A 144,179-nucleotide genomic window follows, 5' to 3' on the forward strand; every position below is an offset into this window, starting at 1 on the left:
TCTCATAAATCTCTTCCTCAGGCTGTTCAAACAAGGTGATCCTCATCCTAAATATCCTCTCCTTTCTTTTCCACCTTCTCTTCCTCTCAGCCAAAATCCTCATCCTCATCGGCAAAACATACAGAGCCTCCATTCTGAAAGAGCCAGATGGATTTTGGGTGACGTTTTATAGTTTACACCTGGTTGCCGCCTGATTCACAATGATGGTAATTTAATTTCGTAAATGGCCATTTGGTAACTAATCGCAATTAGGAAATCCTTTGTCCTTATTTTTTGTGATTTGCTATTTCGTATTACCAATTTGCGATTTCCAAATTCAAAATGCAAAAATTGTGATTTCTACAAGATGGAAATCGCAAATTGAACCATTACAAATGCCTTTTGTGCATATCCAGCAACATGTTGTATTTCCTAATGGCCCGAAATAGTGATTAGAAAATGCAAACTTCGTACATACATATGTCCCTTATTCTCTTTTCTGGGAATCAGATTCTTTCGGCTGGGCAGTGCTCAGGTAGTAGCCGCAGAAGTTTGACATCATCAGAGGCCACTTTCTGTTGGGCCTACTGAATTTGATTTGGTACTGCAAAGAAGAATATAGTGAACGCTGCATAAAAAACATGACCAATAGCAATGCACTCTCCAGGAAGTGGCTTGCAGGTGCCTGGTTTGCTGTCAGTTCTCCAGACAGTAATATGTGAAAAATGTCTTAGTCTCAGTTTTTAGGTTTAGGCTAGTAGAGTACACGCTGACACTTGTTTAAGGGCCCATTGACCTTGGAGACAATAGTTCGGGTTCAGGACTTGCCTCAGTAGAAGCCACAGCAGGGTCCAAGGCACGTTCATTTGGAACTGGTCATTGAAGAAAAGTGACTTCTTGAACCTTTTTTTGCTGTGTAGCTTACCAGAAGGTCAGACAGCTGACCTTTGGAGTTCAGTTCCCAGTCTTGGGTACAAGTGGAAGCAGGTCCAGCCCATCAGGTATCAACATCAGGTGCAGACCTTCTACCTACCATAGGAAAGAGTACTAAGGTTGCTAGCAGGACAAGAGAAGAAGGCATTTCCCTACACTTATAAATATACCTAGGTCTACTCATTTCTTTTTTGAATTCTAGGACTCAAAGAATTCATAGGTGGATTGAACATGATTTTATGTGTTCCTCAGATAACAAATATTAATAGGTCTGTCAGAAATCAGGATCAAATGTTTTTGCTGTGAGTCAGATTTTGTTAAATGTCAGGTACAATCAAAACTGTTATAGTTAATATATCAACAATGGTGAAGTAAATAGAACAACTTAGCACTTGTCCAGTGACAGGTTTTATTCTTGGAATGAATATGTCTTCTAACCCTTTTCAAGGTCATGCATTTTATGACTCTGTTTTGGCATGTCTATCCCTTTAGGCAAAGAATGTATTATGTTCACTTCCATGATTTTGCCCTTTATTTAGATTTAAGATGGTATTTTTCAGTGTTTGGATGATTAATTGGACACATCTGCACTTTATTAATAATATGGTGACAAATGTTATACTGTTTTTAGCCTCTGCAGTCATGTTGCACATGTGGTGAGTGATGAAAGATGAACTATTAGCATGAGTAAGACCACTAGCAATAAGTCCAACAATGCAATGCAATATACAGCCAGGCAAGGTCCTAATAAAGTATTCCCTTGGCCAAAACTTGGTAGCTGGCAACGAAACAGCAGACTTAATTTAGGCCAAAGGTATGTAAAGTATTTAAAAACAACAATACATTAAATAGGTAAGAAACAATGTACATTAAAAATCCCACACCAATTTATAAGAATAGAAAATGTTTTTATCTCTAAAATGGCAAAATAATGACAAAATAATTTATGAGAATTATAAAAATAAATAAGGTTCAATAATTGAACATCCACAGAGATGACGTGAGGGGATCTCCGTTGTGGAAAACACTTTTGGATCTATGGTCTGAGAGGTATGGTATTTTCTTTTTTAGAACCCAAAAGCACGACAGCTTCCTCCAAATGTGGAAGCACAGCTCTTCAAAATTCAAGATGAACATTTTCTCTCCTTTGAAGTAAGAGCTGGGTAAACCAACCTACTGGTGTGGCTCATTTCCATTAATAATCCCCCTCCAGACCCTCTGCAAAATACAATCCCGGGCCTGCCATCTGGCTGAAGGTACAGGAAGAGGGGGTTTACTGGCATTCCTTACTGCCCTGCTCTCTTAGAAGATAAGTTTGATTTACCCAGCCCCAACCTGTCCTGTTCTCTGCAGCTGCAGAGCTCTCTCCATCAGATAACCTCTGCCCTATGCAGGCAACTTATCACATCATCAAATCAGCTTGACTAAGCCTGTTAAGGCTGACGAATCAGGAAAGGCTGCTAGAATGCTGGATTTTGGCTCCCAGAATAGTAAGACCTATTACTTCTTTTCTGTACTAGTTATGATACACTTAACAGTGGCAAGTTGTTGGATTTATCATTGCCAATCTTTTAAGTGTGTGTATGGCATTTCAGCTCCTTCCTTGCAATATTTATACTTAAATAACATATTCCAATGTTAGTCTATGGAGCTCCTAATCAATACTGGGGGAAAGGAAAATTGACATATCTTCCCTCACCAAGGCATTTAAAGCATCTTTTATAATGTCCCTGCTTGTAGGTACATGGCAGACCACACCTGGGGCATCTAGGGAAGACCTTGAGGGTGATGTATATGTAAAAATAAGATAACAAACTGTTGTTTGAATGTGAATTTACTTTGAAAAATAAAAGACAAGAGGCTTTTGACAAACCAGGAACACTTTGTTTAATTAAATTCAGCAGCCGGAAGAGCCGGCAGCAGAGTCGGGGTCTGAAGACTGCCTCAAAGCACATTGGTTTCTGCTGTCTTTATATACTACATGAACTGTAATAAAGTAATCTGCATATTTCTAGGGGGCAGAAATCTTGGCCTAGTCACAGCCCGTAAATCTAGACATTTGATAAGAAGCATATGTGGGTCTCGACCTTGCAAGGATACAATGTGGGGCAAGTGGATAAGTATCAAGATGTCCGGAATGGGGAGCGAGTGATCATTGTGTGTAGTGTGCAAGCTGTGTTTTAATTGGCTGAGTGTTCCTAACTAAGGGGCCGATTATGATCGCAGTTTTCCCGCACCCTCAGGGCCGGCGGACGCCACCACAGGCCCGGAGGATGCGGGAAAACCGCTGCGGAGCCTCCACAGACCCACCGCCAAATTAGGATGGCTGGTGGGTCTTGAATTCCATCCGCAGCTTTTCCTGCCACGGTCGCCTTCCAACCGCGGCGGAAAAGCACTAACATGGCTGGCGGTGTCTATCAGACACCGCCAGCCATATTAGGATGGAGGGAATCACATGCTTTTCCGTGGCTGCTTTTCTGCCATGGAAAAGCATACAGACATTCACTTCGGGGTCCCGTTGCGGGCCCCCTGGGTGAAGGGGGGGTGGGAGTGCACATGGGGGGTACGTATGGTACCCCCCTGCCTTTGCATGCACGAAGCGGCAGGCACTGTGCGGTGCCTGCCGCTATGTGCATGCAAATGCACTGCTTTAAGTTTTTTACATTGCGGCTGGTGCTGCTTCAAGCAGCACCCGCCGCAATGTAAAAAATACAGAATGTGACTGCCAGGGTGGCGGTCACATCCTAATTGCCATGGAGGGACCGCCGCTGCCCATGCGGACGGTCCCTCTTACTCATGATAGGGCCCTTAGTTTGGCATCTAACTTCATGGTGTTTTTGGAATGCGCCACCTCCCACAAAACGTGTTTTATTGGGCCAATCTACTAAGATCATTGTCATGCTGCTGCCTATCTGTGGGATTGATCTGGGTGTTCCTGTTCGCGCATTTGTCTAAGGGTTACATGTCTCCCCACCTGTGAATTGTACATCAGTTGCTTCAGTCCTAGGTCACGGGCCTGCCTGACTACGTACTTCAGACTCCGGGTTGAAGGGAGGTCATATTGGATTAATTCAACAGCGGTGAAGAGAGTTCGTTATTATACATACATATGTTGAATTTTCAACTAAATCGTTTACCCCGTACATCATGGCAGCCACATTATTCATGGTTTTGTGTGTTTCCATTGTGTCTATTACCACTTCCCTAGTTACTTCCATTCTACCTAACTTGAGGATTGTTTTTACAGCAGGAAGCTACACAAAAATAGCACAAGAAGGGCAATTGGAAGCACCAGCACAGTCTGGTCACCCATCAGTGGAACCAGGAAAATAAGTCTGTAAACCAGTTCTGCTCATGGGCACCTCCCTCCTTCTTTATGTCAGCTTGTAGAAGATGTAGTTTGTGGATGGCAGTGGTAGTGTCCCACAGTCTATGTTGTTTGCGGGGATGAAAGTATAGCAGGATGCACCGATTTTGGCACACACCCCACCCTCCATCGCAGTCATCACGTCCAACACATATATATGTTGCATCACCATAAGATGGATGGCTCTTAGTATTTCCTTGATAGCATTTAGGCCAAGCTGAATGTTGTTAATCGTCTTCAGCATTTCCCACCTGGGTATTTGCAACCAGCGTGCATTCACCTATGTTCATAAGATGAAGAAGGGTATGGACACTCCTGTGTTTACTTGAGTGTCAGAAAACAGTCTGAATTCATCTGGATTTTCCTTGTACTAAGCCTAACCAAAGTAATCAGCAGTTGTTATTCTTGAGTCTGATGCAATAGAGTTGTTTTCTTCTGTAGCAGATGTTGGAAAAACTCAGACAGATCTTCTCCAGGGATGACCAGGGTCGGGGTGTGTATGGTTATGAGGGTGCAGATGCCCCACCATCCGGAGATCAGCTGGGTGTAGGAAAACTCCTGACATTGACAATAGGTATCCATCAACTTGAAGATGCCCCATTGACTATCTGCTATGTGCAGTATTGCTTCACAATTTTCATTAATGCGAAGCGGTATCGTTCCTTTGCCTCTGAAACACAAGGAATATAATGTGAAGTTTCGTTACAATTAGGTGTTGCCCCTTACTTTCAAGCAACGTGCACCTATCTATCTCAGTGTCCCAGATATCTTGACATGGGGCCTCTATGCTGGTATTCAACCCTTCCCTTCTAGACTAATTTGCCCTTGTATCATTGAGATGAATGACCCTGCACTGGAACTCTATGTCTGGAGTCCATTTGTTATTAAAGAATACCGCCCCAGATACACTAAGGGCCACACAAGGACCACAGACAGAGGTGGGATCAGATATGTTTGTTCAATGGTGCATTGGCCTTGCTACTTACAAGGACCTCTTCTCTGAAAAATGTCACGGGCAAACAGTGTACTTCCCTCTCATACTTCACCTGCGCATCCTGACTATCTCAGTTTGAATGTCGCTAGGCACAGAAAAAAGATGTAGTACAGTGGGGTTGGTTTCATACTGGGTGATCTTTACCTCTACTCTATGGGGTTATACTTTACAGAGTTGTATCTTGGCCCTACTCTTACATAGGTACAGGTGGATGAGACATTTTGCTTTTTCAAGGGCTATTTCTAGGGATAAGTAAAGTCTCTCTGTGCCCACGGAGTGGGGAATTAGTGAGCAGACATAGCACAACCTAGCCGATGTCTGGGTGCCTACGGCGGTCTTGTGCTGGTACCATGTGTTGTGCACGAGTGTGCTGTGTAGTGCATGTGAATAATAGGGTTTGGTTCAGTGTAAGTGTAAGTGAGGTGGGAGAGATCCCTACACAATTGTTGTTGAAATGTTGAGGTGGTCTCCATATTACTAGGCATTTTTCTTGCTACGAATGGATGCAGTGAGACCCATGCTAAGCAGGTGGTGTACAGGGGTGGAATAATACACACATTTTGGAACATTGCAGGGCTTGGAGTAGTGTCTGAGGTGGTCATCTGCAGCTTTCTAGCATCCGGGGTTGTCTTTGCCTAGTACAGTGTAAAGAGTCTACTGTAATAAATATCCCTAAAAATAGTCTGGGTTCTTTGGATTGAACACTTGGGTCTTGCCAAGGTTTGGGAAGTTGTGGCTGAAGAAGTGGGGGGTTATGTGAAGGTGGTACAATTATGGCTTGAATGCAGACCTGTTGGATAAGGGCTGTGGGATGTAGGTTTGCTTTTAGAGAGACAAACAACATTATTTGATCTTAGAAATTCCTGTGTCATTCCTTTTTGGGGCATTTCTGTGCATTCCTTTTGTGATTTCTTTGGTGAGGTACTGGATGGGGGGCAGTTTAGGTGCCATTTTAGCAATTGGTGATTTTTAGTCATGTGTCACCAGAGTTTTGCTTTGTTGGTCATTTGGGCCTCCTCCCTTGCCTTAGTAGAGGTGAGTGTTTTTGTGGGGTGATCTTCATGGGTGTGTGGATGACTCTATTTTACCTAACAATCGGTTTATGCCCATTGGCAGCCCTCTAAAACTCTCCTTTCCCTAACTTGTGAGTGTGTGTAGTTGTATCGATGCGTATGGTACCTTTTGCGCTCGCTATGGATGGATGCGGGCACACCCATGCTAAGCAGATGGTGCACATAGGTGCAATAATACACACCTTTTGTAATATTGCAAGTCTTGGGATCGTGTCTGGAGGGTTGTAGGCAGCTTTCTGGCGTCCTGGGGTGTCTTTGCTGGTCACACACAAAGCCCTCTACAATCTAGGACCCGAATGCCTCAACACTCGACTGTCCTTCTACAAACCCACCCGCCAACTAAGATCGTCCAATCAAGCACTCGCAGCAGTCCCGCGCATCAGAAAATCCACCATGGGTGGCAGATCCTTCTCCTTCCTGGCTGCCAAGACCTGGAACTCACTCCCCACCCACCTCCGCCTTACTCAGAACCACATCTCCTTCAGAGAAGAACTTAAAACCTGGCTATTCGACAAATAATGAACCCCTTCCCCTAGCGCCTTGAGACCCTCTGGGTGAGTAGTGCGCTATACAAATGCCCGAACTTGAACTTGAACTTGAACTGTCTAGGTTTAGGAAGTTGCGGCTGAAGAGGTGGCAGGCTGCTATAAAGGTGGTGCACTTATGGTTTGATTGCAGACCTGTTGGATAGGACCTGTTGGATAGGTTGGCTTTTAGAGATCCAAACAACATTATTTGATCTCAGAAATTCCTGTGCCTGTCCTTTTTAGGCATTTTAGGCATACATTTGGTGCAAACTTTGGTGAGGTATTGGATGGAGGGCCCAGTTTGGGTGCCATTTTAGGAATCGGTGAGTTTTGGTCATGGGTTGCCTGAGAACTGTTTTGTGGGTTCTTTGCTCCTCCTCCCTCGCCGTGACAGATGTGAATGTTTTAGTGGGGTTATCTTTGTGGGTGTGTGGATGACTCTTTTTACCTATCTGTTTATGGGCACTGTCGGCCCTCTAATACCCTCCTTTACCTTATGTGTGTGTGTGTGTGTGTGTGTATGTGTGTAATTTTATTGATGCAGATGATACGTTTTGACTAACACATGCACGATGTGCTGTGAAAGGAAAAGGACATTTCTTAATTTGGGGGTTGGGGTAATTGCAATGTGTCCTGAGGACACCGGTATGCCCCTCTGGTCCCTGTATGTGGTGTGTAGCGAGGTTATCCCTAATGGAGTTGGGTGTTTTGACTACGCCCTTTTTCTGGAAGCTTTCTTGTGGGCTACTTTTGGGCGGCTTTGTGCTGGTCATTGGGCACCTTTGTAGGGTTTCATGTAGCATTGGTTTTCTTGTGGCTTACCAGTAAGGGTTCAGAAGCCGTTCTGTGGCCCCATGTGATTTGGATGTGGCAATGACTGGGGCCGAGCCGATTGCTCCTTTATATGATGTTCAGGAGGCCCTATGTTATTTCATTTAATAATCTGGGTGCCTTGATGAGCATATCCGTGCAGCCTATGTGGGGGCTGTGATGGTCAATTACAGAACCTTTTCCCCTCCCATAACCTATCTCTCCCTCAAATCAAGAATGCTTTGGGTCTGCTGCCCTCCACAACAGTCAGGGACTTCTTACCCAGTGACACTCCTCTCTCACTGTTTTGGAGGGACATGACCTGATTACCAGACTTTAGGTGTTTGGATAAATTAGGGGCGAGGAGGTGGCCAGATATCTTGATTATGATGGGAGTCAGGTGTGCTGCTGGAACTTGTCATGCTGCGGGAAAAGAACTGGGACGCTTATTGAACGGGTGTATTTCCCTTCTAACTTGTTGCCAAATTGTTGCTTATTTGTGTGTGGACTATGAAGTTTTTGTGGGGACATCATCATCCCAAGTATGCAGAAAACCTGGCTTCCACCACTGGGATGTCACCTCATTTTGGAACTAAAAAGGGGCCTTCATAGCTGGAGGCCTGTTGTTGGAGAATGGGGTCCATTTTATCTAGTTATCAGAATTCGTCCCAGTTGGACTTCGATGAGGGCACCTGGGTGCATGTTTTTTTGCACTAGTCGAAAGACACCCTGCACCTCATCAGAGTGTCCTTCCCCTGGGTCATTGCCAGCTATATCCATACAGGGGACCAGCAGTAGAGTGGGGCCTAGGCCCCTGCAGGCCCCCAAATGGCAGATTTTAGCATGGAATCCTAGTCGATAGGATGTACGGCAACCCTGAGTTTTTCTCGATTGCAAGTATAGGCTTGAGTTTTTCTTCCAGTTGTTGTGTCACTAGTCTTTATTGTTTTTTATGAGTTTTCTGAGGTGAGTATGAAGTGGATGTGCCATATTGGGGTATTGGAGGTTTGGACTTAAGGCGTGTATTGGGCGATTGTGCAAAGATATTGCCTCCCCAGACAATCACCCCTCCCTGCCATAGCCGGTGCACCAGTCCATGCTGGTCTGAGTTCTTTATCTGCTGCTGTTGCCATGTGTTTGGCCAGCCACCAGGTCCCTGTTGTGGTAGTGTGTTTGCTGACCTATTTTCTTGTGGCTGAATCTGCTGTGCACTCTGCTTGATCTGGGCTTAGTTTTGTGGATGAGGATTTTGTGGGGCCTGGCCCATACTTATTGATCTTTGCTCATGGTATGCTCTTAGGTGGCATAGGTAATCAGGTGGCCCATACTGAGGGAGCAGAAGCATTCTCTAGAGTGTGGATGCCGCCAGCCTTCCTGATGTCTGCCCCCATAACTGGGCGGGATCCCTCTGGGGTTCTGCGGTGGAGTTCCTTCCAGGACTAGTGCCATTTACACGCTTGCAGCCAATGTGGCCCGCTTGGGGGTGGTTTTCTCAGTTTGTGGGGGCCCGGATTACTGGAGTTTTTTCAGGCTTACTCCTGGTTTTGGCCCTTCCTAGTGGACAATTGCGTGGGAGAAGGATGGTGGCCTGCCCCGCTCCAACCCTGGGACCTTTCCTAATTGTCTGGCATGGACATTTATTTGAGGTGGTGTGTATTTGCTGGGTGTGCTGAGTTCCCTCCGATGGTCACTCAATTGGGCACAGTGTTGAACAGCATGTTGGGGGCTTTGGGCACAGGTATGCACTGCTTAGCTCCGGGCAGCCTGGTCTGTGAAACTTTCTCATTCAGGGAGGTGCCAGAGTGGCGACAGAGGCTGAACTTAGTAATCCCAGAAGCATAGCTCGAGGAGATTTCCCATATACTCCAGGACCACCCCGATGAAGGGTGTCTGAATGGCCAGGGCCACCCTGGCTGGTGTCCATGTGGCATGAGAGTGTATTAATGGTTGGTGCCTCGAGGGGGGAACTCCAGGGGATGAGCAGGCTATAGCCCCATTCTCAGCAACCTGGACTGATATTTTATTTTTAGTCAAAAGGTTCCGTCTTACCCTGGGCAAAGCCCTATGCTACGCTCGCGGAGTTTGCGAAGTTTGCACAACTTCGCACTACGTGAGCTGCACGTAGCACAGTGTGAACAAGCGTAGTGCAGCGTAGCGCAGCGGTCATTTTTTGCTTGTTCGCGGTCCTCAACGTCAATTTCGCGACCGCGAGCAAGCAAAATGACATCCCGGTGAGATTCTCAACGCAGGGAGGTCAGGTTTCTCATTGTGAGTGGTTGCGCATGCTCGCGACTGCTCTCAATGAGAATCTACCTGTTCACGTTGAGAAAGCTGCCGCTCGAGTAATAATCCACTTGCGCAGCAGAAAACTACAGCTCGAACTGTGCAAGATGCCGATTTCAATGATTGCACAGTGCCGGATGCTTGTCCGCACTGTGCAATCATTGAAAACGCATCTTGCACAGTGCGAATATGCTACTACGCAGCTCGCGTAGTGCTACGTGAAGTTCGCTTAGTGCGAAGTGCACTTCGCGTAGCGCTACTTCGCGAACTATGCCCACCCCTAGTCCCTTCCCAAGATTTAGTCATGGAAGAGGGAAAGTGCAGCAATTGTTCCCTCTGCCTTTTCCCGTCATCTCCAGCTTGAGGGGTTCTGTAAAGGGGATCCCTGCCACAGTGTCCGAGACCCCTTGCATGGTTGCAGTGATCTTTGATAGGGGGACTGTCCCGTCCTGCAGGCAAACCTCATCACCCCGTGTCTAGCAGACAGTGGTAAAGTGTCCTGTTTATCAGCATTGGGACCACGAGGCCCTGCTCAGGGCAGCCTGTGATGGACAATAGTGGGTGTGTGTCTTTGGGTGTCCCACCAGTCTCTGGCATGACTATTCCTGCATCCTCACCCTCACTGTCAGATCATAAGGGACTGGTGTCCTCTTCCTTGCTATCGCTAATTGTGTTATTGTTTAGACCTTCTATGAGGTTCTGGGCCGGTCGTGGAGTATATTGTTTGTAGGCTAAACATGGTGGATGATTGGTGTAGAGTGTCTGGGAGGCGGTGCTGATCGCTAGCACGGAGCCTTCAAAACTGTGACAATGTCTAAGACGCACAGCGATGATGCGCAGCACCCGTGCCGATCCCGTGCCGAAGACACGCCTAAGACTAGCCCGTCTGTGCCCGTCCGGGCCAGGACAGGGCACGGGGCAGAGGACTATGCTCCTAAAGTCACCCCCATACAGGTACTGTCTCCAACCCAGATTATGGCTCTGCGCCCTGTACCAAATGCTAACTGCGCTGTACTTGCCATTCCGCATACGAGAACAGCTGCCTGTCCTCACTGCAATTATACTATCACATCCTTCCAACCATATCCCCCTCGCAGAAGTAGGCGTAGTAAATTACACAAACAGTTGTTCCCCACAAATGAAAACTGCCTATTCTACAGTATTAACTGTCGATCCCTGCCTATGCACAGGTTAGACATTTTCGACCTTTTAGTAGATGAGAAACCTAACACGCTATTTCTTACAAAGACATGATTGCATGCAGGCTCTGACCCCGACATAGCGACGGCCCTTCCCCCCAACTATGCGATCTTGAGGATGGATCGAACCCGTAAAACAGGGGGCGGAATCGCCATTGTTTACAACAAAAAACATACATGCACCTTCGAGCCATTAACAATCCCGGAGTGTGAAGCTGCATTCTTTAAAATCTGCTTGAAAACCCAACTTCACATTTTCAGGCATCCTTATGTACCAGCCACCTGGAAGCTGCACTAAATGGGCTGCCGATTTGGCCAATTACATCACCCCTTTTCTCTTGCCGTCTAAAAATTTCTCCATTATTGGAGACCTTAATCTGCACTTAGAGGATAAATCAAATACAACTAGTGTAAATCTGTTAGAAGATCTTATCGCACTAAACATCCATCTCCTAAACTCGGGACCAACGCACAAGGCAGGACATTTATTAGATCCAATCCTTACAAATCTTTAACAACTTACCTGGAAAGACTCCACTCCGGTCTGTTGGTCTGATCATTTTTTAATTAAGTTCACTCTCATACCACCTACTACCTCCATAGACCATAAGATGGTATCAGCCCAGCCTAAAATAAATTGGAAATCCATAGATATTTCCAAGCTGAACTCTGCACTTGGCTTGAATCCGCCTAAAAAGAACAATACTATGGAATGCATTGCTAATGCCACTCAATTATGGCTTACCAATGCAGTAGAATCCTGTTTACCCACTCTTAAACACAAGGGCAAGGTACATCGCCCTCCTGCCCCATGGTTCAATGACTCACTGAAAGGGGAAAAAACCAAGTGTAAGGCTCTTGAAAGAGCATGGCGCAAAGATTTTGACCCTGATAAAAAAAACAGGTATAATACTGCTAGAAATCTTTATCACACCGCATGTAAAAAAGCACGTGCCACATATGTAGCTGAAACCATAACAGGAGCTGCAAACAAAGCTAAAACTTTGTTTAACACGGTCAAAGACCTTGCGGGTGGGCAGATCACAGCCCCACCACGCCCTCTCAGTGAGAAGCAATGTCAAGACTTAGCCCAATTTTTCTCAGATAAAGTGGATAAATTAATCGTTGAGATTGATAAGAACAACTGTAACACCATCCCTACGGAAAACTGGGAATACAATCCTACTATAAATCAAACACTACAAAAGTGTCCGCCCATTACAACCGATACCCTTACTTCCCTCTTGAAATCGATTAAATCAGGTTCTCCACATGACCCTATCCCTGTCAATATAATAAAACTTCTTGAAACACCTGCCCTTAAAATCATTGCAGAAACCTTAAATTCATTACTCGAGCTGGCCACAGTTCCTCCCCTATGGAAACATGCCATAGTGACCCCACTTTTGAAAAAACCTACAGCTGACCCGGAACAATTAGCCAATTATAGACCTATATCACTCCTTCCAGCATTTTCCAAATGTCTGGAAAGACATGTACACACAGCCCTTACCCTTTTTTCTGATGATAATGCCCTCCTTCACCCCACTGAATCTGGTTTTCGAGCGGGTTTCTCCACAGAGACTGCCCTGTTAGGAATTTCTGAAAACATCAAGAAACTCCTCGACGACGGTCAAACGGTTGCGCTTATTTTACTCGACTTAAGCGCAGCCTTTGACACTGTGTCGCACAATAGATTACTCACCACGCTTGAAAAAAATGGAATCGGTGGAATGGCACTGCAATGGATCAGATCCTTCCTGAGCCAACGTACATATCAAATAGCTTCTGCCACTGCAAGCTCTGGACATTTTAACTCCCCTCACGGGGTTCCACAGGGTTCCATTCTTAGCCCGCTCTTTTTCAATTTATATCTGAGACCCCTGGCAGATTTAGTGGAGAAAGCTGGACTCACTTTTATGACTTACGCAGACGACTCACAAATTGTCTTTTCACTATCTGAACCCCAATCTTCATCATCGTCTTCTCTCAAAAATGGTCTCCTGAACATCTTCAACTGGATGTCAACTAACCAGTTGAAATTAAATGGAGACAAGACGGAGATCCTTCTTCTGGGCAAACATACAGAGCTCTGGAATATATCACACTGGCCTACACAGATGGGTGATCTTCCAACACCAGTGCCACAGGCAAGAAATTTGGGAGTAATCCTAGACAATACCTTGTCCATGAAGCAACAGGCAAGCAAAGTAGTGGGTCTCTGCTTCACCATTATCAAATGGCTCAGGAAGATTCTGTGGATGCTGCCGGTCCCCATGCAAAAAACAGTAGTCAATGCCTTAATTACATCTCGGCTTGACTACGGGAACATCTTGTATCTGGGGGCAAATAAAGCAGTCATAAAAAGATTACAGCTAGTACAAAATACGGCTGCCCGACTTCTCTGCCATATCCCTAAAAATACCAGCGTGTCCCCTTACCTACGCGAACTGCATTGGCTGAAGGTGGAAAATCGCATCAGATTTAAGGCCTTAAACTACATGTTTAAAATTAAATCAGGCACTGCCCCGAAATATCTTCAGACATTAGCACATCCCTATATCCCTACAAGAAACTTACGGTCCCAATCAGCTGAAAAGTTCTGCGTGCCGAGATTCAAGCTTTCCAGGATGGGAGGAAGATCCTTTTCCCACCTTGGTCCCACCATATGGAACTCACTTCCATTTCACATACGAAAAGAGGGAAGTCTCTCCAAGTTCCGTAAAGCGATAAAAACCTGGTTGTTCGATCAGTAACCTGAATGACCTAGCTATACTCTCCAATCAATGATGCTGTGTTCTCAGGCGCCGGGAAACCCTTCTTGGGTAGCTGTTGCGCCATACAAGTTTATAAAATAAATAAATAAAATAAAGATGAGGGTCAAGCTTCGGGGTATTCTACCACCAAACTGGGGTGAGGCTGAAGTCTCTTGGGACAGACATTTGGGCAACCCCCCCTTTCGGGCTCCCTGTGCAGTGGTGGGCCCTTCCGGCCCCTCAAACATCAGCTTGGTGTTGCCCAGCACAGGAACAGTTGGGATGGCAGGCATCAGAAAAAGAACCTGTATGCCTGTGTATGGTGGGGGAGGTGCGGACACCTTGCTTGTGGTTTCTGGAACATGATTGTAGATCGGAGCCACCTTGAAGATGGTTCAAAGTTCTAACAGTGCCTCTCTTCTAGCCTTTTTCCTCCCTACATATTTGGTCTGAATGTGCGTCCACGTGTGTTTGATTATGTTGCGGTCAAAGATTACTGGCCAGGGTAATGCATGTGTCTTTGTGTGTGCAAAATGTATCTAACCTTTTAGCCTACGTGGGGAATCCATTTTGCAAATGGTTTAAAGGTGACTCCATGATGGGTTGGGAACTGTTTGAGGGACTAATACACTTCTAGCTTCACACTTTTTTTAGATAATCCAAAATTCTAGTCTGATCGTGGGGTAAATATGTACAAGGGATTGTGTTGGAATTAGCTACTTTACTTTGAGCTCAGTTTAGGACAAAGATGCATTAAACACACTTAGTAAATAAAGCAACACATATGACAAATAACAATCTGTAAGAAAGTGCATGGTTGATTCAAAACTTTATGAATAGCTTGTTAGCAGCGGTACAGAAAAATGTAAATGAATTACAACTTTTTCATAAGCACAAAGAATTGTTAACTGGACATAACATTCAACATAGAATACAGTTGCAATAGTTTATCAGTACCACAACATCAAGAATAAAATGCATCAATTGAATGCCATGATATTACAGAAGTAAAAGAGAAAAAATTACAGAGAACAAATGAGGACTTTGTCCAAAAATCTTAGCCTGCTCCTAGTGCATGCTGCCCAATGACAAGGGGAGGCTCTACACATTATACAGGACTAAGTGAGCCCAATAGTTTGTCAATATCGGCTCAAGCACTAAAATGGTAACAATTTACATGGATAAGAAGGACTACCTCGACATCTACAGGCCTTCCTTGCCCAAAAACAAGCTAGACACTAATCTCCAAGGTCCAAATTTGTTCCTAATGTCTGAATTACACCCTAGGTCATACCTAGGGGTCATGCGTACTATCTATGTCACACCCAGTGGTTCAAGCGAATAACACCTTTCACTTCTTTTAAACGGTAAATGGGCTAAATATCGATTCCAAAATATAGACAAACCAAAATATTGAGTCCAAAATATAGAATGGACAAAATATTGAATGGACAGAATATAGACATCCAAAATATCATTTGAAGGTAAGTAATGTAATATCGATTTTAAAAATATAGACAGTCAAAATATCGAAGTACATAATATAGTTTCTTAAAAATATCGAATTTTTAATAATATCGCATTTTTTAAGCGTTCATTATGTTAGTATATGTGTGAAAAGTGTATATATTTTTGTAATTTATTTTAAGTAATTCATTTTATGTTATTTAATTATTGTGTAATTTAATTCTGTAGCGGGTTGTGGGTTTATAGGGGAATAGGGTGGGAAGTAATTTATTATAATTAATTAAATATGTTAATTAATTAATTGGTATTTAGAATAAATTGTTAAATAATTTGTAATTGATAATTAATTATTTCTTAATTGATAATTATGTTTTATTGATTGATTAATTGATAATTATGTGAATTAAATTAATTTATTTTCTGTAGTGGGTTGTGGGTTTATAGGGGAATAGGGTGGGAAGTAATTTAATTATAATTAATAAATATGTTAATTAATTAATTGGTATTTATTTAGAAAAAATTGTTAATTAATTTTTAATTGGTAATTAATTAATTCTTAATAGAAAATTATTTTTAATTAATTGATTAATAGATTATTATGTGAATTAAATTAATGTATTTTCTGTAGCGGGTTGTGGGTTTATAGGGGAATAGGGTGGGAAGTAATTTAATTATAATTAATTAAATATGTTAATTAATTGGTATTTATTTAGACTAAATTGTTAATCACTTTTTAATTGACAATTAATTAATTCTTAATTGATAATTACATTTTAATAATTGATTAATTGAAAATTATGTGAATTATATTATTTTATTTTCACTAGAGTGGTAATAGTAAAATTTACCTCTATGCTAGCCAACGCTTTCCCTACTGTTGCACTCTCTGGAGTAGGAATAGTAATTTTTACCTCTACGCTATCCAACGCTTTCCCTACTGTTGCACTCTGTGGAGTGGGAATAGTAATTTTACCCCTACGCTGTCCAACGCTTTCCTTACTGTTGGACTCTCTGGAGTGGGAATAGTACATTTTACCCCTACGCTATCCAACGCTTTCCCTACTGTTGCACTCTCTGGAGTGGAAATAGTAAATTTTACCCCTACGCTATCTAACGCTTTCCCTACTGTTGCACTTTCTGGAGTTGGAATAGTAATTTTTACCCCTACGCTGTAGAACGCTTTCCCTACTGTTGCACTCTCTGGAGTGGGAATAGTAATTTTTACCACTACGCTATCCAACGCTTTCCCTAATGTAGCACTCTCTGGAATGGGAATAGTAATTTTCACCCCTATGCTATCCAATGCTTTCTCTACTGTTGCACTCTCTGGAGTGGGAATAGAAATTTATACCTCTACGCTATCCAACGCTTTCCCAACTGTTGCACTCTGTGGAGTGGGAATAGTAATTTTACCCCTACGCTGTCCAACGCTTTCCTTACTGTTGGACTCTCTGGAGTGGGAATAGTACATTTTACCCCTACGCTATCCAACGCTTTCCCTACTGTTGCACTCTCTGGAGTGGAAATAGTAAATTTTACCCCTACGCTATCTAACGCTTTCCCTACTGTTGCACTTTCTGGAGTTGGAATAGTAATTTTTACCCCTACGCTGTAGAACGCTTTCCCTACTGTTGCACTCTCTGGAGTGGGAATAGTAATTTTTACCACTACGCTATCCAACGCTTTCCCTAATGTAGCACTCTCTGGAATGGGAATAGTAATTTTCACCCCTATGCTATCCAATGCTTTCTCTACTGTTGCACTCTCTGGAGTGGGAATAGAAATTTATACCTCTACGCTATCCAACGCTTTCCCTACTGTTGCACTCTCTGAAGTGGGAATAGTATTTTACCCCTACGCTATCCAACGCTTTCCCTAGTGTTGCACTCTCTGGAGTGGGAATAGTAATTTTTACCCCTGCGCTATCCAACGCTTTCCCTACTATTGCACTCTCTGGAGTGGGAATAGTAATTTTTACCCCTACGATATCCCAACACTTTCCCTACTGTTGCACTCTCTGGAGTGGGAATAGTAATTTTTACCCCTGCGCTATCCAACGCTTTCCCTACTGTTGCACTCTCTGGAGTTGGAATAGTAATTTTTACCCCTACTCTATCCAACGCTTTCCCTACTGTTGCACTCTCTGGAGTGGGAATAGTAATTTTTAGCCCTACGCTATCCAACGCTTTCCCTACTGTTGCACTCTCTGGAGTGGGAATAGTAATTTTTACTCCTACGCTATCCAATGCTTTCTCTACTGTTGCACTCTCTGGAGTGGGAATAGTAATTTTTACCCCTACGGTGTCCAACGCTTTCCCTACTGTTGCACTCTCTGGAGTGGGAATAGTAATTTTTACCCCTACGCTATCCAACGCTTTCTCTACTGTTGCACACTTTGGAGTGGGAATAGTAATTTTTACCCCTACGCTATCCAAAGCTTTCCCTACTGTTGCACATCCAGGAGTGGGAATAGAAATTTTTATACCTCCGCTATCCTACGGTAATAATATTGTGTATTTTTTATTAATATTCTTTTAATATATATATATATATATATATATATGTTTTAACAGATATGATTGTATTTCTTTTTTTATAAGTTAAATTAGGTATTTAATAATTTTAAGTATTTTTAAGTATATTTTAGCTGTTTATTTTTAATATTTTTTAATTTTACATTAATTTTAAGAAATTCGATATTTTTATAATGTACATATATATATATAAACGATATTTTGGGGTCGATATTTTGGTACTTACCTGTTTGTAGATAGGAATTCGATATTTTGTCCGTCGATATTTTGGAATCTATTTTTTGGGTAGTCTATATTTTGTCCCTCGATATTTAGTCAGTGATCCCTTTTAAACACCACCAGTATTAAGAAACTGAAAGCACTAAGAAAACTCCTTTAGACTAAAAAAGTAAGATTTCAATGCTGGCTCTATATCACACCCCCCAGTGGTCCATGCGATGAGCCCCCACCCCAGTATCACAACCAAGGACCAAGTGTACCATCTGTGTCACGCCCAGCAGTCCAAGCAACAAACAACCTAAGCCTTTCCTAGCGTGCTGACTATCGAACAGAGGTGACTTCTGAGGGATTGCCTCCAAGGCTACCTTTTAACTACTCAGTTTGGGCACATAAAATAGGCAATATCTCAGATTTCTGTTAGTAGCAGGGTGCTCATGTAAAATCTTTGAGCTGTTTCATAGTTTGTCATAATCTAAATGCTGAGATTAAGGATCAGATGTAGTCTCTTACCCACTGACGGCAGCTTAAGGAGGGACCGCCGCCCCATGGATTCAGCTAACTTCTAATCAATTTTAGTGTCTGCTCACCTTGCGCAGATGTGAATCCGTACGGGAGGGGTCGCTTTCCTATGGCTACAGCTGCGCTCAAAAAACCAATCTCTCATGACTGGCTTGCCAAAATGGTGCTCAAATGTAAGTTACCTTGAAGAAATGAAAGAAAAAAGGCATTTGGCAAAACAGGAACAGTCAGCCTAATTAAACACATGGGCCATAAATCTGGTCATTTGAGAAGAAACCTTGTATGGACACAATGTGGGGCCAGTGGGTACGTGTCCAGATGTCCAACATGGTGAGCACATGATGACTGCATGTAGTGTGCATGCTGTGTTCTGATTGGCTGAGTGTTCCTAACTTAGTGTGGCATCTGACTTTATGGAGCCCTCCAGCCAAATGTGTTTTATTGGGTCCAATCGCCTAAGATCAGTGTGGAGTTGCTTCCTAACTGTGGGATCGATCTGGGTTTACCTTTTCCCGCATTCGGCTAAGGGTTATGTGTCACTCCACCTGAGATCTGTCTATCAGTTTCTTCAGGCCTAGGTCACCAGACTTCATGACCACGTACTTCTGACTCGGGTTGAAGGAAAGGTCATATCTGGTGAATTTATCAATGGTGATGCAAGTTCGTTATTCTACATGCATATATCGTGTCGTGCATTGATATAATATTTTCCAATATTAACATTGACACTTTGAAAGTACCTTTAATTCCGAACTCGAATTTGCATATAACCTACCCTTAAAGACAGTCTGCAAGGTAGGACTGACTTTAAAAATGACTGCAGGCAACACAGTAGTGCACACTCCAGTGAAGGAAGTCCACTGGGCCTCTAAGTGTGCCCTACTATGTACTAGGGACTTATAGATAGTTTAAATCTCACTTGCCTTATTATATAATAGGGATTACAGGAGTCTGCTTTTGTCAATTGTAATTATACCTAATTACGATATACCTTTAACATTAGAGCACTGGCCCTTGGCCTGGTTAGCAGAGCCCAGGGCACAGTCAGATTCAGTAAACACCAGTCAGAAAATGGGGGTTAACAGGGAAAACGAGATGACTTTCTTACAGTGATATAGTGGTTTTCCTTACCCAGATAATGGTGAGCATCTTATGGCCATTTGTATGAAAAGTTTTTTGTGTACACTTTTGGTCTTTGCTTTCTTCTGATTTTTTTGTATTTGTGTCTAAACTAAGTGATTGGGGTGGTACATCTACTTGCCAATTTTTTTTTTTAATGACGTTTAATATAAATATATAATGTGTTTTTGGCATTGTGTCTATGAAGTAGTATTGTTATTGTATGCTTTGATGGTTATGATAACAGAATAAAGTACACATGTTACTGATAGTAGATAAGCGATGGCATTTTCTCATAAATTGAAAAAGAAGTTTGGGCATAATTATAAACAACTTGCTAGCTTATTTCTTCTTTACAGGTACAACCGGGTTATGTGTGCATTTTCTGGACTACATTGGTATTAGTTGCAAAAGGTGACAGGTGCCGAGACATGCAGAAACATCCCATTTTGGAGTGACCAACCCATGAAGGATAGAGTTCTTTGGAGCATCAGAGACAACAAACTGCCCAGAATGGAGCTCAGTTCGCCTGAAAGATGATCTGTGCAAAGTTTGGGATGGCTTGGTCAAAGTAGTAAATGGCCAGACTTGGCACCACATTAATATTTCCCTGCCCCGAAAGAATAACTTCAGTCATTTTCAAGTCAGAGGAACAGCACAAACTCACTTAACTTGGCCAGACAAAAAAAGGCCTTTACACTGGCCAGAGTGACCATAGATAGTACTGGGCAGTTAGGCTCAAGGACTAGATCACACAGTGCAGCAGGGAACATAATTGACGCATTTAGGTGAATAAGAGAACTTTGGAACCATGTGGGACCCACAGAAAGTAGTTACTTTCAAAGAAATTGGTGAATATAATATAGTCACAGAATTAGCTTTTTAAGCAAAGAGTTTATCTCAGTGAGGGCCTGATTTAATTTAATTTCCAAGCGTAAAACAGTATAGAGGCTTTCTTAAAACAGGAAAGAAAATGTACACATAAAGCTGTGACCTGCACTAAGTCTTAGTATAGTTCTTCCCTGGCTAAAAAGAGTCTTTTGACGATCACTTCTGGCTTAAGACACTTTTAGATGCAAAAAGAACAATTGATGGACAGAATGCAGAACAATGTCATTTTGCACCCCAGTACAGCGATCTGGGCCTAAATCCATCTTTTTTTTGGTCACCATGCCATTCCAGCTATATGCAAATCAGTCTTGACCCTGCACACAATGTGAACAGTCAAGCCCAAACTGCCAGGCTAGGCCCTCCCTGGACTGGAAACACGCATCCTAGGACCGGTTTCGGGCTTTCAGCCCTCATCAGCCAGGTAGCTTCACTCCAGTGGCATGGAGAGCACGGGACCCAGGTCTGGGCATACCCTTCTAACTCGGGGTGACAAATGCAAATAGAACAATTGATGGACAGAATGTAGAAAAATGTCATACATTCACCCTAGTACAGAGATCTGGGCCTAAATCCATCGTTTTTTTTGCTCACCATGTCATTCAAGTTTAGACTCAGCCATATGCAAATTAGTCTTGACCCTGCACCGGCAGTTAGGCTCAAGGACTAGATCTCACAGTGCAGCAGGTTACATAATTGATGCATTTAGGTGAAGAAGAGAACTTTGGAACCATGTGAGACCCACAGAAGGTCGTTACTTTTAATGAAATTAGTGAATATAATATAGTCACAGAATTAGCTTTTTAGGCAAAGAGTTTAGCAACAGTGAGGGCCTAATTTAATACAATTTCCAAGCGTAAAATAGTGTAGAGGCTTTCTTAAACCAGGAGAGAAAATGTTCACATAACGCTGTGACCTGCGCTAAGTCTTAGTATAGTTCTTCCCTGGTTAAAAAGAGTATTTTGACGAGCACTTCTGGCTTAAGACAGTTTTAGAATTGCCTTAAAATACAGAATAATGGGGCATATTATCAAGGGGGTTTATCTCCGCTTTTTTGGCTTTAAAAGCCAAGAAAGCGGAGATAAAATTATCTCCCTATTACCTAGCTGCCGCTAACACCAGTTAGTGACAGCTAGTAGGAGATAGCGACCATCTTGGGCCCCACTTTGCATGTCAGTGATATTTATCACTAATGAGATGCAAAGTGGGCGTGCCAAGATGTTAGAGACTGAAAACACTCGCTAACATCGCTATCTCCTATTACCAACTTTTGGAGATAATCGCGCTAAGCGGGAATATCTCCAAAAGCTAACACCTGCCCTGAGCAGTTCTTAGCCATGTTATCCAATGGGAGGTGGATAACATGGCTAAGAGCATTAGCTCGCTAATGCATGAATATCGCTGACTTTTCAGCGATATTCATGCTTTGCGGCGATTTTTACCGCATTTGCGTTAAACCTTGGTAATACCAAGGTTTATTTGCGGTAAAAATCGCCGCAGCGCTGCGGTAAATTTTTGTCTCTAACCAAGCAATAGCGATAATTCTCGCTCTTGCTTGGTAATATGCCCCAATGTTTGTAAAACAGACACGTGTAAGTAAAAGTCGTAAGACCTTTGTAGTCAAGGATTAGTTATTCGGACCCCAAAATGTTAAATCCGAGGCCTAACGCAGACTGTACTCCGTCTACAAGTGAACACTCCTTAAACACAGAAAACATTTGGGATTTTAATGACAGCTCCATGCTAATAGTCATAGGTCAGCAGGGGCGTAACAAACGCCCCCGCAGACCCCGCAGTGCGGGGGGGGGCCTCACTCTCTACAGTTAATGAAGGGGCCCCCAGGGGTCCCCGGCCCCCTCAGCTCTTCTGAGAGCTGTGAGAGAGGTCTGCGCTGAAGCAAGCCTCTCTCTCTCTGCATCTGCAGCAGGTGCAGCCTGCTCGGAGCCCTTCGCCCCCTCCCTCTGACTGAAGAGAAACAAAGTATCAATATACATTGTTTCTCTTCAGTCAGAGCCAGAGGCAGTCCCGGAAAGAGGATGGGGGCACCAGAGACATCAGTCTCCACTGCTCCTCTGAGGCAGCACAGAGCCCGGCCCCCACTCTCTCCTCTCAACAAAGCGCACCCCACAAGAAAAGAGAAGAGACCGGGACAAGGATGGGGTGGGGGGCCCACCCCACAAGAGAAGGGAAGAGACAGGGACAGGCCCCCATCCGAGAAGAGACAGGGACAAGGATGGGGTGGGGGGCCTACCTCACAAGAGAAGAGAAGAGAAAGGGACAGGCCCCCATCCGAGAAGAGACAGGGACAAGGATGGGGTGGGGGGCCCACCCACAAGAAAACAGAAGAGACAGGGACAAGGATGGGGTGGGGGGCCCACCCCACAAGAGAAGAGAAGAGAGGGTGGGGGGCCCACCCCACAAGAGAAGAGAAGAGACAGGGACAAGGATGGGATGGGGGCCCCACCCCACAAGAGAAGAGAAGAGAAGAGACAGGGACAGGCCCCCATCCGAGAAGAGACAGGGACAAGGATGGGGTGGGGGGCCCACCCCACAAGAGAAGAGAAGAGACAGGGACAAGGATGGGGTGGGGGCCTCAGAGAGCAAGAGCAAGAGAAGAGACAGGGACAAGGACGGGGTGGGGGGCCCACCCCACAAGAGAAGAGAAGAGACAGGGACAAGGATGGGGTGGGGGGCCCACCCCACAGGAGAAGAGAAGAGACAGGGCCAGGCCCCCATCCGAGAAGAGACAGGGACAAGGATGGGGTGGGGGGCCCACCCACAAGAGAACAGAAGAGACAGGGACAAGGATGGGGTGGGGGGCCCACCCCACAAGAGAAGAGAAGAGAAGAGAAAGGGACAGGCCCCCATCCGAGAAGAGACAGGGACAAGGATGGGGTGGGGGGCCCACCCACAAGAGAACAGAAGAGACAGGGACAAGGATGGGGTGGGGGGCCCACCCCACAAGAGAAGAGAAGAGAGGGTGGGGGGGCCCACCCCACAAGAGAAGAGAAGAGACAGGGACAAGGATGGGGTGTGGGCCCCACCCCACAAGAGAAGAGAAGAGAAGAGACAGGGACAGGCCCCCATCCGAGAAGAGACAGGGACAAGGATGGGGTGGGGGGCCCACCCACAAGAGAACAGAAGAGACAGGGACAAGGATGGGGTGGGGGGCCCACCCCACAAGAGAAGAGAAGAGAGGGTGGGAGGCCCACCCCAGAAGAGAAGAGACAGGGACAAGGATGGGGTGGGGGCTTCACCCCACAAGAGAAGAGAAGAGACAGGGACAAGAAGAGACAGGGACAAGGATGGGGTGGGGCCCCCAGACAGAGTATTCTCCAGGGCAAAGCTCACATGAGAAGGGACGAGGCAGCAAAATGGTGCCCTCAGGTAAGCACGCTTGTTAGAACACACCATGGGCGTCCGCAGGGAGAGGGAAATGGGGGGCCGAGAAGGGTGAAAGGCAGAGGGGGAGAAGGGGGCAAGGCAGAGGGGGAGAAGGATGCATGGTAGAGAAGGGTGCAAGGCAGAGGGGAGAAGGGTGCAAGGCAGAGGGGAGAAGGGTGCAAGGCAGAGGGGAGAGGGTGCAAGGCAGAAAGGAGAAGGGTGCAAGGCAGAGAGGAGAAGGGTGCAAGGCAGAGGGGAGAATGGTGCAAGGCAGAGAGGAGAAGGGTGCAAGGCAGAGAGGAGAAGGGTGCAAGGCAAAGAGGAGAAGGGTGCAAGGCAGAGAAGAGAAGGGTGCAAGGCACAGAGGAGAAGGGTGCAAGGCAAAGAGGAGAAGGATGCAAGGAAGAGAGGAGAAGGGTGCAAGGTAGAGAAGGGTGCAAGGCGGAGAAGGGTGCAAGGTAGAGAGGAGAAGGGTGCAAGGCGGAGGGGAGAAGGGTGCAAGGCGGAGGGGAGAAGGGTGCAAGGCAGATAGGAGAAGGGTGCAATGCGGAGGGGAGAAGGGTGCAAGGCAAAGAGGAGAAGGGTGCAAGGCAAAGAGGAGAAGGGTGCAAGGCAAAGAGGAGAAGGGTGCAAGGCAGAGAAGAGAAGGGTGCAAGGCAAAGAGGAGAAGGGTGCAAGGCAAAGAGGAGAAGGGTGCAAGGAAGAGAGGAGAAGGGTGCAAGGTAGAGAAGGGTGCAAGGCAGAGGGGGAGAAGGGTGCAAGGTAGAGAGGAGAAGGGTGCAAGGCGGAGGGGAGAAGGGTGCAAGGCAGATAGGAGAAGGGTGCAAGGCGGAGGGGAGAAGGGTGCAAGGCGGAGGGGAGAAGGGTGCAAGGCAGAGGGGAGAAGGGTGCAAGGCAGAGGGGAGAAGGGTGCAAGGCAGAGAGGAGAAGGGTGCAAGGCAGAGAGGAGAAGGGTGCAAGGCAGAGAGGAGAAGGGTGCAAGGCAAAGAGGAGAAGGGTGCAAGGCAGAGAAGAGAAGGGTGCAAGGCACAGAGGAGAAGGGTGCAAGGCAAAGAGGAGAAGGGTGCAAGGAAGAGAGGAGAAGGGTGCAAGGTAGAGAAGGGTGCAAGGCGAAGAAGGGTGCAAGGTAGAGAGGAGAAGGGTGCAAGGCGGAGGGGAGAAGGGTGCAAGGCGGAGGGGAGAAGGGTGCAAGGCAGATAGGAGAAGGGTGCAAGGCGGAGGGGAGAAGGGTGCAAGGCAAAGAGGAGAAGGGTGCAAGGCAAAGAGGAGAAGGGTGAAAGGCAGAGAAGAGAAGGGTGCAAGGCAAAGAGGAGAAGGGTGCAAGGCAAAGAGGAGAAGGGTGCAAGGAAGAGAGGTGAAGGGTGCAAGGTAGAGAAGGGTGCAAGGCGGAGGGGGAGAAGGGTGCAAGGTAGAGAGGAGAAGGGTGCAAGGCGGAGGGGAGAAGGGTGCAAGGCAGATAGGAGAAGGGTGCAAGGCGGAGGGGAGAAGGGTGCAAGGCGGAGGGGAGAAGGGTGCAAGGTGGAGGGGAGAAGGGTGCAAGGTAGAGAAGGGTGCAAGGCAGAGGGGGAGAATGGTGCATGGCAGATGGGATAAGGGTGAAAGGCAGAGGGGAGAAGGGTGAAAGGCAGAGGGGAGAAGGGTGAAAGGTAGAGGGGAGAAGGGTGCAAGGCAAAGAGGAGAAGGGTGCAAGGCAAAGAAGAGAAGGGTGCAAGGAAGAGAGGAGAAGGGTGCAAGGTAGAGAAGGGTGCAAGGCGGAGGGGGAGAAGGGTGCAAGGTAGAGAGGAGAAGGGTGCAAGGCGGAGGGGAGAAGGGTGCAAGGCAGATAGGAGAAGGGTGCAAGGCGGAGGGGAGAAGGGTGCAAGGCGGAGGGGAGAAGGGTGCAAGGCAGAGGGGAGAAGGGTGCAAGGCAGAGAGGAGAAGGGTGCAAGGCAGAGAGGAGAAGGGTGCAAGGCAAAGAGGAGAAGGGTGCAAGGCAGAGAAGAGAAGGGTGCAAGGCACAGAGGAGAAGGGTGCAAGGCAAAGAGGAGAAGGGTGCAAGGAAGAGAGGAGAAGGGTGCAAGGTAGAGAAGGGTGCAAGGCGGAGAAGGGTGCAAGGTAGAGAGGAGAAGGGTGCAAGGCGGAGGGGAGAAGGGTGCAAGGCGGAGGGGAGAAGGGTGCAAGGCAGATAGGAGAAGGGTGCAAGGCGGAGGGGAGAAGGGTGCAAGGCAAAGAGGAGAAGGGTGCAAGGCAAAGAGGAGAAGGGCGCAAGGCAAAGAGGAGAAGGGTGCAAGGCAGAGAAGAGAAGGGTGCAAGGCAAAGAGGAGAAGGGTGCAAGGCAAAGAGGAGAAGGGTGCAAGGCAGAGGGGAGAAGGGTGCAAGGCAGAGAGGAGAAGGGTGCAAGGTAGAGAAGGGTGCAAGGCGGAGGGGGAGAAGGGTGCATGGCAGATGGGAGAAGGGTGAAAGGCAGAGGGGAGAAGGGTGCAAGGAAGAGAGGAGAAGGGTGCAAGGTAGAGAAGGGTGCAAGGTGGAGGGGGAGAAGGGTGCAAGGCAGAGGTGAGAAGGGTGCAAGGCAGAGGTGAGAAGGGTGCAAGGCAGAGAGGAGAAGGGTGCAAGGCAAAGGGGAGAAGGGTACAAGGCAAAGGGGAGATGGGTGCAAGGCAGAGGGGAAAAGGGTGCAAGGCAGAGGGGAGAAGGATGCAGGGTAGAGAAGGGTGCAAGGCGGCGGGGGAGAAGGGTGCAAGGCAGAGAGGAGAAGGATGTAAGGTAAGTGTTACTTATAACGGCTGTATTGGTGACAGTGGCATAACAATCGCCCCGCATCCCCTGCAGTATGGCAAGTCGTTGACCTGAGAGCTCTAGACTGGCACGGAGAATGGGAGGGGGGCCCCCTCCATGTAGTTTGCAGGGGGGCCCCCTCATGTTTTGTTACGCCACTGTAGGTCAGCCGTGTTTTTATATTACTTAACCTTATTGTTTTAGTTCAAACGTGTCATTTAATCAATGGATATGACACTCATGAAGATATGAATTAATGAAGCAAGTACTCTACGTAAGAGAATTGAAATACATGTAAAGGATAAAGTCGAGTTGATGTGCCAATAAATCACAGATGTTGTATTACATAATTTAAAGCATTCATTGACAGTGTCTTTCTTTGGCATTACTCAATATTTAAACACAGAATAATGGATTATTCAGAGTTGAAGACGGAAGTGTAATTTAGCTATATATTGTTAAGAGCGTGCATAAGGATTCCAGGGGAACTAGACGTTGAGAACTAAAATGAATGCACTTTGTCCTCAATACAAAGTATTTATCTCGCTGGGTTCTTACATAATCCAGTTTTCATGAATGACCTGCAGCGCTGCACGCAGTGACCCAAGTTTAACTTCCCGGATGAAAGAGAAGCAAGATTCGATGTTCAGAACAATCGTGCACTTTGGCACGTGGTAAATGTCACTTATATAATTGCACGGTGCAGATGTGCGCCGTTGTACGTGTCCACAGTTTGATGTTGAAAACTGATACAGACATTGAATTAGGTTAGGACTTACATACATGCGATGGTTGTCAATTATGTCCTAACCAGTGTTGGTCTGATTGACAGGAGGCCTCGTGCTCTTGATGCACAGAGAGCATCCTAAATGAATAATGTACACTGTCTGGATGTTGCCAAACACAAAATCTAAGATAATTATGTACATCAAAGAGAAGGCCGCTGATCTGAGATGGACACTGTTTGAGATGAAAATTGACAGAACAATACAAAGGATGGGATCACTAATCAATGCCATTCTATATTTATAGTTGGGCGAAACTGTGGGGGTGATGGGATCTACTGCACCCAGTAAATACTGATTCTCCTGGATAGGGTAATTAGTGGGCATAAATACCTCATATTAAGAATCTGCTCCTGGACAATGAAGAATCATGTATGGAAAAGGTACTCACAGCACCTACTTCTGCAAGCCTCAGAGTTTGTTCTGATCATGCCTTTCACCCAATGCATTTGAGCAAACCTGACCTCCTAAATTTGTTTGAGAAACTTTGTGGGGATGCTATTTTTAGTGTAAAACTCCTGTTTGGACAGGGATCAGAATTCACCACCCTTCTCAGAATCAGGGCCTAGGTATTTTGGAGGTTGCTCAGCTTTCAAAAGTCAGACCTTTGAAAGATAATCAACAGTATATTTTATACTAGAAACAAATTCCGGTCCCTGCGAAGTGGTGATTAATGACTGTGAAACAAATTCTACTCTCTTGTGGAATCATGGACCGTTTCCAATCTCCACAACACTTCTTGAATAAGTAAAGCTCCACTTACGAAATGAGTCTACCATGCAATACATATTTTAGGCTCCTACAACAACTTTGGAAGAGAACCTCGGAGTGTAAACGACGATGGATTCAATACTCCTTGCATCAATCACCCTTATACCCATGAACCAAACTGAATATATGCTCGGAGAGATGGACACCCAATACACTTGCCTCTCGCACTTCGGTGTTATTTCTATGTTGTCATCGAATTTGTGAAAGCTTGTTTATGGGCAAACAATGGAAGCATTCACCTGTTCTTTCATCATGGGACTCTGCAGACAAAAAATACCTGCAGCCCATCACAGCTTTAACGCTATGATGGTGTTGTGATCTTTCCTGGCACATTATGTTATGTTATGTTATGTTATGTTATGTTATGTTATGTTAAAGGATTTGTAAAGCGCTCACATCACTCTGGGCATCACGGTGCTGCCTAGAAGTAAAGGATTCTGTGAAAGGAGCACGGGGAGAAGTGAGTTAAAACAAAAAAAGGCTTTCAGTTGTTTTCTAAAAATACCGTAGCTAAGGATTTCTCGCATTGTTTGGGGAAGCTGGTTCCATTATTACAGTAGTAATAGCAGTTAGAATGTTGAGTGGTGTAGGTTCTGTTGTCATTGTGCTTCCTTAAGGACCCAGTAAAACCGGAAGTTGCTGCTGGCTGGCGAGAGGAAGCGTTGAAGAGATGTACTTTAATAAAGATTCTTTTATGAATGGAATGCTTCAGGATACATTTAAAAGACAGGATACATTGGCGACGAGGATAGGATCCAACAAGTTGAAGGCACACAGATCAGTGGGGCAGTGACTCTCCTTGACTGCTGTTGAACGTGATTATTCTGTTACAGAGAAAGAGATCTTGGCAGCAGTTTGGGGTGTAGAAGATTTTAGGACATGTCTGTGGGGACACAAGATTATTTTCTGCACCAACCATAAGCCTTTGTTTAAGATTCTGTCACCAGGTGGGGAAGGAAAAGGTTCTGGAAGTTTTGGAAGGTTGGCTTCTAGTTTGCAAAAATACAATGTTGTTATTCAATGTATAACAGGATAGAGGAATGTTCAGGCAGATTGCCTGTCGTTGTTGCCACTGGATTGGAAGAGTGTGGATGAGGAAGGGGTAACCAATGTGCGAGGGAAGGGGTTATGACCAGTGTGGCGGTTTTAGTCCTGATCAAAAAAGGTGAGAGATGAAAGATCACTTTACCAAATGTGTTAAGGCCCTTAACAAAGTGTTAGATGATTTGTCTACAGCATGGGTACTCACAAATTTTCTCTCGGGGGCCAAATTTACAGTGTGGTTTTTGTCTGAGGGCCGGACCGGTGGGGGCGGGTCTGTGGGCGAGGGGGCGGGGCTAGAGCAACAACAAAAAACTGTGACCATGAGGTTAAAAACAGGTACCTACAGCGGACGCCTTCGTCCACTGAGCCACCAGACCAGCCATACACACATCTCTCTCTCTCTCTCTCTCTCTCTCTCTCTCTCTCTATCCCTCCCTCTCTCCCTCCATTTCTCCCTATTTCTCCCTCTGTCTCACTCAGACTGTCTCACTCCCTCTCACTCCCTCTCTCTCCCTCTCTCTCTCCCTGACTCCCTCTGTCTCACTCACTCTGACTGTCTCTCTCTCTCTCTCTCTCTCTCTCTCTCTGTTTCTCTCTCTCTCTCTCTCACTCTGTCTACCTCTCTGTCTCCCTCTCTCTCTCTTTGTCTCCCTCTCTCTCTGTCTCCCTCTCTCCCCTTCCCTCTCCCTCTCTATCTCCCTCTCTCTCCTTCCCTCTCCCTGTCTCTCTCACTCTATTGCTCTACTCACTCTGTCGCCCTCCTCACTCTGTCGTTCTCCTCCCTCCCTCTGTCTGTCACCCTCCTCCCTCCCTTTGTCTGTCACCCTCCCTCCTCCCACCCTCTGTCTGTCACCCTCCTCCCTCTGTCTGTCACTCTTCTCCCTGCCTCCTCCCTCCCTCTGTCTGTCACTCTCCCTACTTCCTCCCTCCCTCTGTCACCCTCCTCCCTCTGTCTGTCACCCTTCTCGCTACCTCCTCCCTCCCCCCTCCCTCCCTCCTCCGTCCCTCTGTCTGTCACCCTCTTCCCTCCCTCCTCCATCCCTCCATCCCTCCTCCCTCTGTCTGTCATCCTCTTCCCTCCCTCTGTTTGTTACCCTCTCTCTCCCTCCTCCCTCCTTCGGTCTGTCAACCTCTGTCTCCCTCCTCCCTTCCTCCTCCCTCCCTCTGTCTGTCACCCTCTGTCTCCCTCCCTCTCCCTATCTCTCTCCATTTCTCTGTCTTCTTCCCTCTCTTTGTCTACCTTCCTCTCCCTTTCTCTGTCTCCCTCCCTCTCTTTGTCTCCCTCTGTCTGTCTCCCTTTGTTTCCCTCCCTCTCCCTCTCTTTGTCTCCCTCTGTCTATCTTCCTCCGTCTCCCTCCCTCTCCCTCTTTGTCTCCCTCTGTCTGTCTCCCTCTCTTTTTCTCCCTCTCTTTGTCTCCCTCTCTTTGTCTCCCTCCCTCTGTCTCCCTCCTCCCTCTGTCTCCCTCCTCCCTCTGTCTCCCTCCTCCCTCTGTCTCCCTCCTCCCTCCGTCTCCATCCTCCCTCTGCCTCCCTCCTCCCTCTGTCTGTCTCCCTCCCTCTGTCTCAATCTGTCTATCTCCCTCCCTCTGTCTCCCTCTGTCACCCTCTCCCTTCCTCTTTTTGTCTCCCTCTGGTTGTCTCCCTCCCTCTGTTTGTCTCCCTCCCTCTATCTGACTCCCTCCCTCTGTCTGTCTCCCTCCCTCTGTCTGTCTCCCTCCCTCTGTCTCCTTCGCTCTCCCTTTCTCTGTTTCCCTTTCCCTCCCTCTCTTGTTTTCCCTCTCCCTCCCTTCCCCCCTTGCTTTCCATCTGTCTGCCTCCCTTTCGTTCCCTCCCTCACTCTCCCTCCCTTTCCCTCCCTCCCTCGCTTTCCCTCTGTCTACCTCCCTTTCCCTCCCTTGCTCTCCCTCCCTTTCCCTCTCTCTCCCTCGCTCTCCCTCCCTTTCCCTAGATCCCTCCCTCCCTCTACATCCCTCCCTTTCCCTCCTCTGTCTGCCTCCCTTTCCCTCCCTCCCTCTCCCTCCCTTTCCTTCCCTCCCTCCCTCTCCCTCTGTCTGCCTCCCTTTCCCTCCCTCCTTTCCCTCCCTCCCTCGATCTGCCTCTGTCTGCCTCCCTTTCCCTCCCTCGCTCTCCCTCTGTCTGCCTCCCTTTCCCTCCTTCGCTCTCCCTCTGTCTGCCTCCCTTTCCCTCCATCGCTCTCCCTCCCTCTCCCTTCCTTGTTCTCCTTTCCCCTCCCTCCCTTGCTCTCCCTCTGTCTGCCTCCCTTTCTCTCCCTCCCTTGCTCTCCCTCTGTCTGCCTTCCTTTCCCTCCCTCGCTCTCCCTCCCTCTCCCTGCCTTCCTTTCCCTCCCTCCCTTGCTTTCCCTCCCTCCCTCTCCCTCCCTTTCCTTCCCTCCCTCGCTCTCCCTCTGTCTGTCTCCTTTTCCTACCTCCCTCGCTCTCCCTCCCTCTCCCTCCCTTTCCCTCCCTCCGTTGCTCTCCCTCCCTCTGCCTCCCTTTCCTTTCCTCCATCGCTCTCCCTCTGTCTGCCTCCCTTTCACTCCCTCCCTCGCTCTCCCTGTGTCTCCCTCCCTTTCCCTCCCTCTGTCTCCCTCTACCTACCTCAGTCACCCTCTTCATCTGCCTGTGTGTGCCTGGGGTGAGACAGCTTCCGGGCACACACACACAGCCACACGGAGCACTTCACGGGTCTTTAAAAGACCATTTGTATGTTAATGAGGCTTTTGTATTTCACCTCTTAGTGCCCCTTAAGCTCCACTCTGACTACGACTGGAATGTCCGGGCCCCCACAGAGCAGCAGAGTCTGTCAGAGTGCCGCACAGTGTTTGCTGACACTGTTTAAATTTTTTTTTTTAAACCCAGGTAAGATGCCTCAAGGTCCGTGGGCCGCCAGGGAAGGCTGGCCGGGCCGCTAGCGGCCCGCGGGCCGTACTATGAGTACGTGTGGTCTAGAGTAACTGACCAGGTCATCATGTGGGGTGACAAGATCATTCCTTCCAGTGGTGTACATAAAAAATGTTCTACATAGCACATGAAGGATATCTTGATCAGGCATTAACTAAGAAAAGATTAAGTGCTGAATTTTGTGGCCTCACATAGATAGTGATAGTGATATGGTAGCATGGGTTTAAAGATGGGCGAAATGTAAAGAATGCGAGAATAGAGAGAGTAGGCACACATGTTGTTCCTAGTAGCATTCATGATCCTGGTCTGCTTTGGCATAGTATGTGATTTTGTTGCGCCAATGGGGGGAATGGATCACAGAAAATTGTTTGGCATGGTGTTAGGTAATGTTAATTTTAGTTAGTTGATAGTGCAGTTACTTCCAGAGATCACCACAAAGATAACAAAGTGTGTCTTGCCTGCGTGAAATTTAAAAAAAAGAAGAGTTCCCTGCGACTCTTATAACCAAAACAATGGAACTCAATTGACTTCCTATGAGATGGGAGAATTTATGAGTAGCTGTGGTATTAAACACTTACGCACTGCACTTTATAAACCCCAGGACAACCCCCAGGAAAATGGGATTGTGGAGAGAGCTAACTGTGTGGTTTAAGATCTGTAGAGTTGGCCTTGAGGAAAAACCTGGATATAGACGAGGTATTTCAGATTTGGTGTGGACATATCGCACTGCTAAGAATGCTACCACCAAAGTTGTGCATTTTTGTGGAATGAGAAGGAGGAGCAACAGATTGCCAGTGAGGAGTACAAGCACGCTGGTTGGGCTCTAGTGCCTGTACACCACACTGTGTGTGTAGTGGATGGCACTGAGGACATGATGACTGGGCATTGTCTATTACTATTACTAAGTTGCATTACCTGCTGCAATTAGAAAGCTAGTAGGAAGCGAGGAGTAACGTGAATCCTAACCCACCTACAGACTGTATATTGCAGGCAATTCACAGAACGTTCATGTTGCATGCACATCACAGACCTATACAAACAGATTTAGACTTCGAATTAGTGTTAGTCATCACTAGACATACCGGAATATGCTACTGGGTATCCCTATGCAGGCACGGTCCAGTGCAGTGGCAGACATGGAATCGTTCAGGAGAAAAGAAGTAGGTTGTGGTGTCACTAGCCATTAAACGCAGCCATTGAGTGTGCTTCTAGAAGAAAAGCTGCAGCATGTGCATATGTGTACTACTGACCCACGAAAGTCTCAGTGTGTTGATTAGGGGTGGGCAGAAAACTCCGCTCTGACAGCGTAGTGGATGAAGTCAGCCACACCTGCTCCCTGGGCCCTGTCCAAGCTTCTGAAACTTAGCCAGGCCAGGGAGAGCCTACCCGGGCCCCGGTGGAGCCCCGTCCCCAGCACCCAGACCCTCTGATGGCTTGCAGGATGGGGGGCTCATGCACCCCCGGGCCAGCCGGATGGGGCTCAAGCCCCGGGCCTGGTCCCAGCTTCCGAAACCTACCCAGGCCGGGGAGAGCCTCCCCGGGCCCCGGTGGAGCCCCTTCCCCGGCGCCCAGACCCTCTGATGGCTTGCAGGATGGGGGGCTCATGCACCCCCGGGCCGGCCGGATGGAGCTCAAGCCCCGGGCCCGGTCCCACCTTCCGAACCCCAGCCAGGCCGGGGAGAGCCTCCCTGGGCCCGGTGGAGCCCCGTCCCCGGCACACGACCCTCTGATGGCTTGCAGGACAGGGGGCTCATGCACCCCGGGGCCGCCCGGACGGAGCTCAAGCCACGGGTCCGGTACCAGCTTCCGAACCATAGCCAGGCCCTGGTGTAGCCCTGTCTTCGTCCCCAGCACCCAGACCCTCTGATGGCTTGCAGGACGGGGGGCTCACCCACCCCGGGGCCGGCCGGACGGAGCTCAAGTCCCGGGCTCGGTCACACCTTCCGAACACTAACCAGGCCGGGGAGAGCCTTCCTGGGCACCTGTGGAGCCCCTTCCCCAGTGCACGGACCCTTGGTCAGGCACAAGGCGGGTTACGCCCAGGACACGTCAACTCCCCGACGGCCTGCCCGGGGAGCCCAGTTTTCTCGACTATTACACCTCCACGTAGTGGGGGCTTACAGAACTCTGGGGAAGGACAAAAGTTGGAGTTAGCCCGGCCGCCAGCTCACAGGGCCATCTGGTCACCTAGCCCGCAGGGCCATCTGGTCACCCTACCTGCAGGGCCATCTGGTCACCCTACCCGCAGAGCCATTTGGTCACCCTGCCCGCTGGGCCATCTGGTCACGCAGCCAGGCGACCAGATGGCCCTGCGGGCCTGGCTGGTTCAGGCCCTGGCCCTGGTCCTGGCCCTGCACGGCTCCGGGGCTGCAGGGCTCGGGGGCTGCAGGGCTCCGGGGCTCCAGGGCTGTAGGGCTCCTGGGCTCCAGGGCTGTAGGGCTCCTGGGCTGCAGGGCCCAATGGGCCACAGGACTCCAGGGCTCCGGGGCCGCATGGCTCCGGGGGGGCTCTAAAACCCCATTCAAGGCCTCAGGCACGGGGAGGACTGCCCAGGAGCCATGGAGCCTGTCCCGGGTACTTTGCCACACCGCGGGCTGGAGGAGGGAGCCCCGAACACCTGGGAGGTGTTGCCTGATCATCGCCCATCTGGTCCCCGGCAGGGAACCGCCAGCCCCAGAAAGGTGTCCGGGCATACCTCTGCCACTAGTAATCCGGAGGAAGGCCACCCCTCTTTCTGGGAACCCGTGCATGCCGAGTGATGAACGGGACCCAGGGCGCCAACGTGCCCGATGTCCTGGAGCCCAGGCTGGGATCCGGGAGGCGAATGGCACCTCATCAGGACTTGCAGGGAAGCCTGGCCATCTTGTCGCCCCATTGGGAAGCATTGGGTGCGACCAGAAGGCCGAGTGGAAAGGTGCGACCAGATGGCCGGGACCGACATGACGCCAATCTGCCTGCCCCGAGCCTCCAGGGCTCCGGGGCTGCAGGGCTTGGTGGCCGCAGGGCTCCTAGGCTCCAGGACTCCAGGGCTCCTAGGCTCCAGGGATCCGGGGCTGCAGGGCTGCAGGGCTCCGGGGCTACAGGGCTTCAAGGCTCAGGGGCTGCGGGGCTGCAGGGCTCCGGGGCTGCAGGGCTCCGGGACTCCAGGTCTCGGGGGCTGCTGGGCTCCAGGGGCTGCAGGGCTCGGGTGCCGCAGGGCTGCGGGGGCTGCAGGGCTCCGGGGCTCCATGGATCCTGGACTCCAGGGCTGCAGGGCTCGGGGGTTTCAGGGCTCCGGGGCTGCAGGGCTCAGGGGCTACAGGGCTCCGGGACTCCAGGGCTCGGGGGCTACAGGGCTCCGGGGGCTGCAGGGCTCGGGTCCCGCAGGGCTGCGGGGGCTGCAGGGCTCCGGGGCTCCAGGGCTCCCGGGGCTCCAGGGCTCCTTGACTCCAGGGCTGCAGAGCTCCCGGGCTGCAGGGCTTTGGGGCTGCAGGGCTGCAGGGCTCCGGGGCTCCTGGGCTCCAGGGCTGCAGGGCTCCCGGGCTCCAACCAGGCTGGGTAGATCAGGGAGTCTGCCCAGGCATGAGGGACCCCTGTCCCGGGCACACGGACCCTCAGGACGCACCCCCGTTTTCCACATTTTTTTTTCCAAAATTCTGCGTAGTGTGCGTTTTGGCGCTATGCAAACTACGCCCAGCCCTAGTATTGATCAGGAAGCACCTGGTCGTTGGCATCATTCTTCATTGGAGTCAAATTCCATTTGTACATACAACAAAACATTTGACAGTTTAAACAATGATAAAAAAAATTCTTACATACTGAATATGAATTATATGCATAACCAGGTACCAGTTCTATTTTTGGCAGAAGTCACTAGCCGGCTAGAGATAGTGAAGGTGAAGCTGGAAGGCTTACATCTTAAGGCGTAATGCAGACTGTGTCCTCAATCTCTTGAATCTGCAATAAATTGTCAGGTTTTCCAAAGTATGTTGTTGACCGGGACAGCCTAACCGAGTTGCAACTTGGGTGGCGAGGTGACAGCTTGAATTAGAGTGCGGGGGTGCTGCGGCACCCACAAAATAACAATAAAAGAGATCCGAAGGTGAGCAAGTAATGAAGATGCCTTTACATTTTTTTTTTTTTTACCTTGGCACATTTGTTGTGCTTCAAAGACAAAGGTAACATGTCAGGCTAGATCTTCTGACAAATTGCTGCTTATTCATTTAAAATCTCATTGTTTTCACACAACAACTTTTAAGTACCTGTAGATGAGCTATACAAATATTTCCGAATATATCAGTACTTAGGTGCACACAAATAAAGAAAATTATTTTGTGATTCTGAAGTTTGATGGAATAAAAGTTTTTAATAGTATCAAAACAAATGAAGAAATTTTAATGGTTATATGCAAATGATACATATTTGCTGAAATTCGATTCTCACACGTTCTCCTTTGTGCTATAACTTTTTATCAGTAAAGCTGCATGTCTGTGCAAATGTAGTCACAATTTCAATTGTGAGTGTGCTGTCCATAAATGTCACTGCACTACCACACCATGCTTTAGTAACATAGCAAGTCATGTCACTTTTATAAAAAATAGATTTTGACCTCTGAGAACAAAAAATTAACCTATTGATACATATAGAAATCCTATATGTCAGCACTAGAAAAAGAGATCATGACATAAACAGTATGTTCACTTCAAAACACAGTTAAGACGCTTCTCAAAAATGTAAATATCTTAAAACATACTTATTTATTGGGGGTCTTTATTATTTGGATCAACTCACCTTGAATACCGAAGTGGGTGTAAAATGTTTTATTCTAGTCTAACTTATCATCGGATGTACCGATCATTTGAAAACTTTATTGTTCATAAAAACCATATCAATTTTACAGTGAGACAGATAATGTATAAACTCTAATACTTGAGTATGCTGGACTTGTTAGGCATTACTATCTAAATGGTAAACCATCATGGTTGTCATCAGTAATATAGCAAGGAATTTATCCTGCCCAAAATTAATTATCAATAAAAACATCATAAACAGTAATTTCATCAAGCGTAAATCTACCATACTGTTATCAGTAAAGTGCTGTAGTGCTATTAAAATCTAAACCAATAGTAGTTGGATTAATAATGAGAGGAATCATCATTCCTTTCATCAAGAGTAAAACCACCATATTGTCACCAATAAGGGCCATAGTGCTGTTAAAATCTAAAGAAATATTAGTTGGATTAATAATATAGGAATTATCATAAACAGCCATTTCATAGAGGAGAGTTAAAACCACCATGATTTCATAGTTCTTTATTGTTTGCAAACTATACAATCACCAACAGTTATTGACAGATAGTCATCAATAAAATGGCGTTCTACTCCTAAGCACCACAATTTTTAATATAATGGTTGTCATGTGAGATATTAAGGGCGCTAGTACCTACAATCGTTAACCAACGTAGGTTCTTGTGGGGCAATAGGAGGTTCAGACCTAATTAATTTTCCGCATAGAATAAATTATTTTAACTATATCACAGTTGATCTGAGGGTCGGTTGGATCAAGACCTTTTATTATGCCCATTCTACAGGATTGAATGCCCCTAGCATTAAAAGTATTTTTTCAGTATTAAAACACAAGCGTTCTTTAACCCCTTTGTATGCGGCGCAAATTTTTGCGCTGTCCGGGGATTTAAATAAGTGGGGGGGATTCAGACGGCCGGGAGCAGTCCTCCGCCCATGCCCACCGTGACGCGTGATGGCTCCCCACAATTACGAGCATGCAAAGGGTTAAAAAAGGGGTATATACAAACAAGATGCATAAAATCCTCCTTTGCTGCGTCACATAACCTACATGTCCTTTATCACTGTATTTCCTTTTTTTTTTTTTACTTTTTTATTAACAGCACAAGCAGACGTAAATTTCAAAATAAAATTATAATACATAAATTCCTTAAAAACATAACCAAATAGAAAATAGGCAAATAGATTTACAGTATATTAAATAAAAATACATCAGTTTCTTCTGCATCAAATAGGCTCTGACCATGAAAGAAATAGGAACTATTCACAAATCTAGTACTGCAAAAATGAAGTCATTCATTCGTGAATAGGGAGCAAATTACCCCAAATTTTATCAACTTTCTTCAAAGAACCAATCCCTCGAATTTTGGCAGTTCAAAATTCCATATCGTATACCTCGTTTACCAGAAGCCAGCATTCGGTTACCAATGGTGGTTTATCTGAGATCCAAGCCCTAGCAATTATCAGTCTTGCAGAAGAAATTAGAATAAACATTAGGTCCTTATAAGTAGCAGTATTTGGTTGTAATCCCAACAGTATCATCTCGGCAGAGAATTAACCAAAGATCATTTTATTCAGTTTCAGCACTTTTTCTATTTCATCCCAAAATGTTTGGAGAGCCAGGCATGAAAAAATTATATGTACTATATCTGCTGCTAGTAGTTCACATTTTGGGCATTTTATACGTTCGGATAATGCATTATTCCCTGACCACTTAAAGAAGTGAAGCGGCGTGTAGTATAGCTGGCATACAGTCTTTTAAGATTGAGGTTTTAACCTAGAAGAATAAGTTAAAGAGTTACTGTTATGAAGAAAAGTGGAAATGTTATTTGAAGAGAAGGGCATTCCTAAAGTAGTAGTCCATTTCTGTGCGATTTTGATGCAATCATCAGGTTTACATTGACTAGGACATTTGTACCCCAGGCATATTATATCACTATTTGTTTCCCCGTAAATGCAGATCCATATTTCTGAGTCTAAAATTTCCCTTAGTTTCATTTTATTCATAAAGAAATCATGTATCTGTGTATACTTGAAAAGAGCATTTACAGGTAGTTTATAAAGTGTTCTTAAGGTATCAAATATTAAAAAACCTGATGATCCGTATAAGTCGGAGAGGTGGTTTATGCCGAGGTTAGCCCATGTTCTAACTATTGGATCGCTAAAAATCTCAGGTAAGCCCGGATTATACCACATGCTTAGCTTTGGGTGAAAGAACGTAGTTTTATTAATAAACATACTGGTATACCATATATGGACTACATCTTTAGCGGTCTTAAACTTCACTCGTTTGAAGTAGTTCGGGTCATTGCTTCTAGCTAAAAATTGTACAGAGTTTGCTCCTAGCATCAATTGGTGATAAAAATAAGGGTAGTTAGAAGAAAAAAGGCTGTGTATCCGACCCAGGAAAGAAGCGTAAAAGTAAAATTTAAAGTCTGGGAAGTCGAGGCCACCCTTAGTAGCTTTTAGTTTGAGAAGAGACAGAGCTCTGCGATTTTTTTTGAAGCCCCAAATGTAGCTTCCTAGAATACCATCCAGTTTTTAAAAAAAATAAGTTGTTAACATAGAGCGGGATGGACCTGAACAAGTGCAAAAATGTTGGCAAAATGTTCATTTTTATAAGGTTGATTCGTCCTATTAAATTTAAGGGAACCGTATGCCATTTTTCAAGGGTCCCTGTTGTCTCCTTCAATAAAGTATCGTAGTTTAGGGCCATAATTTCTTTTCAGTTAGATGTTATTTTAATACCCAAGTAGTTCGCAGTGTGGCAAACCCCCAAAACTGGGACCGGAAGCTTATAGTTAACAACGATCTGCGTTTTGTTTAAATTTAGTTTGTATCCCGAAACCAAGCCGAATTCGTCAGCTTCCTTAATGATCCCAGCTATGGCTTTAGGTACGTCGGTTGTATAAATTGCCAGATCGTCTGCGTAAGCAGTAATTTTGAGGGAGTTATTACTATGCGTAAATGGGGTAATACATTCTTGGGTCAGTATTGAATTAATAAAAGTCTCCATTGCAAGAGCAAACAAAAGGGGTGACAGGGGGCAACCTTGGCGTGTGCCTCTTAAATCCATGAAACTATTAGAAATTAAATTGGCATAACCTATTTTTGCGTTGGGTGAATCATACAGGGCTTGAATCCTGGTAAGAAACTATTTCCCAAAGCCCATCCTCCTTAATAAAGCCCAAAGATAATCCCACCCCACTCGGTCGAAGGCTTTTTCTGCATCTAATAATACCATACCGAGTGGGGAGTAATTAGTATTGGCAACGTCAAATGCAGTAATAGCAGTGTTAACATGTGCTGTCGTGTCTCTACCCATCGCAAAACCGTGCTGGTGTTGACTAACTAATTTAGGCATTAGCGGGGCTAATCTCATGGCTAGTAACTTTGAGTAAACCTTAGCATCAGCGTTTATCAAGGAGATGGGTCGATAAGACCCACACTCCACAGGTGATTTATCCTTCTTTAAAAAAAAGATTATTTTGGCAGTTTTCCAAGAGTTAGGGATTTTGCCTGTGTTTCCAATTTGATTAATCACTGAGCAGAGTGTAGGTAGCAGTTCCTAGCTGCAGCATTTATAAATTTCCATTGGAAGTGTATCATCCCCAGCGGATTTCCCCTGTGGGAGAGAAGAAATAGCCATTTGTATTTTGGATAGTGAAAAATGTCCTTCGAGTGGTTCCATTAAGTCAGGTTCCCTATCTAGTGACCAATTCTTAGTTAAGTATCTTTGTATGTTCTCTTCAGTAGGGGTAGTTTCAGGTGTGTAGAGGTTACTATAGTATGTTACGAACTGTTGTAATATCTGTTCTGGTTGATTTTAGCTAATCCCGTCCGCCCCTCTAATGTTTTTTATCATAGAATTGGCCCTGTCTTCAGCAACCTTATACACAAGAATTTTGCCGACTCTATCACCACTTTCGTATTGAGACTGTTTGTATTTATGTAGTTTCGAGCTCGCTTTTTCTCTTTAAAAAGTTCTAATTTTAGACCGAAGGGTAGTCAGTTTTAGTTCCAGTAAAGGTTTATTTTGTTTTCAAAATTCGTCCCCCTAAGTTCTCTTGTATGACAGCCTCAGCCAGGTGTTCTTCCAGTGCCCTTATTCTAGAGGTCATTTCCAAGGTCTCATCTTTTCGTTCTTTATTTTGTTTATAATAAATTGCTGTGCAAACTCTCTGATGCTCGCTTTACATGCATCCCATACATAAATGAGGTGTGTTGAATCTAAGTTAAGTTCTAAGAATTCTTTAATATGTTTCTTCAGTTGATAAACGAAAAAAGTATCTATTAGCAAGTACCTTGGAAAAGAAAATAACCTGGCAGCCAGTTTAGGAGATAGTATATTGAACCGTAGTATGATGGGATTATGGTCCGAAGTTACTTTTGGGCAGATCTCCATTTTACTGCCCTCTAAAACCCGATCTGTCGTCCATGCCATATCTATGTGGGAGCACATTTGGTGGGGGGCAGAGTAGTATGTATAACCAGCAAGTGTCGGATATAGGTTCCTCCAGGCATCTTTTAAATTATGAATGCGCGATAGCTCTAAAATAGCTGCCCTGGTTTTACGCATACGCTGTGATGGATTCGTCTTGGCCGTGTCCTTTGTGTAGTTCATAACGCAATTGAAGTCTCCCATCATTATTATGTCTCCTTCCCAGTCCAAAAGTTCAATATTGAGACGATCAAAAACCCCTGCATCATCAATGTTTGATCCGTACAAGGCACATAGTACATATTTTGCATTCACTAAATTAAATTGTGCTAATGCCCATATACCAGCTTTATCTGCAGCAGTTCTAAGTACCTCTATCTTGAACGTTTTCTTCTTAAGTATAGTGACACCCCTACTTGGTACATTCAAAGAGGTACAAGTAATCAATTCATATCCCCCTTGCTCCATCATCTTACGATCCTGAAATCGGATGTGAGTCTTGTTTAAAAGGGGAAAGTGAGGGTTATACATTTTCAATTCTTCGAAGACCAACTGTCTTTTAATTCTATTGTTGAGACCTGAAACGTTCCATGCTAGACAATTTATTTGATACATTTGTTCAATTTTAGCCTCTGTAAGCAGTGCCTATTACATTTATTATTCAAGTCTGTACATGTGATAGTGCTCACTGTATTTCCAAGATGGTTGGTCAGCCAGGGATGGCAGAGTGCCAAAACGAGTTGCCATCAGCTTTCTCTTTAAAAGCTACAAGAATGTTCTACTTATGTATGAAGCCGGTTAAAGTTGTCATAAATCTGAAGAACCATCTAAGCGTGGGTGTGACTAGCTAGTTTGCTTTTATCAACTAAAAGTGAATGCATTTTAGCAACTTTATTTATTAACAGGCAAAATTCTGGGAAAGGGAGGTTCTGATTCCAAAGACCTACTGTAATTGTTGCTTTCAACAATGATCGCATATATTCACTGCAGGTGGAGTGAGGATTTGCTTCTAGTGCCCGCCATAGTGCGTCATATAATAAACAGGCTCAGTTTAACCCGATTTTGTACTATGTTTTTATTGTAGCGTAGCTTTTCCCTAGGACTTGTCGAGTAAGACCAAATTCCAAGTGTACCCGAGCAGGTGAAGCGTTCTGTGGAAGGCCAAACATTCTTTTGTATGCATTGGTTTGTAATCTGTCCAAGAGTGAAGCATCTTTTCCATGCAAGATGATACCTGCATATGTCACTATTGGTTACAGTTTAGCCGTTATAACCACCAATATTGGCTTTAAGGAAGACCTGTCCAGCTTCTTTGCAAGTACACAGAACATGTAAATAAGGGCGTTTCCTTTCTTAACTTACTGTTTGTGCATTTGAAAGTTTAATCTGTTGTCTATATACAGTCTCAAGTACTTATAACTGTTGACCTCCTCTTGGATTTCATCACCAAGCTGGATTTTCAGCAGTGGGCCAAGTTGATTCCTGATTGACTGGGGTTCTTATAATATGATTCATATGAAAACCTGTGAAGTCTTTTAAGGTAAATTATTGTTATTGCTTTTATGATTTATGATACCAGTTTGGTGAATCGTCGCAAGTTCTTGTGGCTACTTGACTCATTGTTTTGCTTTTGTTTCATTCTAGTTGCAGTATTGACGACTGTGAGGTGACGAATTTGAGGAGTGCCAATTCAGAATTTGGATTGCTTGGTAAGTTGATACTGTAGCGATCCATGGAGTTTTCTGGCAAGCTGGATTTGAAGGAAACAGGTATTGGTGTGGAGCGGTAACACAGAGGGTGTTCTTCCAGCATGAGTCTTGAGGCAAAGCAGGTGAGTTTGCTTGGGCACAGTTTAAATACTAACCACACCCAAGATGGCTGATGAGATTTGCTGTGATCTTGTGAGATCCCGCAGGAGTGATCAGAAGCAGATGAACATGAAGCTGGTCAAAGAGAAGGCCCTCTGATCAGGCATAGGAAAGTTTGCACTCCGTTCTTACACTTGCACATCATAACAATTTACTGGGGGCTGTGATGTTTAACAAGACACAACAATTACATATTTGTGGTCTGTGACATACTCATGAGGCCCAAAACGTGTCGTGGAATTAGCTGAGGAGCTACAAAGTGTTATGGTAACGTGAGGTGTGACAGCATCTCCCTCCTAGAATGGCCCCTAAAATAGAAGGCATAACTCATGGTTTGGATGGCAAGCTTAAATGGAAGAAGTGTAATAAGCTAGGTGTCAAACCCCTTCCAATTGATTAAACAGCACAGTTTAATACAAATTTGCTTTGAATCAAGGATTGCATAAACTTTATATTTCTTTGGCACATTTACCTCAATAGGAGAAGGGGAAGAAGTTAACCTGGCATGGGACTAATATGGATTGAATAGAGATGCATAGAACACCAGATGGATTTTTAATGTTGGAAGCAGTGTAAGTTTCACAGCCACTGGGTTCAACATTGTATCACTAAGAAGGGGCATACGAAACAGTGCACAAGCTTCTCTTTCCCTCTCAGAGCCCAGTTTCAAGTCGAGAGCCATACCTGTGGAATATTCTTTTTTCTTTCTACTACGGCGATTGGTAGCTATCATTTGGATCTCTTTGGCAGCAGACAAATGGAAGAGGGCCCAGTGTAGTAAGGTTTGTAAATTTTTGTGGTATTCTTGTCCAATCATAACCTTCACATTCGATACTCCTTCCCACGGGACAATTTTGGATGATAAGTTTGAAAACTATTAAATGGAAATAGACCCAAAGAAGTGTGATCAGAATCATTGTTTGCAAATTGTATTGTCCACAGCAGAGTGGACCAATCTCTCTCATAAGGAAGTAGGAGACAACATATTGCTCCATGAATTGGTTAGTTCTTTCTGCTACATGATCTGTTTGAGGATGGTATCTAATGGATAAACATACTGTGTCTAATAACTTACACAGGGGATCCCAAACTGTGAAATAAATTGTGTTTCTCTGTGTAAGAAAATAGGCTGCTGATTGACTAGGGTGTGAGCCCTGGTCAAGCAGCAACCACAATATTTGTCAGAGTAAGGTACAAGCAAACCCCAAATCAACCTGTGCTCTGCCCCTGGTAGTTTGGCACAGAGCAGTCAGGCTTAACTTAGAGGCAATGAGTAAAGCATTTGTGCAACACTTCATCGGATAAAACAGTGAAAACACCACACAAAATGGTCCCAATTTAATAAGTAAAACAAGACTAAAATATCAAAAATCCAATATATAGAACAAGGGTTATTCATTTTTAAATAATAAACAGCAATAAACACCAATATAGCATAAAAGCATAAAGTGTCAACCACAGCTATCTGGTTACACCAGTCCGGCTTAAAGTTCAGGCCTACCATGTTGGATACAGTCCAAGATTAGTCCTGTTGAAGGTTTACTTTCTCAAGTTTTATTCCAAGAATCCCATTCACCTTGGAGAAGTTCACAGGGAGCAAGCAGAGCACTGCATGCGCAGTGCATGCAATGTTCAGCATGGTGCGAGGAGCAGGTCAGGCACCACAGATGGGTGGGCAAGTACTTTTAGCTGGTGGTCCTCCGCGGTGAACGATGCTAGTTGTGTGAAGAGACAGTCTGGCATTGACTCGTGTTGAATTCTGGTGTGAAAGGGCCTATTCACAGTCGCAAAGAGCCCAAATGTTTGATTTAAGAGTCAGCTGTGCAACACCAAAGGTCCAGGACCTGAAAGGCGCCCCTTGGGGGTCAGGAACTCAATTAGAACGGATTCAAGGGCTGTTAGGGAGCCTTTTATGTCACTGAGGTTCCATTCAGGAGGAAATCACACTAGCCCTTTGAGTCACTCTGGGATCCTTTGTTGATAAAGAAGTTTCAGGTCCAGTTCTTTATCCCCAGGCAAGAGGGCAACAGGTCATCACAGCAGGGCAGCTGTTCCTTTAGAGCAGTCCTTGTAGCAGCACAGAAGTCCATCTTTCTGGTGGAGTATCCACAGGTCCAGAAGTGTACTGAAGAGTTGATGTCTGGGATCATTCTTTTACATGCTGGTTCCTTGGTTCTGAAAGGGGGGAGCAGCTTCTAGACAGGGGTATTGAAGTGCATGGAATTTCCTACATACCCTGCCTTGGCTCCAAGCTAGCTGAATTGAAAATGCAGGATCATTAGGCCCTTTGGGTGGAGGTAGAGTGCAGGCTACTCAGGTGTATGTAGGACTATGCTCAGCTCTGCCCTCCCATCCTGCCACCAGATGGTCCACTCAGACACACCTAGTCCCTCTGTTGTGTGACTGTCTAAGAGGAATCCACAAAGTCTAACTATCAGTTACACACAGTCATGTGACCCAAGCCAGACGATAGGCACAAAAGGGCTAAGGGCAGAAAAATGCCAACTTTTTAATAGTAACAAATTTGGGGGTTGGGCCCTTATACACACATCCGCATATTTGACCTGCAAAATATTTCAACTAACTGCAAAACAGCTGTGATTATTCAATCTTCATCTTTGGAAAAATCAGGTCAAGTGAATCTATTTTCTTGGCCTATGTAGCATTTTGAAACGCATCAACGAGAATGCTTGGGGATTTCTTTATAAAATAATCTTGTGTTGTGGGGAAATACATTGAATGGAAATCCGACTCTTGCTAAATAACTTTGAAACCCCCAAACTTCTTCCAAGAGGGTCACAGCATTGAGCACAACTGTGATTGTCACCTATGGTTTTGAATAGATCATTGGACTGGTTCTGAATGTTCCATTAAGGTCCATGTTGCTATTGTTAATTTTATATGGAATGATCATTTAAGCTGAGGTTTACTGTTTTGATGCACAACTCACAGTCATGTGGTTCACCTATTTAGTGTTATGTACGGTATTTGTATTGAACAGTTTGCTTGTCCTGTGGAGTATAATTATTCAAGGACAAAAAGGTTGAGAAGTAGCCTTTTTATGATATGCCTAAAGTTCATAACATGCGTTACAAAAGGGGGTGGTGATGGACTGAGCATCTGAAACAATCAAACACTCACACCGAGTCAAAAGATCTGGGTTGAATCCATCACCGTTCTTTAGCCCACTCCTACACCCAAGTTCAGACATGGCTATATGCAAATCAGTCTGACCCTGTGCCCCATGGGAACAGTCCAGCCCGAACTGCCAAGCCATGTCTTCCCTGGACCAGAAACAAGCTTCCGAGGACCGGTTTCTGGCGTTCCAGCCGTCTTCAGCCCGGCTTGCTTGAATCCAGTGGCAAAGTGAGCAAGGGACTCACGTCTGAGCATACCCTGCCACACTTATGGCGGCCAAAAGCGGTACAAAAGGGGGTGGTGATGGACTGAGAATCTGAATCAATCAAACACTCACACTCAGTCAAAAGATCTGGGTCTAATCCATCACCGTTCTTTAGCCCACTCCTCCACCCAAGTTCAGACATGGCTATATGCAAATCAGTCTGACCCATTGCCCGATGGGAACAGTCCAGCCCGAACTGCCAAGCCATGTCTTCCCTGGACCGGAAACAAGCTTCCAGGGAACGGTTTCTGGCATTCCAGCTGTCTTCAGCCCGGCTTGCTTAAATCCAGTGGCATAGTGAGCAAGGGACTCACGTCTGAGCATACCCTGCCACACTTATGGTGGCCAAAAGCGGTACAAAAGGGGGTGGTGATGGACTGAGCATCTGAATCAATCAAACACTCACACCCAGTCAAAAGATCTGGTTTGAATCCATCACCGTTCTTTAGCCCACTCCGCCACCGCAGTTCAGAAATGGCTATATGCAAATCAGTCTGACCATGTGCCCCATGGGAACAGTCCGGCCCGAACTGCCAAGACATGTCTTCCCTGGACCGGAAACAAGCTTCCGAGGACCGGTTTCTGGCATTCCAGCCGTCCTCAGCCCGGCTTGCTTGAATCCAGTGGCAAAGTGAGCAAGGGACTCATGTCTGAGCATACCCTGCCACACTTATGGCGGCCAAAAGCGGTACAAAAGGGGGTGATGATGGACTGAGCATCTGAATCAATCAAACACTCACACTGAGTCAAAAGATCTGGGTTGAATCCATCACCGTTCTTTAGCCCACTCCGCCACCCCAGTTCAGACATGGCTATATGCAAATAAGTCTGACCCTGTGCCCCAAGGGAACAGTCCAGCCCGAACTGCCAAGCCATGTCTTACCTGGACCGGAAACAAGCTTCCAAGGACCAGTTTCTGGCATTCCAGCCGTCTTCAGCCCTGCTTGCTTGAATCCAGTGGCAAAGTGAGCAAGGGACTCACGTCTGAGCATACCCTGCCACACTTATGGCGGCCAAAAGCGGTACAAAAGGGGGTGGTGATGGACTGAGCCTCTGAATCAATCAAACACTCACACCCAGTCAAAAGATCTGGGTTGAATCCATCACCGTTCTTTAGCCCACTCCGCCACCCCAGTTCAGACATGGCTATATGCATATCAGTCTGACCCTGTGCCCCATGGGAACAGCCCAACCCGAACTGCCAAGCCCTGTCTACCCTGGACCGGAAACAATCTTCCGAGGACCGGTTTCTGGCATTCCAGCCGTCTTCAGCCCGGCTTGCTTGAATCCAGTGGCAAAGTGAGCAAGGGACTCACGTCAGAGCATACCCTGCCACACTTATGGCGGCCAAAAGCGGTACAGAAGGGAGTGGTGATGGACTGAGCATCTGAATCAATCAAACACTCACACCCAGTCAAAAGATCTGAGTTCAATCCATCACCGTTCTTTAGCCCACTTCGCCACCCCAGTTCAGACATGGCTATATACAAATCAGTCTGACCATGTGCCCCATGGGAACAGTCCGGCCCGAACTGCCAAGCGATGTCTTCCCTGGACCAGAAACCAGCTTCCGAGGACCGGTTTCTGGCATTCCAGCCGTCTTCAGCCCGGCTTGCTTGAATCCAGTGGCAAAGTGAGCAAGGGACTCACGTCTGAGCATACCCTGCCGCACTTATGGCGGCCAAAAGCGGTACAAAAGGGGGTGATGATGGACTGAGCATCTGAATCAATCAAACACTCACACCCAGTCAAAAGATCTGGGTTGAATCCATCACCGTTCTTTAGCCCACTCCGCCACCCCAGTTCACACATGGCTATATGCAAATCAGTCTGACCCTGTGCCCCATGGGAACAGTCCAGCCCGAACTGCCAAGCCATGTCTTCCCTGGACCGAAAACAAGCTTCCGAGGACCGGTTTCTGGCATTCCAGCCGTCTTCAGCCCGGCTTGCTTGAATCCAGTGGCAAAGTGAGCAAGGGACTCACGTCTGAGGATACCCTGCCACACTTATGGCGGCCAATATCGGTACAAAAGGGGGTGGTGATGGACGGAGCATCTGAATCAATCAAACACTCACACCCAGTCAAAAGATCTGGGTTGAATCCATCACCGTTCTTTAGCCCACTCCGCCACCCCAGTTCAGACATGGCTATATGCAAATCAGTCTGACCCTGTGCCCCATGGGAACAGTCCAGCCCGAACTGCCAAGCCATGTCTTCCCTGGACCGGAAACAAGCTTCTGAGGACCGGTTTCTGGCATTCCAGCCGTCTTCAGCCGGCTTGCTTGAATTCAGTGGCAAAGTGAGCAAGGGACTCACGTCTGAGCATACCCTGCCACACTTATGGCGGCCAAAAGCGGTACAAAAGGGGTGGTGATGGACTGAGCATCTGAATCAATCAAACACTCACACCCAGTCAAAAGATCTGGGTTGAATCCATCACCGTTCTTTAGCCCACTCCGCCACCCCATTTCAGACATGGCTATATGCAAATCAGTCTGACCCTGTGCCCTATGGGAACTGTCTAGCCCGAACTGCCAAGCCATGTCTTCCCTGGACCGGATACAAGCTTCCGAGGACCGGTTTCTTGCCTTCCAGCCGTCTTCAGCCCGGCTTGCTTGAAACCAGTGGCAAAGTGAGCAAGGGACTCACGTCTGAGCATACCCTGCCACACTTATGGCTGCCAAAAGCGGTACAAAAGGGGGTGGTGATGGACTGAGCATCTGGCCACTGGATTCAAGATAGCCTGGCTGATGAGGATTATGAATCCAAAACCGGTCCCAGGATGCTTGTTTCCGGTCTACACGATCTGTCCCTGATACTAAATACTTTTGAGCAATGTGTTTGTCGAACAGGCTGTCCTTGTTCCATTGCCTGTAGTTCTTAACTGTTCCCCAAGCTTCGGCCACAGTATATATTCGGGGCCTTATTTACAACATTTTGATGCACTGCAGCACAGCAAGCCTTCTGGCTGTGCTGCAGTGCATCAAAATTTGAGGGCAGGAAGGTGCTGTATCCACAAGATGCGAAGCATTACTGTGCTTCTCCCCATGCCTCGCACAAACAGCAGCCATTTGCAAACGCAGACACCCTTGCGACATGGTGCAAGGGTGCCTGCGTTGCAAGGAGGACTGTTGTTGTACAGGAAGGGGCATTTTCCTGCACAATCATTAGTGGTGTTTTGCTTCTTCTATGTGTGCTGTAGAATGCAGCACACATAGAAAGAATGAAAAACAAAGAGAAATAAAAATATTTCTCCTCAATGCCCCACTCTAACACCTCCCCTGGGGAGCTGTAGGATTCTGATGCTTTCCCAGGATAAAACTAAGTTGTATTCTGGGAATGTTTTAGGTTCCATGGATGTTGCGTGGGAACACCCACAGCAACACCCATGGAACTCCCCTTTTACGCAGTGTTTCGTGAAAGGAGACAATATTTACAAGGCCATAAAAAGTCATGCAGTGTGACTTTACGGTATGGGTAGGCACACTGCACTGCCAGTGCGTCTAAAAAAGTGACACATCAGCGGTGCAATGGACTTGTAAATGAGGCCCTCAGTGTAATGCCTTTAAATAATCAAATCCAGAATGAGGTTGACTTATTTAACCCAACTTGGTTAATACTGTCGCTGTGGATAGTTACTGAATTTTTACTCAAAAAAAGGGATAACAAATAGAAGATTAATTAAATATTGCATTACATTTTGCATATCTTGGCTAATAATTCGCAATTTTCCCCAGAAAATGTCTTCTGGTTTGACCTGCGAAAAATCGCGGTGGTGCTGTATTCGTCGAACCTGGTGATTGGCACACATAGCCATCTCCACAGGGTTCGGAATTCTGATCCCAGTGCAAATAGGAGTTTGCCAAGAATCCCCCTTTTGCCTCACATCTGGACCTTACAGGTCACTTTCTAGAGAAGCCGGTGAATTGCCAGTAACCCTCTGAAAAACAAGATCCTACACAGACATATTCCAAATAGTTTTGCAGTCAAATGCAGGGGCGTATCTGTCATTGGTGCAGCGGCGCCGATCCGAGTGGGCTTGATGGGCACACTGCACTTCTAACCCCCACATGCATCAATCTAGGATTTTGCATTTCTTAAATAGCGAAAATTAAGGAATCGCTATTTAGGAAATGCAAAATGCTATGCATCAAGAAATCCTAAAAGTTTTTAGGATTTCTTAATTTTTGGAAATTGCGATTCCTTAATTGCGAAGTGCAATTAAGGAATGGCATTACATTGATTCCTATGGGCCTAGAGGCCCATAGGAATCAATGTAGTCAATTGGAAGGCAGTAGCAAATTGCGAGTGGCACTTAGAAAATTTCATGGGTGCAGGGGGGGGTCCAAAGGACCCCCCCATGCACCCCTGAAATGTATTTTTCGCATCATGTTTCACACACACATGTCCTAAGGACATGTGTGTCTGTAACATGAATGTTGAAAAAAATGCATTTTCAGCATTTTAAACACTTTTTGCAAATTTACCGAGTGGTTCAACCACTCGGTAAATTTGACCCCCTAATAGCGATTTCGCATTTTGAAAAGTAATCATGCATTGCTTTTAAGAAATCGCAAATTTGCAATTTCTTAAAAGCAATCGCAATTTTAGAAAAGGCAAAAATGTTGCGATTTCTAAAATTGCTTCATGCATCCCAAAAAGCACTTTTGGAATCGCAAACGGCCGATTTTAAGGAATCGCACCGTTTGCGACTCAAAAAATGCTTGATGCATGTGGGGGAATGTCCTTGCTTATCTCTGACAGCATAGCAGAAAGCTATTTTTGCCTGCTATTGGTCAATATGCAGAACATTCCTAGCTATGAATACGTTTAAAATGAACGTCTGATCATCTGTGCCAAGGTGCTCAGGTGGGACACAGGGCTCTTTTCAATGACACACATGGCTGGGAAAATCAGGAAACGGAAAGCAAACAGCGTTGCAGCCGAGGCCCCTGCCGTGTTTAACATTGCATTGCAGATACATCATTACCAATGTTTTGTGTCGGTAAATCTGATATATAGAATCCTCGGTAATCACAGTTCTGAATGAAGCCGATAAGGCTCCTCTGAGACTCGCGGGAATGTTCTTTCACAGATGCACCGACACCTGCATCCCCTTTTCATTTTCATCTCTATCAACATTTCTCACACCTCGTAAATGAATTCCCGGGGTTCCATTCTGCACGCTGCACGTTGCTGTTCTTCGGTTCTCAGATTGAAACCGCTGGCAGTCGCGTGGGAGGGGAGCGCCGCCGCTGCCACCCGAGTGCACTGTTCATTTGCAAAATCCTTGATGCTGTGCGTGGAAGGGAAACATGGAAACTTGCATATATTTCAAAGATTCATAAATTGCTGATGTTCGCCGCCTCAGTGTTCAGTCATCATATTAGAGAATATGCAAAGATCTGAGCGCTCTGGCACCGCGCAGGAAGGCCTTTAACTTCTTGCTCTGGGCCATCTGGGCCGGGGCACCCTAATTAGACCCGTGACACGCAACAGTGCTCAGCTCTAATTTGACAGCTTCGACGAATGAGCAAGAAAGCTGTCTCAGGAGCAGGTGGCGAAAATACACCCTCTTGTGCCAGACCAGGAGCTGTGTGTATCGTGAAAGTCTGCACGAAGGCCAAGGTTTTGTTGTTTTTATGTAACTGCACTGCCTAATGAGAATATACTTACCTTGGAATTTCTATTAATTAGTGCATGAGCCAAAGACAGCATTGCTCAGAAACAGAGGGTGGAAGCTACAGCTCCGTGTTTCTGAGCTGTGCATACAATCATGTGCTCGACTCAGCTCTGAGCCAGAGCTCATCACGTGATGGGGAACCTATTGTTAACCGCGATTCGTTTCCTTAGAACTGTGCATAAGCATATTATAGAGTATATTTGCCAATGACGGGAATACCTTCCCCCTTAAAATATATTGCAATCAAAATGCAAACTCTACATGCAAAGGAGGAACACCAGACTGAGACTAACATCACTGCTAATCATTCCTCCTCACAGAGGAAACAATATAGGTTGGCAAGTCTTTTCCCTTCAAACCCGTAAACTATGGAGCACGCTACCCAGGAATTCAGGAACGCAATAATACATATTATTTGCAGCAAAAACAGGCCAAAAGCGGTAGGAAAGTATCAAATGTCCCAGTGGATTAGCCCAATTGTACCACTAGTTGTACCAGGCAATTATTGAGGAAATGAATGAGTGACTCCTGCTTCTGTCCCAAAACTGTGTGAGAACCAATATGGCGTTCCAAGTAGGCAGTGCCAAGGAAATCCCATAGATGACTTTACACGTTGAATGGACAGCTCTCTCTGGCACTCCCTTCAATACCCATGTTTATGTGCTAGAAGCCCCAAGCAACACCTCTATCCTGGTTCCAGACTTCACACGCGGCCCCCAATTTGTATCAACATAGGATAACCTATAACCAACACTGCTTCAATCCTCCACCCTTAGGGCTTCCAGAAAACCCTTGAAGACCAGAGTACTCACGTGTCCTCATCAGAACATATTGAGCACTATATAAATTGCATATATGGAGTACAATACAACACAATTTAAAAAGGATGAAAAATATAAGAAACTCTAAAGAATTGTTTCAGAGCAGAGAAGGATATTATGAATATTTGTCAAGGGCATATGTACTGTTCCTTCAGACTCTAAAGAGCTGTTTAAAGTTATCTCCAAGTTATCCAATCTAGACATGCCAGCGAGCTCGATAGCACCATCTCAGAGGCTCTGACACAATCTCACTGAATAATTAACAGAGTCAGTAATAATAGAGCTGTGATTGAAGAGAAGAAGGGATGCCCCAAAGGGCTTATCCACCTCCTGCTTCTGCCATATAAACCGAACTTTCTTTTCAGAATGCCTACGTCTGCCCTTGAAACATTTGTATCAGATATTAGCACACAGCAGACTGACAGGCTCCCCCTGTGTCCTATGATCAGCAAAACTAAAGAAAGATCAGGTCATTTCAGCAGACCTATGCAGATATGTTACCACCTCTTGTTCAGGTGAATATGTGCAGTCAGCTCTTTCTAAACACTTACTAAAAGAACGTCTCCATATTTGGAGGAATTGGACAATATTCGACCAGTATCCATACTGATGTTCCCAGTAAAGCCCATGGAAAGCCCTGGAGCACCTCAATTACAGAAGTTTGCAAACAACAACAATAGCTTAGATCCATTTGAATCAGGATTTACATCAAGGCAGGAGCAAAGTACGGTGGCATTATTGGTTCTGGCAAATTATTGAACCGAGATGGATACGACCGCATAGGTTCTCTGATGTTGCTGTCTCTTTTGGCAGTAATGAAGCAATGCAGATCATCAACGTTTGCTGCAAGCATTGCCTAAACTTGAAGTTCAAGGTACGATACTTCATGAAGCCAGTCCTATTTACCTAAGAGTATGTTTTCTTATTCAGTCACATCTTTGAAAACATCTCCCAGACCAGCCAAGTGAAATGTGCCACAGGGCTCTTTGTTTCATGAGTGATTTAAAATATCACATGCGACCATAGCTGGACTCCTCACGTGTGTGGCTGTGACATACACTATTGACACCCAACTTATCCTCTGGCATGAGGTACAACTCATTTTTGACCTAGAGCATGGTCCTATGGCAGATGTATACACATGTTTTGTTAAATTAAATATAAATAAAAAACAGATGTTGTTTCCCACTTTTGAATCACCATTATAGAGTGCAAAACCTAGGCTGACATTCACAGAGGATTTCAAACAACATGCTTAAGAAGTGTGAAATCTTAGTGTAAACTTTTAACTGCCCAGTCAGTGTCCTTTCAAGTAGCTGGGTTTAGCAAATTAGGCTTCTGTTGCATAATATTCCATTGTGTCAAACGAGCATTTCAAGAGGAATGGCGATGGTTTTTGTACAATGCTAACACTCAATGTGTAAAAACGAATACCATACCTTTAACTTACAAACGCGCATAGAACAAGACTTATTTTTCATCACATAAACACGTGTGAGAGAGGACATGGCACCATTACCTACAATCAACTCAGAAAGAAAGGAGACACATTTGCACCGGTCTTTAAGGAGCCCTAACAGTCACCAAACTGGAGATGTCATAGTACAAGATTGCAAAGCCCTTCTTATCATGCACCCAGCCCCACTATTAGGACTAAAATCCGTCTAAATCTGAAGCATTAACCTATGATACCTGGCCCAGCAGGAGCAATGCATGAAGCGTATCCTACCATACCCTTTAACGTTCAGTGAGTCGCTACCATAAGAAACACTGAAGGGAATGGAACAAAGGGACAACATAAGAAAACAGGCCAACCACTGAGAATGTGTTAACACTTCTGAGTTCACACCCTCTCTTCCTGTGTGATATGGAGGATTACCACTAGTGCGATCCACGTGTGCTGCAGTAAGACAGATACACCTTAATGACAGTTCTGCTGTATCCTGATAGCCTACAGCTTACACACTAGCATTACTGCAGTACCAATACAATTCAATTCAATTTTATTTATGATTTTGGAACTCAGAAGAGATCCACATAAAAGAATAACAGATGAAAAATATACATTTACATTCAATTAGAAGAAAGGTACAAAATCGATGAGAACATTTCGTGCACCGCTAATATATATCTAAATAGCTTTTTAAAAAGTTAAAAATTTTGTGGCAGAGCATTTCATTAGGCGGATTACAATTGGCATCTATGAATGCAGTGGCCGTCAAGATACTTAATTTTAAACAAATTGGTCTCAGCCACTTACGCCGATATAACAGCAGAGCCGGGCATACGAACAGTACATGAGTAATATCCTGGGTTAAATTATTGCAAAGATTACACATTGCTGAAGAACCATACCATCTGGACAATAGATTATTCAAGGAAGAAGTTCCTGCCTCAATAGGAAGCAAAAGCGACGTACACCGTGAGTGAGATTCCAGGAAACATAAGGTTGAATGTTCCTAATTCGGCAGGAATCAATGGCAGGAGAAGCACCTCTCTTTAGAATAAGGGCTTCCCTGTCCATCCCAAAACTTAATTTCCATGTTGCCAGTTTTAAAGTAGCCTTCAACTGGTATGCGGATAGTTCAAAAAGTGCTGATTCTTCCAATTGCAAAAGATGAACTGCAGTTCTAAAGTTCTTTACAATTAGAGAATGTTCTTTTAAGGTTCCAAGTAGTTCTTTTTGTATAAGATATCTTAGTGTACCAGGTTCTCCCTTTGCCAGACTGGAGACCCATCTTACTATCCCAGCAAGGCCCTGGACCCAAGTGCTACGCAGGCCAAATTCCAACCTAAGAGCAGCCACGGTGCAGGCAGTATTAACCGTAGATAGATACCGCAAGATTTTGCCCTCCGTGGTGTTTAGAAAACCCCATTTTCCCAGTTCAAGTAATTCAATACCATAGAGTATGGAGGCCAGGATTTTAGCACGAAATACCTCTAACAAATAAGCAAAGTGTCTTCTGCCTGCAGTACCAATACAATATATGTTCGTAGCACCTAGTTCAGAGTGTAAACATGCTTATTCAGCAATGACTTATTAGTTAAAAGTTTTGCATAAACCACGCTGCTTGTCCTCTTTGTACCTGACTGGTTGGTGCAATGCGCTGTTTACTGGATTGCTCAAGTGTTCACCAAAGGTCCAGGCAGCCATACAATCTGGATCCTTGCATCTTCTTTTTAATGATGAGCCCTTGGTCTTTAGGTCTTTTTAGGTTCTTGTCCATGCACGTTATCTACAGATAAGTATCTACTTTTACTGACCTTTCGGACGCCTTCATGACACTTGAAAATTTCGCTGGTGAGGAACCACGCTACTATTGCTGAGGATCAGGGCAGAGACCAAAATTAAGTGAGGGCTTCTCCTGGGATGCCTTTCGTTAATGTTAATTGCCTAGCAAGGGTGTGGTATTCGGGTGTGGCTTATGTAGCTTCGCCTTTCAAGCTAGTCGCAGAGATCTCCAAATCTTGTAAGATCATCCTGAGAGGCCCCAGAATTGTCCAATCACTATGCCTTTACTGGAAACCAAGAGACAATTTCTTTTTCAGTGGTTTTGCCAGAAACAGTGTTCGTTTCAAATTAAGCATTTTGCAGCAAATAGACATATCTTTTCCTTTGGCAGAATTACAGCATCGATCTTTGGCATACTCGCAGTGGCATGCTCTGAGGTGTGATAGCATTCAATCATTCAGTACGTTTGGAGTTTGTTTCCATTGCTTGTGCTCCACCTGCTCACTTGCGATGCCCAAGTTGCAGCTATGGAGGATATTGTGTTGTCTACTAGAGATAATTGGGTGAAATGGAGAAGTAGTGTTATAGTCCTCTGGAGGATCGTGACACCTACTTTCTACAGTACTTACCTCCTGTGCCACACATCATCTTCGCCCAACAACTGAGGCTTTACAAAAGTATTTCAGGATGCATTATCGGATTTATCAATTGAGTACTCTCAATTGTGTATTTTTGGTGGAATGAATATTGACAAACCAAACATGCCTTAGCCATTCTATCTAGTCTGAACACACACACACCAGAACAGATCATTCAAGACTTACCTACATAGCACACCATGTTTTACATGTGTTTTTCTGCGAAGCAAAGCTAACCACTACCCAAAGAAATATTCAAGTGATGTGGTCAAATCACTATATCATCTTCTAATCACACACGATTCCACAAAACATGTCAACTAAAGACCGAAGAACAAATTAAGTAAAGATGATTTGTAATTTAAGCTGTATGCAAACACCTAACTGAAGACAGTAAACTTTGTAGCAAAAGTTTATGAATGGATGACCTAAGCCTTCGACATTTCAATCCCACAAAAAAAAGAAAAAGAGTGCACCATGGATGAATGAATGGTTAAAAAATATAAAGGGACACATCCCAACATTTCAAAAGAAAGGAGCTAAGGGGCATATTATCAAGAACAGGCGATACAATTATCGCCGCTTTATCGGCAGGAAACTGCTGCTAAAGCGGCGATAATGGGCTTGATAATATGCCCTTGTGAATTCCCATAGCAGCCCAGGTTAACACCAGAACCTGGGCTTCTATGGGAATTCACAGGGGCATATTATCAAGCCCATTATCGCCGCTTTAATGGCAGTTTCCTGCCGATAAAGCGGCGATAATGTTATCGCCTGTTCTTGATAATATGGCCCCAAGAAACCTGGGGATAAACTGTGTCTTTACAGGTCAAACAGAATGTGCAAATCATAAATAAAAGAGGTCAAATATCCATGTCAAAAGTGTAACTAAGGACCTTCAGAGAATTCTGCAACTCAGAAAGTCACTATCATCATCCATCTCCCAAGATTGGTGCAATAACTTAGCAACTGTATGCATCACCAAAACAGACACAATGGACTTATACCTAGCAGCCAGGAAATCTACCAGCCTAATGACTGTACCAACCAAAACCATTAACATAGAAGAATTATCTCCATATCTTTAATGCCTTTCACCAAATGACAATGATAGAACCTCCACAACATTTTCAAAACCAGTGGTCCAGCCGGCAGTCTATTGGATCCTTGTCCTTCACAAGAAGATTATTCTATCAATATAAGAGCAATCCCCATCAAAAACATAATCAATAGCTCCTTATCTGTTTTGCAGAATACCTACAGAAAACATAAATAAACCCATTTTTCAAGAAAAACTTGAACCACCAAGTCACTAACAATTACAGTCCAATCTGTCGTATGTTTCCTTGGAAAACTAATGAAAAGCTAAGCATTACTATAAATTTCAAAGTTAGTAGAAGAAAAACATTTACTTTTAGACTATTGATCTATATTCTACCCAGGAAGAGCCACTCAATAAACTGTAATCACCATTTGGGATGATCAAAAAACATAAAGGCTCATTACTATGGCGGACAGACTTCAGTCCATCTGCCATCATCCTGGGGAAGGCGACCGCCTGCTTATGGGGCAGCGGTCCACCTCATGGAATTAGGATGCAACCGCCACCATGGTGGTCGCATCTGAAATATTTAACATAGCTGTAGGTGCTGCTAGCTGCAGCACTCGCCACAATGTTAAAAATGCACCTTGTACATTTCCCTGCCCTATGTGGCAGGCCCCATGCAGTGCCTGCCACATGGTGCAAGGAAATGTAGGTGGGCACCCCCCAAGTGGAAGTTCAAGGGGCCCAGGGGTGAGGGGGGGCCGCTACGGAACCTCAATGTCCATCCCCGCCCGCCTTTCCATGGCAGTTGAACTGCCATGGAAAGACTGGCGGGGATACTGCATCCTAATCAGGCAGGCTGTGCCTGCTAGACATCTCTACCATTTTAGGGATGCGGGGCAGTCCCACAGACAATCAGAACAATTGCCCCTGTCGGTCCCATAGTGGTCGGGCTTTCTGCCCACCATCACAATCTGGATGGCTGAAAATGGTTGCACAACGACAGTGAACCCGCCACCGGCAGCCTGCTGGTGGCGGGTTCACCGCCATCGTAACCAGCCCCATAGTCACCAATAACTATGTAGTAGCCTGACTACATATGGTCCTTTGCACACCATTTGACATTACACACCACAAATTTTTAATTTACACACTAAAGAAAACAGTAGTCTGGGTGCCATTCCTGCCTGTTTTTCACCCTACTTGCACAAAAAAGTGACATGATTCACATCAAGACAGTACAACAAAACAGGAGTTCCACTGAAATCTATCATACCAAGCATCCTCTTCAAATTTACAGGAAAACCTTATTAGAGCCAATCAACAGCTGTGATGTTACCTGTTATCATTATTCTGATAAAACTCAGGTCATTCAGGTAATATTACCATTTTTTTAATGGAAAAATCCTAAGGATATAGGGAAGCCAAAACTCAATATCTGCCTCAGCCTTTGATCAAAGGATGACATGACATCACTTCCAATTTAATGCTTCAAAGAAGGAAATACTCTCTTTACAAGAGTAAAAAGATGTGACCACTTTTTGTTCTGGATGAACTGGAACTTCCAATAAAAATAGCCAATAAGGTATGAAATCTTGTCATGGACTTTGCGCTTTCTATGAAGGCATACATTGGTAGCTTATCTAACTCAACCATCTATATCATGATATCACTTTGACACATCTTCGTTCATAATTCCATAAAAAATATTCAAGCAGCCACTTCAGTCACCCATTCAAAATTGGATTTCAGCAAATGTTTATACCATGCCAACTTTGAGAAGGTAGCATAGAATGTATAACTCTGCATCATTATTACTCCTACATAAAAGAAACAAACTAACATCTCTCAAGTCAAGGCAAACAAGTCTTTATTCAGCCGGAGCCATAAAAGCACGAAGAGCAATACAAACAATAACATTCAAGCAATTAATATCCATGTTACAAAATCTGAGTTAATTTTTTTCAAAGTTCACTTTTAAGAAATAATTTTCACAAGAAAATAAAAAAACATATTACTTCGATAACCCAGGAAACCACAGCTGATACCATTATTACAATATAAGGGATCTTTCGTGATACAAAAGTCTGTTAGGTTATGCTATAATGGGATCCATACATTTTCCATAAAAAAATAATTTTAATAAAGTTGGATGTCAGATAGCAAGTGTCAGGTGCACATTTAAAACTTAAAATCATCAGTTGAATCGTACTTTACTGGAATTTATACATTTTACTGATGTAAAAATCAGATTTTATAAAATGTTATATCACATGGGAAGTTTCTAGGGATCCTAAAGACTGTAGGAATATATTAACCCTTCCTTGTAATGTATCAAATTTAATTTATGCAATATCGGGGCCAGGAAGGAACATCTCAGCCTTGAGTGTGAAGTGTAAAACAGAACTAAGTGGCTATGCATTGTGTAGAAACATTATCTCACCCACAAGGCAGTAAGGCCGTTTACCAGGTTCCTCATAAGAAAGTCAAATTTAAAGTACAGCGGGAGCCGCCTGTAAAGAGTGAGCCAATAACGATGTATGGGATTCACAATCAACCCTAAATAAGGCTACTACATGATGTTGACAATTGAGCATATTTAACAATTGTTTCTTTTGCCTGGGCCATTTCAAAACATGTGGTAATGCAGTATTCCAGATAGCATTCTTTGACGCGTAGCTCATGTTTTGGGCGCGATCTTGTGAGGGTTTTCATAAAAATCCAGTTGGCCTAGATTGTTAAATGATTCCTTCAGATATGAGACAAGTGACAGGCAGTGGGTAATGCAAATTCTGGTCAGGCCAGCCTCAGGTGATCCCCAGATTTTGACCCAGAGTAGTAGATGGTCTAACCCAATCAGATCTTGCAAGTATGATGTCCCAAGTTCCTAATGACATATTAGAGTAGCTGTACCTCCTGAAACTGATAGTAATCTACACATGAGGTTTTTTTCTGCTTTGTCGAAGGTACCAGCTCTGTGGCAGCCCGATAACCCAGCACCATATTCTCCCACTAGGATACACTTACTCTTATACAGACTCAACATTTCTATAATTGTTTTGTTTTTAACTTTTGGGCAAATTTAAAAAATGGCCTCAATATTCCTACTAAAAGTCTGAAGTCTAAATGTTAAAAAAGATATTCAACTGAGCAATTGATTACAAAGAATCCTTAGATAATAAACATTCTTGCTAAATTGGAATACCATTTTAAAGTGTTTTGACTTATTGCTTGGGCTGCCACAGGTCAATAAACAAGATTTGAAGATCTCAGGGCCTGAATACGACTTTGGCAGTGTCTCAGTGGGCCACCACACTAACGCCCGCTGCAAGACCACCAAAGCCCTCTGCCGCCTGCCAGACAGAATCTGAGTTTTCTCCTGGTCTGGTGGTCATCAGGCAGCGTGCCCAAGGCGGTTTCTCTCAAACGCGTGTATGTGAGCCTTAAAAAGGCAGCTCCATGGGACTGCCACAGCCCGTTCCAGCATGGCATGTCCATGCCATGAACGAACTAGGGGTTCATGCATACAGGGGGGCACACAATATGCCTCCCTGAATGCATCCCTTAGTCCTGAGGCACCAGGGGGCACTGTAGGGCCCCCTTTGAGTCCTCATTGCCACACTTTTCATGGTGGGCTCACTGCCATAAAAACTGTAGTTGTGAGAAAATGGGCAATATGCTTGGCAGTGCTGCCAAGCATTTTGTTGGCCTCAGACTGCCATGCCACCATCTGGGATCTGGCATGCCCAGCGGCTGCAGCAATCCTTTGGAGGTCTGAGCACCAAACACGTAATAGGGCTGTCAGACTGCCAGTGCAGTGGTGCCCGCACCGCCACCGTGGCTACAGCAGTTTATAGGACCGATGTAGTCCTAATTACAGCCTAAGTCCTTCATATATGCTAAACACGTCTAAAATGATCTGAAGGTCATTTGCTGTGCACTCGATAAACACTGCATCATATGCATATAATAAAGTGAGTATAGACTTGGTCACTATACACAGCACATCTTTTCCATTTTCCACTAAATGATTGTTAATCCTATTAACATATAACAGGAAGAGGTAAGGGGCCAGGATGCACCCCTGCCTAATATCCCGGGTAGAACCAATGTAGGAAGAGCATTTACCAATGGGGCCTTAACAAACCCTTACTGCAAGGTCTTGGTGTAATCCACTAATGAGAGTTAGGAATTCAATTCTCACCCCGATTTTACCCATCAGTTCCCATGACTTAGAGTGATTCACAAGATTGAAGGCACTTGATAAAGTCAATAAAAGGCAATTGCACAGAATCCTTTTTTTGCCTAAGCATACTTCCCCACTATTAAATAAAGATTTAGGCATTTTTTGATTGTCCCTATGCCCTGTCTGAAACCAAATGAGACATTAGACAGAACATTGCTGGGGATGGCCTAATCTTTAAGGCGGAACAGTAATACCATTTAGGACATTGGCCAATAGCAAGTTGGCTGGGACCAGTCCCCTTTTTTAAATATAGGGACTATAGTGGCAGTCTTCCAGGACTCAGGAGCGGGCCCCCAGACTTTTGATCTAAACACATTTGTGAGTAGTGGGGCCCAAAATATGTATTTGATTGATGTCCTGATAGCTCTGCACTTGTTAGATACTATCACCAGATAAACATATAGCAGTAAGTCTTGTTTGAGCAGCACATACCATGATGACATACAGAACCTGCTAGGAGTGCCCACTCCTTTATATCTCCTCCAACAAAAATTCCAGCTCCACTCAACCGGACAAATATCTAACTTAGTATTCCACGCTATGAAGAGGGCAAGTATGAAACCAAGCAGTATATACGCAACATTATTAAAGTCTATATCAAAAAATGCGACTGAAGATCAAACTTTTTGGGCCAAGATGATAGAATTAAAGGTACCTCACACCTCATGCATGTAATGACCACCGACCCTTTAAGACCATGCATTAAAATTAGTAAGACCTCCCTCTGCAAAGCTTCAAATCATCCTATCAACCTACCCTCGACACAATCTTAGCCACCTTGTAGTATCTATCATAAAAAATCTCATTTAGGATCAGGTTGTAACTAGCAATTAAATAATCAACTGAGTTATATTGAACAACCTCTTCTGGCAAATACTTAACTTAAAATTATTAAAATACCTTTCTCATTCATTAGTGAAAATAACTTGCAACAAAGGGGTTTATTAAAGCTTATGGACTCAGCACTATTCAAGGCTTGTAATCTCTGTTCAAACTACAAAGTCTCATAATATAGGGAATAATAGGATATTCATTAAATGCCGAAAATTGAATATCAGCTAGATGGTGCCAAAGTAAGGTAAACCGGTCCAGTGACCATCAAAGACGAAAGGGGGACCACACATTACACAAAGACTAGGGGTACAAAGATCAATCAATCAATTAGGGGGTTTATATAGCGCAGCACTCACCCTGAGGGTCTCAAGGCTCTGTGGGGGGGGGGGGGGGGCGGCTCCAGATCAGTCGACGAGCCAGGTCTTGAGGTCGTTCCTGAATGTGTGCAGGGTCGAGGATCATCTAATGTTCACCAGGAGCTCGTTCCAGGTTTTGGCTGCGTTGTGGGAAAAATCTCTCCCGCCATTCCTGTTCCTGCGGATGCGGGGGACCTCTACCAGGGTGAGGTCAGTAGAGCTGAGGTTCCTCTTGGGTACGTGGAAGGATACTCTATCGTTTAGGTATTTGGGTCCGATGTCGTGGAGGGGTTTGTAGGAGTGGATGAGGAGTTTGAAGGTGACCCTCTTCTCGATGGGGAGCCAGCGGAGGCCTCGTAGCTGATGGGTCATTTGCTCATGGCGTGGTGTCCCGAGGACGAGTCTGGCTGCAGCGTTCTGGATGGTCTGGAGTCTGTGCATAAGAGTTTTGTTGATTCCGGTGTAGAGGGCGTTGCTGTAGTCCAGTCTGCTGGTAATGAGTGCGTGGGTGACGGTCCTTCTGCAGTCGGCAGGGATCCACTTGAAGGTCCTACGGAGGAGGCGAAGGCGAAGATGTTTTAAAACAGTATTGTAATAGATGTTATAATGACACAAGGGACAACAGATGATTAAACAGCACAAACCATTCAAAAAAAGGCTAATCATGGCTGGCATTCAACACACTTCATAACAGAACTAGCTACATTCTGAAATATTATGGTCTTTGTAATCAGTAAGGAGGGCAACAGGATCAAAACAATAGACATTTGCATTCTCTCGAAATATTTTAGCATCTTCACATGTAAATACTAATGCTGCTACCAATAGGCAAAAAACATTTTGGGGGATCTAACTTCTGGTCATATAGACGAGCAGCCTCCTTGCCCTAATGCTTGTGTACAAATCATATTAGCCCTGTTTAACGTCTAGTATAGTATAAAAGAAAGGGTTAACCCAATAAAGTCGCTGGACACACACCAAGTTGAGCAATATGTGGCTAACACCTGTGCCGAATCCTCCATATTAACAGAGGAGCACCACCCCCCACCCAAACTGCTGCACAGTAAGCTGGTAAAATAAAAGGGTAATACAAAAATGTCCAACTTTCTGTTGAACAGAGAGGGCAGGGTGAGTGCTTCGGCCAAACTGACATGCACAATTCAAACTCTTCAACACAGCTGTCTTAGACAACCAGGGTGAAGGGCAGGCACAGACCTTCAGTGCACTTCAGAGCGCTAAGGCAGCCTGTTCCAGCAAATTCAGACACTTCACTTATGCTGCTTAACAGCATGAGAACAGTGTCTGGATTGGATAAGGACATGTGGGAGCTGTAGGCCCCACGCACGACAGAGTCTGGAGCTCGGAATTGGACTTGCTGTAGGCTAAGGTAATTTCTTTTCTTAATACATTTTTAAATATATCTTTATTTGTATGTATTTTTGTATTCTATATATGATGATATGTGATGATGAGAGATTTGGTGTGTTGGGCAGAGCGGCCGACATAGAATCTGGGAAACCAGGTTTGAGTCTTAGTGGGAGGCTTAAGCATCCTGTGATTCTGGGCAAATCACGTATTAATTTATGTATTTTTATACAGACCGTACTTTACCCAGAAGTGTCAGCACTTTACAAAAGAGCGATAAACTCCTCTTGCCTCAAAAATGAATTTGTCTGTCTGTAATCCAACTGGTGCTCATTTAAAGCACACTAATACCTTTGGGTCGAGTTCACGCTATATATATAAAAAAAATGCAAAAAATGTTGCCCCCTCCCTTTTTGCCGGTCACTAACCACCACTGGGTAGCACCATTCTTTACAATTGAGGGTACCCAAAGTAATTCTCACTATAGACAGGACTATGTAGGAACTGATAACTCCTAAATCTGCATATGGTCAGTGTGGATGTTGCACTTCGTACCAAGCTTTGTTAATATGTTAAAAATGTTCCAGACAAACTTTTCAATTATATTGAAGTGCAACAACCAAACACGTAGCATCACAAAGCATCTGCCCACGGATTGACCATTCTTGCTACACTTTCTACATCTTCAGAATCCTTGTTATCTCTAAAGCTGCCCTCCTAATACTTTCCTAAAATCTTGCATACAATTTTACCTTGAATTATAGCTACTGAAAGTTTCTCTCCCATTTTTATTTATTTATTGAATCTTCATATCGCTATCCCCATTCCCTGCATGACTTACTCTTCAAATATAGCCCACATGACTGGCTGCCATGCTCTCCACCTTATTTCTGCAAACTGAACATATCTCCCTTCACAAAACTCTCCTGTTGTGTGATTGATTAATATTTACCGTTCTTTAGTCTATCTTCTCATCCCACTTTCCTTTTGCCTGGGATCATACTAATCAGTGGCTTAACACAGGCCCTCGCAGCCCTGCGGTGCGGTGGCCCCAAGTACCAGGGGGCCCCCTCAGCACAGTATTCTGCCCGGACAGCTCCTTAATGAGTCCAGAGGGGCCCGTCCACATACCTTGCAGGAGGTTCCCCCTCAAGTTTTGTTACGCCAGTGTCACTAATGGAATTACCTAATTCCCAATTAACTAATCTACCTCAAAGAAACTAGAGTAAATTCATAGAACTACTTACAGAGCACAAGACTGACCACAATTACCAACAGTAGCTAATAACCACTGGAATATTCACTAACAGTTGGTCTCTGGAGTAGTGTGCTACCCACCATGAAGTTCTTCATGCCTTGTCATGGATAGTAAGCGCTATGTAAGTGCTATTGCTGTAAAATACAATACAATACTATGATCATAACCATGTCAACATGGTATACCGGTGAATCAATGGCCCATCTGTGAAGATTACAAGATACAATAGCATGAGTATTTGCAAATATGATTACATATTCCCAGCACTCAGTGTCTGCAACTGATTTTGTATGGTAAATATTTTTTATTTAATTCTATGTGCCTGAGACATTTTAGCATAAAGATCTAATTTCATAGTTTCTAAGTTTATTCGTTACTACCCGGACGATCTTTAAAGTTTGCAGTAAGCTCAAATTCTACACCTCAAATCCTGATGTGTAAGAATTTGTGGTAGAACTTTTGGAAAACGATTATTAAATGATTGGTTCCCTTCCTCTCTGTACTTAGGCAGGTAACTGCTCATCTTAGATTTAGAAAAACATTGAAGACTTAGGGCCTAATTGTGAGTTTGGGCGACAGATGTACCGGCAGACCCACAGTGGCGGTATCGCACCAACCACACCAGTGGCTGACCACCCTATTACAAGTTTGGTGGTCGAACCGCCATTGGAGTGCTGCAACTGGTGGGGATCGGTGATACCTCAATGGTGACACATTGGTCATAGGCTCGCAATATGCTGGTGGTGCCCCTGCAGCACTGCCGAGCATTTCACGTGTTTCCTCACTGCCACTTTTCATGGCGGTAAGCCCACAATGAAAAGTGTGGCAGTGAGAAAACAAAGGACACCCTACAGGGTCCCCTGTTTACCTAAGGTCTGGGAATGTATTCAGGGGGGACACCATGTGCACACCTGTATGCACACACCCCCTTGCAGGAACTGATATTGGCGTTCTTACATGCTGCCTTGCTAAGGCTCACATATGAGCCTTAGCACGGCACCGCTGTGGGACCACCAAATGACCCCTGCCAGATCAGGACTCTTAATCTGACAGGCAGTTGGTGGTGTGGAAGCAGTGCGGTGGCATGGCAGCCCACTCCCAGACTGCCAAACTCGGTATCAGGCCCTTAGCTATTTATATAACAGAAAAGTATTATCAGACTTTTGTTAAAAGAATGCCCTTCACCCTTTCTGTTCAAGACATTCTTCATCACCGTGTCTCATCCTGGTATACGGTGACTACCAGGATGGGCTTGACGACAGTGAAAAGCGCACTTAGATATTTCTTGTTCTGTACGGGACTCTAGAGATTAAAAATACCAAGCAGCTATCCTGGCACCACTCCTTTTCAGTCCCACTGGTAAGGCTAAAACTATACTTATAATGGATGCCAATGCCTGTAATTATCCAAGCATCATTTGTGTCACCATGTTTCAAACGTCTGAAACAATGCCACAATCAGAAACTAATAATAACCTTTGTCAGTGTTTATTATCTCTACTCTCCCTATCAGTGTGGTATGTGCGCAGGCTAAACTAAACTCCCTCCTTCTTTTCTGATTAGATGTTCTGATGTGTTTAATTTTGAGATTTAATTTTTATACTTCATGGTTGCAAACACACTCTTCTTTTTATACGAATGAGATTTGCCTAATAATTTAAGCGGTTTGTAGGAATGGTGATGGTGTGACCATGTACTAAGAATAATAAGGTCCCCCTGACATACATGATTATGATACTGCAAGATACCTCAGAGGTCTATGACCTTATAAATGAAGGCCACATTCCTCTGTATGATCATGAAACTTCACTATGACTTGCAATATTCTTATCATCAATGGCAAGGCATACTTTATTCCATATATCCCATAATGTGCAAATTTAAAACATAGAGAAACCAGCCTTAGCATTCCAATTGACAAGTGGGGCACTCAGCACTGTAAACATAGATGATAAACATGACATTCCACGAAAATATCATAGAAAATTATTGTGATACAAGAATAGTGTGACAAAAATATGGTCAACTCAAAAATATTGTGGAACAGTATATAGGTAAGGTAAGAAGTTTTTTAGGGATATAATAAATATTCTTTAAATATTTTTGTGTATAATCAAGTTTTACATTTGTCAATATTTAAATAAATATTTTTAATTTAGTAGTAGGTTGTTGGGTCTGCAGAGTTTAGGGTGGGAAGTTAGTTGAAATATAAATAATTTTTCTTAATTTCTAATAACTTTTTTGTAAATTAATTTATTACTTGATAATCCATTATGGAAATTATTTATCTGCTTAATTATTATTGTAGTTGTTTTAAAATAAATGTTTAATTGGTCAATGAGTTTATTTCATGTTAAAATAGCTTGCAATATTTCATTTTTTTTAAGTTGTATTTATTTTAAATGCGTGTTATTTTTTAATTGTTTAAATATTTTTGGGGATCTACAAAATGTATTTTTATAATTTAATTGGAATTATCTTAAATGAATACTTAATTAAATATGTTTACATATTGACATTTTGTTTATTGCTACATATTTCTCTTTCTCTTTTTTTCCTGTATGATTACCTTTTCTATGATGAGATGTTGGTTCAAAATATTTAGTTTTATTTTTTTAAATACTTGTAATGTTTACAAACAAAGTATATAAAGTCAATATTTAAATATTTCACTGCTCTTTTTTTTCTCTGATATTGTCTCATACAACTGATGAAACTGTAACTTGTTTTCATTATCTCTGACTCTGAGCCTAAAATTCTCTGGCCTCATAAAAGTATTGGCTGGGCATAACCCTTTAAACAAACACTGAAAGTCGAAAAAAAGGGCATTTAATAAATGTTCCAGTGCACAGTCACTCATCCAAATCACTTACTTCCTGAAATATGCCATGTTGTAACCGACCTACATAACCCCATGTATAGTCGTTTACAAATCATTCCCAGTTTCCAAATATACTTGCCGCATCTAACGTGGCAGGAAGCAAGTGCCAGAATATGCCCCTTGCATCACATATGTGTCACCATGTTTACATGTTGCATGATGAGTTTCTCTGTTCCCTTAAGTATTGTTGTTTCTCAGACTCACAGGAGCTTCTTCTTTCGCAGTACGGCTGTCATTTGTATGTAAAAAAATAATCAATTGAGCCTCGAGTCTGTAACAGCATATGTCAGGCATGTAATATTAAAAAAAGATGCAGTGCAACTTTCCATATATGTATATCTATATGCATAGATAAAGAGTTTAATGAATAGATATAATGAAACTTCATCATGGTTTTTTTTTATACGTACAAGTGGACATTAAGTGGTTGGATGACATGTCAAGTAGGATACAGGGAATGTGTGCTCAGAACTAAAAATAACCTGTTTGAGAACCCTCTGGGCTCTCAAAAATAAAGCATTTTGACACATTTGGTTAAGTTAGGAATTCATGGAATTAAGTTGATAGCAAGGGATAGTATCATTCAATCCTATGATATTAGTTTTCAGAGAAAACACCCATCATTTTTCTGTCTCAAGGCTGATTGCAATGTGAGTTGCATTGAATTTTAACTCATCAATAATCATCCATGCCATGTCATCTTGAGTATGATTATGGACAACACTGACTGGGTATATCATTATGTAATGCTGACACCAAGTATAGCCTTATAGCTTACCGCAGCGGGCTATACTGGCCATTAAAGGCTCAATCCAGCTGCAAGGGCCTTTAACAAGGGAGCAGGACTATAATGCCAGTATTGCCCAGGTTCAGAGGACTATAAGGCTATTAGAACATTCTGCCATTAGAGGACAGAATGTTCTAACAAATAAAACAAAGTCCTCACTGAGTCAATCCCCTTGGACTCCTTGAGGCCTTTGTTCACAGCAACAGCTGGGAAAGACAACATTGAATGTTTCAATGGAGCTCCTAACATTCCAGTGTTCTAATATGTTTGTAATGCCCACAACACAGGTCATGCTGATGTACTTAAAGACACATAGCCATGTGATCACATATACCACATCGGTGAAATTACAATTAATACAGCTTTCCAATCTCTACGAAGTAGAAAGATCCAAATCTAAGGTATTTGTGGTTTCAGTGAACCTGCACACTGAACAGTGCTGCTGTGTCAAACTTGTGGTCTGACCACCTGCCAGATTACAAGTATTTATTGTGTATGGTGGGCCTTTGTTTACATTCCCACAGCGGTGCTCTGAAAATAAGCACCACAATGGGGACGTCAATTACAGTTCCCGAACTGCATGGTTTGTAAAGTCCATGCTGTACAGAAACTGTAGTGCATGCACACAGGGGAGCCCATATTGTTCCCCCCTGTATGCACATCATGGCGCAGAGGCACAATGGAGCCCTGTATGGACCCCTTTGTTTCCTATCTCATGGTTTTCATGGCGGAGGAATTGCCATGAAACTCATGGCGGAGGGGAAACCCGTAATATGCTTGCGGACACTATGGCGGTCCCACCAGGTATTGAAGCCTCATGAACATCACAACACCGCCAGGGAATGGTGGTTCCCTGGCGGCTGTGGTGGGGCAATGGGAGTCCGACCCTGCTAATTGCAATAGGGCATTCAGAAGACTGCCAAACCACCCCCCCTAACCCTAACCGGCGAGTCTGGCCGTCTGTGGATTGCTAGATTCGTAATAGAGCCCTAAGTGTTGTGTTCCGTGGGTGTGATAATAAACGGTTTAGTATGAGCCGGAATGTCTTTAAATTCACGTTCCTCTTAAAAGTCGAGCTTTACAAATAAAAGCAAGTATGCACCAGTTCTTATTTTTCAATTTTTTTATTCCATTGGACACATTGCAGGAAATTGTGATGCAGTTCAATTGAGATGGTACTTTCCTGTTTGTATCCTCAGGCAGAGAATACCTGGTATTTCATTGTGCTCTTTTCCTAGCTCTCTCAATAATCCTTTTAGCGTAAGGTTGGATAGTCAGCATATTTGAAAAGGCTTCGCGCTCTGGGTTGAAGTCCTGCATGTTTTTGCAGTTGCGTTATAACCAAACAATTGTCCTAATTGGTAAATTGTCCATCAATGGTAAATTGTCCCTCAATGAACATAGGTGGGCACTCTGAAAGTATGACAGGTTTTTATGAGTGAGTTTTGTAAACACTTTTGTGTGTAAAATACCCTACTTTGCCTGTACAGTGAGGTAAAGGAAGGAATTATCTCTATTGTTTATGGTGTTGGTGAAATTAAGGTACTGGTTGTGAGAATTAAGCCAGGTTGCAAATTCAATTCCCAGATCCTGGTGGCCATGCAAAATTACAAGCACATCATCAACATAACAAAGTCACAGTCTTAAATGTTTGTGAATATGGATCGTTGGCCAACAACGATTGTAATTCAAAATGGTGAACATACGCCATACTAGGCGGGGTCCAAATGTGCTGCCCATTGCTGTTTCATCCTGCTGAAGGAATATTTTGTCTTTACATTTTAAATAGTTCCTGGTAAGTGCAAGTTCAACTAAGATAATGATTAAATGGCTTGGAATTCTTTATGTTAAAATTAAATCATACTACAGATTTTCTATAACCCTCTTCCAGCGGAATTCTGGTGTAATGTTTTCCACTTCAATGCATAGCAGCAGTTTTGTTTTTGGGTCTAAGGATACGATTTTCAGTAGATTTGACATGTGTTTCTTGTCATGTGTGTTAGATGGCATTTCTTTGACAAATGGGTGTTCTAAAAACAATCCTTTTCCCAACACAATAGGCTGACCATGTGATGGATGCTTTTCCTTATGTATCTTAAGTACTGCTTAAAAGTAAGGTATCTTAGTATTGTCAGGTATAAGAAAATCAGCTTCATATTTACTTAACCTATAATGAGTAGTTGCCTCCTCCACTAGGTGTGTTACCTCAATCATTTTTCCTTTGTAGCATCAGTGTTCAACATTTGGTAACTAGGCATGTCAAATCATAATCTGGTATTGTGGGTTTCTTTTTTCTGCGACACAATAGCTCCCCCTTTAGCCACTTGTTTTATATGCAAACTTTCATTAGGTTTTAAAGAATTCAAGGAATGTTGTTCATTTTGTGGCAGATTATGATATTTCACCACATTGTGCCTCATATTTTTTATCTGTTTTATGACAGCTTATTTAAAATATATTGCATCTGGAGGTGTAGTCAGACAATCAATTTTTCCTGGCAGGCGTGGCATGTTCCTAAAACGTCAGTGAGTTCACATCTAAGGGCCAGATTCTGATGTGATTTGGAAAGCTTCCCGACCGAATGGGTTTGGGAATGGTTTCCGACCAAATCCTCCGATCGGGAGAGTACAACCGACCGAGTACGATGCATCCAAATGCTTCCAGATACGATTTGGTTGGACTCCCATTGACTTTGTTCTGACCGAATGGACAGGCTCCCATTGAAGAAAGGGGTGGCTAGGGAAAATCGGGCACCCTGTAGTGGGCACCCCCTGGTGCCTGCCACACTGTGCATAGCTGGTAAGGAGGGACCCATCCGTACCCCCACGGGCCCGATTGGGAAAGCTACAGGTGCAGGGTGGTCAACTACGGAACCCCAAAGTCTAATTCAGACTGCTGATCCGAGTCGGACGGCATGATTCGGAAAGGCTGTCCAAATCCAGCATTGTACTCGGTCATTTGGAAACGAGGCCTGTAGAGACATATGATTCTGCTACGTTCGGCTCGGTCATTCCGAATGTTGTCAGGTTTGCATTGGGATATCCTTAACGCCAAACTCGCATCCCACTCAGTCGGTTGGAAACCTTTCAGAGTCGGTCGGAAAGACACGTTCCCGATCCGAGTTGGACGGAACAAATGCTGTTAGGAGGCCTTCCTAATTGCATCAGAATCAGGCCCTTAATTCAAATCTGTCTGCTACTTTAAAAAAAAGCTTATCTTATATCTTTGTTTAGAACTCTCTTTTGGTTTGAAGTCAAACAGTGTGGAGTTAAGTTAACCACTAGGTTGGTGTACTGCTTGTTCCAGGTTAGTTTTTCCTCATCTAGCGTCATATGATACTAATGCTGACTTCCCACTTCACCTCTTACTTTTCCCTCCAACCACATCTTCCTAAAAAAGATCGCTGCTTGTGTAGAAATGGCTGGGATGGGGGCGGTGAACCTTATGGGATGGATTAGCTATTAAGACAGTAAGCACTAAAATGGTTCAAGTTCCTTTTTCTTCTACTCACAATAAACACTGGTGAATATTTGATAGGTAAGAACACGTTAAAAAAAGAGGTCATTGAAATAAATTAATATGTTGAAGGAGCTTAGACCTCCAACTCTTACTAGATTTTAGAAGTAAAGATAAACTTGGCTTGATGTGTTGGAGTTTTTGTAGAATATTCTCTTGATTGTGAAATTTCCACCAAGTTTTTTCAGGTCTCTTGAAATGTATTGTCTGGATTCTACCGCTAATCAGTTGTCAATGATCCTAGAACTAATATTCTTTAATTAAAAAAATTACTTCTGTAAAGGTTGTCCTATTCAAATGAAAGGTGAGGAAACTTTAGACTGAAAGAAAGGCAACAAGGCATCTTGATGGAGAGTTAGATATATAAGGGGGGGTGCAATAGGAATTATTGCCAGGAGAAACTGAAAAAATAGAGAAATGTGGAGATGACTTGTTGATGATCACAAATAGCACAGGCCCATAAATGGTAAGCTGAAATTTGATTTGTTTTCGAAAGCTCCTGAGGTTTAAAGAGAAATGTGCAATCTGGGTCAATGCTAGATTTCCTCCACATTTTAAATTGAATGAGATCTGCTTCACTGTCATGGAGTAGGTAAAAGGAACAATTGAGGTGAAGGACATGCAGGAAGTGATACATAGTTGTATGAGCAAGAAATGTACAGATGATGATAGATTGACTGTTAGACCTGGCACCATTGGCGTGAGTTTCCCTTCCGTTTTTTGCTGTTGCCTCATGTATTTTTGCTGGTGTTTGATGCTTTGGGCACTGTGCCACTGCTGTCCAGTGTCACAGTGAAAGTGCTCCCTATTGTAAATTGATGTATTAATCAGTGGTTCCATGTTTGGCTATTTGGTTCACATGTCAGACCCTAGTACATTGGACTAAGTGTGCCCAGGGCTTGTAAATCCAAATGCTGCTGGTGGGCTTGCATCACTGGTTGTGCCACACACAGAAGCAGCCTTGTAAAATGTGTCTAAGGTCTGCCATTGCAGAGCCTGCATGCAGTCTGGTACTGTCATTCTGTCTGGGCAAGTGTACCGACTTGCCAGTCCCTAAACCTTCCCTTTTCTTAATATCAGTCACACCTATAGTAGGCCCAAGGGCAGGGTGCATTGTAAGTATAAGGTAGGACAAGCCCTGATGTGTGTGGCATGTCCTAATTGTGAATGACAGCCATTTTTGTTTTTTACTATTGCAAGTCTGCCTGTTCTCCATAGGCGAGAATGGGCTGTTAGAATTGTTGCATTTTATAATCCTAACTGTCTTAGAGAAGATGGTAGAAATTCGAGTTTAGTATGCCGGAACTCAGAATAATAACATACATACTTTTAGTAAAGTGGGTATTCTGTGTTTGAAAATACCACTTTTAGAAAGTAGGTATTTTGTTGCCTAACCTTTCAAGCCTGCCTCTGCTAGGTTGTGTATTCCTTTGTTTGGTTTTGTGAGTGGCTGGGCTGGGGAATTCCAAGAGACAGGATGAGTCAGCCCAGTGGTGCATAGAGGAATGTCTGACATATTATCGACAGACAGAATATCTACATACAAAAATATCAACACAAAAATATCGACAGCAAAAATATCGGAGTTATATCTTCATAAAGGTAAGTACAAGAATATCGGCAAAAAAATATCGTAGTACAAAAATATCGAAATTAAATATATCGTTTTTTTAATGTATTATTAATAATGTAAAAATAATTTAAAAATACATATAATTTTACTATTATTACATAAAAACATTTAAAAATATTTAAAAAATAATGACTAATACATATACATTTAAAATGAATTAAAAAGTGTACATCTAAATTAATATATATACTTACTACACATATTGCAACAGTAGTAAAAGCGTTGGATAGCATAGGGGTTTACATTACTATTCCCACTCCAGAGGGTGCAACAGTAGGGAAAGCGGTGGATAGTGTAGGGGTAAAAATTACTATTCCTACTCCAGAGGGTGCAACAGTAGGGAAAAGTTTGGATAGCATAGGGGTAAAAATTACTATTCCCACTCCAGAGGCTGCAACAGTAGGGAAAGCGTTGGATAGCGTAGGGGTAAAAATTACTATTCCCACTCCAGAGGGTGCAACTGTAGGGAAAGCGTTGGATAGCGTAGGGGTAAAAATTACTATTCCCACACCAGAGGGTGCAACAGTAGGGAAAGCGTTGGATAGCATAGGGGTAAAAATTACTATTCCTACTCCAGAGGGTGCAACAGTAGGGAAAAGGTTGGATAGTGTAGGGGTAAAAATTACTATTCCCACTCCAGAGGGTGGAACAGTAGGGAAAGCATTGGATAGCATAGGGGTAAAAATTACTATTCCCACACCAGAGGGTGCAACAGTAGGGAAAGCGTTGGATAGCGTAGGAGTAAAAATTACTATTCCCACTCCAGAGGGTGCAACAGTAGGGAAAGCGTTGGATAGCGTAGGAGTTTAAATTACTATTCCCACTCCAGAGGGTGCAACAATAGGGAAAGCGTTGGATAGCGTTGGGGTAAAAATTACTATTCCCACACCAGAAAGGTGCAACAGTAGGGAAAGCGTTGGATAGCGTAGGAGTAAAAATTACTATTCCTACTCCAGAGGGTGCAACAGTAGGGAAAAGGTTGGATAGCGTAGGGGTAAAAATTACTATTCCCACTCCAGAGGGTGCAACAATAGGGTAAGTGTTGGATAGCGTAGCGGTACAAATTACTATTCCTACTCCAGAGGGTGCAACAGTAGTGAAAAGGTTGGATAGGGTAGGGGCAAAAATTACTATTCCCACTCCAGAGGGTGCAACAGTAGGGAAAGCGTTGGATAGGGTAGGGGTAAAAATGACTATTCCCACTCCAGAGGGTGCAAGTGTAGGGAAAGCGTTGGATAGCGTAGGGGTAAAAATTACTATTCCCACACCAGAGGGTGCGACAGTAGGGAAAGCGTTGGATAGCGTAGGGGTAAAAATTACTATTCCCACACCAGAGGGTGCAACAGTAGGGAAAGCGTTGGATAGCGTAGGAATAAAATTACTATTCCTACTCCAGAGGGTGCAACAGTAGGGAAAAGGTTGGATAGCGTAGGGGTAAAAATTACTATTCCCACTCCAGAGGGTGCATTTGTAGGGAAAGCGTAGGATAGCGTAGGGGTAAAAATTAGCCCTGGGCATAGTGGGCGTAGTGGGGCTTCGCAGAGCTACGCAAAGTGGGCGAGAAACTACGCCCACCTCTGCACTCCGCGTAGCCCCACTACGCACGCACCACTGGCCGCCACCCGCCTCCCTCCCCCTCCCGCCCTCCCTAAATACTTTAAATGAAGTGTAACATAATTAAAACGCACTTACCTTGCCCGCCGCTGCCCGCTGCGTCCCCGGGGCTCGCTATCTTCATTGTTCCGTCTTGTTTACTAATGCGCATGCGCGGGCGGCTGCGCATGCGCATTTTCTTGTGAGAAATGCGCATGCGCGGCCGCCCGCGCATGCGCATTAGTAAACAAGACGGAACAATGAAGATAGCGAGCCCCGGGGACGTGGCGGGCAAGGTAAGTGCCTTTTAATTAATTTAAACTTTTCATTTAAAGTATTTAGTGAGGGCGGGAGGGAGGCGGGTGGCGGCCAGCTATGCTCCGTCTGCGGAGCGTGCGTAGTGCCGCCTGGCTACGCCCGCTCCGCAAAATGCGGAGTAGGCGGCACTACGCACACTCCGTGCACGGAGCGTAGCTGGCCGCCCACCCCTAGTAAAAATTACTATTCCCACTCCAGAGGGTGCAACAGTAGGGAAAGCATTGGATAGCATGGGGGTAAAAAGTAATTCACACACTACTCCCCCCTAGCGTAGGGGTAAAAATTACTATTCCCACACCAGAGGGTGCAACAGTAGGGAAAGCGTTGGATAGCGTAGAAATAAAAATTACTATTCCTACTCCAGAGGGTGCAACAGTAGGGAAAAGGTTGGATAGCGTAGGGGTAAATATTACTATTCCCACTCCAGAGGGTGCATTTGTAGGGAAAGCGTAGGATAGCATAGGGGTAAAAATTACTATTCCCACTCCATAGAGTGCAACAATAGGGAAAGCCTTGGATAGCGTAGGGGTAAAAATTATTATTCCACTCCAGAGGGTGCAACAATAGGGAAAGCGTTGGATAGCGTTGCGGTAAAAATTACTATTCCAACACCAGAAGGTGCAACAGTAGGGAAAGCGTTGGATAGCGTAGGGGTAAAAATTACTATTCCTACTCCAGAGGGTGCAACAGTAGGGAAAAGGTTGCATAGTGTAGGGGTAAAAATTACTATTCCCACTCCAGAGGGTGCAACAGTAGGGAAAGTGTTGGATAGCGTAGGGGTACAAATTACTATTCCTACTCCAGAGGGTGCAACAGTAGTGACAAGGTTGGATAGCGTAGGGGTAAAAATTACTATTCCCACTCCAGAGGGTGCAACAGTAGGGAAAGCGTTGGATAGGGTAGGGGTAAAAATTACTATTCCCACTCCAGATGGTGCAACTGTAGGGAATGCGTTGGATAGCGTAGGGGTAAAAACTACTATTCCCACACCAGAGGGTGCAACAGTAGGGAAAGCGTTGGATAGCGTAGGGGTAAAAATTACTATTCCTACTCCAGAGGGTGCAACAGTAGGGAAAAGGTTGGATAGCGTAGGGGTAAAAATTACTATTCCCACTCCAGAGGGTGCAACAGTAGGGAAAGCGTTGGATAGCGTAGGGGTAAAAATTACTATTCCCACACCAGAGGGTGCAACAGTAGGGAAAGCGTTGGATAGCGTAGGAATAAAAATTACTATTCCTACTCCAGAGGGTGCAACAGTAGGGAAAAGGTTGGATAGCGTAGGGGTAAAAATTACTATTCCCACTCCAGAGGGTGCATTTGTAGCGAAAGCGTAGGATAGCGTACGGGTAAAAATTACTATTCCCACTCCATAGAGTGCAACAATAGGGAAAGCCTTGGATAGCGTAGGGGTAAAAATTACTATTCCCACTCCAGAGGGTGCAACAGTAGGGAAAGCATTGGATAGCATGGGGGTAAAAAGTAATTCACACACTACTCCCCCTTTAACACACAACACAGTACACATACAAAAAAACACAATTAATATAAATATCAAATAATCAATTAATAACAATTATTTATTTTAAATTGATCTAATTTAAATTGAACTAATTAACACATATTAATTACCAAATAATTAACAATAAATACCAATAAATAAATACAATCTCTTTAATTAATTACATTTTATTATATGACACCCTATTACCCCATAAACACACAACCCAGTACACATAAATAAATCATATCTTTTAATCACTTAATAATGATGACTTACCAATTAATTATTATTTACCAATAACAAAAAATTTAATATATTAGCACTTCAACTCTAAGTAATTTAATTAAATAATTAATATTATTTCATTACTAATTATTTATTAATTAACAATTAAAAAAATTACACATATTAGCACATTAACTCCATTTATTGTAAATAACTAATTAATATTAATGAATTACCAATTAATTATTAATTATCAATAACCAATAATTCTATTTATTTGCACATTAACTCTAATTAATGTAATTAACTAATTAATATTAATTAATTACCAATTAATTATTAATTAACAATAACAAAAAATTATATTAGCACATTAACTCTAATTAATTTAATTAACTAATTATTATTAATTAATTAATTACCAATTAATTATTATTTATAAATATTTTAAAATATTTATTAATTAATTATTATTAAATTACTTCCCACCCTATTCCCCTATAAACCCACAACCCGCTCTGATACTAAAACGCAAAATGTAAACAAAATTACTCATTTTCAAACATACATTTAATAACATATTTAACAAACATATAAACAACATAATAAAATACAAAACACTAAACATAATTTCGATATATATATATATTTTTTTTTTGTGTCCTCATATCCACCATGGTTTAACAAAGCCATTTAGAATAAGCATTAGAGCAGTTTACACAGTATAATAACTGGGAGGAATCATTTCGATCGAGTGGGGGGCCATAAATCCCGCAACTGACTCAGCTTGATATTCTTTTAGGCTACCAGTGGGGAGGCCTACTGCTGGGCTTAGGCCGGGGTATGACCGGACAAAATTTGGATTGGCACCATAGTAGTATAATCATTGGACCTGGGGGGAAAAAAAACAAACAACCCCGGATCTTTATTGTGACCATACAATCGAATGCCAAAAGGTCCTTTTGCTTTGGTTTCCTGATCTGGCTAGATCCATACGTGCAGTCTGTAGCGTTGATGTCAGCCAATCCCCCTGGGAAGGGGGGATAGGATCCTTCCATCTCCTGCAGATCTCCCTTCTTGCCAGAAGGATCATGTAGAAGACCAGGTTTCTGGCTATGTTTTGAGTTGTCCTCAGAACTCCAAAGAGCACTAATGGTAAGTCTATAATAATTGGGGTACCTAGTGATGCCGTAATAGTCTTACCTATGGCCTCCCAATAAGGTGTTATACGGGGACACTCAAAAAACATATGGATATCCGATGCTGCAATCAGTCCACACCTTGCACATGCCGCTGAGGTTCCTGAGGTAAATTTAGATAACCTTTGGGGGGAGTAATACGCCCTGTGAAGGGTAAAGAGATGGTTTCTACGGAGCCATGAGGGTTTCACCATATTTTTTAAAAGTTCGAATGAGGTAGACCAGAGGACTTGTACGTCTTGAGTCAAAACTACATCAGCCCAAAGTTGGGTTGGTAACTTAAATTCTCCATCCGATTCATCTAGAAGAAGTCTATACCATTGTGAAATCTCATGTTTGGATGAGGGGGTACCAACCAAATTGGTTATTAGTTGGCTATGCCCTCCAAGAGGAAACTTGTTACGTTTTAATTGTGGATCGTTGTATGCCTGTGTCCAACTTCTGATTTGTATGTATTTAAACCTCGAAAAGGTTGGACCTATTTTATTCTGTAAATACTCCCAGGAAAGCAGGTCCCCCTCATAAAAGAGATCTCCCCACTCTTTGAGGCCTGCCTCTCTCAAGGGAGTGGCAAGGGAATCTTCCAACCAGACTGGGCTATCAGGTAACCCCCAAAGCGGTGTTTTATCACTGTAATATCCCTGTTTAATAGATTTTATTACCTCAGACCAGGTTTTCGCCAAGCCATACAGGACCTTCAACTTGATCTTTTTGAAGAATTTTGGGTTGCCGAATTTAAATAAGAATCCCGACTGACTGAGGCCTTCCCCATTTAGCATGGCCGAAAACATTAATCCTATCCCATGATCAGTAGGTTTATTTAGAAGCATTCATATGTGAGATAGCTGAAAAGCCCACAGGTATAATTTTAAATCTGGTGCAGCTATTCCTCCCTTCTCCCAACGCCGTCTAAGCTTCTTCCAAGCTATTCTTGGTAGTTTTTTATTCGAGATGAAAGAAGTAATTTCTGATTGTATTTTAGTTATTTGAGTTTGATCAAAGTAAAGGGGAGTAGTGTTAAAAAGAAAAGAAATTTTAGGCAAAATAGCCATTTTAACAAGGTTAGCCCTCCCTATCAAAGATAATTGAAGGTGAGACCATGCTTGCATTAATTTCCTACATTGTTTAATAATTGCTGTAATATTTACTGTGGCAAGCCTATTGATATCTTTTGTGATATTCAGGCCCAAATATCGTAATGATTCGCTCTCCTGTATTTCCAAGGAACTTGGATTGTCATTCCAGACCAACATCTCTGTTTTTAATGTGTTGATCTGGTAGCCTGATATTTTCCCAAACCCCTTAGCAATTTCAAATATAAGCGGGAGTGCAGTTGTTACGTCTGATGTAAGAACAAGTAGGTCGTCCGCATATAACGCTACCTTCTTTTCCCAGCCTCTGTGATGAAAAGGGACAATCGCATTCTCTCTCCTCAGTTGTTGTGCGAGAGGTTCAATGTAAAAGTCGAACAGAAGCGGGGAAAGCGGACAACCCTGCCGAGCCCCTCTTGTTATATTAAAGGGGTCTGACAACTCACCGTTGATTAACAGGCTAGCCGATGGATTGGCATATAATAGACTAACAGCATGATGAAATCTCTTCCCCACTCCAAATTTAGCCAGGGCCCTCGACAGGTACACCCAATTAACCCTGTCGAAGGCCTTGGTCGCATCCAGAGTGAGGGCAGTCAAGGGTAATCCATGTGTCACGGCAATATCCATAGCCCCTATGAGTTCGTATGTTAATTCATACAGTTGCCGGCCTTTTACAAATCCTTTTTGATCTGAGTGTAGGACTGCCGGGGCTACCAAAGCTAACCTAGAGGCTAAAATTGTGGTGAAGATTTTATAATCCACATTTAGGATTGATATGGGCCTATAAGATTCGCAGGCGTCTCTAGGCTTCCCAGGTTTCAATATGAGTGTGATGGATACATTGTCCCATGATGAAGGGGGAGTTTGGCCTTCAAGAAGGATCTGATTAAACATCTCAGTGAGGAAGGGGGCAATCTCATCTTCTAACAATCTGTAGGTTTCTGCTGGTAAGCCATCGGGCCCCGCTGCCTTCCCCTTCTTGCTTTTTTTTATAGCGGCCCTAACTTCACCTTCGGTGATAATTTCATCCAATGCTTGAGACTGAACCTGTGTAAGTCTAGGGAGATTGTTATGGCTTAGCCAATCATTGACCTCCTCGGATCGGGTTACAATATCCTCCTTATAGATAGACTCAAAAAAAGACCTAAAGGCCCTTCTAATTTCGGTATCCGATGTTAAAGAATCATTGTCCATCTTGATTTTTGAAATAATGTTCCTGACCTGATCTGATTTAGACTTCCACGCAAGCATTTTACCTGCACCTTCACTATACTCAAAATGGGCTAGTTTGCTTGCTTCCCATCTCTGCTGCAGTCTAAGATTCAATACTGAACCCAAATTGGCCTTCAAAGTCGCCATTTCTTTCCTATAGTTATTTATGACGGACTCATCTGCTCCCGTGTTTCTATCGATAATACCTTGGAGATTTATTATACTTCCCTCTATGAACAGAATTTGCTCTTTATATTGCTTCCTTTTGTGAGATACTTTCGCTGTTATAAGACCCCTTAAAAATGCTTTGAAAGAGTCCCAGACAATTCTTGTTGTTGCTGAATCATTATTGATCGAAAAAAAATATGTACTTCTCTTTTCAGATATAGTATGTCTTCAGATGAAGAGAGAAGTGAACAATCAAAGGACCACCTGGAGGGCAATCTCTCCATTACATAGGTTAGGTCCATTAGTACTGCAGAGTGGTCTGAAAGATGAAGAGGTAAGTAGCCAACGGATCTTACAAGTTCAACCAGCCGTTGGCTGAACAAAATAAAGTCAATCCTTGACTGGTGTTTATATTTATAATTTCGGAAAGACACTCCTTGCTGATCCCCAGACCTCTCCCTCCATATGTCCACATATCCATAAGTTTTCATTATATGTTGCAGCACTGACCTAGACTTGGACAAAGCTATGGATCGATTATTAGGGGATTAATCCAAAGCTGGATTTAGGACGATATTAAAATCACCTGCTATGATAGTTGGTTCAGGGAAGGAGAGTAAATGTGAAAACATAGTCTCCATTACCGTAGGATCATCCGATTCGGTCCGTAGTATCCTATAACTGTGGTTTGAGATCCCGCTATTGCTACGGAGGCTATTGCCCATCTTCCACCTGAGTCGACCTGCTGGGAAATCAGCCTAGCTTTAGCTACTTTCTTGAAAATTATAGATACCCCTCTGATATTACTGGCCTGAGTAGTGGAGACCGCAAAGTCTATCCACTTATTTCTTTTAAATAAATCAATCGTCTCAGAATTTGTTAAATGGGTCTCCTGGAGAACAATAACCTGCGCATCCAGATCTCGTATGTATTGCATGATTTTGCTAGCCCTTGGTTTGGTGCGCAGGCCATTAACGTTCCATGAAAAATATTTTATGTTAATCATCTTCAACATAAATATCTAACACGAAAAACAAAATAGAGAGGTAAAAAGATAAGGCTAAACCAACCCATACTTGATTCTATAACTCATTTCATAAGATAGTGATTTCGCTTCCTTACTATTAAGACCATTATATCTTGGTTTTTTGAGGACATTTTTACTTTTTTTCCACCCCCCACCACCTACCCTAACTATGTGCCTTCCACCCTCCCCCCTCCCATTCCCTGGAAAACCCTTGCAATATCTAACCGGTGCTTTGTCCGGTTGATAGCGCCCCTCCGTGAACTCCCAGATAAAAATCCCACCCATTTAGTTGCAAAACATATGAAGAATAAAGACTTAACTAATATTGACACCTGAATAATTATATTATTTGATAACTCTTGGGGAGAATTTTTTTTTCCCCTTTTCTTTTCCCTTTTTTTCTCTGTTTCTCTCTTTTTCTTTATATTTACATTTTATGCATAAGAACTCAGAGAAGTCAAGAGATGGCCATGAACACTAACTCATCTACTGAGTCCTAAGACTTCTTATTACTTCCCATCTGCATTAGAAGTTCATCCGCTGCCTGTACTGTCCTAATGTTGGTCATCTTATTATTATACATTATTTTCATACCAGCAGGGAATGTTAAATGAGCTGAGGCACCCGCTGCTCTGAACGCTACCAGGCGCCTCCCAAACTCCCATTGCTTCTCTAGGGTGATTCTTGAGAGATCTGACCTTATTAAGAAAGTTACCCCCTTTGCAACCAGCGATTTTTGTTTTAGTGCAAGATTAAGAATTCGTTCTTTCAGAACATACGTGTGAAAATTCACTAGAATTTTCCGGGGTTTGGATCTCTGGGGATTTCGTCTAAAGGGATCCCTGTGGATTCTTTGGATGTCCAATGCTATTTCTTCCATAGAAAGGTCTAAATTCAAAGACTCTTTTAGCAAGCCTGTTATATATTGTTTTAAGTCTGAGCCCTCTGAACCTTCAGGCACATTCAGAATTTGTAGGTTCCCCCTCCTCGCGTTGTTTTCCCGGGTCTCCATCCTTTCACTGAGCGCTTGCTCCTCTCTAGAGAGCTTCTGAATATCTACTTTCGCCTGGTCCAGATACATAGAAAGTGTTCCTGTAGTCTCCTCCAGGACTCCCGTTCTTATAGCAAATCCCTCGATTTTATTTTCAAGGGATTCGCAGTAACTTCTTATTTCAGCTTGATGAGCAGCTAAATTTGCTGAAGACTCCGCAAAGCTCTTCCTTATTTCTAACGTGAGAGCTGAAAACATGCCTAGTATAGCCGCTGACGTTATGTCGTCATTGGCTGCAAACTTGGATTGATCAGTGAGGGAGTCTAAAGAGTAGTCCATTTGATTGGGAAGATCTACCCCAACTGCTCCGGCTCCGGCTTCTTCATTTGAGCTGCCAGGGAAATCTTCTGAGTATTGTAATATGGGGACTGGTACCGATTCCACCCGGAATAAAGAAGATTGTGAGCCTGACGCTTCTTCGTTATCCCCGTCTCCTACTCCGTCTCGTAAACATAATTCACTAGCTTCAGGTTCTATGCCCCCTTCCTCTGCTCTTTGATCCATGACCTCTAATGCGTCTATAAGGTCAGAATCCTGTACTACAGAAATCTTATCAATTTGGGGAGAAGTTACCACTTCAGAGCCTGCTGACATGGTGTGATCCCTGGTAGATGTAGTATTTGGGGTATGACTTTGAAGTAAGATCGTAGGGAAGGGGTGATCTTAGCTTTTTTCTCAGATATGTTGATCTGCGTTTTAGTTTTTGTCTTAATTTTGGACCTCAAACCGTATTTGGTGCCTCTACCTTTGACCTCTGTGTTTAGGTAAGAGGAGGATTTTTTATCTTCAACTGCAGGGATATGGTCTCCCAATCCACTAGGTAAACCTGATATCTCAACCTTATCATCTAGCAAAACACCTTTCTTCTTCCGCCTTCTTTTGCTGGTAACTTTAGTTTTACTGAGAGGGGACTGTATTTTTGTAATGGAATCAGAAGTGTCAACTACTTTTATTGGCACCTCTTGCCCTGCCAAGGTTGTAGTATAGGGATCAGTAAAAATTAAACTCCCCTTGTCTCCACCCTCTGCAGAACACACCACCGGAGAAAATGCAGGTGCAGGTGCAGCAATATGTATTGGCTGTATTCGCAGCTGTTTAGATGTAAGTTCTGGGGCGTTACGTAAGGTTTTGTCAGGAGTCACTGCGTGGTGTGGCTGCCCCAGAGTTCTAAGTAGCCTCCCTCTCCTCAGCTCCAGCGCGGCTAACTGTATACGGAGTAACGGTGTTTGTAGTTGCTGAGGATATTTAAACTTACCGGTTAACTCCAGTAAATGCGGCTGCAAAAACCTCCCAGGGCGATCCCAATACTGTATGAGGGGCCTCTGTTCCCTTAATAAATGGCTTACCGCTTTAAAGGGTTCCTCGGCACGATTTACACCCTGTTTACTTATCTCGTTCTGTGGATGACTCCAAGACCCCTGCTCCTGCTGCTGGAAAATCGCGGAATTTTTCAAGACAATACTGCACCCTCTCATGCAGTTGCTGGACAAGATCAAGCAAAGTTCAGTGCTGCAAAATTTAAATATATTAGCACTTCAACTCTAATTAATTTAATTAAATAATTAATATTATTTAATTACTAATTAATTAATAATTAACAATTAAAAAAATTACACATATTAGCACATTAACTCTATTTATTGTAAATAACTAATTAATATTAATTAATTACCAATTAATTATTAATTACCAATAACCAATAATTCTATTTATTCGCACATTAACTCTAATTAATGTAATTAACTAAATAATATTAATTAATTACCAATTAATTATTAATTAACAATAACAAAAAAAATATATTAGCACATTGACTCTAATTAATTTAATTAACTAATTATTATTAATTAATTAATTACCAATGAATTATTATTTATAAATATTTTAAAATATTTATTAATTAATTATTATTAAATTACTTCCCACCCTATTCCCCTATAAACCCACAACCCGCTCTGATACTGAAACGCAAAATGTAAACGAAATTACTAATTTTCAAACATACATTTAATAACATATTTAACAAACATATAAACAACATAATAAAATACAAAACACTAAACATAAATTCGATATTATTAAATTCCGATATTAGTAACATACATGCCATAAAAACGGTATTCTGTCTGTCGATATTCTGGACATCGATATTCTATACCATCGAAATTAAAACATCGATATTTTTGTATATCGATATTTAAATTTCGATATTTTGTCTCCCTACCGCATTGAGAGATCTGCATCTAGATGGGAGGGAGGAGCTGCGCCTGGACCTTGAATAGGGCTGTGCCTGCCTTCCACAATGCTGGCTCCACCCCTGATGAGCGGCTGATGTCTCTGCCCTGCACACTGAAAGAAGAGAAGGAGTCCTTTAAACAAAGTGCTCCAAGACTGTACTTGCCTTCCACAATGCTGGATCCACCTCCTGTGGGGCGTCTGATGTGCCTGCCTTGCACTGCGAAAGGAAAGGAGAAGTCTGGTAGAAGAGTGCTTCAGAACTGATTTGGACTGGGCAATGGGCCCTCTCCCCTCAGAGAACAAAGGATTTTGGGGTATAAATATTGGGACCCTGATCCCATAAGATTAGATCACTTTTGGACTACAAGAAGAGGAGAAGAACCTGAAGAAACTGAGGAGAGACTATCTCTAATGTGAAGTGCTGCTTGGGGGATTGGCCTGCAGTGGTAGCCTGACTGCCAAAGAAAGGAGAAAGAACTTTGTGGGCTTTACTTTCAACTTTTGAAGGATCTCCAAGGGCCTGGAAAAGAGGTGGCCTCCTGCTGAAGTTTCAGGGACAACAGACATCACCCACCAGCGTCCTAAAAGTATTCACACAGGACTGCCGTCCTCGTATGGCCTAAACTGAGACATCCATTTCGGGCACCTTTGATCTTCTGACAATCTGCCCTCTAGGCAGACGCCTTGCCGTCCTCGTGAGACGGATCTTCTCTGTGTTTCCGATCACGCTCCAGCACTTCACAAGCCAGACAACCCAGTCCTGAAGACGATCCCAATTGAAGAGGATCGAAACACTGTGGACTCTGCAACGCAATACTAGGCGCATTCTCTATCGTGGCTCAATACAAATTGCAAATTAACTTATACAGCGATGTTATTCTGTCACCATTCTTGAGCCACCCACTGTACATTATTTGCACTACTGTTCACTGTGCACTGTCCACACTGTTCACCTTATCACTTGCGTCGCCACGTTCTTCACTTACACGTTCTTGAGCCCCAAGTGCTTTGTTGGTTGTCACATGATTTTTTCTTATACAGTGCTGCTATAAATGTATATGCCTGACCATAGAAAAAGCTTTTTATGTCGAAATACAAGATGAATAACAATCTGAAATCAATTGAATAGTGGTCTCCTTATTTCTGTCATTGTAATGCTTGCTGCATACATGCTTATTTGTCTTGAAAACATTACCTGTTGGGATACTGCTCATTTATCTACCTTTATAACCCAATCCCGACGTGGTACATGGGTCACACTCCTGTTACATTTTACTTACTTGCTTTACTTTGTGTCATGGGGTACTCCACTTGTAGTGCACAAGAAATCCCATGCAATCACTTATGGGTTTTGATGTAATACCCTATCTACAAAGAATTATAGACAGGAACTTGCACCAAAATCCTGAGCCTCCCTGAGGCATCTCTATCACAGAGGAATGTTTTAATTTCTCCCTGAATTTTTCCACTTAACAAGTGTGCTACCTTCTACAGCACACATGCAAAGAGGGAAATGTATTAAATTATTGGGTTTTTTACAGGAAGATACCCCTTCCTGTACAACAACTGTACTTATCACAACGCATACACCATGGTAAAAGGAAGTCTTCATTGATGAATGGCAGCCAACAGTGCTCCAATGCAAGGTGTGAGCAGTACAATGCCACATCTTAGTAGATATAGTGCTTTTCTGCTCTCCCCCATTCATGTAGATTTGGCCTTCCCAAATTACTGGGTTCACCAACAGATCTATATAGGTGCAAGAGTATCTTAGATCACAAATAAGAAACGTGGGTCATTTATCAATAGAAATTGACATGGCAGGGATTGTCACCATTCCTATTGTTGATCAAGATCTCATTCCAGCCTGTGGCATCTAGTAGTAGGCAAACTCTTTGAACTCATTTTAATACTGCACAATTCCCAACTTGCATAGGCTCTCGAATGACTTATGACAGCAATGCATGGTAAAAAAAATTGCAAACAATCACCAATCAACTTTATATGCAAAAGCCAGCTTGTAGCGACAGTTGATGTGGGTGTAAAGTGAAATTTACATTGCATTGTCGAGCCCCAACAACCTTCATTATCTATGGAAAGTCAACAACTCTTTTTAATATATCTTCTTATGCCATTAGGAACACCGATTCTGCATTGAGATTGAAGATATCCCACAAGAGCAATTTATAAACGCACTTTGACCATTGAAAGATGGTCACCGTATGAACAGCCCGTTCCCATAATGTAACAAGGTTTGAGTGCTCCAAATGGAAGTCTTTTTAATGCATCACTTATTCCATTTTTTAAAGAGCCTCTCATTTTCTTTTACAAGGTGTGCCATGCACAAACAAGAAAAGTGTGCTGTATTCATAATGCGGCCCCTGGAATTACAAGAGACATCTGGATGATTTGGATAATGTAACAGGATTCTAAAAAGTAGAAGAAGCCAATTTGGGGAAAGCTTTCAAGTAAAATTGCTGTGCTGTGTTGTGGGAGCAGAACAGCACCATATCTACTAAGATGTGGTGCTGCTCTGCTCTCTATGCGCTGGACCTTTGGCTGCAGTGTGCCAACACAGACACCCTTGGCCATTGTGAAAGTGTGTCTGCGTTGTGTAAAGCATCGTTTTTGCACTGGAAGAAGTGTTTTCCAGGCCAGAAACTATGCTTACGGCATTTCCCACTTCATATGTGTGCTGTAGACTGTAGAAAGGGAGAATATAGAAAGAGAAAAGCGAGGTGAAATTAAAACGTCTTCTCGTTATGTCGGATTTTGGGGGAAATCCTTGTCTGCAATTACTTGTAGAGATTTGCATCAAAACCCATGGGAGGTTCCATGAACCAAGGAGCGGTGTTGAACAGGAGCAGCAGAAGAGTGCGGCTAGGATGAGGAGCGCTCAGGTCTGTCCTGACTATTAACACCGTACGGAAACAACCCCAAGGGCTCACAAGGAGCCCGAAATCTGACCATGCTTGGGACCTATCTGCTGCGATACACCATGGGGAACCCTGACATACCCGGGAGAAGCCTGCATACTGTGAGTGGAAGAGAGTACTCGAACAGGACGACCCCACGTGCCTGGATTCAACTGGTACCGAAGCTGCTCTAGAGCACACGTTTGGGGAGCCGCCGGACCAACGGGGGCCATTGCTGTGAACTCCCACACAGACGGGAGCCATGGACGCACCCCTCGCACTGCGGAGTATATCGGCTCAACAGGCGATTTCAAAAATCATGGTGAAGAACAAGGGGAAGACAGAGGGAGCCACGGTCTCGGAAACGCCGGAGGCATCCGCCACGGGGCCTTCAGACCTGCAACAACTCCAAGGCCGCATACTGGAGGCTATTGCGGCGAGAAGAGACACTTTCCAGCAAGATATCATGCAAGTGGTGTCGGGTCTGTGCCTCCTACGTGCGGACCATGACAAACTTAAAGACAGGGTCAAGAACACGGAAGACACCCTACAGGAGCTGGCCCCTGCCCACAAAACTATGGAGGTGAAGCTACTGGATGCCCTAGACCGAATACAATCACTGGAGAGGAGGGCTGAGGACGCCGAAAACGGGAGTCGGCACAGTAACGTCCGCATAGTGGGCCTCCCCGTAAAAACAGAAGGGGAGGATATGGTCGGTTATCTGGACAATTGGTTTAAGACAACGGTGTCGCAAAAAGGCCTCTCTCCATTTTTCACGCTGGAGCGCGCCCACCGCATCTCGGCTAGGCCACCCAGACCGGGTCAACCGCCCAGACTGGTTATAGCCAAACTACTGCACTATAAGGACAGGGACTTGCTGCTCCAGAGAGCCCGAGATGCGGGACCTTTCCAGGTTGCGAATAGGAAGGTGACTCTATTCCCTGATTACACCTTTGAGACGCAGCGGATACAAGCCTCCTTCTTGTCTATCAAACGGGAACTCAGAACTGAAGGCATAACGTACTCTTTGCTCTTCCCAGCTAAGTTACGGGTAGTGCTGGATGACAAGACGCTCTTTTTCCTCACGTCAGCAGATGCCTGGGCATCGTGGGAAACGTACAAGGCGGGCACGGACGGTGCCAAATGTCGAGAGGCGGGAGAATGCTGGACAACACAGGTGCGGAAATCACGGAGACTTTGTAGAAGGCGACAGGGTTCTCGGAAACCTACGGTGTCCCAAACGGATGAGGAGAGAAGGGCGGCGCTGCAGGCGGTGGTGGCACCTTCGAGGTCTGATGCTTCCCCTTCAAAACGGGGCACAGAATCGGAGGGCCACATCTCAGGCTCGGAGACGGACCAGTCGGAAGTAAACAGCACCAAAGGCCCGTTGGTAACGCCGCAGATGGCAGAAGGCATCTTGCTCTTGCGCTCTGACACGGAAGCAGAAGGAAGCGGACACTACTGGTAACTGGGGGAATTTAAGATATGTAATGCAGATGTAAGTTGCACACCGGGATGTTCCACCGCTGCTATTTATGGGGGATCTGAGGGTGTGGGTGTTGGGGGCTGGCGTAGCTACCTTCTGGTTAGAGTCACACTCCACTAGCCCTTAAGGCACCCACAGTGACGACTGTGGTATAGGTGGGAGGTTGGGTAGATCGTCTGAGTTTGGATGGGAACTAATAGTTTAATATTGGGTCCTGTTCTGGGGGGGGTGGCAAGAGAGAACTGTTGGGGACGTTCTTCGTTGGCAACTGCTTGATTTTGTTTTGGAGGGGGGTGGGACATGTGAGGATCTGGAGACATGTTGGGGGGGCACCACCACTTACGCAGGGGCATAGAACTGTGTTACACCGCATCAGCTACTATGGGACAATGGCTAACATGGGTACATTGCGATGTCTAACCTGGAACGTGCTGGGACTATTTTTTTTTTTTTTTAAATAAAAAAAAAAATAGGGCTGAGACCACCCAGGCTTATCAACAAGGTAACCCCTGTTCCTGTGCATTTATCACTGGATTTCCAGCGATAATCGCACCTTTCTGCAACTATCGCTGGTTTATTTATCGCAATCGAGACAAGCGCTGCTGATAGCACACTATCTCTGCGATATCAACCAGCGATAGCCGGCGATAATTATCCTAGCGCTAAGTGCGCTTAGTGATAATTATCGCTGGTTGTTGCTGGTATGCCCCTCAGACCTCTACCAAATGTCTAGGGAACTATCTCCTAGAGAAACAGTTACTAAACGCATCTCCTTGTGACATAAATTGCCCAATTACGTGTGATATAGGAGTTATGTATACATGACTTTTCCCTCGTCCAGACGTATACCACGGATAAAGTACTTCTCGCAAACTATTGCTCTTTTTTTATCAGCAAATATCAAGAGCTTTAAGAAGTAAAATGTTCGGGTCCAAATAAACTGCAGTTTTTCTCTGTCATTCCCCAGTCGGCCACTCTAAAAAGGAGCCACATAAGGGTTCAAGAACTTTGCGAAAAGATGAAAGACAACAGTGGTTGTTTCAATTTGAGGTAATATAACATATTGATTCATACACAATTTAGAAAATAAATAGGCTAATCATTAAGCAAATAACTGCTTTCATTACGAAAATTTAGTACAAGAAAAAATAGAAGGCATTTCCTTTAAATAATATGGAAGCAACGCATCTATGCAATGTGAGCTTGCAAACAAAATGACATTTTTTCATCTTTTTTCTTTTTCTTTTTCTTTCTTTTTTTTATTTAAAAAAATGATATTTACTAGGTTGAAAGCTGAATGGCAGCAGAGAGATAAGAAAATATCCACATTAAAAAAATAATGCTTAACCCTAGAAAAAGATTTGCCTGATGACCTTCACGCGCTCAGGAAGCTGAGTAATAGAACTCGATGGATGTAATTTGCAAGCAGATCAAGGAAATGTTTTTCTTTGACTTAATTCATTTGAAGTAATAGCTGATAGCAACTGAGAGTAATTCCACTTAAATGATCTAGGATCGAAAACAAACGAACAAACTACACATGAAGGAAATGCAATTTAAGGCATTTGGAGAGAATCACAGCACATTATGCCGTTCATCACGAGCTACAATGTTACATTGCAGTTGGATACGTATAAAATGTATTTTAGTGCCAATTTAACATCATTGTGTTAACTTGACAAGGATATATCTACGCATATATTGTGTGGATTTTGGCAACACATCGCAGGATGCTTCCAAACTAACCAGTGTTCTCATTTGGATTTATCTGCAGCATTTCAAACACCATTTCTTATGGAAAGGGGCGACCAACTTGGTCCCCCCGAACGTATGGCTGAGTGCCTCGATCCCCCCGGGAAGCCATTTTTGGGCGGGAGGCGCGTCTCGGCTGGTATGCCCGAAGCGGCGTAGCCGGGGCGCGCCTGTTCCCGCCCTAGAGTGGGCTGGCCTAGACACTGACGCAGCCAGCCACGCCCTCGGGGCAGGCAGGGGCGGGTATACGCCCGCCCGGAAGACGGATAAAAAGGGACGCAAGACCAGAAGACAGCCTCTTGTTCTTGTGCTCTGAAGCTGCACCTCCTCGCTGCACGTGAGCTCGGGACAGAACGAAGAGCCAATTTTGAGCGTTTTAATCTTTCTTTTTGTCTTCTAGATACTTCGTTTGAAAAATGCCCAAGAAGGGCGCGAAGAGAATGTCGACTGACCAGATGGTTCGGGTTCTCATGAAGGAAATGTCCGAGATAAAGAAGCAGTTGGCGGGGCGAGACGGTGAGGATGGATCGGGGCGTCCACCGGCCGGAGGGAGGCCTAAGAGGCCGAGAAGGGGGCCGGTCGGGGGAGACGTCCCGGTTCCCTGTTCCCCGCTCGAGCCGCCAGCCCCGGTACCGGCCCCGGTACCGCAGGAAGGGAATCCGATTCCGGTCGTAGTCACCCCGACATCCGCTGAGGATATGCCTCCCGAGTTGGCGGCACAGTTAGCAGCGTGGTTGGGGGACAGTAGCGGGGGCGCCACGGCTGCCGAAGCGCAAGCACTCATGAAACAGTTGCGCGAGAAACGTGATACAGCCAAGGTGCCCGCGCCGGATGCGGTGATAGACAAGCCACGAGGGGCGGAAGTAGCGTCCGGTTCAGGTAAGCGGCCATTGCCGATCGCAAGGGATGAGTCAACACCCTCTCGTAGAGAAAAATTGGGGCAACATGTTCCTTTGGCAATGAAGGAAAAGATTTGGGCGGGGGAATACGTAAACATTTTCTCCCTGCTCGTTGATCATTATGAGGTCGAAACTGTTAAGGGTCAAAAGGATCTGATGCATCCGAGTGTTTGGCGCGCAAAAATGGCCGCCTTTAAAGTGAATGAGAATATTGGCAACTGGGGTAACGCTTGGGGAGTTTTTACGTCAATTTTGGGGGAACGTAGGCCTGAATTGCTTCCTGAATTTCCAGTATATCAGTCACGAATTATGGGGTACTCGACATCGCACCAAGGTAACCAATGGTTCTGTTATGACAACCTTTTCAGGAAAGCGATGGAGCATAACAAAAGTTTAACCTGGGACTGTTACGATTCTTTGACATGGAATAAAATGAAAGAGTCGGGGATGTTGAAAGTGCCGTTGGTGGGGAGTATTGTTGGTGAGTCCTCCCGCCAGAATGGGGGGACGCCCTTTCGGTCGGGTACGGGTACAGACGATTATCCGAGACCCGCCGGAAATACAGGGAAGAGGGGTTTCTGTTTCAATTTCAACAGAAGTAAATGTACTAGGCCCCCGGGATCTTGTAAATTCAAACACGAATGTAGTGGTTGTGGGGCACCCCATCCTGAGTCCTCGTGCAGAGCCAAATCGGGTGAAAATGGGGGTAGAGGAGGCGCCAAACAGGTCTAATATAGTCCGAGGGGCGCCTTTACCAACCCCGATTGATACCCTGGCGATGATTCCCTGGCTCAGCGAATACCCAGATCGTACTTCTGCTGGGGTGCTACGAAACGGTTTTTCATACGGTTTCCGCATCCCGGTGGGGGACTTTCAGGGTGTCGGGATGTGCAAAAATCAGCTTTCCGTCCTGCAGCATACGACTGTAGTACAGGATAAGATCCGGAAAGAGGTTACCCGAGGTCGGGTTGCCGGCCCGTTTAGTGTTCCCCCGGTACGGAATTTTGTTTGTTCTCCTTTAGGGGTGGTCCCCAAGAAGGACCCAGGTGAGTTTCGATTGATTCACAATTTATCAGCTCCTCATGGCCTTTCTGTAAACGACGCAATTGATCCAGAGATATGTTCGGTGCGGTACGCATCATTCGATGAGGCCGTAGCCATTTTGAATCGCCTGGGGCCCGGGGCGCTGATGGCGAAATCAGATATCGAGTCAGCGTTCCGTTTGCTCCCGGTATACCCGGAAGACCAACGTCTTTTGGGATTCATGTTTCAAGGTTCATATTACATGGATAGGTGTATGCCGATGGGGTGCTCTATATCTTGTGCATATTTCGAGAAATTCAGTAGTTTTCTGCAATGGGTTTACACGAAGAAAACAGGTTTTCGAAATGTGATGCATTACCTCGATGACTTTCTGTTCCTTGGGGCCGCTGGGGCTGATGAATGTGCCCGGGCCTTGACTGAATTTTGTGTTTTAATGAATCAATTTGGCGTGCCATTGGCACCAGGTAAAACTGTGGGTCCCACGACTTGCCTCGAGTTTCTCGGGATCGAGTTGGACTCTAGTGAGGGTTGTTTTCGTTTACCAGCTGCCAAAGTGTCGAAATTCAGGGCAGCCCTGCAAATGTGTATTACTGCATCTAAAGTTACGCTGCATCAATTGCAGCAATTGGTGGGGAAGTTGAATTTTGCCCTAAGGGTGATCCCAATGGCCCGCCCCTTTTCCCGTTCGATTGCCCAGGCGATGGTCGGCCTAAAGGAGGGTCATCATCGCACAAGACTATCGGCTGAGGTCCGCCAAGATATGCGTATTTGGTTAGCATTTTTGGCGGATTTCAATGGTCGAGTCGTCTGGAACAAACCAGCCTTGTCCTCTAAAGAGCTTGGTCTATGGACGGATTCAGCGGGAAGCATGGGCTTTGGCGCCATCTTCGGCACAAAATGGTCGGCACAAAGGTGGCCAACATGGTGGCATGAAGAGGGGCTGACGAGTAATATTGCTTTCCTTGAACTCTTTCCCATTTTGGTGGCCCTCAGAACCTGGCCCGATGGATTCAAAAATCACTCTGTCATATTTTGGTCTGACAATATGACCGTTGTAGAATGCATCAATAGTCAGGCAGCACGTTGTAAAATGATTTTAAGGCTGCTTAAAGAAATTGTCTTACTATGTATGCAACTGAACGTGGTATTCAGAGCGAAACATGTCCCAGGGGTGATGAATCAGGCGGCTGATGCACTGTCTCGTTTTCAAATACAGGCTTTCTCGGGTTTCCTTCCCTCGGCGGACCCAGAGCCGGCACCCTTTCCCGAAGCTCTCTGGTCTCTCGGTGCCCCGAACTTCGTTACCTCGTGGGAGAGAGTCTAGCACCAAGAACGAGGAAGGCATACGAAGGGGCGTTTCGGGCCTATCTAGCCTTTTTGGGGACTGAGAGAGGGGGGCTTTGGGGGCACGAGGATTGGGTAGTACATTTTCTGATGTCCTTGCGTAGGGCTGGGAAGTCGGTGGCTACAGCCCAGAGGCATCGTGCTGCCATTTCCTTTGTTGCCAGAGCCCATAATATCCAGGACCCGACAGCGTCTTTCGTGGTACAGAAAGCGCTACGTGGGTGGCAACGCCTTGAGGGTCGCAGAGTAGATGAGAGGCGCCCGATAGGTCTGGATAGGTTGGCCCAGTTGCTGGCCACACTCCACGCCACATGCTCGTCTCAGTTCGAGGCCTGTTTGTTCCGAGCTGCTTTTACGCTTGCATTTCACGGGGCGATGAGGATAAGTGAGCTGGTGGCAAGGAGCAAACAGGATGTGGTGGGGGGTTTGTGCCGGGAACACGTTCAGATCAGGGGTGAGACGATGACTGTATCCTTTGTCAAGTCAAAAACCGATCAAGGTGGGGTGGGAGACTGCATAGTCATTCGCAGGATTCCAGGGTCCTCCATGTGTCCGGTGAAGTGTTTAGAAGATTACCTAGCACGAAGGGTGGCATCATGGGGAGGGACATTGTTGAGACACGCGGACGCCACCCCACTGACGAAGTTTCAGTTTCAGCGGGTGCTCGCGATGTCAATTACCGCAGCGGGCTTGGACCCGGGTGAGTTTGGGACCCATTCCTTTCGGATAGGGGCTGCCACTGAAGCTACAGCCAGGGGTCTTAATGTGGAACAAGTAAAACGAGTGGGGCGTTGGTCCTCCAATTGTTATAAGAGGTATGTGCGGTTGCACATGTTGTGAAGCTGTAATAATGTACTCACGCTTCTTGTCTTTTGTTTGGTTTTCAGTTACGCAAGCCTTCGAGGCGGGGCGGACTATGCAGTCGACCCAACACCAGGCCAGCGGTCAGACATCACCGGCTGTGAGGAAAGAGGTGTGGGTCGTGGGCCACTCATACGTGAGGCGTGCCGCAGACGTATTCGAAGCAGGTGACATGATTCACGTAGCTGGGGAATACGGGTACAGAATGTCCTTCTACGGAAGGGGCGGTCTCTGTATTGACCAGTTTCAGGCATTCTTTGAGGGTTTGTTAGGGCGGACGAGGTCACCGCCGTCTATAGTCATAGTACATTTAGGGGGCAATGATTTGGTCGCCACCGGTAGACGACTTCTCCTGGAGGCAATGCTTTCCACTGTAAGTTGGTTGGCGAGGAAAGTTCCGGGGTGCATAATTGCGTGGTCTCATATGATCCCACGAAAAGTGTGGCGGGGGGCTGTTTCGATCCCTGCTTTGAACCATTCTGTTAGAAAACTTAATAACAAAGTGAGTAGGTTGTTTCGTTCCAGGACATTGCATTCTATCTCGCACGGTTGTATTAATGATGACAGTATGTATCTAGGGGATGGGGTGCATTTGTCTCGAGTGGGAAATGAGTTGCTCATAGGAGACTTCTTAGCATGGTTAAAAACGTTGAAACATGACCTTTAGCTAGGAGTTTTGTGGGGGGCCCGGATAGCCGGTCAACTATCCGGGCCTGTGGCGGTAAGGTCATGATCGGTGAGCACTAATTAGTAGATCCCTATGAGTGGGCGTCACCCAACACGGATGGGAGCGCTCGGGAGAGGTGGCCATTGGCCCCTCAATGGGGAGGCGGTCCCTTCTAAGGATGGGTCGCCGGAAGTAAAGGAAAGGCGGTCAAGGCCCCTTCCTTTGTAGGAGGGGTTACAGCCCCCTCCTGGGGAATTTCCCGGGGCCAGTGACATCTGCGACGGCAGATGCGGTAAGTTGTGTGGGGTTGGGATAAGGTCTACGGTACCTTCTAGATACCTCACACGAGTATTCGAACGACCTTTAACTGGCGTCGAGTCTTTAGGTGCCCCCGTCAAGTCAAGGGAAATTGGTAATAGTTGCACTTGAGGTACGCCTCCGTGCTGTCGCCCAGCCCAAGTGGGAGGGGTAAGTCTGGTTAGGGATCTTGACATCGGTTATGACCTTGCCGTTGGCCCTTAAACGTTAGGTTGTACAATTTCAATATGTCAAGAAATGTTTTGTAGGATGCTAGTTCGGCTAGGAGAACCTCTGTATTAGAGAATCTGTTAAGGTTAGCCAAACATCGCAATATGGTAATGAAATTGTACATAACATGAAACGTTTAATGTTTTTAATTTTTGTTTTAATAAATACGGCCGGGATGGTCACTCCATCCCACTTCCGAAAAACTCAAGAACTGTTTCCGGTTTCCCTCCTTTGGGGATTGTGTTGAGAGGGGGTGGCGGGTATCTCAGCCATATGGAAAGGGGCGACCAACTTGGTCCCCCCGAACGTATGGCTGAGTGCCTCGATCCCCCCGGGAAGCCATTTTTGGGCGGGAGGCGCGTCTCGGCTGGTATGCCCGAAGCGGCGTAGCCGGGGCGCGCCTGTTCCCGCCCTAGAGTGGGCTGGCCTAGACACTGACGCAGCCAGCCACGCCCTCGGGGCAGGCAGGGGCGGGTATACGCCCGCCCGGAAGACGGATAAAAAGGGACGCAAGACCAGAAGACAGCCTCTTGTTCTTGTGCTCTGAAGCTGCACCTCCTCGCTGCACGTGAGCTCGGGACAGAACGAAGAGCCAATTTTGACCCACCCACCAGCCCCTGAAGACAGCTAGTTGTTTGTAATAAAATTGATTAATTTTGCTTGTGTTCTCGTTTCCAGGTTGGAGTATCATGTTGATATTGAGTTAATAAAGAATGGTCTGTTTGAGTACGTTTTACCATTAAAGAGATTCAGATTTAGTGTTGAATTTTATGCATGCCCTTCCGGTCATAGTGGCCAATGTATTCTGAGTTTTAGTTAGCACTGTCGTATTTATTTGGTAGGCGGTAAGGTAATGATCGGTGAGCACTAATTAGTAGATCCCTATGAGTGGGCGTCACCCAACACGGATGGGAGCGCTCGGGAGAGGTGGCCATTGGCCCCTCAATGGGGAGGCGGTCCCTTCTAAGGATGGGTCGCCGGAAGTAAAGGAAAGGCGGTCAAGGCCCCTTCCTTTGTAGGAGGGGTTACAGCCCCCTCCTGGGGAATTTCCCGGGGCCAGTGACATCTGCGACGGCAGATGCGGTAAGTTGTGTGGGGTTGGGATAAGGTCTACGGTACCTTCTAGATACCTCACACGAGTATTCGAACGACCTTTAACTGGCGTCGAGTCTTTAGGTGCCCCCGTCAAGTCAAGGGAAATTGGTAATAGTTGCACTTGAGGTACGCCTCCGTGCTGTCGCCCAGCCCAAGTGGGAGGGGTAAGTCTGGTTAGGGATCTTGACATCGGTTATGACCTTGCCGTTGGCCCTTAAACGTTAGGTTGTACAATTTCAATATGTCAAGAAATGTTTTGTAGGATGCTAGTTCGGCTAGGAGAACCTCTGTATTAGAGAATCTGTTAAGGTTAGCCAAACATCGCAATATGGTAATGAAATTGTACATAACATGAAACGTTTAATGTTTTTAATTTTTGTTTTAATAAATACGGCCGGGATGGTCACTCCATCCCACTTCCGAAAAACTCAAGAACTGTTTCCGGTTTCCCTCCTTTGGGGATTGTGTTGAGAGGGGGTGGCGGGTATCTCGGCCATATGAAAATCGAATGCTCACTAAACCTTCGCAAAGTATGCATATTCTAATTTTATTTTATTTCTCGAACCACGTTTTGGATTTTACTACCTGCCCACCACAGCTCATCTATTTAGAATAACTCAATTTTCATTACTCAAACCTCAGTGGGCAATTGCCCCTTAGTGATCCAGGGCATAATTTACTCTTTCTGCTTAGAAAGCATTTTCTATCCAGTTGAGGCACAGCTCGTCAATCTCCCACAGTTCGTTTTCACGTTATGTAACCAGAAATGTCAACTTGCTTCCCAGCGAGGTCTAAGGTAAATACACGAAAGGTTACTTGATGATATTAGAGATGGAGAGTGTCATTTGTTCAATCACACACCCCTACATTAGTATTGGTGCCAAGTGGCGGCCGCCACAAATAAAGGGTGGTGAAGCAGGTGGAGGGAACTTGAGGGGGAGGGTGGGGGGGTGGGTCACACAATGGGGAAGGTCATTCGGGGGATGTTAGAAATAAAATATATTTTAAACAATTTTTCCCTATAGCCGCCAGCCGCCTCCAGCATTGTATCACGCCACATCTCCTCTTCCTGATCCAACAGCCCCTGGGACAGACTCCAATCCAATTCCCCATGCTGCAGACCAGTGTGGGATTGGCCTGAGTGGACTGGAAAGATGCTCTGCTCAGGCCAGGTAGTCTGTGGGGGGGTTCCTTCAGCCTGGCTGCTCAATGCAGCAGGGCTGGAGAAACCTACCTGCGCATGTGTGTTTTGGTCGGCTTGAGACGGCCGGCCAAACACACAAGCCCTTAGGGAGAACACGTAGCACTCCTCCTCCCCCTCCCATGCCTCATCCCACCCCTCCCTACAGCGCTAGCTCAGAGCCAGAAAATGCAAAATAAAACGATGCTCCTGAGGTGAACTGTAACCCATTGTCAGTAAAATAAGTTTTAGGATTGCCCCTCCTGCAAAAATCTCAGTGAAAAAATTGATGACAGTTGTTCTGTTAATTTAATCATTAACACCCACCTCCGGTCACCTAGATAACATGTCCATGACCACCAATAAGTACTTGATAGAACCACCCACACTGATGGGCCCAACATTGTCCAATCCTATTTCCTCCCAAGCCTCTTCATGAAAGTGAGCAGTCCTCACTTTCATCCTCTTAGCGCACATCCTGCACTCGCTGCACTCTCTCACAAGTCGTTCCACTGTTATGTCTGTCCCAGGCTACCAGTAACCTTACCTGTGTCTCTGCTTAGTTTTACATAATTCCAGATGACCCTCATAATCTCTGGCTCCATGCAGCAGAACTAACCTGCTCCCCCTTAGAACAATATCCTCCCCAGTCAAAATAAGCTGTTAAACAAGTCTCAAGACCTCAGCCTTCTCCATCTCACGTAACCAATTATCTTTCAACACATAGCCCACCATTACGTTATAAAGGAATTGATGCCTTATTATTTGCCTCCAGTGGTACAAAAGGCGGTGGTGATGGACAGAGCATCTAAATCAATCAAACACTCACACCCAGTCAAAAGATCTGGGTTTAATCCATCACCGTTCTTTAGCCCACTCTGCCACCCCAGTTCAGACATGGCTATATGCAAATGAGTCTGACCCTGTGCCTCATGAGAACAGTCCAGCCCGAACTGCCAAGCTATGTCTTCCCTGGACCGGAAACAAGCTTCCGAGGACCGGTTTCTGGCATTCCAGCCGTCTTCAGCCCGGCTTGCTTGAATCTAGTGGCAAAGTGAGCAAGGGACTCACGTCTGAGCATACCCTGCCACACTTATGGTGGCCAAAAGCGAGACCACAAACTGAAAGTCTTTGATTGCCACCAACCATTTGCAAATCTGAGATGAGATGCAATCTTGGCCTTTCCTACCAAAGACTTCCAGTGGTTTATAATCAGTTTGCACAAGAACTTGGACACAAATTGCCGAAATGTTTCAATTGCACAATAAACAGCAAGGACTTCCTTCTCAATTGTGGAGTAGCGTATCTCAGCTCCTCTCAATGACTTAGAAGTGCAGTGGTAACTTCCGCACCTTTCTGCTTCTGTTTTTACAAGGCACCAAGACCCCTCTCACATGCATCCATTACAATCATGCAAGGATGTCCAGGAATGAAACTCTTCAAAAATTGTGCTGAAGATAAAACAGGTTTAAGATCTTCAAATTCCTTTTGCCAGGCCTCTGACCACAAACATTTAATACCTTTACTAAGAAAACTTCTAAAAGCAAGAGAGAGACTTGAGAAACTAAGTACAAGCCTTGAATAGTACTCAGTCATTCCTAGGAAGGATTGTACTTCTTCCTTTTTAGTTGGAGACGGCAAGTTTAAAACAGTCCTGATCAAATCCTACTTGGGTTTTATTCCATCCCCCATTATGTCATGCTTCAGATATATGTATAATATCTGGTTGACTAAAACTACCTGTCTATGATCTTGTCTATATGATTGTGCAAATCATCATGAAAAATAAATAAACTGTGCAGCGCTCCATGTCGCAATTAATGGTACGTCTGGAATCCTGATATATCTGTCATCGCTAAAGTCATGCATTGCTGCAGTTGTGTCACAAGCATGACACAACTCAAGCAATGCATTGGGACAGACTATCCCTATGGCACTATGTCACCCTTATGCCTGCGGCAGGCATTAAGTTCTGACGAAGTGGCGCCCTAGAATTGTCACAGTGAAATCTGATGGATTTCACTGCGCCACTCCTATGAAGCCTTGTTGCGTGGGAACTCCCACCCTGCACACATCATACCTGATGCAGGTATAATGTGTCAGGCATAAGCCTAGATTCATCACTTTGTAAATAAGGCTCAACATGGTGCAAAATTAATGCTGCAAGTACGTCAAGCAAATGACGTACTAGCGGTTTTAAACTGTCGGAAGAGGCTCATGAATAAGCACCCCTGTATTTTTCCACTACATTGATGCACAATGGATGCCAATCACCAACGCAGGCACCCTTGCGCCATGGTGTTGCTGAGTTGATTGATGTTGTGCAGGAAAGGACACCTACCTACACAAAACCTATCAATCCAGGGTATTTTCTCTTCCTCTGTGTGGTGTACGTTGGTAGTGGATTTGAAGGTTTTGTGAGTTACAGGGGCATTGTTGTGGCTCCATCTTTTCTCAAGATGTCTGCAGGTGTGTCTGGACTAGTGGAGGGCGGGAATGAAATAGTGGGCTTTCTTTAACTATTACTATTAAGTGTTCTTTGGCTGGTTTTTTCTTGAGGAATGCCAGGGTGTTGGGGCAGTTGGAGATCCATCGGTGGAGGATGCACGCTGCAGTGTTGGCATCCGTAAGCGTTGGCTGAGTGGTGGTGCTGAGGGAGTTGACAAGAAGTTCCTTGGTGGCCCTTATCCAGCTGCGATGGAGGACGATGATGGCGGTGGTGTACAGTGGGCGTGGTGAAGGTGTGATGTGTACAATGATGGTAAGTCCAGGAAAGTTCTGTGGTGTGGCTGTAGTTGAAGTTCCAGCTGGTGAAGAATACGGGCTCAAGCGTGTGTCAGGCTATATGGGTTGGTGTGGTGACTAGCTGCTTGAGTCCAATGTTGGCAAGGGTCCGGGGGGGGGGGGGTGTTCTGGTCACTGGGGTTGGTCAGGTGAAATTTGAGGTCTCCGAGTAGGATGTAGTTGGTGGATGGGAGAGCGTGGAGTGCGATGAGGTCTAAAATAGCATCGGTGAATGGGGGTACATGGATCAGGGGGCATGTAGACAAGCATGCCATGGAGGGATGTGTTGGGGTTGGTCCGGATCTGGAAGTAGAGGTGTTCCAAGGTCACTGTTGGGTCATTAGAGTGCAATGTCAGTCAGAGTGTGCTTTTGTAGATGATGGCAATGCCTCCTCCAGGACGTTGAGGTGGATTTTGTAGCCTTCAGGGATGGCGATGTCGAGGTCTGGAACAGAGGTTGGTCCTGGTTTCCGGGAAGAAGGCGATGTCTGAAGAGGTGGTGTGGAGGAGGTCCCAGATTTCTCTGGCGTATTTGTGGAGGGACCCCACATTGAGGAGGATGCAGTTGAGACAGTTGGGTGCCCAGTTTTTTGGCTGGGCGGCAAGAGGCGCTGGTGTGCTGATGTGCCAGGAGGAGCAATTGCAGTTTTGGTAGGCGCAGGGTACAAGGGAATGCTTTGGCGATGCTAGATGGCAGCCGCTCTAGCGTTCAGGGTTGAGGGCGAGGAGGGTGCTGGCATCATAGAGGTGGAATGTCCGAGAGGAAGGGTCCCTGGTGCTGGGAAGGTACATGGCGGATGGACGCAGACAGACTTGTGTTTGGCTTGCCTTCGCCACACCAGTGGCACACCCGCTGCGCATGGCCGCACATCGTCTGCCATTAATTAGTGCTGCAGGGGGACTTTAAAGCTTGGAGGCTGGAAATGTGGGAAAGGACACTGGAAAGGGCTGGGACGTGGGGGATCGCAACAGCAACTAGGGAGAGGATAGGGAAAAAGGAACTTCAAAAAGGAACAGGAAAAACAAGGCCAAACAAAGCAAAGATTAAAAAAAAGACAAAGGTAGAAAAGCAACAGAAAAGAGTAGAAAGATGAACAGGAACAGCAGAAAAGAGAGACAGGAGGGCAGTCAAGCTGCAGAGCAGTGATGCTCTACCACTGGATCACCAGGGATGAGGTGCAGGCAGGCACCTGTGGGTGGCCTAGGGACTCGAATACCTGACCTCAGGGTCATAGGAACCAGCAACAGCAGATGGGGACAGCAGCAACTAGATGGCCCCTAAGGGTTAGTCCCCCAGATTGATCCAGTTGTTAGCTCCTTTTGTCTATCTTGCTCAATAGACCCGTGGATATTTGTGGTGTGTATTCGTACATTGGTTGGGGAATATGTCCATGTTAGGTCTTTAAATTTTTCCCTGAGACCCCTCTGTATATAGTCGTTTTTTAGTCCCCCGTGCACCCAAAAGCAAACTAACAGGGGGCAAGGAAAGGCAGCACCACCTAGTTGCCTCTTCCGATCTAACAGCGGCAACCAGATTCCATGTTCCCTAGTTCCCCAGCAAGTAACGGCAGACTAAGCTGCTTACCAAAATGCCAGGGCAAGAACTGGCCCATGCCTCTGGCACCCACTGCCAACAATGGCTGATCTCAGTGACTTGTTCCATTTAGTGGAGTTACCCACCAGTGTTGTGGAGTGCACTCGGTGATGTAGGTCAGCTGCAGCACAGGGATTCCTCAGAGCACATTGTGCATCACCTACAAGCGCCGGGCCTGGGCCTGATTTGCCCCCGGGACTCCTACTCTACGAGTCCCACCTTTTCCTCACCAGGACTTTGACACTGGGGCTCAATGCCCTGCACTCTCTCCAAATCTGTGACTCAGCCAGCAGGAAGCTCTAAATACAGGTCATACAACAGGGCCCCCTTAGGAATGAAGTTTCAGTGCTCCAGCCACACAAGTTTGGCACAGCTCAGGGGTCTCACCCTCCACAGCATCTTGGAAGAACAACATCCTCTGGCCTGTGATGCAGAGAGGCGCAGCCACCATTGGTAATCTGCTTTGTGCACCCCTGTGTTGTGGTGGCGCGCGGATTGCGGTCTACTCACAACGTGTCTCTGTGTGACCTGCCAGACTTCACCACCAGGTAAGAGCGATCGCTGATGCATCAATGTCTACCGCCACAACCCAGCAACTCCACAACACCTTGATCTCCCACTGCGGGTCAAAGACGCAGGCCCAGTGAGGCCTCCAGACACTAGAGACTGTCCCAGCTTTCAACGTTTTGGAAGCCATAGTGTTGCAAGAAGGGCGCAATGTGCATCGATTCATAACGGTTGCCCTGACCATGCATTTCCTCTTCCCCTGGGTCTCGCGCTGGTCATCCTGGCTATTGGGGGGTTTGGGGGCTGTAGATCTGTGCTGCGCTTGGCCCTGGCTGCTCCATTCTGCATTCCATTGGTTTTACTTCCCATTTTTCATTGTAGGTAGACTTATAGGCTTTTATGGACTCTAGAGGCAAAAAAAGTAACATTAGACTGACTAATGTGCGTACTAATGGGCCTTTAGTCACTTTTCTCTTGCTAAACGTCAACATTTTTATCACCTTGACGCTAGTGTTAGTGGCAGTTTTCACCATGGCTAGCTGTTACCATCGCCATGTTGCGATATATTGTAAATACATAGCTAACAGGATGATAATTTTTGGTGATAGGCTGCGTTAAGAAAACTGTAGCTAACTAACTCTAACGCTAGTTAGCAGCAGTTCTTGTAGATAAGCCCCATGGAGTTCTTCAGTCCCTACCAGAGTGCAAGACACAGATAATGCTACCCATTAAAAAGTTACTTCTAATTGTGTCTGTTCTCGGGGGCCACAACAGGTAGCATACCGACGGCACGAAAATATTTAGCATGTATTATTTTTAACATGAAACTCACTACCCCAAGCATCTTCATGTTTAGTTCAAATTATACAAAAACTGTGTTGATACTCACAAGAAACTGCTACAAATACATGAGAGCATGCTTATTGGAAAATGCTTGCAGATGTCTAATGAGGAAAATGTTAGGCTGAAATCCAAGGCCACGGGTGGAAATCCTGCGAAGGTCATTAGTGATCAAAACTTATTTTAGTCTGTAATATCTTTGTGGTTCAATATCAAATACTTTTTGGAACATAAGCTTCATTGCAATGTACTCCACAGAGCAGAACTGAGATCTATTAGGGCACCATCATCCACTTTTTATTTCCATTTCTCGTCTCCTCGAAAACGTAAACACTGCCATACTGCCAAATATTGCATAATTGAAAATACAGGCAAGGGGTTATGAGAATAGCTGACGCAAGATTTACATAATGAATATCCACATTTTTTAGCCTGCATTGCATATTTTCACATATTTTCCAGCCCTGATTAACATCTCTTTGATTACAAGTGTTTTTTTCTCATTGATTCACTGGTTAGTTGCTCTAATTAAGGTTCTGTTTTCATCCTGTTACTTTACCTATGTAGCTTAGCCAGGTTGGAAATTGTAGTTACTCAATTTCGAACATGTCTGTTTTTTCATGTAAGCCTGTTTCCTCTCTAATTTGGTACCAGTCTCGAATGTGGGATTCCGAGAGTCTCAGATAGCATCCTGCGAATGGCAGGTTTAATCCTGAGATATATTTTGGTTAATTCAGATTATACTTCTGATTCTGGCTCTTTGAACAAACAGATCATCATAAACAGAATACCCAACATGTAAGGCAGGTTTATCTATGGTTGGCTGATATTTTCTTTATAGCTTGGGCTAAATCAGTGTTTTTTTTTTAAATAATGTGAAGTGTCATCCAAATTTTTGAGCTGTCCTTCAGGACTCTTTCAGTTGTCCTTCGCGTTCACTGGGGTCCTATTTTTTAAACTTTTTCAAAATTTACAGTAGGCTTGAGATTGATGCAGCCAAAAATCAATATTATGTTACCAGAAGCTAGCCGTGATTTTTGTGCGTTCTATAAACCTGTGTTTGTAGGGGGTGAGGTAGAGTTGGATCTATGAATGAAGAGCTTGCTTAAGCTTAATGGTTTACAAATGAAGCCTATACTTCTTTGTTACAGTCCCAAAAAGTGCTAATGGTCAGGTATCCCCAAATACTTGGGGAAAGGGGGGTACAGCAGGTCTATTGATATCTGTGTTATTCCTCTACTTTTAAGGTCAGAACCCCTCATCCACCCTATTATAGCATGCTTCAACGTAGAGCCCCTCCTTACACCGTTTTCAGAAATGATAGTGGTGTGGGCTACAACACTCATTTGAGGGGAGTTCTTGAGGTGTATCTCAGGGGAGTGGGTGATGTGAATATATGAAATATAGGAAGCAGAAGGTTTAAAACTACCCCCTGCTGGACTAGTAGTGGATTTTAATTGCCCCTAGTGGGTAGAAACTAAAAGAATGTGTGGAATAATTCAATCCACAGCTTTGGTGAAGATGTATGGTCTATATCAGTGTCTCCCACACTGTGGGTTATGATTCACTTGCGGGTTGAAAGCTGAGTTTTGGTGGGTCGTTAAAGTAGAAGCAATAAATAAAGATGCCTTAAAATTCTGTATTCATCTTGCCTCATTTTTTAGCCTCCAAGACAGAAGTTAAATATCAGGCTATGTCTTCTGACAAATTTCTGCTTATTTGTTGACATGGGTATTGGTGTTTACAAACTCCTCTCACTTTGCAGTCAGCGGAAGAAAAGTAAAATGAATTATTTAACACTCTTGCTGGCGTGCCAGGAGTTTAATAGGAAAGGCTGCAGGATGGCATTTTGTTGTAACACACAACAAAATACCTGCAAATTAACCTACAAATTCAGCAGTTCACCGAATCTGTGGTGCTAGCCGTTCTCGACGAGCTCAAAGCCAAGGCTGACACCAACTCTCCCCAAGCTTTGGTTCTCCTCGACCTGTCCGCTGCGTTTGACACGGTCGACCATAACATTCTTTTGGACCGTGTCAGCGCAGCGGCCATACGAGGCCCCGCCCTTTCCTGGATCACGTCCTTTTTGACAGGACGTTCACAAGCTGTCCACCTCCCCGGCTTCTCCGCTCTCCCCCTCCCGGTGCCCTGTGGGGTTCCCCAAGGTTCCTCCCTTTCTCCTCTTCTTTTCAATCTTTACATTCATCCACTTATTTCTTCTCTCCTTGAGCTGGGGGTCTCTGTGTATAACTACGCAGATGACCTCCAGCTCATCTTTGATCTTTCTTCTTCTTCTCACTCCCTATCTTTTTTTCGCTCCACCATGGTCTTTATTTCTGGGTGGATGAGCGCCAATCACCTCAAGCTCAATACAGATAAGACTGAGCTTGTCCTGACTGGTGGCTCATCCTGCCCTTGGTCCCCTGCTTTTTGGCCCCCTATTCTTGGCCCCCCTCCCACTCCGGTTCCCTCCGTTAAAACATTGGGCATTAAGGTCAGCCAGGACCTGTCCATGCATGGCCAGGTCAGTGCCGTGGTGTCCTCCTGCTTCCTCTCCCTTCGGATGATCCGGAAAATCTGTCGCTTCTTTTCTCTTGACTCCCTTAAAATCATCATTTCTGCCCTTATCACTTCCCGCCTTGATTATGGTAATAGCTTGTTCGCAGGTATCCCTGCCTACGAAACCCGCCGCCGTCAAGCAATCCAAAATCAGGCTGCCCGTCTCATCTTTCACTTGCCCAAAACCCATCACATCACTCCTGTCCTCAAATCCCTCCACTGGTTACCCATCCTGCAGAGATCCTTGTTCAAACTAGGTTGCCTTGTTTATCGGGCCCTTGATCACTCTGCACCGGCTTTCATCAATTCTCTGATTTCCCTCCACACCCCTGCCCGCACTCTCCGTTCATCTTCCTCTGCCCTCCTCACTGTTCCCCGTTTCCACAAAACTTGCACTGGTGGAACTAGATTCTCTGTTCTTGCACCCCGGTTTTGGAATTCCCTCCCTCTCTCCATGCGCTCTATCCCTATCTTTTCACACTTCCGTAAAGCGCTCAAAACTTTTCTGTTTGCCCTGGCCTACCTCCGCTAAACCTCCTGGCCCTGTCTGTTCTGTTCCCTGGAGCTCTCAGCTCCAGGAAGCCGTTTGGCCATCGTGCGCTCTACAAATAATTTCATTCATTCATTCATTCATTCATTCATTCATTCATTCAGCAGTTAGGAAAGCAAAAATAAAGTTCGTTTTCTTTAATTCTGAAGTGTTAAGAAAACAATGATTTAAATAGGATCAAAACAAGTGAAGACACTTTACTTGGTGATGCTCATATGATAAATATTCACTGTTGGAAATTGGAATACTGGTTGGGGAGATGAAACCCTTCTCAAATGGCAACCACAATTTTTGTTAGGGAAAGTTTACAAGCAAACCCCAAATTAACTTTTCCTTAACCGTCTGATAACTTAGCACAAGCAGTCGGACTTACCTTAGAGGCAATGTGTAAAGTATTTATGCAGCACTCCAAACAGTAATAACGTGAAAACAACTTACAAAAAACGAGTACAATGTTGTACATTTGTTTGACATCAAAGTGCCAAAAATTTGATCAGCAGAAATGGAGATATGCAATTTCAAAGATTTAGGTGAAAATGGTGCCTTAAAGCACAAAATGCCAACTGTTATTATATGGTAGCACTGACCTGTGACAAAGTCGCAAGTTCAGGCTGACAGTGATGGAGCGCAGACTGGCTACAGGTACAAAGATGGGTCCACTGAACAAAAGTGTCTTTATTCCTGATTTGCAGGGTGTTGTGAGATTCCACATAAAGGTTTGCTCATGCAGCAGCAGATTCCTAGGAGCAGTGGGGCAGCAATGCAGATTCTTTCATCATAATAGATGATGCCATTTACAAGAGGCTTGTGATGTGAAATCCTGTGTTTTATATGTGTCGTGCACCGAGGTTCCAAAGAGGATCAGGATTTCAATGTGGAGTCCTGTGCCATCAACGAGGGACTTGCAATGCGAAGGCCTGTGTCTGGGATTCAACATCAAGCTAAAGTTCAGACGATACTGCAAATTGCGATGTGAGGTCTGTAGTTGGGGATGCATTTCAGCGCGACAGTTCGGATGCGGCTGTGAGGGTATGCGTCGCACTGCATTAACTTTGCTTAACAGGACCACAGCTGGCCTGGCAGAGCACCTGCAGGCTCACTCTTCTAAGGGTCCAGGACTGGGTTGGCACCACTTAGGCTGGTTATTTTAATATTAGTTCTAATGGTGCTCTAATGAGCACACACTGACAGAATTAGACAATGTCATAGAAATGTGGATTCATCAGAATGTGACCTTGGCTGAGCTGAAAACAAAGCATGCTCTGGAAGGATGCTGTAGATACATTCTAAATCTATACCTAACCTACTTATCAAGACTACATATTTTTGCAAACTAAAGAAAAAGGAATTACACAAAGCCAAAGCTCTGCAAGAGCAGCCCGTTGTTCAAATGATAATCGCCTTTCACTACAACGCATAGGAAATCTGCAAAACAGGATAAGAATTTTAGACTTCTTTTTCATTTCCTCAAACGCATTGTTTGTGTAGAGAGATGACTTTAATCCATCCTAGCGGACGCATTTATTGATTGCAACTTCACAGAGCGAGAGGGTGAAGCAGATGAGCTGTGCATTCTGAAAATGGGAGCCTTAATTCTGTATCGAGCAATGCGCATTTTGCATTAACAAAACTGAAAGGAACATTTTTCAAATAGCATATTGAAAAAGGCACACACTTTTTTAGGGGCTGATTACTACAAGTGCCCCTTTAACCTGATGGGTCCAAAGCTTACCACTGAGATTATGAGATCTGCAGAATATCCCCAAATGCAGTTCATTTCACCAAGTCGAAAATCTGTGTCAATATCGTTAAATTTAAAACGTTTGGCGACCTACCATTTTCCACTTCACAGGAGTGCAGAAACGGCCAAATCAGTGTGGGTAGGTGAGTTTTTTAAAGCCCAACACTTACAGCCTGATTCATGAAGTAAAATTGCGCCCGCAATCGCTGCGAAAATGCAAATGCGGGCGCAATTTCCGTAATCGGCATTCAACATCAAAATAGCGAATTCGCAAACACAGAATAGCGAATTCGCTATTATATTCGCAGAATCCCGGCAGGTGAGCATTAGCGAATCGGAAAATGCGAGAAACCACGGATTCTGCAAAAATATTAGCGAATTCGCTATATAATCGCAATCGGTATTCAAGAAAAATCGCTAATAGCGAAAAAAAACAAAATCGCTTTTTGCACCGCGCAAAATAAGGACAACTCAAAGCAGGTGGTAACCATAAAAGCCATGCAAAAAAACCTTTCAAAAAACCGTTGTCCAATCACCAACAGGTTCTGGCCTGACCAATCACACATAAGGACCATCATCATCAGCAGCATTAGGAGTCCCACAATGCCAGGAATGTACATGGTGGTGAGGCGTCGAAGGCTACAGCGATTAGCACGGAGGAGACGCAGGATCCAGGACAGGATATTCCGCCAGCGGGTCACCTTGCTGGGCCAAACCAGAGAGCAGATATATGCTAAATACAGGCTGAATGGGGAAATGATAATGCAGCTAATACAGGACCTTGACCCCCTGATGCAGCACCCAACAAGCCGTACCAATGCGGTGCCTACACATGTGCAGGTATTGTGTAGCCTGCACCTCCTGGCCTCCAGGAGTTTCCAGGGGATAGTAGCGGCTGCTGGGGGGATATCCCAGCCCACCATGTCACGCTGCCTCCACACTTTTGTTGATGCCATGCTCACCCAGCTACACCGTCACTTCAAATTCCCCGCCAGCCAACAGGAATTAGACATGACCAAGCTACAATTCTACAATGTAGCCCATTTTTCACATGTGCTCGGATGCATAGACTGTACCCACGTCGCCATCTGCCCACCAGCTGCCATGGAGTATATGTTCCGCAATAGAAAGTCCTACCACTCCCTCAACATCCAGATGGTCTGCAATGCTAAGACATACATCACTGACTGGGGGGCTACAGCGGAGCTGCTACCACGCCATCGGGCAGCCGTGAGGGAAACGGTGGTGCGGCTCGAGGGATTCTGGCAGACAGGAAGCGCCGAGAGACTTCCTAGCTCGAACCCGGGCTGCTTCACGCCATCGGGCAGCCGTGAGGGCAACGGCACTACATTCCCCAGAAGCCTCGGGAGTGGCGGCGCACCGTGACGGGTGCTGAGCGACAGGAGGCGGTACAAAGCTCCCCGCGGCAGCGAGCACTGCGGGGGCTACAGCGGAGCTGCTACCACGCCATCGGGCAGCCGTGAGGGAAACGGTGGTGCGGCTCGAGGGATTCTGGCAGACAGGAAGCGCCGAGAGACTTCCTAGCTCAAACCCGGGCTGCTTCACGCCATCGGGCAGCCGTGAGGGCAACGGCACTACATTCCCCAGAAGCCTCGGGAGTGGCGGCGCACCGTGACGGGTGCTGAGCGACAGGAGGCGGTACAAAGCTCCCCACGCCCTCTCGCCCCGCGAGTCGTGCCCGGGGCTAAGCCCGGGCAAAGGGCGGGCCCTCTGTGGCCCTCAGAGGCCTGAGGAGTCTGGTCTGGGCCAGAAGCGCCGCTCGGACTGGGTAGGCCCCTTTTGTGTGTCGATTCCTAGTAGCAACTGAGAAATTTTTAACATTGTGCCTACAATTTGTATGGTTCTGCATTTGCACTGTTTATCTTTCTATAGTGTGTGTTTTTTCTATAAGTTCAATGTCTAAGGCTAAAGTAGGCAACATGCCACTGGGACAGAGTGCCATTGATAACTATATGGTAAAAAAGGTCGCCCAGATAAATAGCGATCGGCGTGCCTCATTAGGGAAAGGAGATACCACAGTATGTACACAGGATGATCCCCTGATTGTTGCACAAGACACTGAGGCTACTAACGGGGCTAGTTTGTCCAACTCGGAAATGCCCTCTCTGAGGGCACCCGACCCGCTACCAGCCAGCCCACCAACATGTATGCTGACATTAACACCCAACTCTGTAAATGTTGTGGCAATGGTACATTCAGGAGAGAGGGAGCAACCCGATATAAATAGTGAAGCGAGCGAGGGGGGAACCACCAAGAAGAGGCCATTAAGGCAGTGTAGAAAGACGGCATTACGTAAAGGGGGACAACCAACTAGCAATTTAGCGGTAGCAAACCCTAGCCATACTACTGATAACATCTGGGCAGCAGCTAACAATCCCTTTGTGTTCACGGGAGCTGATTCAGGCCCCCCCAAGCAGAATGCCAGTGTTAACATTACTAATGAGCAGTTTACTGCCTTAATCTCAATTATGGAGACCAGCCTGGGGATGAAGATAGAGGAGGCTCTCAAACCACTAGTGGAAAAAATCGATTCCCTTGTAAAAGAAGTAGACAGGCTTGGGGGGCTTGTCTCCGCGCAGCAAAAGGCCGCTGGAGATACTAGCACTATACTAAAAGAAATAAGGTCCACCCTAGCTGAACAGGGGAAAAATGTGCCAGCAGCAGTCAATTCGGCAGGAGCACAGAGTACACTAGGGAATAGACCCCAGCGGCCACCACCTGTCAGTCTCCCCCAATCTAAAGCAGGAAACCCGCAGCCACGTGTAGGCTCACTTCCAACTACAGGTAACAAGATAGACCCTAGACCTGATAGAAGAAATGGCTATCTAAATCTTCCTCCGGATTGTGCGCCTTTTGTGGTGGTCTTAACAAATGTCCCTGCAGTTGGCACCCATCCGGCATCTCCATATGGTGAGTCATATGACTCTCTAAAAAACAAGACAGTCTCATGGCTAAATAAGAACTGCGGTTTTCCCGTAGGGTACTCAGATCAGATAACGCTAGTTAGAAGGGTAAACTGGGTAGGGCCTTCTAACAAAGTGGGCAATGGGGATTGCATTGTGGCTAATTTCAGACACCCCCAACATGTGGCAACAGTACTCTTGAGAGCTGCATCCCTGGTATACAATGAGGGTAGTATCTGTGTTCGTCCACTGGGCTACTTTTATGCTCACCTTTGTACGGCACCCCCACAACTGAGCAGGCCAACACCTCGGTTTGATACTCTGACCCCGAACATTGGGAATAATGGGATGCAATTTACATATAATGTAGTTAATTCTGGCGGGCTAGGTTTTCCAACTAACCCAGGGAACAGACTTGATCTCGGTGGGCAATGCCAGATGGCCTATAACGTCAACACACATAACAGATATGAACTCCTGTCCGGTCTTGATATGTGTGACTGACATAAAGTACCTGTGGGTAAGGATGGATTAAATGTAGCTGATCTAACATGCAATATTGACTCTACCAACCCACAGGAGCCCAATAAATGTGTGAATATTGTGTCTTGGAACGTTGCGGGTCTAGCAACCAAAATGGCAGATGAAAAATGGGTTTCTTTTATTAAACAATTTAAGGTTATCTGCCTCCAAGAGACTTGGGATGTGGAGTGTGAAATGTTCTTAGAAGGTTATAAAGCGTTCTCTGTGCCAGCAACTCCATCTAATAGAGGAAGACCAAAGGGAGGATTGGTGATCTTTGTCTCTGTTTTGATAACTTTGAGTATCCTCACCATCAATGTACAACGTTCATGTGCCCAGGGTATTGTTTTATCTGCCAAAAGCAATAGGGTTGGACTGGTCAATTTTTACAATGCTACTAATACCACCTTAGCATTTAATGAACTAATTGTACTAGAAGAATATATTAATGCCTCCATGAAGAAACACAGCCTTAATCTAATGGTCATGGGAGATTTCAATGTGCACCTCTGTGGCGATCCCCTTAGGAAGTGTATACGGGATTTAAACTGCGATAGAGCAGATGGGCTACATTTTGCACATACAGCAGAGGGTGAATTTTGCAATTCCATGATGAATGACTTAGTTTTAACAATGGGCATGGAAATTAGAGATCCCGGTAAAAGCTTTGACACTCCGACTTTTAAAGGGCATGGTAGAGGCACCTTTATTGACCACATGCTATTTTCTGAAGCTCTGTTGCCTTTCTTAGAATCCTTTGATATTAATAATAGTGAGTTCAGTGATCACAACCCCCTTGTGGTTTGTCTCAGGGGTTTTGGCCTCTCAGATGTCATGCCCTCACGCCTTGCAAGCAATCTGACAACGACTGACGGGAGGCGGCGCTTAAAGTGGTCAACTATTACCCCAGACCTTCTGTATAAAAATATAGAGGAATCCTGTGCAGAAGAAATTGTTAATTGTACAGGGACAGATCCGGTGGGGGTGCTTAATGCTTTTCAAGCTCTGGCGGGGAAAGTGTCAGGGTTACTCACGAAACCATCTAAGGGAAACTTAGAGAAATGCGGCCCAAGGTGGTTTAACCAAGAGTGTTCAAAAGCTGCCCGTAACCTGAAGGCAGCACTGGCTGATGTACCGCGGAACCAGGAGAAAATCCGACTCTGCCGCAAAGTATATAAGTCCTCGCTTAAAACACATAAGGAGACTTTGCGTGTGGAGGCCTGGAATGAGCTTTTGGACCCCGAGACCCTAAATAGTAGCACGAAATTCTGGCAGTTAGTAAAAAAACCATTCCAGTCGGAACAACCGGGGGATGGGCTGGAGTGCTGTATAATGAAAGAGGATTGGTTTCGTCACTTTGAATCACTGTACTTTTCAGCCGACCCTGGCACTGGTGTGAGCTATCCTAGGGAATCTAAAGGAGTACTCAGGTTTGAGTACGGCGAAGTGTTTGAAGCCATAGAAGGTTTAACATCAAACAAAGCCCCCGGCCCAGATGGCATCCCCCCTGATTTATTTAAGTCCAGACCACACTTCTGGGTTCCTATCTTGCTGGCGGTTTTCAATGCTGCCACAGTGGTAGGATGTCCAGTGACCTGGGGGGTGTCAACCATTGTCCCGGTTTTCAAAAAGGGAGATAGGGGTAGCCCACTGTGCTACCGTCCAATCTCCCTAATTGATTCAAAGGTTAAAGTTATCGGGAGAGTTTTGTTGAGGAGAATCACTAGTTGGGCAACCGCAAATAATGTCATGTCCATATCTCAATATGGATTCTGTGAGGGCAGATCCACGATAACTCAGTGTCTTAATTTATTCCTCATACTCAGCAAATACACGGTGGCCCAGAAGGGTACGATCCACCTCGCCTTCATGGACCTGTCGTCAGCCTTCGACTGTGTTAACAGGGGGAGGCTGTGGCAGCACATGAGGGCGAGGGGAGTCGACATTGGGATTGTCAACTTCCTGGTGGATATGCACCATCAAACTAGTGCCAATGTAAGATATTCATCTAATGGGGACACCACTGATAAGTTTATGATAAATAAAGGAGTACGTCAGGGATGTATTCTTGCCCCTTTTCTTTTTAATTTTTATATTAACGATTTGGATGCAGCTCTACAATCTATACAGGCTGACTGCCCCAGAGTAGGCAGAAGGGGCATCCCCGTGCTGTTATACGCTGATGACGCGGTTTTAATCTCGCGCACGGAGAAGGGGCTCCAGGCACTTTTAACTGCTTTTAACGTTTTCATGTCTGATAGAGACCTAATGGTCAATAATTCCAAGTCCTATATAATGCAGGTTGGCCAACGCCCAAGAAAGAACTTTGTATTCAAGCTTGATGATAGTCTCATTCCGGTCACAGAGACTTTTTCCTATCTGGGTGTGCTATTTGACTCGAAGCTAAGTTGGGCCCCTCATCTGGTGAAGAAGAAGAATGATATGTTGAGGGTTAATGGAACCATCCTTAATCTTGCGAAAAAGATAGGAAAGAAACCAATAACTGCAATGATTAAGTTATATAATGCCAAGTCTGTAGCCATGGCGGTATACGGCAGTGAACTGTGGGGGTATGTGTCCAATACTCAATTACAGGTTATCGAAAACACCTTCTTTAAACGGTTACTATGTGTCCCTGCGAGTACGCCGAACTTTGTTGTGCATGAGGAGCTAGGGACACCGTTTTTATGCGATAACCTAGCACTGAAGCCACTGATCTGCTGGGTTTCGCTGTGGCTTAACAAGGAGATACCACTCACTCACCAGATTGTACGGGATGTAACATCTCAGGATAGCTGTATGCGCATCCCCTGGCTAAAATACTTGAAATCTTGCTTTGATATGCTGGGGTTCCCCAAACTGTTCTCCCATCCGAGTGGCATTGTGAAGGGGGACATAACAGCGGTTAAAAGAGCCTATCTCAAGTTTAAATTGGCGGACAGAGAAAGTGTGGAAGTGCTGAAACCAAGTGTCAGAAAGTTTATCATGCTAAAGTCGTGTGGTGGAATGGAGCCCTATCTGGCTTGCGCCTTTAGCTCACATGAAAAGTTCTTGCTGACTAGGTTCAGATTTAACACTTTTCAGCAGCTCTTAATAAGACCCAAATCAGACATTTTTAGCAAACATGTAGCTCCCTGTGGCTGCGACGGGAAGTCTCCTCAGGATATGCTACATTTTATATTTTTATGCAGGTTTTATGATTATCCCAGACGCTACTTTCTTGTTGATTTGCTGAGAACATTGGATTTTAAACAAATTAGACCTGCCCTTATTTATTTGCAGCTCCTGCACCAGGATTGTGTACTCCATATTTTGTCGTTTTTAAAACTTGCACTGAGAATAAGAACTTGCTTAGACCAATGATCTTTTTTTAAGCAATACTGCACTATGTCAGGACCAGAAGGACACTTTTTGCTAACTAACAATCATGATGATTTTTAATGATATTTGTGTATAATGTTTTTTAATATTGTATTAATGCGCAAGTTGAAAATGTAATCAATGTATGTACTTTTTATGGTTTGAAATATTAACCGAAATAAAGTCTCATTTGATTTGATTTACATCACTGACATTGTCGCACAGTACCCAGGGAGTACCCATGACTCCTTCATATTCCGGCACAGCGGCCTCCACACACGACTGGTCCGGGGTGAGTTTGGGGAAGGACACCTACTTGGTAAGTACACTTTGTTGAAAATGTCAAATTGCTAAGATGTAACAGAGCAGCACAGGCAATCACCATCTGCTCCTCTCATTCAGGTGACAGTGGCTACGCCCTCCGTGAATACCTCCTGACCCCATACCTCAACCCTGCTACACCCCAGCAACGGCGCTCCAATATTGCACACATACGGAAAAGGAATTGCATAGAAAGGACATTTGGCCTGCTCAAGAGCAGGTTCCGCATACTGCACAAGACAGGTGGGGCCATGTATTACAGTCCTGCAATGTGCTGCCGCATTGTGGCTGTCTGCGCAATACTACATAACATTGCAACCAAGCGCCGGATACCTGTTGACATCTCTGGCAGTGAATCTGAGGGGGACAACCGGCCACCTGCACATGCGCGCCATGCACATGGGGAGAACCCAGCAGAAGGGCACAGACGTCGCAACCACATCACAGTGAACAGTTTCTAGTACAACCTCTTCCATCACCCCACAAATCAACAATGCATGCAAAATGTAATGATGACACAACGCTAATGTGTGTAGCAAAATAAATGTATTTGTTCAATTCACAAAAAATAAATAAGGTTCCAGTACAAATAACTCCCACTAACAGTATTACAGCATACTGCTGTGTATTAGAACATGGCAGGCTTAACGTCAGCCTGTGCCAATGAAAGTCTGAAGTTCTCAGGTGCGCCTACTGCACGTTGCGCCCAAGCGCCTCTGAGGGGCATCCTCCTCCGGGGCTTCAGGACCTGGCGTGGGCCTGGTGCTGCGGCTGTGTGGTGGGATTTGTGAGGCTGAGTGGCTGCTGACGCTGGACGCCCCCTCACTAGCATCATCACCCCCCACAGTGGATGGTATTGCTGGAGGGTGTAGTGCCATGACGGCCGTGGTGAGGTGCTCCAGGACCCTGGTCATGTCCTCACTGCACTGGACTAGTTGGTGCTGCTGTGTCAGGGAGCGCCGCGCCAACAGAGAAGTTGCATTTGCAGCTACATAACTTGCCCTGCTGTATGAGGCCAGCCGGCTCATAAGTTGACGGTGGCGGCGGCGTGCTGCACTGCGCTGTGTGGACATCGCAGCGGTGTTGGCCTCCATGGCTGCAGCCATGTGGGCCATTCCCTCACCCACACCTGCCATGGCTGCAGTCATGTTGTCTAAGCGCTCCCCCACACCTGCCATGGCCGCCCTCATGCCGTCCATGTGGCCTGCAACTGTGGCCACATTGCGCCCTATCATATGGAGCTGCAGCTGAATAGCTCCTTGCTGTCGTGCCTGGCGCGGGTGTATCCGCAACATGCGTCTTTCAACGCTGAGACATGCCAGTCCCCGTTCATTGGCCCGCCTGCTTGCTGGAGTGGAGTGCTGGCGTGACCTGCCACGCCTGCCCTGCTGGCCTGAGTCTGTGGCTGGCCGCTGTGTGGCAACTGGCGCGGGCCCGGATGTTGTGGCGACAGCTGCTGGGGGTGTGACAGCTGGTGTTGCTGGTGCGCCAGATGCAGGGGGTGTGACAGCTGGTGTTGCTGGTGTGCCAGATGCAGGGGGCACAATGGTAGCTGCCCTGGCTGCGGCTCTAGGTGGTGCAGCGGTAGCAGGAGGCACAATGGTAGCTGGCCTGGCAGCAGCTGTGGGTGCTGCACCAGTCGCAGGGGCAACACTGCAGGTGGATATGGCTGCTGGTGTTGATGCAGCGGCAGGGGCTGATTCCTGGGTTGGTGGTGGCACCTCCTCCTCCTGGACCTCCTCATAAATTTGCAGCCTTTCACTATCGCTGCTTTCGCCACCTGTGGGGGTAAGTGGTGGATCATTAGTTGCATGTATCTGGCAGGCGTGCCGTTGCTACATGCATGCTGGGTGACATTCCCTGAATGGCTGTGGCTTTGTGTGCAATGGGACCTGTCTGGCTGCATTGTGGTACTACAACATTGTGGCCAGACTACATCTCCCACAATGCATCAGGACATTCCTTGAAGTGCAACTATGGCATGCCTATGGGACATTAGGGGAGCCTATTTGGTCATGGACATTCATAGGGGGCAGGGTCGCAGTCGCATGCCACTTACCTTGGGTGTCTTGGGTGGTGCGGGATGAGTCGAGTTGTGTGAATCCTATACAGGCCTCCTTCTCCAGGGTGTCCTCCACCTGGTCCTCCATGGCAGTATTGGGTGGGACAGTTGGTCCACCTCCTCCAGTGCCCGACGACTCTCCAAGGCGCGCCACCACCTTCTCCTTGGCACGGCCTCGGAGGTCATACCAGCGTTTCTTTAACTCCTCTAGGGACCTGTCCGCCACTCCCACGGAGTTCACAGTGGAGGCAATCCCCTGTCATATCCTGCGTTTCTCTTGTTCAGGGACCCTCCTGGAATCTTTTCCAAACAGTTTCTCATGGTTTGCCACCACCCCCTCTATCAGGTGTTCTAGCTCCTGCTCGGAAAATTTTAGTTTCCTTTTGCGCCCAGACGAGCTGCTGGTGCCAGGTACAGGTTCCTCAGACATTGTAGCAGAGTTGTGGTTCTGTAGTTCTCTCCTGTATTGCAGCAGCTCTCCAACTTCCTTCCTCTCAGTCAGCCTCACTGTGGAGAATGGGGGTGGGAACTGGCAGCTTCCTGGTTGTGATGTCATCACTTGGCTCGAAATGCGACTTCCCGTTTTCCCGATCTCGCGAGTTTGCGATCTCGCAAATAGCGATATCGCAAATAGCGATATCGCTATTTGCGAGTTCGCAATCCCGGCGCGGGTAGCCGAAAATAGTGATTTTTCTGCGATTATCGGTAATCGCTAACGGAATTTGCGATCGCGTGCGAATCGCTTTTTTTTATCGCAATTCTTCATGAATTCGGATTTGCGATTTCTGAATAGCGATTCGCTTTTTTTCGCTATTACAGAATCGCAAATGCCGATTTTCATGAATATGGCGGCAAGAGTGTCAAAAGAGTTCATGAAAATTGGGTTTCGTGAAAATGGTTGTTGCAAGGAAGTAGATGTGAAAAATAAATAACAAGCATTGACACATCTAATAAGTCTTTCACCCATTGGCTTTGCCCTCGAGATGATGTTGTGCTTCCACCTACATGCATGGAATCCATCTTGTACTGAAATTTTGAAAGAAACCCATAATAACGCAATTACTAACACCCATCAGGCATGCATGGTAGCCTTCGTGTAATGATTTTTTAAATATTTTAAAAACTCCATTACAAGATGGCAGACATATATGTGCCTGCATGTATAGTGCCATCTACTAATAGGGTTTCTTATGTCTTTTTAAATTCCATTACAGGATTGCCTCTGTCTTTGCATGCACTTGCACACCAGCCATTTTGGAAGGGTCTTTGTTTGCCAGTATATGAAAAGAAATTTAAATAGCACAAGCACAGCCAAAGTACTAGTATGCCAGCACTAGATAGAAGGTGATGGTGAAGAGCAATGGCTACCACATAGTGCACGTAGTGGTGTGGGAGGTTGGTGGGTGGGGCTGATCAACAGAGAGGTTGCCCGAAGGGACTTAATGCTGCATGTAAACTTTAACAAAATGCCCTTAAAATGTCTTGAAGTAAAACACACCCAGCCAATGGCAACTTCTAAAAAAACTGACAGTAGCCAATTGGTGAGGGGGCTTAACTAAAAAATCCACTATTTTGTACGTTTTGTATGTATGTGTATGTGTATTGATAATATAACGTCTCTGACAGACATCTGCAGCTGTCTGTAGGCAAGATCTAACAGGGAGGCTAAAAGGGCACAGACTTGGAGTCACCCAATTTTCTGATTTCGGGATAGACACAAATTAAGGGAAAGCGAGGGTCTGAATATTATCTCGGTTAACTAATGTTTCATTGCAATACAGAGCCTGGTCCTAAATGGCAGTTTTATAAAAATGTGGTAGGAGTGAAGTAACCAAGTTGCCAAATGCTGCTGAGAAAAGACAAAATAAGTATTGCACCTACACAGCCGCCATCCAGCTCATCGGGGAATCACCCCAATTGCACTCCTTTTAGGTGTCAAGCTGGCTTTATTAGGAGACATAATAGGATCTCTTCTGCAAAGACTTACAGCTTAGCCATAACACATATTCAAACATCTTTTGGGGGATAAATAAGTTGGGAGGTTGGTTCACTGGATACAAAATCCAAAAGTAGACTTCTTAACAGTCGAACACAGCATGTCTTTTTAGAACCAGGTTATCTAGAAAATAAAAAAAAGGATACCAGAAATGTAGCAAACAAATAACTTTGTAGGTTAGTAGGATGGCAGTGACTAGAGGGACAGTGCAAAACATGACTGCAGGCTTACTACTGTAGCATGTCCGTGTGTTTTTAAACTGTGAAATCAGCCTTTTAGAAAGGCGTAAACCCTCCTTTTAGATATTAATATGTTATCCATAAGCAGACCTCATATGTCCATAAAGGCATGGTGCTTGGTACTTAAAAGTAGTACATATAGTAATTTAATATTAAACATGCACTTAAAAGTTACCAAAAGATATTTTTGCTGTCGTAGAGTTAGCGGTTGCACAGGAAAGCTTTGGGATGCAATGCCTAATTCAATAATGTTATTTCCGCCTAAGAACCAGATAAAAAGATCATTCAGATTTGAAACACATATTTATTAAAGAGACTTTTAGAAATCCTCCCTTTCCCTTCCTACAGCCAGCAGTATCATTCTCTACTTGAGCTTCCAACTGTCATCCAGAATGTGAATTGCCCACTTGATGAGGTGTGAACTTGCTCTCAGAGTTGAGGAGAAGGCCATTGGTGTGGAGATGTTTTCTGCTCCTCTGGCAGGAGTACCATCTGGGCAATACCTAGGAACTTAATTAACTTTAAATATGTCGACATTGTCAAAGCCAAATGTTAGCTGACACATAGGCAGGGCCTTTTTTGTTCACCTAGTCAGGCAGGCAATAAAAACCAGTTGGAGAGGAACTGATTTGAAATGAGCACAGACGAGTTGCTGATTTCCCTGGCCACACATCTCGGAGGGTACAACAGTTTAGCAGATGGGAAAAAGTATTCTGCCATTTTAGTTTTATGTAGAGAGGAACACTGCAGGATGATTTGCAGAGGGGCACAAAAACTGCTGCAGGACTGGGTAGGTTACCCCAGGGAACATTTTCCAATTATGTAGTGAGGTGCCAGAAATCACCCCACTCACAAACCATAGAAAGGCTTAAATGTGGAACCCTTGGGCACACTCTTAGGAACATTACTGGACTACTACTGTACCTGTAAAAGTCAGAGGAAGGGCTGCGTCAGCTACTAAGACCTGCAAGGAGCTTTGGAAATCCGGGCCTGTTTCTACTTGTACCAAGAACAATGAAGTGGACTGTAAGGGTACGTTGTCTGATCTCCCGCTAAGGTTCAGGGACAGAACAAGCTGCTAGAAGCTCTTTCTCTGATGAGCCCAGTTGACCATTTTCATCTGGACGTGCTCTGGAAAGAGCACGTAGCTACTGCTAGAATGATATTATAAAACAACAAGGGCACCCAAGTAAAGTCTACTAGGGACCTTGGGAATCAATTATTTTAAACAACAACGGTCCCTAGAGAAGTATGAGATAGGAATCCAGGAGAATAAATATAGACTCAATCGGTGCTATATTAGGTGGACATGTCCAGCCGGACAGAGGTCTAATATTTACTTATAAGTATATAAGCAGTGGTTAAACATTAATACATAAAGTGGGACACAAGCCTGTGTCCTACTTAAACAATAAATTACAAAACAAAACAACCCAACAGGGGGCTCAGGCAAAGCTCATGGTTTGTTACATGGAAACAAATAACAGTGTCCCGCACTGCCGGACACAGAATCCCGCTATTCAGCCTGCTTCCTCTTTTAATTCGGCTACTGTGCCGCCGGAGCATGCACACGCGGCTCCCTCAAGTCCACCGTGACCGATTTACCCTGTATCCTCTGTAGAAGCCGCCATTGACTCCGCCCACGGTTCTATTCACTCACCCGAAATTACTGGTTAATAAGGCTCTACTCAACAGGCTTAATATTCCATGTCCTGATGATGATCCGCACTTCACCCCAATGGATCGAAACGCCGTTGACACTCTAAAACACCTTATACCCCCACAATTCTGCATTTGAATATTGTAAAGGTTTGCTTTGCGATTTTTTCTCTGACACTGTTAATTGTTTTCATGTAACAAAACACAAGCTTTGCCTGAGCCCCCTGTGGTGTTGTTTTGTTTTGTAATTTATTGGTTAAGTAGGACAAAGGCTTGTGTCCCACTTTATGTATTAATTTTTGACCACTACTTATCTACTTATAAGTAAATATTAGACGTCTGTCCGGCTGGACATGTCCACCTAATATAGCACTGATTGAGTCTATAGTCATTCTCCTGGTTTCCTATCTCATACTTCTCTAGGGACTGTTCCTGCTAAAATGAAGCTTAACCCCCATGTGCCATGCCTGAAGTACTAGGACCATTGGCTGTGTCACAGTTTACTCCTAAAATTCTGAAAAACCTTGGACTTAAACACTTTTTGGATGTAAAGACTGCTGGAGGACCAGGATAAACATACCAGGTCAAGCTTATAAAGGTGCATTGCCACTGGGCCAAAGATTTATGTTGCTCCCACTCTGAGCTTTCCCATAACTGAAAATCTGTTCCAGCGGGATGTTGTGGAGAAGGTATACAGTATTGTGGAGCCCAGTTTGACTACAGTTTTCAAACTTACATGAATTTTGAATTTCTCCCCCTTTGAGCTATCCAGCCCAAAATGGCTCCACTGGGACCTTGTTGGCCATCCTGTCTCAAGGATTCCTTCGCAACCACAGGCTGCTACCCTGCCCTGCTGAAGATTTTTGAATTCCATTTCAAGGACTGAGACAGAAGATAAAACTTAAGATCAGGTCGAACCTGGTCTATGAATCCGACCCCTCACACCATTGCGGTCGGCCTTAAATTGTGTTTAGGTCCCAAGAAGAACCAGATAACTGTGTTTGTGCTTCATTCTTTTTGGCACTAATTTTAAATGTACATTTTTAAAAATCATATATCCGGTTTTCCTTATTTGATTTTTGTCATTTTGGTATCATTTTGTTAATTAAACTATTATCTATTTTTATACATTGTAGAGGTAATTGTATGGTGTTGTGTTTTGACTTTTAACTGTTTTGTTACTTCTAAATAATTTACACATTTTGGTAAGTTACGCCTGTCTGCTTTGTGCCACGGCTATTAGTGGTTGTTCTCAGGTTTACATTACTGAAACATTTGCTGCACCTAACAAGAATAGTAAGATTATTACAAGTAGTGAACTGCCATCCAAACCAAGTAATAATCCACATTCCCGCAATGTGTAATAGTAACTTTAGCTTTGTGGAGGCTAAACATACATCAATATTGGGATACAAGTTAAGAAAGTAAATCACTACCTAGACTTTGGATTTGTAGTTGCATCGGTGGTGCTCTAGTGATCTTTTACCTCAAAACTCAACTAATGTGTGAAGAAACGGTAATTTAAATCACCACTGGCCTATACAACCATTATTTCATCAATATTTTCACAGCATAATTTCGACTGATTCCACTCATGATGTGTGGCAGTCTAAACCTAATATAGTTGAAGACTCTCAGAAGTTTAGTAAGAGATAATATTCTCTAGTTTTTTTAATCTGAAATATTGCTTAAGCATTGATGTTTAAGCTCACAGCATTGCACCAGCAGTAAATCACAAAGTGCACAGTGCATTTTTCAAACTAAGGTAATAAATCTTAGAAACATTCTAGTCTTACATTCCAGATGTAATCATATAATTAATCAACTGCAATTTTTGCGGTGCCATTGCTCTCCTTTTCCCAATACATTATGGAGATGATTTTTCATTTTATTTCCATTGCTTACTAATGCATTATTAATGTATTGCAGGTAACGGAACTGTATACTTTTCCCATCTTTGTTTCTTACGACTAATATTGATCCTTTGCAGATTGAGAAATAGAATATCTGCCGTGAGCACAAGTCTGCAAATCTTAATGATGGGAGAAACAAAGGTTACCAATTTTTGGAAAAGCTTCCCATTGGTGATTAAATTGAAGTGTATTCTAGGAATGAACAACGAACATACTTGAAACCTTCAAGTAGGGTTTACGATCGGAAACATGTCTGGTAATCAGTTTTTAGCTCTTTTTGCCCTCTGGAACATCAAAAACATGTCTAAATATAATCATCACTCTACATGTGATCCAGTCCTTCTGCCCAGCATTCTGGAACATTTTAGGATGGAATATTCAAGTGATCTGTGAAAAGACCTTCACTTAGAACTTCAGCCCTGCCTCTTGCTGACCCAACTGCAAGACCCCTTCTCAGAGGAACTCAAAAGTAGAGCGCCTCTTGTGTTTGCCTTGAAAGATCTGGCCTTTTTACTTTGTTTCCATGGGCATTGACATGCACAGGCCTGTTGCAGTGTCAGCAATTAACTAGCACAGATTTCTCCCCTCCTTCCTCAGGAACTGAGCAAATCACTGATAATGGCTTTATTGTGTGGGGCTGCCTTTGATCCTCCTGCTGAACAGTGGAATATTTAACTTGTTTGCGACAAGAAAAATGCATTTTGGTATGTACATGTTATAAAATCACAAATTTGAATTGCAGATACATACCGATTTAGTATTAGAAAGGAGCGTGTTTATGGCGGCCCTTCCTAATACCGAATCGCAGTGTGATGTAAGAATTTTCAGCAACCGAAATGCGGTCGCTAAGCATTTGCATTTTAACACCTACTTTAGTAGGTGTTAACACATTCGCAAATGGACGGGGTTCCCCAAGGGTTCCCCCTTCCCCTTGTGAATGTGGGCATATACGTTATTTAAGAGCAGGTAGTGTGTCCACCGACCTTTGCCCACTCTTAAAAAATGAAAAGAAAGCTTTCCTTTAAAGGAAACGCATTTTCCTTTGAGGAAAACGAGCTATATTTAAAAAAAAGTATTGCTTTATTTAAAAGCAATCACAGATATGGTGGTCTACTGACCTCTCACAGGCCACAATCCCTGTGAATTTAGTGATTCCTAATGGGTCGCAAATTGTGACCTACCTCATTAATATTCATGAGGTAGGTGGATTTGCAACCCACTAGGAATCGCTAAATGAAACTCTATGACTTTCATACATTAGAAATAGCGATTACCTAACTGCAATTCACAGACAATAGCAGTTAGACAGTCCCTATTACCAAAATTGATACATACGATCCCCAGCAATCACAAAAGTGACAGTGAATCTGTACTTGGTGAGCATGTTTACCTTATAATTGCTATCTGAATTGTATCTCTAGGCCTAAGTATCATGAAACATCTGTAGTGCAGATTTACCCCATAAGGTATATTGCCTTGACCATGAAACTCCTCAGTCAGCACTGCAGAGGTTCACTATGTATTCCCACTCACATTATAAGATCTTCATCAGGTCAGTACCAACCCTTCAAGGGTACCTTCTATGCCAGGCTTCTTGTGCTATCTGAATTGTATCTCTAGGCCTAAGTATCATGAAACATCTGTAGTGCAGATTTACCCCATAAGGTATATTGCCTTGACCATGAAACTCCTCAGTCAGCACTGCAGAGGTTCACTATGTATTCCCACTCACATTATAAGATCTTCATCAGGTCAGTACCAACCCTTCAAGGGTACCTTCTATGCCAGGCTTCTTGTGCGCAGATACCAGGCTGAGCTTGATGGCACTGATCAAAAAAAGAAGAGGGAGGAAGAAGCAGAGGTTCATTCAGCTTCCAAGTGGTACTGGATATCTATCAGAATGGGAGGGGGGATGAACCACCTAAGTCTCAGTGTGAGAGTAGCAGAACTTTTTGTCTCAGTGATGCTAAACCACACTTTCTCCGCCGCTTGGTGGTTTGGTGGATAGCGTCATCATAAGGTCTGAACTATAAGGCCGCCATGTATATTTCTTTGGTCCTGACAAAGGCCATAGACCGGTGGTAGCGGTTCCAGGCTGAAACATGTTGACCCGACCCCTAGGTGTCTTGGACCAGTGACTCATCCACTAAACACCGCTTTATTTTTAGCCTCATCCCTATCCTACACTTTTTGCCGCATAAAGATTAACCTAAAGGATGGGAGATAGTTTAATCCACTCACCACTGTCAACATCCAGACATTCACCCTCCTGGTGGAGGTTTTGATGTCACTTGTAGAACAGGACACTCAAGTGACAAGACCTGATGATGACGCTATCCACCAAACCACACTAAGTGGAGATTGCATACACCGTAGACTGTGAACGTGTGGTTGAGAATCTCCGAGACAAAAAGTTTCTGAAACTCTTGAACTGAGACTTATGAGCTAGATGGTAGCCTCTCAGGCTCAGCCCACATTTGTTTGAGCAAACATGTGCTCACATGTTCGCATGTAACCAACCCAGAGCTTCTTATTCTAACAGTGAATCAACAGACTTGTCTTTAAAGGCTGACACTGGTGGTTAGCACTTTCAATTCGTTTTTACAGAATGTACCGTCTATAAGACTAAGTTAGTCAGATGCAGTCACAATTAAAGCTAAAATTTTAGGAGGTTTAAAAGGGAAGAACACACTTTGCTATAGTGTATTGTCCCACTTTCATTTGTGTACAGTTAAACTATCATTTAGAAGTCTAAGGGCCCAAATACGAGTTTGTCAGTGTGGGAGCGGGCCGCCACGCCACGCCACCGCCCTGCTTCCACACCATCAAACAGGGCTGCTGCCTGCCAGATTGAGGGTTTCCCTCGTGGTCTGGCAGTGGTCGATAAGCATTCCCACTGAGGTGCCTTTCAAAAAGGCACCATAATGGGAGTGCCAAAGCTCGTTCCTGCACGGACCGAAATGCACAAGGTTGTGCATTTTATTCTGTGCAGAAACTGGGGGTGGACACATATAGGGGGCACATCATGTACCCACCTGCATTCACCCCCCTGCAAAGAGGAACAAGGGGACCCTGTAAGGTCCTCAGAGCTACTTCACCGCCACCCCAGATTTAACAAGCATTTACAATGCAATGGTCTCGGCATCATTAAAAGTAGAGCTATTGGCATTGCTCATGACATTTCTTTTTTTTTCCTTAAATCATAAATAACATCACTCTGCACTCAACAGCACACACCACTCTGTACCTGCACTCACTGCTCTGCACACTCACTCTGCACTCACTACTCTGCATTCTGCACTCACTACTCTGGACTCACTACTCTGCATTCTGCACTCACTACTCTGCACTCACTGCTCTGCACTCTGCACTCACTACTCTGCACTCTGCACTCACTACTCTGCACTCTGCACTCTGCACTCACTACTCTGCACTCACTACTCTGCACTCACTACTCTGCACTCACTACTCTGCACTCAAACTCTGCACTCAATAGTCTGCACACTCTCTACTCTGCACACTCACTACTCTGCACACTCACCACTCTGCACTCACTACTCTGCACTCTGCACTCACTACTCTGCACTCTGCACTCACTACTCTGCACTCTGCACTCACTACTCTGCACTCTGCACTCAATAGTCTGCACACTCTCTACTCTGCACACTCACTACTCTGCACACTCACTACTCTGCACACTCACTACTCTGCACACTCACTACTCTGCACACTCACTACTCTGCACTCACTACTCTGCACTCACCACTCTGCACTCACTACTCTGCACTCACTACTCTGCACTCACTACTTTGCAGTCTGCACACTCACTACTCTGCACTCACTACTCTGCACTCACTACTCTGCACTCACTACTCTGCACTCACTACTTTGCAGTCTGCACACTCACTACTCTGCACTCACTACTCTGCACTCACTACTCTGCAGTCTGCACACTCACTACTCTGCACTCACTACTCTGCACTCACTACTCTGCACTGCAATGGTCTCGGCTCTTGTTAAGTTAGAGCTATTGGCATTGCAAATGGCATTTTTTTTGTGTCCACATTTATTTAGCCAATAAATGTACCTTTATTTGTCAATGCCTAACAGTTTTTAGCACTATATGAAGTTGTATACAATACAACACGCTCATCAAAGAAACATGAGCATTATAGAACAGCTTAAGTAGAGTCACACCTGAACCTATTTAAAGTTCATTAGGAAACTTTCTCCTTTAACTTTCCGATCGGTCAGCCTGTATAGTGAATCACCGGATAGCCATGATTTACCACATTTAGAAGCATTCAAAAGAAGAACCATTTCGGTATTTAAAAATAAATGCAGAAAGGATTTTGTAAGTTTTTTTAATTCTGGTCTGCCTTGTCAGATAAACATTATCTTTTCAACGCAAGCTAATGAACCCACATTTCGAACAAATGTGTGAACACCAGCATATTTCATAATGCGTTTACAATCCAGTAGATATTAGGTGCAGCTTTGTTTTAAAAAGCAATTCATAGTTTTCCACCTAAGAACTGTTCCTTATCTCCCTCTCACCCGATTCGGACCTCTGCAGCTGAAGGGTCACTGTACTTTAGAAGGCTAAGTGCTATGAGCTGTTGACGTAGTAAAGCAATTATTTGGCTTTATCTGCACTTATTAAAAATCCAGCAAACCAGTACTGGATGAAAAATGTAACTCCTCGAGAGGGAAACTTTCTTTACTCGTGGAAAAGGGTTCCCTCTTCACATTTGCTGGGTAGCATCTTAGAAATCGAGCCACTGATTTTCGAAACATTACTGTTTTGATGTAGTAGCAGATTGCTTAAGAGGGTTAGGTAAGCCTTCCCTGTGCAGTTTTGTGACTTAAATCGGTTATATACTCTTTTCCGATTCTGTTTTACTGGTCTTCAAAGTTAAGAGGTACACTTGTTGCGTTCCACTTTTCGTGAACGTCAATGAAAATATCACATTGAAGAAGGAATAGCTACCCAGCTCACTCTAGCACAGGGAGGCTTTTGTATCCTTGCAGAAGAAGAGTAAACATTTAAAGAGTACTGTTGGTAAGCACCTTTACCAGCTTTGTAGTTTAAAAAAAAGGAATAATTGAAGTGGGTCTTCATGTCCAACTTGAAGAATTTTCGTTAGATTATTTATAATTTATTTGGGGGGGTCAAAGTACAGTTCCTTTCTTTGTGAAAGTGTTAACATATTTCGTTTCTGAACACAGGCAGTTATTTTGCTAGTTATTAATTCAAAGAAGCTGCGCACACGGGAAGTCAGGCAAAGTCGCCTGTGACGGGGGCGGGGCTGCGTACGTAACCGGAAGAGAAGGCGGAGTGAAAGCGTCTTGCGACGCCAGAAGGAGAGCGGAGTCCCTCAACATTGAGCTGGTAACTTACAAATGGCTGGGGGGCTCGGTTCTCTCGTTGTGTGTGTATGCATGTGTGCGACGGCGGGGGAGAGGGGGGGGTGCCCTAGTGTGTGTGTGTGTGCGCGCGCACGTGTGTGTATGTCTGCGGAGGGGGGGTGGGTGACTCTGTATGTATGTGCGTGGCCGCTTGTGTGTGTGTGTGTGTGTATGCGCATGCGTGTGTGCTTCCCAGGAGACAGCGCCTGGCCACCGCGCGCTTTCCAGTTACAAATCGACTCGAAGGATGCGCGTGGCCGAAACTGTCTCCTGGGAAGCATAGTCGCTAACAAAAGATCTCGGCGAAGATGCGCTTCTGCGCGTTTAGCCGAGACCTAAAAAAAAAAGAGAGATTTCCATTGAGAACATTCAAGGATAGTTAGATCAAGAATCAAATCAAGAGAGATGTATTTTTGTTGCATTTGTTTTTGATATTTTTGCAAAGAGTAGGCCAGGCATAGTTGCCAGTATTATTTTAAAGCTCACATACTAAGAAAGACTTATATTGAGCTTTTACCATTTTTGTATGTTCACATTTGTATTAGGTTGTTTTATATAATTTGCATTCTATTATTCAGCAGTGTAACTGTACTCAAATAACTTGGTCACGTTTTCTTGGATGCCCAAGAGTTGCAGTAATTATTATTCACATGGCTTAACCATTCAGGCTGTTAAAAGTAGCATCTTGAAAGTTTTTCTATTAACCACCATCATGTGTGTCTCTATTAATGTGATGTTGGAATTCAATGGGTGGATCTGCATGGAGGTTGTTATAGTATCTTCCCCTTTCTTGAAAACCTACAGGAAAGCGACACCTATTCACCCTCGTCTCTCCCAGAGTCTGGAGTCATATATACCTGTTTAAGCAAATCATATATGAAACTATTTTTTTTATTCTCCCTTGGTGTTACTGCATCCAAGGTACCACCATTCAGCATAGACCGATATATACTAGCAGACAAAGTTAACAATTCAAAAATATTAATTATGGTTAACCTCTGCTCCTGCTGAAACTTTATCAGAGCATAATAATCCTTTGATTGCTTTCAATATACCACCATTTGCTGGTAAACTTTGCTAATAGACACTATTACAGGCCACCCCACACATTATTACCAGAGTGAAGTGATTCTTCCTTATAAGGGCCCCAAGATGTCAGTCAGTGAATGCATGCTTGGAGTCTGCTAACTATTAAGCAGTGGCTTCATAAAATATTGATTCATCATTGTTTTCTACCACACCATCTTCCATACAGTATGTGATATACAAAAGTTAACTTAACTTTAGTAAAAAGTAAGATTTTGAGTGTGTCGACCAAGTAGTAAAGGTCATGTCAACTGCATAATGCCATTATATGTAATATCTGTCATGTGTCTTGTTTGTAAAAATATTGCAAATTATGCTGTATTGACTGAATATGCACTAAGCACTACCATGGAGACAAAAGTCAACAGTATAACATGTTAAGCTTGCATTATATGTTTGCATAAAGACACATTTTAGGCGATAAAGTTAAAAAATGAACACCGATATTACTTGAGATAAAATCTACAGTATCATAAACAACATATACCAAAGGTATTATGTCAATAGCAAACAGATATAAACATCAACTGAAATCCTCAGTAGCTACAAAAACATAACAAATATATGCTTCTGTTATGTTAACTAACATAAACCATAGGTTGTTTTCTGACTAACCAATCACTGAGCACTACCATGGCACACTAACGTAGTGAAACAGACCAATAAAGTCCACATAAAGAGAAGCATCCATCCGTGAAGTTTCAACACAAGAACGAAACACATGGGTCAATGGTGAGTTTGCCTTCACAAACAAATACAAATAGATGTTCTTGAGCATCAAACTACTCAGAGGATTGCAAACATCTGAGACTCAGTTCTGACAGAGATATATATTTAAATTCTACCTGTAAATACAATCATTGGTCATAAAAGGAAAATGAATTGATAGGGATAACTAGGCCAAAATATAAAGAAATCCAATTTCACTTTCTGTCACTGCTCAAAGAGGAGATGGGTAGTGTGAAACCTGTCAGCCTTTAGTGGGGTCTTCCCTTAAACTTTCTGCCTACTTCCCTTCTGTTGCTGAAATTGCTTTTTGTTGGCCTTAGGGTTTCAGGCACTTTACCATTGCTAACCAGTGCTGAGTGCTTGTGCTCACTCCTCCAAAAATGGTAATTGGCTTATGCCCTATTGGCATATTTAATTTGCTTGAAAGTCCCTGGTAAAGTGGTAGTGCATGTACCACAGGCCTTTAAAAGATATGTTAATAGTGGGCCTGCAACACCAATTGTGCCCCTCATTTAGGCCCTATTGGCATATTTAATTTGCTTAGAAGTCCCTGGTAAAGTGGTAGCGCATGTACCACAGGCCTTTAAAAGATATGTTAATAGTGGGCCTGCAACACCAATTGTGCCACTCATTTAGGTCGCTCTTCAAAACCTGTTTCAGGCCTGCCCTTGCAGCCTGTGTGCAGTTTTAAACTGACTAATTCAACTTGCAAAAATATCCTTTTGGCAGGCCTTAGCCTTCCATTTTAATACTTGTCACTCCTATGGTGGGACCTAAACATCCCATAGGGCAAGGTGCAATGAATTAAAAAAGTTGAAAATGTACTTTTAAGTTTAACATGTCTTGGTAGTTAAAGATCTTTAGATTCGTTTTCACTGCTGTAGGGCCTACGCCTCCCATAGGATAATATGGGGTTATCTTATTACATTTAATAAGTGATAATGTTTGTTTGTGAATAGGTAGAAAAGCCATGTTTGGTCTCTAATTATTTATAAAGTAACATTCTCTTTAATGGTAAAGTCATATTTTAAGTCACAATTCTGAAAATGCCAATAATAGAAAGTTGCCATGTTCCTCTCCTATTTAGTGCCTGCAGCTTGTGTCCTTGATAAAACGACTAGAAGTAGTTGGTAATTTGTCTTTGTGTATTCCTTCCAGACAGTGAGACAAAGGGGGACTAGGTGTTACCATGATAAGCCATCCTCCAAGGATGGGAGAAATGGAGCTGCGCCCTATCTCCCTTACATTACAAAGGGCTACCTCAGCACACTTACATAGAACTTGACACAAGTCCTTTGTTACCTAAGATGTCTGAGCCTGGACAGGGGAGGAAGGACATTCTAGAACCGAATGTGGGGGGAAATCTAGAAGTTTCTCCAACTTCACAGGCTGGCACCAGGTATAAATATTGGACCCTTAGACCAACTTTTCTGTATACTCCTGGATGTGGACTTTAGGAGGACTGCCTTATTCTCAGAGGACTGCCCTGCTGCTTGAGGACTGCCTTGTTCTTCACAAAACTGCCCTGCTGTTTGAGGTCTGCCTTGCTGCTTGCAGGAGACACAACCATCTCCTTGAGCCCATGACTACCAGATAGATTCCAAAGGTCTGACCTCCTGCTACGAGCTATCGGGCCATAGCAAGCTCCTGAGGCCTCCATGTACCTGTCCAGCTGACCTGCTTGTTATGTTGTTATCCCTTTAAGTTCTCGTGTCTAGAATATAGAGTGTAATGGTTTGTTGGTTCCATGTGGAACATTGATGATGCAGAGCTTCTGGGAGAAGGACATCGCTTCCCTGGCTCTCACCTGTTATTACTTATCTTAAAATAAATACTATATTTCACCACCACTTCTGGTCTACTACCTTCACTTCACTGCTATAGCTGCCTTGCCCAGCAACTGAACATACCTGAGACCTGCTGGTCTTTACTAAAGTGAGTCAGTGAACCTTAAGAGGGGCTTCACCAGGTCCTGGGCCATTGACTGGCAATCGAAGTGCAATCTTAAAGAAAATTAGAAATGCTGATGTTTTGGGCTCTTCACAACCATTAACATGCCTGTTCGCACCATGATCTTGCCACTTGTGACACCAAGCTACGGTGGACCTGACTTTTTCACTACAACGACTACCATCAACATGAGATCTGCATCAATAGCCAACGGTGACTGCCATTGTGAAGCTCCAGCAATGACTCTCCAAGATGCCGAACAGGATCATTGCACTACAGCGATGACCACCCACAATGCCTGGCCTGCTTGTCCCACTACAGTCAAGACCAACTGTGAAACTCTCCCTTCTCCTCTTGGCCTCTGTAAGTGGGAACTGGACCCTTCATGCAAGACTTTGAGAAGGTAACTTTTCCAACGGCCCTAACATGCTCCATCGCGGTCGGCCTGAACTTGTGACTTTACCCCGGTCTAGCATGGCCAGATATCCACGAGTGACACTTTGTGCTGGAACTATGCTTACCTAAATCTTTGAAAGTGATTTTTCCGGTTCTACTGGTGAGTTTTTTGCCATTTTGGTCTCATTTTATTTACTAAATATTACTCTATTTTATAAAGTTGAATTGGGATTTTTCTTGGGTTGTGCTCTCCTTTTATTACTGCTTGTGTGTTGCATGCATACTTAACATGCATACTTAACATAGTGCCTCTATGTCAAGCCTGATGGCTTTTATGTAAAGCACAGGTTAATTAAGTGGCTTTCGTGGTTTACCCTGTCAAGGGTTGTGGTTGTTGCTTGAAAAGGGTTAACACCCCCATCATCCAATATCCCAATTTCGTACAGGAAGATAACACATCTTCCTACTCGACATTCTCTATAGCCCTGAGTAAACCTTGATTATATAGATGTCACAGACCACATTTAAAGTGTCTACACCAGTTTCTCTAAACCGGGTCCTTTGGATTCCAGAAGGCGTCACAGTCACATACACCATCAGTGTGGGTACACCGTCAGAGACCGCCACAGACAAATAATTTGTAATATAATGTAATGTGAATGAATTGTCCAAATCATTCTATTACCCAAAGGATGCTAAGAGAACACAAGAAAAAACAAGGTAAAAGCTCACTGTGAGCTATATTTTAAGGCCTATTCTGAAAGGCAAGAGCTGGTTACAAAGGTACAAATGTGCAGACAGGCAATTGGTGCCAAGTTGATGAAGCCCTGACAGAGAACCCGCAACCACTGATTCTAAAGCAACTAAATCAGGGTACCCTGAGGAAGTTGGCAGAAGATAATCCAAGCATACCAGTGGTAACCCGTGTGGTGAATTTCTGCTGTGAGTACAGAGGGTCATGTGGGTTGAAGGCCTGGAGCACGTGACAGAGTGATTTACATGTGACATGTTTAGATATTGACACCCCATGCAGCATATCCAATAGTGTAGATAAGTGAGGTATGTGGCCTTCGAAGAGCATGTTTTACTTCTGTGTTCTGAATACCCTGCAGCTGATACAACTGGGCGGTACCTGAAACCAAGAAAAGAGAATAGTATTAGTCAAGGCACATGCAGATTAAGGTCTCCACAGCCAAGAGATGAGTCTGAGCTGGCAGGGCTATAAGAACGCTTTGCCGAACTCTCGTCTGGTGAAAACACTCCCCTTACAGGTGTCATTTGACTATTTATTGAAAGGTCTGCATCCAAATAGAAAAAACTGTGGTGACCAAAATGGTAGGGAGAGTATCCACAACTATCCTCATCCTCCACATTGTATTCATGTCTGACGGGACCACCTCAGGGGCGGCTCCTTCGCTATGGCAGAGGAGCGTCGCCCCACTGCCCACAGAGGCAAGCGACAAATAAAATGACCTAAGTGCATATTGTTACATTTTTCATCCTGCGGCTGTCTTTGGGGCAGGCCACAGCACTGCAGCAGGGCGAGCAGGAGTGGAGGGTCTTGCTTTCAGTGTTCATGACAGTTTGGCCGGACTTTTGAGGCTGACCAAACCGTTGTGCGCACTGACCTCGCTCCAACCCAGCTATCTTGTTTTGTGGAGATATCTGCAGGCACAGGGTCCCATGACCCGATGAAGCACTAAACAAGTGTGCTCCACCCAATCTCTCATGGTGAGAGCAGCATCGGAACTGGCAACAGGCGAAGATGGGAGCTTCAGCCTGTGACATAGGAGAAGCCCGGGGAGCAGTGTGGTGAGCAGAAGACCACAGGTACATTTTATTTTTGTTTTTTTTATTTCAGCATCCTTGTGCTGTCCCCCTGCGCTGCCCCTTCCCACACTGCCCTTCTGCCGCTGCCCGTGCCTCATCACATTTTCCTTACATCAGCCACTACTGGACCTACTCCATGAGTGCGAATATTTCTCTATCCACTGGGAATGTGCACATGCACACTGTGCGGAAGGCAATCTTAATCCTAACCCCAATGATTGCATGTGTTTAAGCATGAGAGTTGTTGGGCTATGCATATTATCTCGCTACAGCACAGTACCAAAAACACTACAGATCATAGACCCTGCCCGTTGACGATGAACATTCTCATAGGGTCGAAAAACATCAACAGCCGGGAAAGAGCTGGACTTCTTTTCTCAAGGCCAGGAGAAGATCTCATAAATGCAGCATGTCCTGAATCATTACTCCCTGTCAAGGGAGCCCTCGAAAAATAATTCTTGCAACACATATTTTGGCGATGAGGATGGATTGCTAATCCATTGTGCTTTCCACGCGTGGGTTCGCATCCCATCCTCGTCTCCAAAATATGTGTGATGAAGGTCTAAGCAGAAATGATGTAAACATGAAGTCTTTATTTCATGAAGATACCAATTAGTAAGGTACAGGACATCATGTAGATATGTGGTAAATCAGAGCCCCACCAGGAGCTGCCTGTCAGCTGCTCAGCCCATGAACAACGCACTTCAGCTCTCAGTCCCAACTTTCCGAGGCATCATCAGACTCCAATTTTCTAATGAGCTAATGAGTCAGAGCACAGGCACTGGCTGAGCAGGGGTGGTAAAACACCTTACGATATAAATGCAGGATACTACAGAAAGTCCTTCAGCAGAAAGCAATTCTGGTATTTTACAGACCTCTGCTAGTCGTTTTTCATCAAGACAGTTAAATAGAGGCAGTTAAAAAGTCCGTAAGGGGAAGCAGACAAGTCCTGGGGCTGATCTCTAGAGCCCACAAAGTACATAAACATATAAGTATATACTAAAGTATATAAGTATATATTAAAGTATGTACAAGAGGTCTCGAATGCTCAACCTAAAAATAACTCTTGTCCACATCCTGCAGACCTTATTTAAATGTAAACTACTTTTGAAAGAGGAACAACGTGAAATTTGACAAGTCTATAACAAGAGACAAAAATGTGTTTCAGTGCAAATACCTTCACCACTGCATAGGCGTTGCAAAGGTTTTCAATGGAGAAAATGATTTGAAAAGTCACATGGCTTTGAGGAAAAATAATGGGCCCACACTACGCGCCATTGACAACATCAAAGTAAGCTTACTATCTACTGCCGCCTTGATACTGGAAAGCTACTTTCCCTTTGACATGTGAAAGGCAAACGCAGACTGGATCTATGCACCACATGTTCTGATTTTTTATTTATAAAGGGGTCGACATTATGCGTAAAAAGCATTAAAACTCATAACTAACCATGGCATTATTTACAAGAAGATCAGGAATGTTACTTTAAGACTGGCCCTCTTCCAAACTATGCAGAAGAGCTTCTTCACTTAAGTGGAGTTTTGCACAACCTAATTTAGAACAGAATCTAATTCACTGTTGCAAGATCAGGCACCTTCCTTGTTGTTTACATAGTTTCTATATGTTCTGCTATTTCAAAGTTCATCTTACACATTTAAGAATTCCCAGTTGAGAACGCACCTGCAAATATGCGTCCAGAATACATTACTATTACCATTAGATGAACAACAATGACATTGAAAATTAAAATATAAATGTGGACAAAGTCACATGCATTTTGGACTTACCAAAGCTATTTAAACATGGTTTGACTTGGCCTTCTCTGCATGCTCACCCCAAACTTTCTGCCTTCACCCTCCAGTTTTCTACATATGTTTTTGTTGGCTTTTAGGACTCTGTACACTTTACCACTGCTAACCAATACTAAAATGCTTGTGCCCTCTGTTCTAAACATGGAGCTTACACCCAAATGGCAAATTTAATTTACAAGTAAGTCCATAGTAAAGTGGTATCACATGTACACAGGGCCTGTAAATTAAATGCTACTACCAGGCGTGAAGTGCTTAGTGAGCCACCCACTACTACTGGGCCTGCAGCACTAATTGTGTTGCCCTTTAAGCATGTCCTAGGCACTCTCACAAAGGGTTTGGCACTAGTCATTTGTGACCCCAGACAAGCTAGGGCCAGGGCAGGGAGGCAGGAAATTCCAAATGTCTCTGGGGGTGGAAACTTCCAGAACCTTCTCCTACTACAAAGCTGGGACCGGACCTTCAGACCCAACTCTCCAGTACACCTCGGGACCTTTGGAAGACTCAGAAGAACTGTTGCACTGCACACCAAAAAGGAGTGCTACTCTGCTGCCCTGCTGCCTGATTGAGAAGGCCTGGACATGCATATTGAACCAAGGACCACCAGAGTGATTTCAAGGGCTAGTTGGCTGGCCTCTTGAACCCTGCACCTGTGTTCTGCTTGCTGTGACTCTTGCCCCTCACGTGGTGCCACCCCAGTCCTGGACCCATGGAAGTGGGTCTGAAGGTGCTCTGTCAGCACACCTGTAGTCACTGCAGAACTGATGCAGTGTGATGCATTGTCCCACAGCTCCATGGAACCGCTGGTGCACAACTCATCATAAGGCAGGACCTTGTATCTCTACCCAAGTTGCCCATCGAAACTGCCACTGCATGATGCATGCTCTGTGTGGGACCATAAAATGCTCAACAAACCATATTTAAGGTACTTTGTTCAGATGGCCTAACTTGGTCCTGTATCCAGCCCATGCTGCAATATGGTCGGCCTAAACTTGTGACTTCGTCCCTATCTGGCATGGCCAGATAACCACAGTTGGGGCTTGGTTGTTTCAACTTAAATATTTAAAATTGCATATTTCCACCTCTACTGTATTTTTGTCATTTTGGTGTAAAACTGTTATTACATTTTACTAAATGTTTGCTAAATTGATGTGGGATTTTTCTTGTGTTGTGTTTTCACTTTATTATTGTTTAAATTGCAGCATAAACACACTTTGCCCTTAAATTCAGAATTTATGGTTGCTGCTTGAGTATGGTTGCAAACTCCTCAACCAGTAACCCAATTTCCTAGATGCATGCTTTAATTGCCATGTAGAAAAATCAGAAATGCGTAAGCAATATTCAAACTATTTCAACAGACACAGCTCCACAATGCATTGGGGAAAGACTATACTATAATACAGTAGAACATTACATTTAGCTTTGTACATGATAACTACAAATCCAAAAATCTTGGAAATCTTGAAAAAATGTAGAAATAGAAATCCACAGTCCTACTGTGTATGGCCAAAGATCATGGAAGTGAGCACAGTAGACATATGGACTTGGTGCAGGGCATAGTTGCTTGGGGTTGGATACACCAAAAACGTGACCCAGCCTGGTTTAGATACGGTGCACAGAGAGCATTGTTCTTGAACAAGCACTATTTGCAAATAGCTTTAGTAGCATGGTGTTAGTGAAGGGCCTGGACTCAGGAGTAGGAGTGAGTGAAACTTGCAGAGTTTAACTCTGCAGAATTCCACAGAGTTACATAAATGGTCTGTGAGTTTTCATGGACTTCTACCAATGGGTGGAAAATATGAACATTGAGCTGCAATTCAGCACTGGTAGCATGAATGGCATGGTGAGCAAAGGTGACTGGCCATTCAAGTGGATGTTACTGCCACTCAAGTAGAATCTACTCAAGCAGCAGCAAATATACCCGAGAAGCAGCCCCCTGGCTGCGACCGCTTGTGCTAGGAAATCGTGCTAGGGGATGCCAAATCTTACACTCACCAGCTCGAATTTTTGGAGTCTCACAGGAAAACAATTGCGCCTCATGGTGATGAGTGAACTTTGTCCAGAACTCTGGGTTAGAAGAGTACTGCACAGCCACTACATTCCACCTATTCCACGGGCAGAAGGAAACATTCCAACCACCCCTACTCAGGAGTTGAGATGCAGAATTTAAGACTATCTGCAGTTGGCTCAGTTGAATGGTTGTGGCAATGGGCCTTTTATAGGTCAGGTCCCATTCCGGAGTTATCATGAAAGGCTTGAAAGTCATGCAAAACTAGCTTGAGTGGAGCTGGGTCCGGCAGAAGGCTTTACTAATGGCCAGGTCTTTTGCACAGAGATGTCCGTGGCAAATGTCATGTACAGCTGCTGCAGGGGGACTGGGCTAGTAGATTAGCATCTCCATAGCCAGGTGGTGTGCCAAGAGCCTTTGGCACACAGCCAAATGTTGCGCACTTTTAGTTTGGGTGGTGTGGTGAACGGCACAGTCATGGACAAGGCCTTGCAGACAAATGTTGCTGTTCACTTGTAAAAAACATGCAGAGTGGGTAATGATGTAGGCTTGGGAGCTTGGCACCGTGTCGGGCCAAAGACCAGGGGCCCAATGTAGGTGGCCATTTACCAGCCGGTAACGGACGAATTCGGCCGTTACCGACCGGTAAATGGGTTTACAGATGTAGAGGGCCTATATTTTACCGATTCTGTAAATTTACCGAATTGGTAAATTTACAGAATCGGTAAAATACCAAATCGGTATATTTACCGGTTCGGTAAATCCACATGTAAGTGGCACTCCTAAGAGTGCCACAGGCCCTTTAGAATCGGTATTTTACCACCCAATCCTATTGGGTGGTAAAATACCGAATTCAGGTGTGCATGCACATCTGTGCATGCACACCTGTGCTATGTGACACACAGACATGCCCTTAGGGCATGTCTGTGTGCCACATGGCACACAAGTCCGGAATTGGGGTGCTAGAGGGTGTCAAAGTGACACCCCCTGCACCCTTGCTGAATCGGTATTTACCGAATCGGTAAATAACGATTCAGTAATGTCCATTGATTCCTATGGGCTTCAATGCCCATTGGAATCACTGGGCATTACCGATTCGGTATTTACAGAATCGGTAAATACCGAATCTTAACGATTCGGTATTTACCGATTCTGTTTTACCTTCATCCTCCCCCTCTATTTTACCACTTCTTAAATACCGATTCGGTATTTAAGAAGTGGTAAAACGTAATTACCTACATCGGGCCCCAGGTCTTTTTAACAAATCGCTGGCATATAGGGGTAGGAGGAGAGCCTGAATGAAGGACTGGCAACCCAACAGGCCTATGGAAATTGGGTTAATATGATAAGAGACATTGTTCCGCAAGAGGAACGTTCACAATGTTTTTTGACAAATGATAACGCTCACTGTATAAACATCACAGTGAAGCATGCAATTAATTCTGACAGGAGTGTGCATTAAACAACTATTTTTATTATATTAGGACACATTGCATTTCAGATTTTGCAAATGTGTCTCATAAATCAACAATTATGGCTGCAGAAATGAAATGATGGCATTGTCACACATGGTGCAATGTCATGTCATGGTGCGGAAGGCAAAGTGAACATTGGTGCATTGATTGTTGTCACTATTATATACAATTAAACAAAGTCATAAAGGAAATTGGAATGTGTTCATAACGACCCTTACTTGGAAGACTTTAGTGGATTATCATATTGTTCGGAGATTCGCTCACTTACCAAATACATTTTGAGGTCACATTTAAATGGCTTTATTTGAAAAGAATATTTGTTAATCGCAGATTTGTATGTAATCATATAACATATTGCACCGATATTTTTTAATTTTCCAATTATTAAACTTCACTAACCACTGAGCAGTAATACACCTACACATGGGATATTTTGTATATGCCAACTTAATTTAAATATTTAACTTGTTTTAATAGTGCCTTTCTCAACCACCCACGCGCATGCTAAACAACTTTGCGCTTACTCAAGCAAAATAATATTCATATAATTAAAAAAGCTATGCAATTGGGTCTAATTTGCTAATGTCAGCGTTATAATTCCCAGATCACAAGGCATCATATTATATATGTTTCTTGTGTGTTTTCCATTGAGCTTCCAAAGATGAAACAGGTCTTTCTCGATCATTCAAGGCAGATGGTTTCTCGAAGTATAAATTAGATTTGTGGTAAGTCAATTGCAGTACACCAGTACACGAGCACAACATGAACATACACCTAGCTTTATTTTTTTTACTAGTCACAATTTTTAGTATTTGCACAATTCTTCTCCCATTGCAGATGCACAGCTGACTCTATTTCAGTTCAATCGAGTTTAAGGCCTCATAATGAGAGCCCTGTATTTGGCACCCTAAATTCTGCATTTCGGAAATTACAGAGAGTCCTGGTAACTTCAAGGCAGGGATGCCCCTGAGGCAGAAAATACGCTTGTTCACCAAATTAAAAGTGGATGCCTTTAGCGATTCAAATAGATTAAAATGTCGGTCAGATTTGCAAATTAGGACAGTTTTAAATTTTTATAGACAAGGGACCCGATTCACAGAAATAACTTAAGACAAAATCCTAAACTTACTAACATTTTGGTATTCACAGAAGGCACCTACTCATTTTGGTATTCACAGAAGGCGCTTACTCATTTTGGTATTCACAGAAATTAGTTAGGACTCCTGAATGCCTTCTGTGAATACCGAAAGTCCTAAAGTTAGGATTGTTCTCAGTTTAGGGGTAGTAAAGTTAGGACTTCTACACTGCGAAAAATCCTAACTTTAAGACTTTTGGTATTCACAGAAGGCATTTAGGAGCCCTAAAGTTAGGAGTCGTAACTTTACTACTCCTAAACTGAGAAAAATCCTAACTTTAAGACTTTCG

Source organism: Lissotriton vulgaris, chromosome 7, assembly GCF_964263255.1.
Source record: "Lissotriton vulgaris chromosome 7, aLisVul1.2, whole genome shotgun sequence".
Lineage (NCBI taxonomy): Eukaryota > Metazoa > Chordata > Amphibia > Caudata > Salamandridae > Lissotriton > Lissotriton vulgaris.